Source organism: Eublepharis macularius, chromosome 16 (genome assembly GCF_028583425.1).
Source record: "Eublepharis macularius isolate TG4126 chromosome 16, MPM_Emac_v1.0, whole genome shotgun sequence".
Lineage (NCBI taxonomy): Eukaryota > Metazoa > Chordata > Lepidosauria > Squamata > Eublepharidae > Eublepharis > Eublepharis macularius.
In genome coordinates this window covers 40,467,838-40,589,733 of record NC_072805.1, presented here as the reverse complement: position 1 = coordinate 40,589,733, position 121,896 = coordinate 40,467,838, and the positions used below count along the sequence as shown (strand labels likewise).

At 41.1% G+C, this 121,896-nt stretch overlaps 2 protein-coding genes across 9 annotated transcripts; both read right to left on the bottom strand.

Annotated features, from left to right (window-relative positions):
* Positions 1-403: 403 nt before the first annotated feature.
* On the bottom strand, positions 404-26,206 carry RBL2 (RB transcriptional corepressor like 2). The gene is made up of 22 exons (XM_055000421.1): positions 25,883-26,206; positions 23,747-23,877; positions 22,401-22,601; positions 21,835-21,899; positions 19,263-19,391; positions 18,657-18,817; positions 18,508-18,572; positions 17,074-17,260; positions 15,797-15,963; positions 13,920-14,029; positions 13,308-13,411; positions 11,129-11,266; positions 10,791-10,955; positions 9,199-9,310; positions 8,069-8,344; positions 6,628-6,905; positions 5,293-5,469; positions 5,049-5,120; positions 4,559-4,655; positions 3,549-3,754; positions 2,337-2,501; positions 404-1,577 (listed from the first exon to the last, which is right to left on the bottom strand). Exons 1-22 carry the CDS (start codon positions 26,168-26,170, stop codon positions 1,407-1,409), a joined length of 3,465 nt encoding a protein of 1,154 aa, XP_054856396.1. The 5' UTR covers positions 26,171-26,206; the 3' UTR covers positions 404-1,406.
* A 3,198-nt stretch (positions 26,207-29,404) lies between these two features.
* On the bottom strand, positions 29,405-107,544 carry CHD9 (chromodomain helicase DNA binding protein 9). Of its 8 annotated transcripts, none has more exons than XM_055000893.1 (38): positions 107,398-107,544; positions 77,716-78,053; positions 69,502-69,613; positions 69,248-69,394; positions 68,171-68,239; positions 68,022-68,077; positions 67,316-67,433; positions 66,824-66,910; positions 65,300-65,437; positions 63,203-63,324; positions 62,465-62,708; positions 61,842-62,018; positions 60,993-61,136; positions 59,942-60,197; positions 58,996-59,206; positions 53,458-53,653; positions 52,886-53,053; positions 52,117-52,296; positions 51,694-51,804; positions 50,347-50,543; positions 48,925-49,124; positions 47,925-48,084; positions 46,287-46,376; positions 45,361-45,464; positions 45,156-45,273; positions 43,431-43,488; positions 43,109-43,151; positions 42,772-42,991; positions 42,257-42,459; positions 40,943-41,842; positions 38,245-38,408; positions 37,387-37,659; positions 36,519-36,687; positions 34,877-35,016; positions 34,340-34,561; positions 33,918-34,046; positions 33,594-33,698; positions 29,405-32,826 (listed from the first exon to the last, which is right to left on the bottom strand). In XM_055000893.1, exons 2-38 carry the CDS (start codon positions 77,859-77,861, stop codon positions 31,960-31,962), a joined length of 7,044 nt encoding a protein of 2,347 aa, XP_054856868.1. In that variant the 5' UTR covers positions 77,862-78,053; positions 107,398-107,544; the 3' UTR covers positions 29,405-31,959. The 8 variants fall into 8 exon arrangements, with proteins under 8 accessions (XP_054856868.1, XP_054856865.1, XP_054856862.1 ...); XM_055000890.1 differs by lacking the exon at positions 107,398-107,544 and adding an exon at positions 86,251-87,693; XM_055000887.1 differs by lacking the exon at positions 107,398-107,544 and adding an exon at positions 86,251-87,678 and having other exon boundaries at positions 37,435-37,659.
* Positions 107,545-121,896: the final 14,352 nt, after the last annotated feature.

Below are 121,896 nucleotides of genomic sequence, written 5' to 3'. Positions count from 1 at the left end.
GTGATGCGCAAGGAGAAATGCGCTAAGTCTGTTTCTGTTTCTGTTTGTGACTCTCACAATGATTACTTGCCTGCTCTGTGTTACTGATGGTTGTATAAACCAATATGGTTGTCTTTGACAACACTCCTAAAAGCTAATCAAGTCTGTCTTAATGTGCAAGGTTCACTGCCTTTATTTTGACTTCTTTCTTTTTGAAGAGTAGAATGAATTAAAAGCTCATTGTCAAACCTTATGTAAATGCTGGCAGTACATATTACCCCCTAGGCCCCCCTCTTTCTCCCCACACTAATTTGTGAAATAGCCAGCAAAGCATTTTAAATTCATTTGACCTCAAGGTGACCATGCTAAATGCATGAAAGAGGATGAGAAACAGGTAGGAAAAGTAATTTCACACCCCCAGAAATGAATATATCTAAGTTTTAAGCGTAACTACGGCATCCTCAAAATAAATACATTTAGGCCATTTAACACAGAAAACGTGCGTCGTCTTAGGATCTGGCGATTTAAAATATATTCTTTTAAAAAGTGCTGTTGTAAGTAGACAGTAAGATGAACTCTAATCTGCTTCAGAGCTCTCTGCCCAAGAGTTCACTTGACCATTGCACAGCTAAAAACGATATACCACAATGAATGTGTATAAAGCACCCTAACACTACGTTAATCCCTAAGAGCACTAGGGAAGAAGGAACGGGCTTCATTTTTGTTTTTCCTCCAAAGGACTGCTGCCGCGCCTGCTTTGCTCTGATGTGGTCTTAACGACGACCCTTCAAGAGTGCTGAAGCTCTTGGGACTCGCGAGTTTTAGAAAACAGCTGCACCGGCCGTTGTCTGGGGCTGATAGTTAAAAGTCACAAGAGCCAATTCCATCATTAGACTGAAAACAAGAGATTTGGAAGTCAAGTGATTATCTTTTTTGCAATACTACCTCTTCCAGGTCCATCAACGCTAGGTTCAGCGCACAGCTTAAAAACACAAACATAATGCTTTCTGATGGGGAAAAAAGCTGGCCATTAAAACACCGGTTCCTACTGGACTAGGCACACTTAGCATTTTTGCCAATAAGTCAAAAAGTTGGTAATTAAAAAATAATCCCAGCTAAAAACATTCTCCGTACATACACTGAATCGGGAGGCAGGACGGTCTGTTGTTCCAGCATCGACATGGAGGCAAGTCTCTACGCCCCACCGAACTGGGATTAGCACTGCACTCCCACCTGATGCAGAGGAAGCCCAAGCCTTCGCGTGCGCTGCAGTTTCTTGGGTGACAGAAACGGCCCCACCCTTCCCACGAGAGCTAAAAAATGCCTCATTACTCCATGGAAAGTGCCTCAAAAGCAGGAAAGGTTTTACAGGCTCTGTCGCTACTGGCGAGGGATCAGAAGTCAACCCCAGCTTCGCCGGCTCGAAGTCAATGAGCCCCCCTGTCATTGGCCACATCTTGCAGTCGCCGCAGGAGAGCGGTGTGATTTTCGGGGCACATGCGCTTGGCTGGCGATTCAGCCCCCTCTTCCAGGACGATGCCCCTCTTCTTTGTGGCCGTCTCCCCAGTTCTGATCATACTGTTGATCTCTTGAAGCCTCTGGAATAGAGAAGGAAATAAGGAAAACTTGGAGAACCGGGTTTGATTCCCCACTCCTCCACTTGAAGCCCGCTGGGTGATCTTGGGTCAGTCACAGCTCTCTCGGAGCTCTCTCAGCCCCACCCACCTCACAGGGTGTTTGTTGTTGTTGTGGGGATAATGACGACATATTTTGTAAACCGCTCTGAGTGGGCATTAAGTTGCCTTGAAGGGTGGTATATAAATGAATGTTATTACTATTGTTGTCATTCAGTGAGGCTGCCTAGGGCCCATTCAAATATAACCATATTTGCACCTGATTTGGTATAAGGCAGCTTCTTATATTCATAAAGACTTAATGGGCTACGGCAGGAATTCCCCAACATGGTGCCCAAGGGCACCATGGTGCCAGCTGACACCTTTCTTGGTGCCCACCAAGTGCTTTTTAGAAAATGAGTGAGACCAGCTGGGCTTCTTGCCCAGCAGGGTTTCTGAATGGCCTTTGGAGATCTGACTGGCTGTGCAGATTAAAATAATGTTACAGAGGCAGCTGCCACCATAGTGTTGGTTTAATTCCCTTTCTTATGCCTCTTTCCCAGTGTGCGTTTTATATTGTCCCTCCTCTCCTCAGCACTGGAGTGCTTCCCCTGTGTATGTGGCTCTGCCTGCTGAGGCAGCCCTTTTGTGGATGTTCCCACTACGGTGTTAGAAGTCCAAAGGTGGCCACAGGCTCAAAAGGGATGGGGACCCAAGCAGATGTCAAACTGTGGCACTTCTCACCTTGGATGGGCTGCTGCTGAAGTAGTAGAATATTTTCTCTCGTGGAGAAAGCACAGAGTCGTTCTTGTGAGGGGAGATGTAAATCGAGTGGTTCTGAGACAGCTGTATTTTGCGTGGAGAGCTGCTTCTTACAAAAGGGTATGGAGACAAGGGGGGAGCTTCAGCCTGTGAAGGGAAGGCCTTAAAATCAAATCTGCCGCTATCAGCAAAGAAACCCAGGGCAGGCTGCACTGAGGTCCTTCCTGGTGACTTGCCCTGCATTTGGGCACATCTAAGAAAAGTATTTTGAACTGTGTACTGTTTTGAGCCAGAAGAGCTGAAATTCTACTTTAAATGGTTGTGCATATAACAAAGTCCTTTTTTAAAAAAAAAACAAGTCCATTGGCCTTACTATGATCTAGTTATACCAATTTCAAGACCAGATCATATGAACATGTAAAGGACACAATTTGTAAACACCACACATGATGTTTTTAAAAATTTTGCATGTTTTCTTGTTACGTGTCAAATTGCATAAACACACATTACAGAAGATCTAAATATTCAGAAAACCGTTCAGTGGCTAACCTTTATTCAACATTAGGGAAGGGAAGATTTGAGGGTTCAACATTATCACAGATGGGAGAAGAAAACATGGTCCCTTATCTTACAGCTTTCCAAACAGGTAATTAAAATGTAAGCTAACAGGCAGGCAGGCACCTTATGCATTCAGAAAGACAGGGTAGATCTAATAGTTATTTCCTGAAGAGAGAGAATTTTTCTTTTTTTTTCCCCTGCAAAGGGAGAAATTTTCCATTTTAAAAAAGTTTCTTCATAGCAGAAGGGACCACAGAGGCAAATCCACTGATTTTTAAAAAAATGGCTACAGCTTCATCGAATGCTCTTTTGTTACTCAAAACTGATATGCTATCAATTGCGAACACACTGTTGCCTGTGCTAGATCTATATGCCTAATGAAATCTTACTAGGAACACAGTTTCTTAGGATGGACAGAGACCACTTTTAACACCAGGAGCTAAATATAGCGCTGATTTGTAAAAAGGGAAATCTTGTCTGGAAAAAGTGTGCAGGAACAAAGGGTAATCTTTATAGTTAAAATTACGTTTCTAAAAATAACCCCTCCTATAGAATTGCAAAGTACGCTGGATGAACAGACTTCTTGATATTATGGCACTGTTTATTCACTACTGAGGTGGAATTACAGTCACTTACTCCATTGGCTGGGGAATACTTCAGGGCAAAGTCTCTAATTCGGCCTGTGTAGACATTATTATAAAACTGAATCAGGTCCCCACGTTCTTCTTCCTCGAGATCACTGTTGGCCCCTGTCAGACGTGTTGGAGTCGGGGGGGCGCTACTGGGCTGGGGAACTGGCAACGTGCTGCTAGACCTCATCACTGGACTGGAGTCTCTGCTCGCTACAAAAGGCACAATCAAGTTTTAATGCCACCCAGCTATAATTCCTTAAAAACCTTCAGAGCAAGCATATCCTGGCATCTCCTTTGTTCTTTTATGTGACATACAAAAACATCCCTGCACAGACAATCATAATTTATTGTCCTCTTTATAGCTGGGCTGGACAGCCGTCAGCTCAGTTGCTCTTTCAGATGTCATCTGTTAGAATTCCAAACTAAGCCATCGTATTTGGCCACATTTTCCAAATTGCTTTAAATTCTTGGTTTAGAAGTAACTTGTAAGAAGTGTGGAACACTCAGGAGTGTTTACTTATTTATTTGCTTCATTTATATCCTGAGATCTGGCTTCTTAATCAACGTAACAGCCATTCGTATACTTATCTTATTTATCTTAACCACCTGATCTCCAAGGCAACTTACTGTTGCCAAAAAATATTAATAGCCTCTACAATCCTTACTGATTAAAATGATACATGACCTCATATGGAATGCGGCTCCTGGCTTGCTTGTCTTTTGATGGTTAAAGAAGGCACTTGGGGCAAATAATCAACCCCAGCCTTTTCCCAGCTCTCTGGTGTTCTTGCTGGTTAACTTTATCTCGTCATTTGGTGAAACCAGTTAAACTACTGCTACATCATAATGGGAGTAGGTTTAACAAGGAGAGAGGACAGTGGGGCGAAAGCATCCTATTTATTTAAATTCATCAAAGTGACAACAGGTCAGTGTGTCCTCATGTATTTCTTTTACTTTTGGCATCATTCTAAAGCAGCTTTTCACTGAATTTGTAGTTCAGGTACAACCACTTACTTCTATCCTTACTCTTTTCAGTTTGAGAGTTGTGTTGACCGTCGCTGCTGCCTGAACGCCTTCGTCGCCTGCCCTTAATTAAAACACTTCGATACACCTTCAAAAAGACAGCATTAATTTTATCACACCCTGTTTGCCATCATTTCCCTATGCCAGACCAAAATAGCAGCACATATAAGCAACAACTTTTCTACAATGGCTCCTAAACTATGGAATGCTTTCACTGTGGAGGTTAGAAAGTTTTACTCTATTTTAGAATTCTGCAAAGAATGGAAAAAAACATATGTTTCTAGCAAGCATTTGGAAGATTCTATGCTTTTTTAAAAAGATTTTATTTTAGGCTTCTTAATCATTATTTACAGATTATTGTTTTTATCTGTTTTTAATTGCTTCAAACTGCTAAGAAAGGAAGTTTTCTAAAGAATTTACATAAATGTGTACAACTGCATGCAGTCTGAAATTTTGTAATTCAGGTGCAAAATTTGCTTACGTGGCTCTTAGCCTGTGGCTGGGTCCGATAGCAGCGCATGATGTTCTGAAATGATGTGTCTTCCTTTGTGACCTAGAAATTTGAAAGAGAAATCTGCTTGGTTTTTATTACTTTCATTCCTAAATCATGAAATCTCATGCTTTTTACATTAGACAAGACAGAACCTTTATTGGCATAACCGCAACAGTGTCGAAACAGGCAGAGCCTGTACTTTTTACATTATTCAGCCAATGTTAAACTTTACCTTTGCTATTACATAAATAGCACACATCAACAGCTGGTCCAAATGCCGGTCCATCATGAGCTCAGAGCATTGTACTAGGGAAAACTCGAAACATGTCCAGATCTTCTTCCTCAGATCATCTGAAATATCCAGCTTCAGACAAAGATCCCGCAGACGGACACTTGCCAAGTGGAACACCTAATGGAGGGAAGAGAGAATGCAAGAACTAGTCTATCACGATGCAGTCTTATTCATTCATCAACACATTTAAAAAACAAAATAAAATAATGTGGCTACTAATTTACTACAAGTGACCTGTATTACTTAACAAATCTTCACATTTGCGTAAGACCTACAAAGAGCCAGTTTGGTGTAGTGGTTAAGAGCTCTAACCTGGAGAGCCGGCTTTGATTCCCAGCTCCTCCACTTGAAGCCAGCTGGGTGACCTTGGGTTAGTCACGGCTCTCTGGAGCTCTCTCAGCCTCACCTACCTCACAGGGTGTTTTGTTGTGGGGATAATAGCATACTTTGTAAACCACTCTGAGTGGGTATTAAGTTATCCTGAAGGGCAGTATATAAATAAAATGTTATTATTATTACTATTCTTATATATCTGATGGATCAAATCAGACTCAAAAATGCCTTCTTTTCCATTCCTTTTAACACAGCCTTGGCTTCAGCACTCTCTCTCTATACCAGATATACTTAGACAAGCCAACACTTAGCTTGCATTATAGCCAAAACATAATCACAGATTTTTCAAGAGCAAAAACTTTTCCCTCTGACATCAAAGACTAAGTTACGTTTCCTATATTATCTCAAGAAGGTAGCTCTGTGAATATGAAGGTGCAACGGAGGAAGAAAAGAAGAACAGAGCCCTCAGTTCAGTTAGCTGTAGCAATGCCTGGGACAGGTCAATAATGAGACCTAGGTAGCAGAACAGGTGGGTGAGAGACAAGCTACCATGCTCTTTGTGAATTCAGGAAGGCACTTGGTTATTGACGTACACACATCTGAAGAGACACTGTAACAGCCTCTTCCTTCTAATCTAGCACCAAGGATGGTGGAAGGGGAATACTCAGAGCTCAGTCCATGAAAACCATCTCGCCTGATGCACAAACATGGTACTCAAGGTGACTACCAGGCATTAAAAGGTCAGTTTTTTTGGACATTCACCCCAGGCCGTAGTTCGGTCAGAAAGATGACTGTGGATTTTAAACCTCTACTGATGAGGGCAAGGTATTCCAGTAAAAAAACAACAACACCCAAACCAACCATGCACATGAGCATCTCCGTGACTAAGCCACGCTAACAGTGTAGCAGTGACATGTGTGACTTCCCATGAGCTGGACGTACCTTTCTAAAGAAGAGTGAGAGTGAGCCGGCCTTGCGGGATTTTGCACAGCTGCCACCCGGCTGCTGCTTTGTCCGCTGGTCTCCAGAAACTGCCACCTGTGGAACAGCAACCTGGCCTTGTAACTGTAAAGTTGCCCCCGCCATCTGCTGAGCACTCAGAGTCCCGGCGAGGCTCTGTGCGCTGAGAGGTTGGATGGAGCCGGACAGCGGCTGAGCCTGCCCACCAACGTTGACCTGCACTGGGATGAACGTTATTCCTCCATTTTCATTGGCAATGCCTGCAGAGAGTGAGCAGAAAGGAATGAATGGGGGTGGGGGGTGGGGTGGCTCCCTCCCATTTTGACTAACAAGTATATTTGTTCTTCTCCATCTCTCCCCCTCCCTTCTATCTTTAGCTTTGTAAGCTCATCTGGACAGGGACCGAGTTACTTCAGACAACAAGTGAAGAGTTCTTTTGGCACAGCCAATTTCCAAAATAAATAAAATATGGCTAAATTGAATCATCTTATTTATCTGAAGTATTTTAAATCCAATTTTCTCCATTCCTTTGTGGACATGGAAGTAGCTTACAAAATTATCCTGCCCCACCGCATTTTTCTTGTTACTCTGGAAAGAGCCACGTATACCAATGGCTCAACTGCCCATGATCGATGGTAGTTTCCTCCCGTGGAAACAAGATGCCAGTACATGAAGTCTTCAAAGGCCTACTCCCACCCAGACACTGGGGTAGGAGTTGGAAAAATCTTGAAGAACACTGCAGGAGGGGAGTATCCTCAAACTGCAGTGGTTATTGCTATCTCCAGTGCCTCCTTGGCCATCTAGCCAGTTTACGTGCCACACAGGTATATCCCTAACAAGCAAAACGAGTCTTTTCATTACAGCAGACATCCCAAACAAAGTTATTTTAAAAAAAAATCTACTTAGCTATTGACAGCTTGCTTTTTTCCCCTATGGAGACCCAAAGCAGCTTACAACATTCCCTCTTATGAGGCAGGTCTAGCTAAGAGAGAGAGAGACAGTGATTGGGCTCAAGGTCACACAGCAATCATCCACAGCAGAGTGGAGGGATATGAACCTGTATCTCCCAGATCCTGTTCCAACACTCTAACCAATATGCCACAAAATTTGCCCCTGGAAACCCCGCCCCCCCAAAACACCCCAGCTTGCCGACTAGAAATCCAAAGTTTAGTGACAGTCTTGTCTTGACCTGCTTATCCTTGGCATTATAGCTCATTCTTAAAGAAATACAAATGAGAATATACCAAAAGATGGTTTCTGTGCATAAGCTGCTGCTCACAGGACTTAGTGTAATAGGAGACTTCATCCTGTTATACTACACACCTTGATTTATCTGTTTTCCTGGCCCTTATCTCTAAAATTCTCAGCCAACTGATAGGGGTGTTGCTTCCTGCTGCAAAGGCAGCATTAATCTCTCTCTTACCTTGCACTGGTATTGTAACTGTCTGTCCATTATTTGCAGTTACAGTTGCTGTTGCCACAGTTACTAGAGTCTGCCCGGGCACTGGAGTGACAGGAATCGTATCTGGGGAGACATTCTGCACAGGCATAGTTCCGATCACAGGCTGCTGGGAGACCCTCACGGGGGTTCGAGTGCCGTCTGTGGGAGTATCATTATCAACAAAGAGTCTTCTTCTAGTAGGGTTACCGGCAGGAGAGCTGTACCTTTCGTACAGTGTGGTTGGAGAAGATGCAAGTCCTTGGGACAGGGGAAAGAGAGAAAATGCTCATAACTCATCAACAGCATCTCCAGTTACTTCCACTCAGAATTCCAAACACTATTATCTGGTGAGGCTGCCCAGAAACAATGTTTGCCTTGTTGATTTCTTGTAGTGGTACATCTGTATGTCTATACCTCCATGGAGTGACCAGGTGTTATTGATATCAGGTAATTTGTCCTCTCTTCCCCTGATGTGCTCAATATCAACAATATAAGGGTGCATGAGGAAGAAATATTCTCCGGGTAAAAGGATATGAGGCATGGTCATCATGGATAACTTGTTATGCCAATAACATACAAATTCAACTCCCAATTAATCTTACAGTTGAACATGTGTGTCAAGTTTTTGTATCTGAAAATTCATTTATAATGACCATCCCTTGTATCATATAAAATCATTACTTATGTGAAACAAATTTCTGCAGTTAAAGTATCTGGAAGAAAAAAAAAACCTTGGAGCTGGCAACAGAGATATTACTAGATACAAAATACCACTGGAGCTCAATTGACTTTGCTGAGAATTTTTAAAAAAAAAGTTACGTTGGGAGTGATGATACAGAACTAGTTATATCTATGCTGAATGTAGCACGAATGTGAATGGAAGGTTCTTGGAAATCAAAGAAGTCACCATCAGTAACAGACTGGTACAAAAGAATCCGGAATGTGGCACTTAACAAAACTTAGTTGTTGTAACGGACAAGGACGAATCTTCGTAAAATAAGTTGTGAAAAACAAGTTTGTGTACAGAATGCAGGATGACTTAAGTTCATACGTACAGTTTTCTTTTATATAAAATGTAATAAAAGTATGCAAACAACAACAACGACACTCACCCTTTCCCAGTGATCCACTTTCAGCACGAACTTCATTTATTCTCCTTGGAGTTAAAGGAGAACCTGACACACTGTTCCCATTTGAACTCTCAAAATACTGAGATGGCATTACCTAAAAACATAAAAAAGATTGAAGCAGCTTTAACACTTGCTAAGCCTAGTTATATTTAGATTTGCTGCCTGCTGTCAGGGGAACATAATGCAAGACTGCATACCCCCTCCTTCCTATGTAGATATGTCTCCCTCCTTTACAGTCTGCTGTAACTGCCAGGGAAGTCTGACTGCTGCCGACCATGAATACCATACTGCTTGCAAAGACCTTTCCCTACCTCACTTGCAAAACCTGCTCCAATTGTCATCACTTACAGTGTAATCCTAAGTACAGTTACTCCAGTCTAAGCCCACTGAATCAACGGGCTTAGACTGAAGTAACTCTTATTAGGATTTCACTGTTAGTTTCTCAGCAGTGCTTCTGTCTCTTTTCCCTATCAGCTGCTGCCTGTAATTAAGTGCGCACTGCAAGCAAAGCCTTCTGAAGGTGCCACCCTGCAGACAGGTAAAATTGGCAATTGTCCATTCATGTGCATTCTCTATGGTAACCCCTACATTGTGGAACACTCTCTGCCTGAAACTATCAGGCATGCTTCTATCGTTTTCCCAAAAAGTGCAGAACAGAATTTTCAGAGGGCTTTCTGGGAGAAGGAGCAAAGGTGTGGTGAACTGGTTCATCTCTGGAAACTGCTTTTATTAGGGATAAAGTATTTCCTTCAATGACCGACTTGTTGCCTTAAACATATCTGTATCTATGTGTTGTTTAGGTTCCCCACCCCACCTTTTCTACAAGTCCAACCCAACTGCATTTTTGTCTTATTGGGAATCTTTGCTGTTAGATTCAAATGTTATATCTTATAATCAGTTTACTGACTGAGAAAAAAGCTTTTTTAGAATACATATTTGTAATTTGCCTTCTAATCTGAAAAGGCAGACTATAAATGAAAATAAATAAATAAGATATGGGGAGAGGAATCACAGACAGCAGGACTGTTGGCTTCTGGATAATATGAACACAGCAAGAATACATGCATTGCACACACACTGTACTCCTAGAATACAATTCTATAGGTTTTTCATTTCCCACTAATCAGCAAGCCAAAACCTCACCAAACTAGAGCATTAAACATCAGACAGCAGAAGCAGCAGAAATAGTACAGCAGAAAGGACATGTGGGAAAGAATGGTCAGGAGTGTCTTTCTCATGAAGTCACTGACCGAATGGCAGGAAAGAATTTGGGATAAGCAAGCAGGTGGGCAAAAGGGTAACCACAAGCCAAATTCAGCCTGAGGGCACCAGGTACTAAATATTCCTCAAGCAACCAAATTATATTTATTTATTTATTTATTTATTTCAATTCTATGTCACCTTTCCACCGAATTCAGGGTCTCCAAGGCAAACCACCTCTGTTAGACACTTGCCTTGAAAATCCCAGCAGGAGTTACCATAAGTCAGCTGTAACTTGATGCTGCTTTACACACGGACACGCACACATGCACAATAAACGTGTACATGAAAAGATAACTTCTCATACATGTTACCTCTTCACAGGTAGGAACTTTATTTTCATTCTCCTTGATCTTGTCCCAGAGTGGGGATTCCACTTTCCACGCCAGGCTCTCTAAAATCTGCTCTTCAATATGATTCAAGTGCTTGACCACTTCTCTGCAAAGGCCGTCTTCCGCTCTAATTAGAATTTCTATTACCTGCAATAAATATTACAGGCTTCAATACTAAACACGCTTGATTTGATTTATTTTTATTATAAATTAAACAGCATTTTTTTTAAGCGAAAGATGTTACGTTTATTAGTAGCAAATTGTAAGCATTCTCTCTCTCGCTTCTGGAAATTAACCCAAGGATGGTCGAAAGAATTTACCTTATAAAAGTGAAAGGCGGGGACATCAAATATATCAGTGATTAATGGGAAACTTTCAGCCGACTTGTATGAGTAAATAATTATTTCAAGGCAGCAGGCCAGTAGAGATCTGTGAAACACGTCATGTTCCAGTATTGCCTGCAATAAAAAGATATTATTAACACAGTAAACGATCAGATTAGTTCAGCGGAAACGTGGTGCTGCCAGACCCGTTTCATTTAGCTGCAAAATATAACCCAGAAAAGCGGCACCTTAAAGACTAATAACATGCAGCTCACTATGAGCTTTCATGCATTGCAGTCTACTTCTCTGACAGACTTAATTTTATTTTATTTATGTATTTCATATTTGTATTCCGCCCTCCCCGCGAGCAGGCTCAGGGTGGATAACAACATTAAGAACATTTAAAACATTCCATTTTAAAACATCATACAAAATATCGCACAATATTATACAGCCACTCCTCTGCAGTCCCCACCCCATTCCCACTCATACAGTTGCTAACTGCTGTGTGCAGCTCACCCAGAAAGCATGCTTGAGTAGTCAGGGGGAAGAGGTGTCTGCTAGCATCTGATAAGCCATGCAGACTGGCACTGTAGGTGCACAGGGGGCTCAGTTTGGATGGGGTACAAAGATGTGGCATGGAGGGATTTTGAAAGGGCAGTGTCACCCAAAACGATGCTGGTTTGAAGAGGCCAATCAGCTCGGCCATCCTGTTCCTCCTTTTGTGGTTTGTGGAGGTGAAACACCAGCTCTAAAACATCTGCTTGCTGTGATCCTCATGTGGGGATCAAACCAGGAGCCCTGGGCGTCCCTTCCCAATGAGCCAGGCTAGTCTGTGCCATGCTGACTACCTGTTGCTGCTGATGGTGATGTCAGGGTTGCAGTGGAGTGCTTAATGCCTAATGGCATGTCTCTTTTGCATCTGCCTTCTTGGCCCACTGATTAGGTTGCTGGTCTGGGATGTGGAGCTGAAGGTTTCAGCCCAACCTCTTGTCTTTTTTCCTCCCTTTTCTTTCTTTTTCAGGGGAAGGGGTGTGTGGGGCTTGGAGCAGGGATGGTTGTCTGTGGGTAGCACTTTTGCTATCCATCAGATCCTTGACAGAAGGATGGGTGGGCCCCCTATCTGCTGCATGACAGTTCTTTCTCTGTCGGGGGACACTCAGGCCATGTGCTTCTGTTAGGGTTCCCCTGTCCCTGGGTCTTTCCTTTTTGTGCTCTGTGGAAGTGGGGGGAGAAGAATGGTGTCAAGGGGCAGGAGCTTCACTGGCAGGTGGTGATTGGCTGTATCTGTGTGTCCCTTAGAAGAATGTCACCCACAGCTGCTGCCCGATTGGTGGAGGTTGCTGGGGTTGCTATCAACTCTAGCATGCTCACTATGCAGTCTGCACCTTGTGGAGGGGTATGACCTGATTTGCCCCCTGTGGAATGTCTTTAGTGATCCATCCAGTCTTGCTACTATGCTGCCTACCACTGTTGCAGTGGCCCTCAAGACTGGGCTGCTGGATGACTATCTGAATTATGCCAGCAGCTGTTGCTGTGCAGGATAAGGAGACCTATAGCTCTCTTGTTCCTAGATCCCATGATTGTGACTGATCTCCTTCTACACAAAGACGCATGGATACCTGAATTCCCTGTGCACAAGGCTTCCCTTAATAACTGCAACTGAGGAAGGTAGCAGATCTGCACAGAGGAAAATGCACATGCATCTTCCTCATCTATCAATGAGAACTGCAAACCTCTTCTGAGAAGCAGAATGACCATGCATGCAGCACACCTCTGGAGTGGAACGTGCATCTGCATTGCAGTTTTCCTCCATTAGTAGTTTGTGCACATCTGCATCTGATCACATGCTCTTCCAGTGACTTTGTATGATAGCAGGCTTTGCCTGATTATTTTGAGGCAACTGGGCTACTCTCTAAAAGATATGTCAATGCAGCAAACTCTTTTATATAATGCTGAGATTCTATTATTTAAAACAGTTACAGTATGAATTATGTGATTTACATTCAACGTGTCAGTGCTGCATTATATTATTCCTCTCCATGGAGACTATGAGAGATTTATGTGATAAAGTTGTGAGGTCGAATACATTGTTGTTTTGTGAAGGTGGTTAATCTACTTTGAAATAAAGAAGCTGATCACGATTCAAACAAACCACCCCATGAAGCTTACTTACAGATAAGTCAGCATCTCCTAGCCTTCTCTTCTCTTGTTCAATGACAGATTCTAACACTTTATAGTAGAGGACTTCAGCAAGACGGAAGTGTTTTCCAACAATATCTTCAACCATTAAAAAACAAGCACACATTACTGATATGTATCAAAAAAGAAATTCAAATGTTAGGACTTTAAACTTTAAGTCATCACTAAAAAAAAAGTAGTAGGGGGAAAAAGACGTATTTTCTAATACTAAACATTGATATTTAATTTGAAAAAACTGTTGAAACAAATATGCCTTTCAAACACGTGAATGAGATTTGGTCTATATTCGGTATTGTCAGAAGAAAAAATATGTCCACATATGATGAGTTAAAATTACTGTAAAAGCCACCAGATAAAGATACTTGCCAATTTGCATTCTGAGGTGCAAAAACATACTGTTTATCAAGCATATTTAAACCCACCCTTTCCCCCAGAAGTTCAAAGCAGTGCACTTGGTTCTTCCCATCTCCCACTTAAAATCCCTTGATTTGAAATAGTGCTTTTCAATCCCCGCTGAACTCCATACAGGCCACATTATGTTCACCAAATACAATGGGAGTACTTTTTTGCATCAGTGTTACTTTACCTTTGGAAAAGGTGCCAGGGTCTCCCTGAGACTGTGTCCTCTGACAGTAAGTTTCATACATTTCTTTCACTCTGTTGGCAATTGACATAGAAGGATCTCTAGAACATGCCCTGTCAGGGAACAAATACGAAAGATCTAGATCTGCAAATGAAGAACAAGATGACGCAGTTCCTCTAGATGACACAACAATCTCTACAGAAGCGTTTATTGACAGTAGAAGTTAAAGCTCATATTTACATTTGCAAGTTTTCATTACCTTTATGTTTTATTACTTCGCAGCCAACTGAGATTGCCATGATTGTTACAGTACATGAATGCCAGCTATAAATGCTATGGTTCTTGGGCAAGGGGAGTGTGTCATTCAAAATAGTAACTGCTCTATGTAACAGCAACAGGCTAGCTCAAGCAGCTACCCAAATCTGCAAAACTGGTCCAGCCACAGCTGCAACACAGGTGGCTGCAAACCCAGGGGAATCCGCAAGTTTGCATAAAAATCTAAACTTGTCAAAAAGCGAATTTGGATACAACCCCCCTGCCACCATACCCACAGTGCTTGTAGAGGTGTTGCAGGCAAACTGCTGGAGTCTGGGCAGCATTTTTGTGGCAACTTTAGCAATACGAAAAAGTTGTGGTTAGGCAGGAGCAGCCACAATCACGTGGGGAGAAGCACGTGAAGGAAGCAGTGGTGAAGGGAGGAAGATGGAAGCAGTTTTTTGGCTGAAAACAGCCCTCCCCCCCCCAATCACAGCTTGAATCCTCAAGGGTCTGGGGTGGGAACAAGAACAAAACACATTACTGTGTGTGTGTGTGTGTTGAATCCTCACCTCCCAAGGGTAACAGGAACCACCACCAGTTCCTCTGAACTAACCCTCCACTGAGAAACCAAGTCTCTAACCCTTCCTGGTGTTAATCAAGGGCAGCCCTGCAAGGTAGGATACCTGCAGGGAGAGTTCCACAAAAACAATTATTTGGTAACTGTAGCCAAACAGGCCAAAGTACTGGATTGAGAATCAAGCCCCCAAACCCAAATAATATCACAGACATATTCTTAAGTTTCTTCAGAAGTGTGCAAAAATTACAAATATAGAAATTGTGCAAGATGGGAAAGAAAATAAAACTAGGTAACGACTCTAGAATACTTGTACAGGCTTGGGTCCCCTAACACAGAAGTTAACTTGTCAGGCTAGAACCACAAAAGTCCAAGTAGAACTCTGACATCTACAATCCAGAGGCAAAACACTTGGACTGACACCTAACCTGTAATCAAGCCCAGGGCACAAAATGGCGCTAAGTGGCTAGTATATCACCAACAGCAGCAACAGCATAGACTAGAATGAAGACCGTAGCTGTATGCCAGGCTGCCCGCAGCATGGCCTGACCTTGCCTGACCAGTCAATGTGTGTTGCTAGGACATACAACCACATTCCTCTGCAGCGGGAGCGTATTCGCATCAGAGCAACTTACCCTCACCCAGGCTTCCTTGTGCTAATGAGACGGAATGTGAGTGCAGAACTCCTTCCTGGTCTCTGGCATGGAAGCTCCCTAATCCCATGACATCATCTGCACCTGTGTGCCTCAGTTCCATCTCGTCCCTTATTCCTCTGGGAAATGTAAAGTCAGAGTGTGACTAATTTTCCAGAGATGGGCCTTCTGTGGCCTAGGCATGGGTCCCCTTCTTGTCTTTTCTTCGTGAACCCATAAAGTCCTGAAGACAAGTTCTCTAGAGATGCATACCCCTTTACTACTGAAATAAATGGTAATATACAAGCTGTCCAATGCAAGCCAAAGGTTCCATAACTACATTACATATTTCTAAACTGTATTATAACCAACAGTCTCACGGTTTTCAACACTGAACATAAAATTATTCTACTGACCTGAGAATTTGCTCCAGATTCTCACTAGGGGCGTTTTTCAACCCTGTCAGCATTGTATGAAGCCGAGTCAAGCTGTACGTAGCGATGGAAATGGGACTCACACAAGGGTCGTTCTCTTTTATATACTTTCGGCCAGTAAGAGGTGTCGCTATTCCAAATGATTTTGTCTAATCACCAAAACAACAATGTGAAAGGCATTTCATGAACAAAAGTTACTACAATCAAATATATTACATATCGAGTTTGTTTGCTGTTGATAGCCAAAGGTTGTTGCAATTGTAACATAAAAGGTACAGATTCAAGATCTGATACAGCACTGATAGTTCCAGTTCCATGAAACAATCTTCATGCTCCATCAACAGTGGAATTTTATTCAATGAGTGCAACATGTACAATTTTATCTCTAAGTAGCTAAATAGGAACTCCAACTGTAAGCAGGAGGTCCTTTCAAACATATATATTAAATTTCTTTGTCTAAACAGATATACATTTTATATCCCATCCTGCACTCACTCCATTACCATGCTCAGTTCAAGGTATTGGTTATCACTTACAAAGCTCTTCATGGCCTTGGTCCGGCATACCCACAGGACTGCCTCCCTCCCTATGCTCCTCTACAGCAGCTTCGCTTTTCCAAACAGGGTCTCCTGTAGGTGCCACCCTGCACATAGGCAAAATCAACAGATGCCCATACACTGGCTTTCCTTGTGGTGGCCCCTACACTGTGGAACGGCCTGCCCGAAAAGGTCAGGAGAACCCCCACTCTCCTGGCTTTCCGCAAATGGTGCAAAACCAAATTATTCAAAAAGGTTTTTTACTCAAGATAGGAGGGCTGTATTGTAGGGAGGGGGTCTCAGATGCTCTGCTAATGTGTCAGGAACCATAGACTTCACCACTATGTTGTATTGGATTCCGGCTACTGCTATGTCTTTGTTAACTTGTGTCTATTTACCCTATGGCATTGTTTATGAAAATGTCCTTGAGACTGACTGTACTAATCTCACACTGTGTAATCCGCCTTGAGTCTCAGTGAGAAAGGCGGACTATAAATGACATAAATGAATGAATAAATATATACTAAAAAGTCTGAGCATTATCAAATGTCCTTGGCAACATGGATAGAAGCTGTGTTGCTGCCACTTGTAATCCAGCCTATTGCCCAGCCAGAGGTAGAACACTATTAGGCATCTTCCAACCATTCATGGGTGACTATGTCATCATATCTGCCCGAAGGACATGCATCAACTCCAGTATGCTACAGATCATGCTGTACTCACACGTTCAAAATGCTCCTGCAGATGGTGTTTCATTTGCACTCTTTCTGCTGTTTCCATTCCTGAAAATGTGTTTAAATACTTCCGCAGAGTTCCTATTTCCTCATCCGCATCGTCTCCAAGAAATATCCGCTCATCTAGATTTCCTACTGACAATACATACTCCTCATAGGCCTTGTTGATGGCTTTGCTGTAGTGAAGAGGAAAGAGAAAGGGGCTGAACACCCAGATACGAGGTAATATGAAAGCTGCAGGAGTCTCTAAATAATAGCCAGCCAAGAAACATTTACAGCTCCAACTGGGGTAAAACTGGTCTTCCATAGTTCCTCTGGTTTTCTGTGCAGCTGAGCAAGTCAGACAGGCTTGGAATCACTTCGAAATGATAACATAAAAAGTGGCTCTTTGGCCAGGAGGGACAGGTAAGTCAACACAGTCTTCCTCAAAAGTAAAGAACATGTGGCTTTTGTTAAACCTTGGTGTCAAACTGAAAAATTCACAAACAAGGCAGTGAGAAAAAAAGCCTACATTATATGATTAGACAACAGTGCTGCCAGCATCATCCAATCGCCAAGCTGTTAAAAACAGTGAAAAAGAAGCCTTATCCACTGTTGCAATTTTGGCCCACAATGTAGCAGAAGGGATTATGAAAATGGAAACACATATCATTTGTTTTAATACATTTATACACTGCTTTTAACCAGACTGGCTTCCAAACCTGCTTACAATTAAGGCTTATCAAGTGTTCAGGGCTGGGAGGGGAGGAGCCCGTTGTTCACTCCTCTCCCTTAATCCCCCATCGAATCCTTTTCCTGCACTCTTAGTTAATTTCTGTGTCATTTTTGTTTTTAATTAGAATCGCTTGTTGAAAATCACAGCTCCCATTTTTGTTGTGATTTTACATGATAACATAAACTTCCCCCAATATTGCACTTATCTACTGGTGCCAGGCAGAGCACTTGGAAGCTGGCACTGTCATTGGGTAGAGGTGGGGGTGGATGGTCCCAGATGTTACTCTGCTGATGCTGATCCTCACTTTCTAGCAGCTGCCAATGTCTCATAGCTGGACTATATCGTAGCCCAACTACCAGGGCTTTCCTCCCAGATGTGCAACCCCACTGAAAATAAACTCCAGAGCACAGGTGCACTTGCCCAGGAGTGATCCACTAACAGTTAAGTCCTCATAGAACACACCCACATGTTTGTTTTAAGAATCTGGTTTGGAACTAGTATGAAAATTGGGGAGGGGGGGGACAGGCGTTTGTTATGGGCACAGGCTAAATCTGGGCTATAAGGGTTGAGGGTCTTCTTGGAGCTATAATTAGGTGCTGAAACCCAGCACTGATGAATGAAGGGCAGTCAGAGCTCAACTGGAGGAGTTTCAATGGACACCAAAGTCTGTGGTTACAAAAAAAAAAAAAACAGCTCTACAGTACTCACAAGCTCTCTCCGAAATTCCCAGGATCTAAAAACCCAGTCAAAGTTTCTTCTTTTCCCTTCAGAATCTACCAAAAAAAAAGATGCTAAGTGCAAAAAATGGAAAATTGCCAAATCATTAAGATTTTACTATTTTCAAAGTAGCTGCATACCTTTTTCTCAAAAAGTTTCCTCACATAAGGTTTCCAGAAATGCTCTTTGATGCCCTTGGCTTCCAGAAGCAAACCATCATGTAAGGAGCAGAGTTTTTCAATGATGCAGGGAGGCTCAGACAACAGCTTATAATCTTTACTCTGACTGTCTTCAGGTAACCCTGGGGTTTGGTTGGGGGGGGGGGGGAGGAGGAATACAGTCAAAATATTTTCCACGTTTTTTGCCTTCCTAAAATTAATATGAAAGCACATACACATGCAGCAGACATTTATTAAGAAAAACAAAATGCTTGGGCTTCTTACTTTCCCAGTGGATACAACCCAAGAACCAAGAAACGATCTTCCTGTTTTATGAAGAAATTGGGGGGTGGGGGGCAGGTGAGATGTTCCTTTTTTCGAAACGGAAGAATGCTATGCTCCCTCCCTTTGCTATTCATCAGTCCATTCCCATGCTTTTGTTGTCTCTTAATTATGTAAGTATTTTTATATTGTCTCCTCATGCAACAGCAAAATGTGCGAAAAGTTAAGTGTATAGATAAAAAGCCAATAATATTTACTGGTCCTTCAGAGCACTCTTGCAAAAGAATTATTTTTCACTTCACTTACCTTTAAAGCTGGGATTCAGAAGCTCCTTACGATTTGGGCACTGCAGAGAATTTCCATAGACTAGATCCAGGACACATAATAAAAGATGGTAGGAATTGACCAAGTCATCACTGATCATGGGAAAATTGCCTGTAAAATCACAATCACCGCTTACATGACATTTGAAGCAGGTAACAGAATTTGAGGGAGCAAAACACTTAATATTCTAGGTTTGTTATAAAATATACAAACTATACAACCATGTAATTTTATTTTTAACCAGCCCTTCCACAAAAGAGCTCAGTGTGGTGCTTTTTATCATCACAACAACCCTGTAATATACATTAGGTTGCAAGATGGGCCCAAGGTCACCCAGGGGAGGCTGGAATTAAAGCCAGGTCTTCCCAGTCCCAGCCAATACTCTAACCACTATGCATATCAGAAATAAGATCTGGTAACTAATGTAAAACATATCCAATCATAAAGATAACTAAACTCGAAGAGATGAATACTTACCTGAATTATGAAATATTCTTTTCATTTTAAAAAACCAATTCCAATTGAAAAATTATTAATCATTTCCAGATATACTGTAACTTGTTAGCTATTCAGTGATTTAGAGAGGAAACCTAGAGCAGGTCATCTCAGAACTCTACTCAGGTCTATTCAGTGGGGCTCAGTCCCAGGAAAGTGTTCTCAGAATCACACTGCTAACGTCTCTCTATAGCACTTAGTGGGTGAACCCGGCAGGCACTAAACCATCAGAATTGCATCCTCTAACATGGAATGGTATGAAAAACAGTTGCACTTTAAACTTATATATAATAATAATAGGAAGAAAGTCATTTTTCACTAGAAACAATATTGTAAGGTCAAAAGGTAATTATCAGCTGTAGGTATTTCCAAGCATAGTCTGAACAGATTTTTCCCTAAATTACTATTTTCCTTCAAAATATTAAAAGTAGAAAAAAAATATTATAGCAAGGACTTAACGACGGGAAGGAGCATTCCAACCAACAACAAGCTACAGCTCACCCTACTTAAACTTTGAGAAGCAGGATAAAAAAATAATGATTAGCAACTAAGCTATGCTGCTTTCAAGTATCTTAGCACTAGTCTTACCATGAACATTGGACAGCAAGCTAATTCATCTGCACCCGAACGAACATGCAGTGAAAAACTGCAGGTCTTTTTGCACAGAGAGAGGAAGTGGCAAATGCTGATCTTGAAGCTGGGAAACCTATCTTACAGACAAGCCCCAGCTTGTCCCTGAAATGTGGTTGCCATGATAAAGGCAGCAGAAACCTTAAAAACACAGTCAACAACTTAACCACTTCCACTAACTGTCAAACGTAAATGAAACCTCTATACATCAAATTCTGAGTTTCAGAGTTTAGAAGCCAGCTAAGACATCTCTTCCCTTTTTAAACACTTGCATATTTTCTGGAATGTATCATTATGAAACAACAAATTCTTTTCACTGTCAAAAGCCTCAGCTAAAAATAAGCAGTTTCTTAATCATCTCAACAAGCTAGTACGAAATAAACAAAAATCCTATTATTGACTTTGGCACAAAAAAATGGACAGGGGGAGGAGAGTATCTCCTTGAAACTGTAATTGTTTGCTTGCTGTCACATCCATAACCCAAACCCTAAATTTGTAACTCTAACTCCTCAACCTCATAAATGCAATCCTTCAGGCTAACTTCATAAATCTAAGCCTTAACCACAGCAACTCTCCATTAACCCAATAGTTCTTAATTTACAATCTACCACTATCCCACAAGCACACAACATCCTCATCAAATGTGCCAAAGCTATGTAAAGGGGAAAAAAGGTTATTAGAACATGTTAGTGGAGATTTGGAATAGGAAACAGCTGTTTTAACTGAGTTTTCTCTGAAACAAATATGCTGCACAAAGAAAGAGCTTTGGGAGAATAGCAGATATGAACTTTGGAGAATCTAGAGATGGAATTTTTTAATACCATAATGAAATATCAGAATTAATAAGTAATGGAAGAGCACTTTGTTTGCAACACTTAATTAAGCATAGCATTCTGTCCCTTCTAAGGAACTACAACACAGGTAAAAAACAGTGTGAATGATGAGTTATAAAGTTATGAAATGGCATATTACATTATTTTATTCAATACTGTTAGAATTGGATTATTCATTTCCTGCTTTTTTTAAAAAAAAAAGGAGAAAGGATTTTGGTCAAAAAAATTCTGATTGAAAATGGAACAATGTTCTCTCTAGATTAACCTCAGCAGATGTAAAAGAACATTTTAGTAAGATTCCGTATCAATAATATTTGAGTTCATACAGAACACATTTAATATACAAAACAGATAGTAATAAATGTTGGAGCTGCCATACCAACAGAGCAAATTTTAAACATAAATTTTGTACATGTACTAAAATCCAACCATTCTGGACTGGTATTTTAGATAACATATCTGAAATTACATTGCTGACAAATACTATGCTACCTGAAAGATGATATGTGATATTATGGTACACTGCTATCCTAATTCTACCTCAGAAGACTTTATAATTAAGAAACAAAAGTTTTAGGCAAAATATCAATTCTCACCTTTTGCATAAACAAACAGCACCCAGCAAAACTGAAAAACCTCAGAAACTGTGCAAGGTTGTCTCCTTTTTAGAAACAAATCCATAAAAAGAAACAAAGTTATTACATTTGCAACTGCACAAGAAGGTGCTCCCCAAATATATCCCGACCCCAAATTAATGAGAAATGAAATGCATTATGCTGTGGAAGCTGCACACAGTGATTATCTTATTCTCTCCTAGCTTGAGCACAGAGAGAGGCTGGCTTTTGGATGAGAAGGGAGACTGAGCTGCATGTGTAGCTCTGGTAGGGCAATGCCGCTGCAGTTATCCCTTAATTTCAGAGATAAGGTTGGACAGAATACATGTAACAGCTCAATGTAACTGGGAATCGTCGTGGGAGATAACCCACTGGAAGCACAAGAGCAGAGTCCTCCTGAGCAAGTTGGAATATACAAACATTCAAACTGCTGAGCACATTTACTCATGAGTTACAAGGAAATCAGTATGGTGTTTACTTCCAAATAACTGTGTTCAGTTACCACTGGATGGTAAGTTAAGTCTTTATTTAACATGATAAACCCACACCTTTGCTTTCTTCCTCTCTGCTGACGTGGTTGGTCTTCTTGAGGGTACTTGAAGATATCCTGAAAAATGGGTTCATACTTCTTAAAAATTACAGCAGAAACTGTAAAGTTCCTTTCTAATCTCGTGGTACGTTCTCTGAACTGAGAGGGTAGATTTGCCATATCTTCCCATTTCTTCATCTTGTTAAAAAACTCTATCAAACTGAAGATATTTAGAAGATCAGGCTTAAGGAAATGACAAACTTAACACAATTTAAGAACAAAACCTGCCTGAAAACAAATCCTGATCTTTCTAATGAAGCATGACTATGAGAGATGCATGTTTTCAAAACTTTCTTCTTTAGCCAACTAGGGGGGGAAAGTCAATTTTAGGAGTTTTGATCATTTTAGTGACATTCTTTCAAAGCATCTTCCTACTTCTCTCTGACAATACATTTATTTCTTATTAGTCCCCCCATCCCCGTAATATGGCTGTGTTTCTGCTTCCAGGACCACTGTCATGGTAATTTGTGGATGTGGTCTGGTCTCGCTGTTGATACAACATGCCCTAGGCACCTATGTTGGTTAATCCTATGAATGGCTGTGCTGTGAAGATGAAACAGTTTCTATCACCTCCATTTCAGATAAATTTGGCACAAAATTGGAACAATAATTTCAAACAATGTATTATTATCCTTTCGCCAGCCAAACCACTGAAGACTGTCCACCACCCATGCAGGAGCTCGTAAGTGTGGTGCAGAGCATGATGTAAGAGTCAAGCCCTGCGCCTAAAATGCTGTATTTTAATATTTATTCCGCCAGTCGAGAAATTTTACTGCCTATTCTGCCAATCAAGAAATTTTATTGTATGTGGAATAGTGTTTTAATGTTTATTTATAATATTTTTATTGTTTTTAAACTGTATGTTATAAATTGTATGTTGTTACACCGCCCTGAGCCCATCTGAAGGGGCGGGTGGTCTAGAAATGCAATAATAATAGTAATAAAATATTAATCAGCTTATTTGACCTAATATTCATTCAAGGTTTTGTAACTTTTTTTTACCTTAATCATAAGTTTGAATTTATACATTAACTATGCTTGATAGCTTATTCATTTTAATGTAAGTAAGTCTATTATTTTCTATAATTTCCCATTAAGACAACCATAAAAAACAGTTTCCAAGAATTAAATCTTTGTTGAAACACTCTCGTTTTTAATTTACTAGTCAATTCCGTTAAATCCAACTGTTACAACAACAGACAGTAAAGATGTTAAATCATAATCTCTCATCTAAATCAAAGTTTTTCGACAGTACACGTAGCAATCTAAAACTTTCAATTTTTTTTTTAGAAAATGACAAGTTACCTTTGTCCTGAGCAGCGCAATATTCTGATTAAGGATACATAGTTTCCTTCAACAGTTCCTCTGCTAACAGTTGGGACAGCTTTTCTGCAAGCCACATACAAGGAGCACGCTAGCCAATGGAGACTGTTCCCCTGTCATATTAAAAAAAAATAACTCAACAATTTCTTAAAACACATGCCCACAACAGTTTCTTCCAGCACTGCTAGGATGCAAGGTTAAGAACTCTATGAACCAAAGAAATGCATTAGGCACGCCAAGCAACATGTTTTATCGTTCTCTGATAACAGCAGACACCGGTGTCATGTTAGTTCCGTTACTTTTGAATGCAATTTGTCATTTGAGAAATACAACCGGAAAGCCCACTTCAGATGCATGGAAAAGCAAACATTACACAATAACAAGATAAACATTGTGTTTATTAGTACAATGCCACTATCCTGCCAACTAGGGCAAAAAATAGTTCACAGGGCCATGGGTAAACAAAAATATAGACCCACTTTTTAAAAACAAAGATCAAAAATGTTTTTGACATTTACCTATGCCTAAAATCCCAGACTCTTTTAGGATATCTAACTCATTAATCCCTAATTTCAACCCGTTCCTGCCAAGCAGAGAGCATTTGTATCATCCCATCAAATATTCTTCTATCTGGGTGCATGGCTTGAGAATCTTATCACATTTACATATCTGACTGGAACTCCAAGGATGCGGATATATGGTGAGATCCTCTTCATCTTTCACATGACAATCCAGATGACTGGCTAACAGAGCAGATGCTATTATACAGCGAATGGTTGCCTGTATGCGTCCACCCAGCAACAGAAGCCTGTGTGCCCTTGTATCAATATATCTAGCACAGGGTTCCCCAACGTGGCATCCCTTGGCACCAACTGATCATTTAAAAAAGTGAATGGGGTCACTGTAAGTCAGGGCATGTTATTGGCCATCTTCTTTCAAATGAAAAAGTTTTCCACTGGAGGAGCATGAGAGGGGGCAAGTACCTGGGCTTCTCTTAAGACAGTATGTGGCTTCATTTCCCCAACTTTTTCTTCTTCCCAGGAAGGGTGAAGAGGGAGGTATTCCCTGTGGTATCCATTTTGGGGTGGTGCTCACCACCCTCCCTCAAATTCCAAAGGTGTCCGCAGACAAGAAGGTTGGGGACCCTGATCTACTACATTTCTAATAATAACAACAGCATCGGTGCCATTATATACTGCTCTTCTAGATTCGTAGACCCTGAATACTGAACAAAGAATGGTAAATAAAGCTTGTGTTTTTATTATCCCCACAATACAGAGGGGAGCTGGGGCAGAGAGGAGTGGTTTACCGAAGGCCACCTGCTGAGCTCATGACAGTAGTGGGATTCCAACCAGCAGAGTGCTGATTCTCAGCCCATCTATTTAACCACTATGCTAAAGCAGCTTTCTTGCCTCACCCTGAGGATAGCAAGGTCTACTAATGGAGTACCTCAGCATGCCCTCCAAAGTGGCCATTTCCCCCAGGGGAACTGATTTGCAGTAGGGTACGAACTTTTGTGAGTCGCAGCTCACCTCTTCAAATACAGCTAGAATGTGAGTCCATCTGTCCTTGATGGACTCACATTCTAGCTGAATCTGAAGAAGTGACTAGGAAAAGCTCATACCCCCCTAGCCCAAATTTTGTTAAAGTCTTATAGGTGCTACTGGACTCTTTTCTACTGCTACTTACAGACTAACAAGGCTACCCATCTTGATTGATCTCTTCTGAAGATCAATTGTAATTTTGGAAGATCTCTAGGCCCCACCTGGAAGTTGGCAACCAGTTGCCAGTATACGTTGTGTCCTTCCTGGAGATTTGAGGGATGGAGCCTGGAGAGGGCGGGGTTTGGAGAGGGGAGGGACCTTAGCAGGGTATAATGCCATAGAGCCCACCCTTCACAGAAGCCATTTCCTCCAGGGGAACTGGTCTGTGTGGCCTGGAGATCAGTGATAACTCCGGGAGATCTCCAGCCACCACCTTGAGACTGGTAATCCGTGACTTTTTGCCCTAACCCAGCCAAAGGCCCACCCCCTCCCACGTCCCGCCCCTCCCCAAGCTCCCCCCCAAACGAGCCCCGCCCCCTCCCCGTGATTTACACCCCTGGCCCCTTCCCCTCACCTCCAGGGTGTAGTTGCGCTTCATGCCCTGGTAGCTGAGCCAGGCCTCGGCCCGGGCGCGCTCGTCCATGTTGAGGCTGCCGCACAGCTCCTCGTAGCGCTGCCGGGTCTCGCGCTCCGCCTCGGCTTCATCCTCCTCTTCCTCCTCCTCCCCCTTTCCCCCCTCCTCCTCCTCTTCCTCTTCCTCCGCCGGGATGAGGAGGGCGGCGGCCGCGGAGGGCGAGGCGGCGGGGCTGAGGGGAGGCGCGCCCCCTCCGGCCGCCGCCTCCTCTTCGTCGCCTGTCAGCATCGCCGCCTCTGAGGGGAGAGATCGAGCTGGGGGGGAGGGGGGGTTGAGCGCCGTCGGCTGGGGACCGGCCTCGCGCACACGCTCGCAGAGCGCCTGCGCCGCGGATCTCCTCCTCTCCCCCCCCCCTTGTTTTAACTGCGCCGTTCGAATCTAAACATCTCGCCCCCCTTGCACGTCTAGCGCTGATTGGCTCGGAAGAGAAGCGTCTAGACCAATCAGCGTGCCTGCTTCTTCGCAGGCGTTTCAGCTTTTATTTTTTTAAAAAAGAGGAACCTTGGAACTACAATACCCAGAAGGCATCGGAGGCGGTGCTCCTGTGCTCCGTGAGATCTTCGTGTCCGTGGTGGTGGGAGCGCCCTCAAGTCATAGCTGACTTATAGTGACCCCTGGTGGGGTTTTCATGGCATGAGACTAACAGAGGAGGCTTGCCATTGTCTGCTTCTGCAACTCTGGTGTTCATCAGAGCGCTCCCATCCACTTACTAATCAAGGCTGACTCTGCTAAGCTTCTGAGATCTGACGAGATCAAGCTCACCTGGGCTATCCAGGTCAAAGGAATACATTTTAGCAGTCCCTTAAAGTGATTGGGTTCCCAACCCCGGCTCGGGAAATTGCTGGAGATTTTTTTCAGGGAATAACTGTGCTTCCACACTGCTCTTCTAGACAGATTAGTAACCCCGAGTGCTGAACAAAGAAAGGTAAACAAAGCCTGTTTTTTTTTTATTATCCTCACAGTACAGCTGGGGATGAGAAGAGTGGTTTACCCAAGGCCACCAACTGAGCTCATGGAAGTAGTGGGCTGTCAACAAGCTGAATAGAGATTTGCAGCCCCAATTACTTAACCACTATAATTCAGCAGACTGCAGCTGACGAGCAAGGTCTGGGTCCAATAGATTTCCAAGGTCTGAGTCCCCAGAGTCAAAAGTGTGAAGAGTCCAGTAGCACCTTTAAGACTAACCAACTTTATTGTAGCATAAGCTACATCTGATGAAGAGAGCTGAGGTTCTCATAAGCTTATGCTATAATAAAATTGGTTAGTCTTAAAGGTGCTACTGGACTCTTTACTATTTTGCAACTACAGACTAACACAGCTAACTCCTCGAGAGTCGAAAGAGACTCTTGAGAGTCAAAAGCTCAAATCTTGGAAATCTAGTTGGTCTTTAAGGTGCTATTGGACTTGGATCTTGCTCCTGGAAATTTGGGAAGGGCAGAATTTGGGGAGGGGAGATCAGTGCCACAGAGTGATGCCATAGAAAACACTCTCCATAGATTCCATTTTCTGCAAACGGATCTCTGTAATCTGGGCATCAGTTTTAATTCTGGGAGAACTCCAGGCCCTACCCCAGTAATAACGCATTGACGTTTTGGCATGTTAGAAATGTGAGGGCAGGTTTGTATATGCAATACAATGAGGAAGTAAAAGTGCCTGGGAGAAGTTCTAGGATCGAAACTTTACATAAAACAAGTGAATCTAGCCAAACAGAAAAAAGAACATGTCAGGAAGAGGGACCCCACCTGTCAGTTGATGTCCTGTATTTTTTAAAACCAAAAAATGTTTGGGGAGGTTTTTTTCCCCCATTAATGAACCGCTCTCCTGCTTTCTCATTTGGGATATTTTAATCAACCCTCCCCCAGATCCAGCCTGTGGAGGAAAAGACATCACAAGTACAAAAAAACCCATACAACTAAAAATCCATAAGGTGTTGTTAAAAATTTGTAAAATCAGTCCTGTCAAAAACGACATGCTGAAAGTCCTGCATCACTCCACCTTACAACCTGCAGAATCTTTTTTTTACTGAACTGGTTACTGTATGTACTAAATTATTATATATATATATCTTTAGGCCCTTGTCTTATTACACTCCTTCAAGTCTCATTATGGAAGACAGGCAAGTCATAAAAAATATAGAAGCCTCGACAGCCGCATAGAATTATTATCTATGTATCAGACCCATTTGCCACTCTACAGTAGGGTTGCTGACGTCCAGGTGGGGCCTGGAGACATCCCAGAATAACAACTGAGCTCCAGGCTGCAGAAGTCAGTTCCCCTGGAGCAAATGGCTGCTTTGGAGGGGGGGGGGGGTCTGTAGCATTCTGAGGTCCTTCCCCTCCCCAAACCCCACCCTCCCAAATCTCTAGGAATTTTGAAACCTGGGAAAAAATTAATAGAACGTCATATTTAATTGGCCCAAGCACTTCATACACACTTCGTAATCTTTAAAACTCTGCAAAAGTGAGATTGTGTCTACATGGGTGATAATGTGGGGTGGCTAAAGTTAAGAGAACACTGTTGGCATATGGTCACCTGTCTGTGGCACAAGCAAAATCCGGCCCGTATTTTTCCTGATTGGTAGCAGTCTCAACTACTATGCTACACAGTTCTGTAGAGTCAACAACATTACCTGCTTCAGTTATAATAATAATAGTCAATTTACATACTGCCCTTCAGGACGACCTAACACCCCACTCAGAATGGTTTACAAAGTATGCTATTATTATCCCCACAAAAACAAACACCCTGTGAAGTGGGTGGGGCTGAGAGAGCTCCTAGAAGCTGTGACTGACCCAAGGTCACCCAGCTGGCTTCAAGCAGAGGAGTGGGGAATCAAACCTGGCTCTCCAGATTAGAGTCCCGCGCTCTTAACCACTACACCAAACTGGCTCACATTGTACACTGAAAACTACACTCTGGTAAAGTGATTGAAGGAGCCCTTGGGCAGACGTTTGCCAGGGTTGCCTACTCCAGGTTAGGACCTCAGCAGGGTATAATGCCAAAGAAAGCATTCCTCCAAAGCAGCCATTCTCTCCAGGGGCACTAATCTCTGTATTATGGAGATCAGCTGTAATTGGATATTCAGGGCCACCTGGAGGCTGGCAATCTAACTGCACATCTGTTCCCCACATAGGTGCTTCTCCACTGCTGCCCAGGTAGGGGTATGATATAATAGAACCTTTGTAGCATTCAAATAAACAATAGCTGACAGAGCTTGTTTAAGACATTGCTGGATGATTTTATACAAACCAAGCCTTTATATTGCTAAACCTTTTTAGCCTGTCACTTTGACAGCCCACAGTATTGAAACGTTTATAGATTCTCTCATTTGTGAGAACTAGCTTCAGGTACTTAAGACTTTTAAAATGACTAGTGCAATTGAATGTACTTTGTTCTCAGATTTAAACTATGTTCTGTATGCAAGCTGAAGGCTATTTAAAATGTACTGAGGCCAACATCATGGGTTGTCAAAGAATATGTTTAATAAAAAATAATTAAACTTCCATTTGCTCTATAGAACATCATAGAAAGTAATTCAATAAATTACAAATGACTTTAAGACGCTTGTTCAACTACAGAAAGCAAATTCAGACTACACAGAACACAACTGGCAAATATTGCAAATGTCCAAAAACAAAAAACCCAAAAAACCAGGACTTAGACTTGGATCATGAGGCCTGAAACGAAGGGATAGAAAATACAAGGCAATAAACAGCTAAAGTTCTTTTAGTCACTACCAACGTACACTTCTTCACCATCTTGGATATCCTTTGTACTGAACATTTCAGTATTAATAATGTTAATTCTAATGGGCTGTCCTTACAATTCTGGACTTATGCAGTCATATCTGCATAATGTTCAGCTGACATAACTACTTATTTCTCATCTTCCAACTGACACTGATTAAAAGAAATAAACAGGCCTTTACTTCAGATTCAAATCTGTATTTGAAACTGTAAATTGCCTTACTACAGAGAATGAAGATCACTAGAATGGTAAGCAAATTCACTTGACCATAATTAGGAAAATACTTTATTTCATAAATTTATTTAAAAATTATGTTTAGGATTTTCTTTTGGGGGAGGCATGTAAGGGACTGGTGCAAAGTGATGATATTGTTGAAATACTCCATTGACTATGTCAACAACTGTGTTTGGAAAACTTTGGCTATATCATGGATACATACAAGTTAAACAAAAGTGCTATATTACAAAGGGCAAATATTAAATATGTAATACATCCTTTCATGATGAAGAATTGCTACCCCTTTCTTGTGGCATGTTTTGACTATTGCTAAGACACTGCATGAAGGACCAACGGAATCAATACTATTTGGGGGGGAGGGGAATACAGTAACCGGCACAATCCAAATGGTACTTGTATAATTGTGTAATTACATGTAATACTGTTTCTAGTCAAGGGGTTCATTATTTTGCATGTACAAACTTATTTTAATTGATAAAGATCTTGGTAAAAAACAACACAGTCTTGTTTACTGTACAAGCAAGCAACAAAACCATATCAAAATACATTTTTTTTAATTATTCCCTTTTGAAAAGGTTTGTCATCTACTATCAACCAGTACTTTCATTCATTCCATCAACTCTTGCCTGTTCGTGGACCACAAGCAAGATAGCACAAGCTCATACTTACTCTCAGTTAGCTCTACCATGTGGGCGTGAATCTTTGATTCTAACATGTCACAGGAATAGCAGCTTCAGCAAATCAAGGAATCATATCACATCAAATATCAGATTGATTTTTATACAGTACGGGTTTAGGGGCTTTTATTCCAACAGATACTTTTTAAGCACTGTTAACCATGGTTTTAAGAAACATCTAAACATTGTTGAAAGTGCTTTTTAGTTACTGGGCAACTCAGCATTATTATAATAAACTGATGATTCCCCGAATCTTGATTTTTGGGTAACATTTTTCAATACAGTCAGATCTAAACTTGTAAAGAAATATAAGAGTTTAACGTGTCTACATTTCCCCTTACCATTATTAACTGGTAACTACAGGAGATTACATGACAAACACAACTATAAACAAACAAACCCAACAAGTCATTCTCACAAGGATATCATCCTTATAACATGAAGTATGCAGTGTTGAAAGTGGCACTTTATGACATTTTGTTCTCAAACTTGGGGCTACAGCTCTTCAACAACATGGCTGCTGTAGAAGGAGCAACATTTAAAATTAAACAGATATCCATGGTGTCGAAGTGAAATAGGAAAGGGATATCGTACATGTCAAAGTTTCCCTTTACTATTGTTACACAAATGTGCACTGGTAATGAGAAATAAAAATCATACACCAAATTAACATACACAGGGTGCCTTTAAAAAGAAAAACAGAATATATGACAACAAGAAGAGAAAAACCAATGTAAACTTCCTAAACTAACTCAGCTGAGGTAACAAGTAGCCAATTTCATTGGCTGACTGGGAAACTTTTTTTTAAAAAAACACAGTTGTACCTGAATTGGAAACATCAGCAGTGCATCACAACACTAGAGCATTTTCATGTGGTTAAAGCAATGGATGGTGATCTAGGTTCTACAGCTTTCATGACATTCATTAGCTGCCCAAATTATTGCTGAGTTTTGATCTGTAAATGATAAGCATCAAGGAGACTGTAAAACTATATTCAAATTAAATCAATAATGCGCATAAAGGATTCTGTGTTCACTGCAAATATATTAAATATACAGCTCATACTGAGCATTTTTTTAAAATTAACCCCCCTCCCCAACAAAACTATAATGCCTTTTGCTGTAATTTTTTTTTTTACACAAATGTGTATCTGATAGTACATACAAGTTCAGAAACTTAAGAACTTCAAGAAATTACATGCAAAATGTCTTTGAAAGCAGTTTGCACTTCTAAACAAATACTGAAATGTTCGGTCAGTAAATTATTGATGCACTCACTCAACACTGGGTTATTTACAATGAAATAATTAAAGAATAAATTCAAAATCAGTTTATAATTTAAGTGCAGAGTCTGGGGTCAGTCTTCATCACTAGAATCTGAATCCTCAGACGAGGATGATGTACTGTCTGATCCAGAGGAAGCGCCACCTTTCTCTGAACCCTCATCTGTGCTGTTTTCATTGCGAGAGCTAGGCTCTGCTCCCCTTCTTCCTTCTTGATCTCGAGCACTACAGTTTTCCTCCTTTTCCGTAGACTGAGCTACACCTGTGCCGTTGTTTTCATTGTTCTGTACATCAAAAATATTAGATTGGGACAAAGCTGGGATATGGAGATTAAGGCCTGGAGTGAGAAGCATCCCTGGATAAAGTATATTAGACAACAGTAAGGGGTTAAGAGCTAAGGGGCTGGCAGCTGCGGCAGCAGTAGAGGATGTGGAAGGAGAACCCGACACAGAGTTTTCTCCACCATTATGTGCATTTTGGCTCTCTGTCCTCTCTTTCCTTCCTTCAAGCTCTCTGGAGTCATTTCCCTTTTTGTCTTCAGGAACAGATTCTGTAGACTTTGCTAGGAGTCCTCCCATTCCCAGCAAATTTGGTAAGCCAGCCATTCCTGAAAGAAGCATGGGAAACACAGCAGCCATGTTTTTAGCTTCCCCAGCAGTGTTCAGGCCAGCTGGCATTCCCATTAAACCTGCTGTCACTTGCAGGGACTGGAAGTTTTGCAGGTTTTGCTGTAAGGCCTGAAGAGTAGACAGATCCACTCCTGGAATAAGCCCATTGGCTAGCAAAGGGTTGACTGGGACATTGGCCGCAGTTGCAGCAGCAGCTGCCGCTGCAGTTGCCTTGGCGATCTCGCTTTTAGGCCTCCTTCCTCTCCTGCTTACTTCTTCTCGTACAACAGGCCCCGTTAAAATGCGGTCAAACATGCTTTCAGGAAGAAATCCCTGAAAAGAGAAATTAAATGTGTGTCGGCAACCTTACTTTTCCACACAAACATGAAGGGTTGATGTACATAAAATGAACACATGCTCCGTTTAAAAATTCAGCACTTTTCTGGCTCTGGGCTGCACCCAAAGCTTCCAATGCTATTAGTGCAAGAAGCCTGCTGGGGTAAGAGAGGCACGCCACCTTCAGAAGGTTCCTTTCTCAGAGGAAGGCTTCAGTGTTAGAGGGACAGAATCCTAAGATCCATCCTACTGTGGGAAGGCCAGTATTAAGAATGTGAACCATGAAGCCCCTGTAGAAATCTCTACCTCAAGACAGACAGACTAGACATCCCTAGGAGAGCTCTGATTCTTTCAGGCCTCTGTCCCCCCCCACACCCTACCCTCAAACCATAAGAAGATATAATCCGGGCACAGTCCACATGACCATTGTAACGGTTGCTCTAATACTACTCATTAACATTTTCAACTGTGCTTATAAAATGCTATTAATAAAATAAGTCATTATCAAAAGATGTCTTCTACTGCTTCTGGATCATCTAGAAACAAATAATTTGATTCTCAAAAGACAAGTATAAGCTTAGTTTAGAAAGAATATTTGTTATGCAGATAAACATGGTGTGAAGGCTGAGAGTTATTTGATTGCAGAACTGCCAGATTGGCAGCTGACTTGTTTTAGTATTAGACGTCCTTCTTTGAAAAATGGGGCTTCTCTACACATAGACACCTCCCTCCACCACCAGTCCTGGCCCCACACAATTACTCACAGATTGTTTTACAACATCTGCCCATTCAGGAGCTACTCCATATTCAGAGTTTTCTTTCAGGAATCTGCACAAGTCTTTCAATGGAGGAGCAAAAGCACCTCCTACCTAAAATGTAATGGAGGAAAACGAAAGTTTAAAGGTATTTTTCTCAGTGTTATGGCTCTGTGACCCAAGGCTCAGCTTACAGTCATATGAATAAATAAAGCTGGTTTGAAGGTGTGACATAGAAACCTATTACAACCATGGCAAATTGTGTCACAACAGTATAGACAATTGTATCACTATCAAAGAGGCTCACCCTGGAAGACAAGAGGAAACAATTACCTTCCTCGCATTCCTCCTATTGATAAGTTGAACACGTTCTTCTCCAGTAAGGCTGTTAATATCCAGTTTATTAGGATTTCTGCAACGGTGCCTTTTTTGTTTGGGTCTCCCCTCGTGTAGTTGAATTTTCTGTGGTAGAAGATTTTTAAAAAATTACTGACCTTTAATGCACTGTTAAACCTGCTTATAAGTGAAGCATTTTTCCTTCAGATACGGCAGAGCAAGAAGTTATCTGGCCCTATGTTTCTCCTAGCCCTACAGCCCTGATACTGTGCAAACATTCTTAAAATATTTCCTTCTTTTCTCGTAACCCAACCGAACTTCTTAAAACTTTGGTATTTTTATTAAAAACTTTTTAACAAGATACTAATCTATCGGTATTGAAATTCCAAACGTAGAAACATGAAACTTAAGATACTTACAGGAATAAAAGCCCCTAAATCTTCGACATAGCCAGGATGTTCCTTAAGCCATTTCTCTAAATCTTTCCTTTTGGGGGCATCATCACCTGCAAGTCTTGTTCCATCTTTCAAATTAATGACTGGAACTGGGCTCTCTGAATCACACAGGCCTTGGGGCTGCGCATATGGAAGAGCTGGGTTTATTCCTGGAGCAACCTGAGGGGCACTGATGCCATGACAAACCTGTAAAAATATAAAGCATTCCAAGAGATCTCTCAAGAAGAGGGAAATATTCAAGAGAAAGCAATCAGAATTAAACTTGCCTGTCTTAACATGGCTGAAGTGAGACTTCAGTCCGACAAAAATGCATGGACCTCATTAACGGCATGCTGGCAGGGGATGAGACAGGATTCAATACAACAACAGCAGGAAGACTGAACTAGGAAACTACTGTAGCAGTCAAACAGACTCTAGTCTGGTCCAACTGAAGGCCTTAACCTTTTTTAAATGTTTACAGAATAGCAAATCTGCATGAAACGTTTAATGACATTTACTTACATGGTTAGGTGTTTTATTTCTATTTATAAACAGGATATCAACTCCCTCCACATTCTTTCTCCTTCCTCGCCTCTTTTTCACTGCAGGCTGGTCATCGACTATTACTCCATTTGCGCTAATTGTTGATTGGCTGGAAGTTCCTAATCAAATGAATAGTTTAATTGTATTGAACTGTATTCAAGACTGAGGATATTGCTCGTAATATATACAGGCAGCAGAAAAAGTAATCAGAACACACAGACAAAAAAAAATCAAACCTCTAGCAAGAGTGGACATAATTAGAAATATTTTATGGTATATATATCAGTATTAATGTTTCTATATGTATACCACAAGTTCAGACAGACTCTACACTTTCTTCTCCTCAGGATTAACACATGCTCCCAGGATACTAACCATGTTACAGGCTGCAGCTCTGCCATCTCATGCTGCGGCTGGGGGCGGGGAGGAGCGGAGGCGAGGGGCTCTCAGTCCTTTTCAGCTCAGTGCTATGTCCACACCTTAGATCTCTCTAAAGAGACTTGCTAGTTAATATTAAAATATTCTATTTCAGTTATTTTCTGGCACCTCAGCCAATCTCTTTGAAGCAGGTGTGTTTATATATGAAGCAAAAACTGGTACCAATGTAAAATCCCTTTTCTTTACCAATGTAAAGTCCTATCCATGCCACCTATGCATCTTCTGCTAAATTATTTCCTGTTCTTAGGATGTTTTTTCTGTTCAGTCCATAACCAGGTTTAACTACTAAATGATCTTTATGTAACAGAGATGTCTAATCTTCTACACTCAACACTCTACACTCAACACTTCTACACTCATATGATACAAAAACTTACAAGCCCAACTGAAATGGTAAATCTGTGTCTGTCAGATGGTGGGTTTCCATGAATGAATGTTCTCCCATAAGAAAGAATTGCTTCCTCATAATGTTTGATGTCAGCAACAAGGGCTCCTGGTGAGTGGGCTTCAACCTTTTCAAAACTGCCCCTCCCTTTAGCTCCTAACTGGCAATATAGGACCCAATGAGTTACAAGTCCTGAGACATAAAGAGGAGGTGCCATAGTTATGGACTTATCTGTGTGAAGGTCAGAAACATGGGCAAACAAACCAAGAGATCCACAGATAGGAAACACATGCTTAGCACTAGGTGATGTATCATAATGAGAAACAAGCCCAGGGTCAGAACCAATCCTTTCTAATCTTCACTTTGCCATCCTGTAGCTCCTCTCAGTGTGCCTGCCAAGAAAGGGAAGTGGTGTGGTGCCCTTGCTCTACAGGAACAAGCATGGCAGAGCCTTTTTTTAAAAAAAAAGAGAATATGGTGGCTGTATAAAAACTCTCAACCTAGAGCAGGGCCTTTGTGACCCACCTGATGGTCCCAATCCATGGGCTGAAGACCACAATTTGAGACTGTTCTTCTGTTTGGCCAGTTTAAGTGGAAGAATTTTTCCCCTTATATGAAGGAGCATTCAGCCATGTCTGTAGTCTGACATGTTAAGGCTTAGACACAGGTTTATTACTTCAGTGAGACTCAAATTACAGATGACAAAAGCATAACTGGAACAATAATTTCAAACACAGTATCTCTTGAGGCACGTTTTTTAGCACTGGTCAGCTACTACTAAAATCCTACAATGCTTACCCAATTCTGGCAAAGACTTTGGAAAATTAGCAAGGCTCGTCTCTGAAGCATTCTGGAGTTCATGTAGTCGGGCAAGGTACTGCTGCTGTCCTAACGTGCCTTCTTCACTTTCAAATGGCCTTTTCTGAGAAAGCCCCTGCTTCTGAAAAATTAATTTCAAACCACCTTCCTGTTAAACAAACATGAGGGTTAGCAGTTTTCTTTGGGAAGGAGAAATAAATTTCATAATTTAGGATTTTCATATGCAGTTTCTCTCTGAAAGGACTGAAAAACAATTTCCGCACACAGGCTCTTTGCATTTAGTTGATTTAAGTAATTACTACCTGCGAGTGTATGCACACACACAAGTATCTATAACTGTCCATCTCTCTATTTAAAAAGGTAAATATTCATATACCAAATGTCAGAGAGAAAGTTTATATTACTATATGCTGTGATCTACTTTTAGGTCTGCAGCCTAAAGAATTTTGGAAGCAGTATGGGAATGATTATTATTCTGTTTGTTCACACAGGACATTTAAAAAACTATTTGTGAGTCACTGTTTTCAAATAGGTGGATTTATGCCTTGATTAAGAAAAGCCAAACACTCTGGAAAGTAGGTGTAGTATTAAAACAGCACAAGACAGACCAGTTCAGAAAGCGCCTTCTCAGCAAGGCTTCAAAATGCCAAGAAAAGAAACTAATTTGTTGTTGGATCCTGAAATCATGTATTTAAAAGAAAATGAAATGCCCCAAAGAAACTCCCTCCCAACACCCACAAATGTGTGTGTGAAGGAAGTAAGATCGAGAGCAGGCAGCTATTTGTAGGTAAAGCATGCCGCACACCGCAATCGCAATCAGGTCCTAGGGCAATAAAAATAAACATACGTCATTGATTTTCACTGTAAACTCCTTTTCCCGTACATGCTTCTTCACCTTTGACATCTGTGGTGACTGATCATTTTCTTCTTTAACATCTGCACTTGGGGGAGTTGGAACACTGGGCTCAGTGCAGTCTGCAGCGGCACCTGGGCTGTCTAGGAGCTTGGTGGTATAAAAAGAAGCCACGGTGTTGGCGTCGTAACTTCTCCTTGCTGATGGCCATCTACCTTTCAAGACTGTTTGACAAACACTGTCCAGACGATTAATCATAACACGATCCTAGAAAGAACAGAGAGCTCTTCAGAAGAACGACACTTCCCTGTCTCAATACTTGAAAAAGTTAGAACTGATAAATACAAAAAAATTAATGTCATTAAGCTTAAGTCACAGCAGACTCAAATGGCTCTTCTTTCAATTGACAGCAAAACTATGTGTTTGACATTACATGATTTTTGGTTCAAGACAAAGATTAGGACTAGTGAAAATCATGCCAAGGGGAACTCCTACTTTCCTTGTCACAGATACACTATGGAAAAACAACAATATAGTAACAAAAGAACGGATGGCTATTCCCAAGGGCAGCAACATACTGTACAGTCATGAGCTGCAGAAGAAATGGAAAAGTTTCAGAAAGAGTAGCACAGTAGGCTTCTTTGAGACTGAATGATGCAAAGAACCTTTCTGAAGCTCTTACCAGGGTAAGACTCCAGCATCTTCAATGTGAAACGACCACCCTTTCTTTCCAGCCATGCCAGTAAGTCATGGAACGGCCATCTTTGCAGACCACGCAAGGTTTAGAAACACAAGGAAACAGACTCATGGATTTTGTGCATGTGCATATTATATAGAGTATTAATACCTCACCTTTGGCCAGTAGGAAGCAGCCAGCATATATCCACCTTGTAAAGGACAATTAGAATTTGGCGTTCCATTATTCATTTGGAAACTGTCCTGGGTTTCATCCTGCACAGTGCTTATGGAAGCTACGCTTTCTTCATCATATGCTTTCAAGTGAGGAGTTCCTTCTGCTGAAGGAAGGAAGTTTAGGCAATTAGAACTCAAAACCTATAATATGATATATTCTGTTTCTGCAACAGCATTATTTAATGTACACAACTTGCTTGTAATAAACAAATACATCACATGAAGCATAATGAAAATGACACAGCTTTCTGCTTATTTTTCTTCCTAGACACAGAGAGGCCATTCACCTGTTTAATTTATTCCACAGGCAAAACTGAAGCCGTGAACAAAGCTTTGAATAAAAGACAAACTTCCAAAAATATATCTAAAATACAGTAAAATTAAAAGTACCAAACATTCTAGATTATCATCTGGAGCACATCTTCTAATGGGAACTGCACTGTACACAAATATGGTATGGCACGTAAGTCAATGCTGACAAGGGCGACAGCAGAACAACTCAGTGTAATGCACAGGAGCCCTGAAATACAGTCTGCTCTCATGGGCCCATCCTGTTTCCTTTTTAGGAAACTCAAATGCTTACAACACTAAGTCCAAAACAGCCCTCAATTGTTATGTCATTAAAACAGTCAAGCCTGACACAGCATAAATAACTGCCATGTCTTAGCCAGAGGAAGATAAAACTAGTGAACACTAGTCATAGCAGTTTGATATACAAAGCATACAGCAAAGGGCATAAGAACACGTCAAGACCAAAAATTCAAGTGACCAGAGGAAAGTTAATTCTATCAGTGAGGGATCACTCCTTCTAGACAACAATGCGTATCATTACAGCTGCTTTGCCAACTCCTGCTCCTAACTTCTCCCAGGCTGATGCTATAACATAGGGCCTGAACAAATAGAATTTAAAACCTGCAGTTCTACAGATTAAGTTTCTACAATGGAACTGCAGGCCCATAGGGTTTGGAGGATTTCCATGTCTCATATTTGTCAGTGCCAAAACTGTGTTAGTGACTGACATTTTTTTTCACAGCAACTGGTATACAACAAATTGAACTGCAGCTGTCTAGAATCTAGACCCTGTTTACAAAACATATGGGGGAGTTACATGAGTGATTCAGTCTGAACAATCCAGAAATCCCATGAGTCAAAGTACTTTATAAGTCTGGTAGTAAGGCCAAAATGCAGTATATACAGCCTCTTCAGAAAGAAGGAACCATTCTGATAACGGAGTTCTTATACCAACTCAGTTCTCTTATAACCCTCCCCACAATTTGAATTCTCTAAAAAAATTACATTATAAAACCAGATATTGAAATGTATCAAAAGATTACTGCTAGTAGTTTATATAAATCAATCTCATTATCTTAGCTACTTTTTTTTTTTTTTTTTGGTTGGTCATTATCTTAGCTACTAATCCCTTTTTTACAGTAAAAACAAGGAAGACATCTGTAAATGCTCTGCAACACTGGCTGCACTCGAATATAATCAGTTCTTGGAAGTGTCATTCCCTTTGGCTCAGATATTTGCAAGTTGCCTGGTTGCCAACAACCAGTTTGCCATTGTGACCAATTTCCACAGACTGACTAGTTTGTTCTGTTTGAAAACCTGCTTTGTAAACCGTGTAATAAACCATGGTATTCTCAAAGTTTGGCATACTTTGTTGGAAACCAGGAAGTTTTGTACGTGGGTGGGTGGGGGATGAGCTCAAGGACTTCCTAGGCTTGTTTTCATAACAAACCATACTTTCCCATTACATATGACTAGTGAAAGTGTCTGCAGCAGCTTTTACAATTCAGTGCACCATACTAATTTTCAGGGCTTTTTTTCAGCTGGAATGCGGTGGAACGGAGTTCCGGAACCTCTTGAAAATGGTCACATGGCTGGTGGCCCCGCCTGCTGATCTCCAGACAGAGGGGAGTTGAGATTGCCCTCCGCGCTGCTGCAGCGCGGAGGGCAATCTAAACTCCCCTCTGTCTGGAGATCGGGGGCGGGGCCACCAGCCATGTGACCATTTTCTCTGAGGGCAACTCACTGAGCTTATTGTTTTCTTGCCGGGTCCATCATGTGTTTACTTGGCTTTGCTTGTTGAAAAACACTCTCTATTAAATGTATTGCTCATAAATGTTCCCCCCACCCCACTTCCCCCATCTCGTTAAATAAAAAGTTTGTTATAATCAGCTGGGGTCTCCATGTCTCTAGCTTGACCAGTCATCTGGCACTGTCCTCCCCCAATAGAGAGGTACTGTTTGTAAGGGTGGATGCTCTGGGCCAAACCGGAGTGGTGGCAGCCAGAATAAGGCCCTTGCCTGCTCCAAGGCTGAAGGAGGCAGGAGGGAAAGGGGTATGTTTGTGGGGCTAGAGGGATCCCAAGAGGGGATGCCAGGCTCCCATGAGACCCTCTGCTCCATGATACTCCTGGGAAAATTATTGCTAAATCAAAAGATAATAGCTGCCAGAATGACATTTTTGGGCTCTGTGGTGACTTGGCGCCTGGAATCTGTCAAGCCCTGGGTAAAAGTGTCTTATTTCAACCTTAAGCTACCTCAGATTTAAAAAGAATGCTATTATTTTTACATTCCTAAAGAGACTTTTCAACACTGAATGACCCAATGGTTACAAGTCTTCATGCATTTACCTCTCTTTTGTGCCTCCTCTTCATCACTGTCACTCTCTTCAGATGAAGAGGAGGAGGATGAAGATGAGGAGGATGAGGAGGAAGACGACGATGACGACGCTGAAGAACAAGATGAAGAGGATGAAGAGCTAGATCTGGAGCGTGAACAGGAGGAGGAAGAAGATGACGAAGATGAAGATGATCTGGAAGAACAGGATGATCGGTCTGAGTCAGAGTCTGAATCGGAACTGGAGTCGGATCCTCTTTTGCTGGCTCTCTGTTTTTTGGAAACAGCATTTGGAGTTAGGGGCTCTGTCCTTGCTGCAACCATGCGCCTGTCATTGTCGGCTTTCACAACAGATCTGTGGTCTGTAGCATGTGATGGTGTCCCATTCTTTGGACTCAGAGGCTCAGTCTTTATTCCTGTCTGCATATCCTCAGTAGACATGGACTCTTCCCCTGAAGAATGAGGCTGTTCTTTATGGTTTTCTTTAACTTTTGTATCCTCGAGTGTGCTTCCTTTAACATCGAACAGTCTTGCCTGAGGCGTGAGGGGGGATGCAGACAGTGCCATCTGATACGGATGCAAAACTGGGGTAGGAGTTCTTGAAAGTGCTGCTTTGTTTTGACTGTAGTTCCTTTGGGCTGACATAAATGAAAGCTCAGGATCACGAAGGATGTGGTAGTCTGTTCTGCTAACCCCATGCTTTGCAGCTCCAATCAGTAAATCCCAGTCATGAGTCCCACACTCCCACCAGACCGGCAAGTCTGGATTCGGCTGGCAAAGTTTTAATCGCTCAAATAGCTGTGGGTGACGGACAGCTTGTTCCCGTACCTTCCTGAGAAGTTCGATTCGATACAAGGTTCGAGATGCACGTTCTTCAGTGATTGGCTGGATGAAAATATTTGGATCCATGGATTCTACACAAAAAATACACCAACTTCAGTACCTTTGTAAGCTAAATTAAAAAACTTAGCAAATTATACAGTGTGTCAATTTTTTTCTTCCCCCTTTAACATTTTCCCTATGTTCTAATTTTAAAGTAAGGTTTCTTAGAACTAAGAACTGTTTTGCTAACTAGAAGAAATAAAGTGTTCCACACTATTGCTAGCAATATTTTTAAAAATAACGTTGACTGAAGACCTTTTCTCTGTCAGTGCGACTATTACTGAGCAGATGCAACAACATCTCCAATGCTGGGGATATCTGTGAGAGTAATGGGTCACCTCCTATGTAAAGACTATGAGATGTGGGATGGTACGATCACCGTTGCTTCTTCTAAATCTGTTTTCATTTTCACAAAGGAAAAAAATCAAGTGGCACAAGTAACCTACCATCTTTTGAAGGCAGCCGGCAAACTCTTCTGCACATGGCCATAAAAGCATACAAGTATTTCTCTAAACTGTCATCTGTTTTCTTATGCAGCCGAGCCATGGCTCTAAACTTGGTCCAATCGAACTGACCCCTGTCAGGATCAAAAACAACGCCAAAGGTGGAAACCACTCTGTAGAAGTCAGCTTCTTCCCTTCTTGTCCATCTACATGTGAAACAGAAATGAAGCACCAAAAAGTAGTAAATTGGGTGATAAGCTGAGGTGAAACCTAGTTCTAGTTGTTTGTAGAGTTTTAAACTGAGTGTTTATCATTATTGTAACCTGCCTTAAATCTGGTTTTGGAGAAAGGTGCATACAGAAGCTCTTACTGAACTAAGCTACCCAAAACAGCCAAATAACTAAAATAAACAATAAACACCATCCCCCCCAAACGATACTGCTAGAAATCATATCAATACAGGAAATAAATGTGAATGCTTTTTGTGATCTATATGAGCATGCAAACCCTGAACAGACCTTTGCTGTCTTTCAATTTTGGCAGCCATTTTTGGATTTAAAGCAGATTCTTCGTATGGAGTCTGAATCACACAGGCCTGAACTGGAAATGCAGGCTGAATTTGTTGGATTTGTCTGTTCTTACTGGTACGCTGATAGGCTGTTATTAGGCGACGCAAACGTGTCGTTAAGGCAGACTGTGTTGGCCAGTAAAGCTTATCTCCTTCAATCATCTGACCATCTGTAATTGGGGGAAAAACATGACACAACAAAAATATTTGATACTGGCCTGTACCCTACAAAATGATGGCTTGCTCTAGTCCAGAATAGTAAATGTACACAGTACCAATTTATTTACCTCCATCTCCTATTATAAGGTCCCCCGGTGATGACACATCGTCCTATATCACAAATTGCAAAACATAAAGAATGAACAGTTGCACGATTCAGACTGCAAGCCACTTGTTCTGCAAACAGTCTTAAATATGGATTCCTGATAGCTTTTTGTAGAAGCTCACAACAACTTTTTCCACAGAAAATAAAAAAGTATATTTAAATGTTAAAGGGGATGCTGATAAACTAATCCCACAACTGCTTTGCTACAAGTTTACCGTCAAACATAAAAGACGGCAGGCCCTCCAAATTTATAATAAAAATGAATTAAAGTAAAAATGTACTACCTCCAAGTCATCTTTAAACATGGCTGGTGCTGGTTTATATTCTGGATCTTCTACATCTCTGCAGGAATGCAAAAGCGGTACACATCTGTCAAGTACGTATCTTGCTATGTAATTTGTGACTTGCTTGATACAAACTACTTCGTCCGAGAGAGAAAAGAATCACTGCAAAGCATATACGTTCTGGTTCTAACTACTTGGATTACCTCTTCATAAACATCTGTTCTGTTCAACTATGGCCATACTCTTTCCGGACCTTGATAAACTGAGGCGGTTAGAAGGATCTCAGCCCAATGCAAGATCACTCAAGAGCAGTAAGTTCTGGCTCCAAGGCATTCATTTTCCCACTAGCTGTTACCCTACAGATTCAGACTCTCAAGCTCTTGCGATGATCGTTCTGCTTTTACGTTTGCACAGACCTTCTAGTCAACAACTCCACAGAACGGTGAGATGTTGAACTTCCTTCTAATTCACACAGTGTAGTTGCCACTACTTTATAGTTTCCCTGCATTTAATGGCATTATTTTACTAGCAAGTTATCTAGCCCTTCTACGTTTCTTTCAAGGGAGGAGCTATATTGCAAACAGCCCAATTTATGAAGAATGAGTACAGCATACTGGGGACTCCCACAGGGTATGATGCAGCTCAGTCTAGCCTCCAGCTCCATTTCCACAGGCACACACAGACAGACAGCACAAGACAGAATGTCAAGAAACTGGAATCCTGTGTACTCCCACCCATGTAGCTATCCAGCCCTCCTTCAGTACACCATGCAATTAATTTGCCTTTGCAATATAGACCAAAACATCTTCTACATTTATTATAAAAACTTGTTACAACCTTTAGGTGCAAACCTAGAAAGAGTTAAGTACTTTCAAGTCCCCGTGTATTTTAATGGGATAATTGAAAGCGTTGTCGAAGGCTTTCACGGCTGGAGAACGATGGTTGTTGTGGGTTTTCCGGGCTGTATTGCCGTGGTCTTGGCATTGTAGTTCCTGACGTTTCGCCAGCAGCTGTGGCTGGCATCTTCAGAGGTGGCATCTTCGACACTGAGAGATCTCTGTCTTTTGGTGCTACACCTCTGAAGATGCCAGCCACAGCTGCTGGCGAAACGTCAGGAACTACAATGCCAAGACCACGGCAATACAGCCCGGAAAACCCACAACAACCAATTGAAAGCGTGCTTAACTCTCTCATAATGAGAGAGTTGGAAGGGAATTTTGTTGATAGCTTCTTAAAAGGATTTAATTTCAACTGGCTCTTATTGTTAAAAGGATTTAATTTCAACTGGATCGTATTCTATCTTGTTTATATGCACCAACATTTTTATAGGCACATGAAAAAATAAATTCTCCATAAAAAGAGACTCTCCCAAATGAACATGTTGACAATGTCAGGTCTCTTCTCAGAGCTCTCTTAAGCCTATACACTAAATATTTACAATGGCTAAAATGCAGTCTTCTTTGGCTGCAGCTCTAGTCAGCCACTCCAAGGAGGTCAGAAAGGCTCCTATACTGGCCTAGTTTCAGAGGCACTGTAAAGGCAGCTGGAGGATGTTTATTTTCCTGCTGCTGGTTTGGGGTAACTGGGCATTAGCAGGTTGTTTGTGCTTGAATATTTATTATTTTTTTCTGCTTTGTACAGTGCTTGATTCATGAGCAGCCTGAACCACTGGGAATGGTGTAAAAGGCGAGGTACATATTTAAAATATTTTATAGAAAGCCATACCCATCCATATAATCATTTGCTCTCTGCTCAGCAGCAACTGCTTTCTCATCAGGTTTCCCTACTCTTTCCAGGAAACAAAGAGCTGCATCGGCTCTTATTGTATTGTACTTTTCGTAACCTGAAAAAGAAACATACTATGAACTTCAAAAGCAGAACCACCTAAACAGTAAAAGCAAGAAAAATACATGGCATCTATATTACTTACCATGCTTAAAAACTCCTATTAGGAGAGACTTATCAGCCTCAGTATCCCACCACTCTGCTGGCACCTCAGAATGGTCTGGCTCAGGAACCCAGACATCAATTTCACTGAAATGTTAATCCAGAAAACAGGCATTACATTTATTATTGCTCACGCTGATTTGGTCTTTTAAAAATAATTCTGTGGCAGAGATTAATACAGGAGCACTGATTCAAGAGTATCCCAGTTCAAATCCTGACTATCACAAAGCAGCAACTGATGCCAGGGAACCCCGTCTCTCTTGGTTTCAGCCTCCCATTTCTAACATGGAAATAACAGGGGCTTACCATACAAGGCAGTTGTAAGGATAACCAAATAATGCTTATTAAAAGATTTTGAACGCTGGTGAAGCTATGTAAGGGCTAACATTTTTTAAGTTATTGGATACGGTTCCCCAGTTTAAGTGCTTTGAAAAGTTTTAATAGAAAATGCTAATAAACTCAGCTCATTCAAGTATTCTGCTGGTTTTTAAATCTTTGCAAATTTGCATATAATGGGTACATATCAATATCAAACGTCTTTGATATTGACTATATGGACTTGCATGGTATAATCTGCCTTGAGTCTAAGTCAGAAAGATAGTAAAAGTCCAGTAGCACCTTTAAGACTAACCAATTTTATTGTAGCATAAGCTTTCGAGAGCCACAGCTCTCTTCGTCAGAGAGCTGTAGCTTTCGAAAGCTCATGCTACGGTAAAGTTGGTTAGTCTTAAAGGTGCTACTGGACTCTTTACTATTTTGCTACTACAGACTAACAAAGCTAATTCCTCTGGATCAAAGTGAGAAAGGTGGACTATAAATGATGTAAATAAATAAAATAAATTCTGTAGAGTAACTTCATGTAATATTTAGCAAGAGTTTAAAAAGCAAAAAACTTCAAGCGCAGCTTACCTTGCTTCAACTCCCTCAAAAACCTTTTGGCACTCATTACCAATGACTTCTTGTTTCAAATAATACAGCATCCTAACTCGGAGTAAGACCCTAAGCATGAACACACACACACACACATACAAGAAATGTATTTGTCTTCTGTTTTTCATTAAAACTGCATTTTTAGTTCAGCTAGGTAGCATTTTAAAAGATGTTCAGCATTTTTCTGCCCCCAAGAGTTACCAGCCTCAAGGCCAACTCTGATCTAGCATTCACTATTCATGCTAGCCTGTACCAAGTTACACACACTCTGGCTCCAGTGATTTTAATGGAACCTAAGCGTTGTATGACTCAAATGTTAACTCGGTGCTGCAAAAATTGCCTCTGTGTAGAACCCCAGGCAGCCATTTATAGAAGTGCATTGTTTGCATGGGTAATATCCACCCAGTTCAGATAGTTTCAGGTGGGTAGTCATGCTAGCCTGCAGAAACACAACACATTTCAAGTCTCTAAATGTGCTACTGGATTCAAATTTTGTTCTCCATGCAACCCAGTATCCCTACAAGGAACTCTAGCCGAGGAAGTTATTTTCAACATTGGTGCTGAGGTAACACCTGAATAAGGCCTAAGAGCAGGATTGCAGCTTATGGCTGGGATAGAAAGAGCTACATCAGGTTCAAATAAAAGGGCTTGTTACAGGCACCCAGAGTGATTTTAGCCCCCAATGCCACATTACAGCTGTCTTTTCTACCTTCCCTTTCAAAAGTAATTGATTGATCTGTGTCATTCCAATGGGGGGGGGGGGTCACGAGTCCAGGGAATCAGCCCTGTGGTTCTCCTCTATATTAGTTGTCAATCAAATAATAAACATATATAAAATCTCAAAGCTTCAAGAAATCCTTTGCTCAGTCCTCATCCTCACACTGCAGTTACATGTGCTCATTGTAGACGAGAAGTAGTTTACTATGCAGTATCACAGCAGTAGATGATTTGACCGTAAGTTTAAAACTTACTTTCAGAGAAAGAGGTTGCCAACCAATGGGAAGAAGTTAAATTGTGTAACTAGTAGGCTTAAAACTTTAAAAAAATATACATAACGGTTACAAGTTGGGTCCAGAAAAAGCCCTCTGAAAAGCACACAGCAGAGTGTGTGTCCTTCATGCCCAATCTGCAGCCCACTTTAGGCTCTGCTATGAAAACAAACAAATACTTACTCCTCTCCAGCCCAATTTCCAGCATGCTGAGGGCTTGTGCCTGTTCTCTGCTGCTAAAATTCTTAGTGGTTTGGAGGGAAGCTAGGGTCCCTATCAACCAGTTCCCCTTATCTTCTATGCAAAGCTAGAATATTTCTACTAATAGGAAGAGACTTATTGTGACCTTCTCCCCCCACCTCCCCTAAATCCAATGTTGGCTCCCAGTGCATCTGCACACAGCATACATGCTTCACTAGTGTAAAGAGCGATAAACAACACAGCTACAATCATTATATGAACATCCTGTTACAGTAAATCTCACACAGGTACACAATATAGCCTATTAGCGTTTAACAAGAACATTTACTTGCACTTCCAAAAGGAAGCATATTCAGTCCTGAAACATTACATGGAAGATATTTTAATGAGCTCAAAAACAAATCAAATTATTTACAGTGATACTCACTTGTTGCAGTGATGTTTTATATGCTTTTTATACCCTTCATCTTGCAAAAGATGCTCTGGATTATACTTTCGAAGCCATTCTGCTTTATGTATATCAAAAGTGCTGGTCTGAGTTTTCACTTTCTTTCCTTTTCGACCCCTGGGGACAGGGGCTGACAAACCTATTAAATCCAAGAACACAGGAGAGCAACAGCATAAAATATCGGGGGGGGGGGTCCATCTTGCCAGCTGCGCTCCATCTCAGCTATGTTTTTCTTCTTCTTCCAGTCAGCTGATATAAGGCTGGGCATGGCCAGAAGCACAAGTCCAAGGCTCACACCGGACGCACATGGCTGAACCAGCTACAGAATCCGAACCAGCCCAAGATACACTGTGGTTTGTCTTGTTTGACTTATATTTTTGCTCTAAACTGTTCTGGTTCCCTCCAATATTCTTCTGCAAGGCACAACAAATTTCTGTGCATTTTATCTACCTGCAATTGTTATGTTATTAGCAGGGTTTTATAGGTTGGGGTTGGGACTAGAGTGGTTTTTAATTATTTGTATAAGGCTGTTGTTTTATTGTGATTTTACTGAATATTATATTTCTGTATTGGTTTTAACTGTTGTACTGTACGGAACTGCTTCGAGATCTTAATTGAAGAGAAGCATTATAAAAATTGAATAAATAAGTAAAGTAGAATACAAATATTTTCTAAAACACAGTTCTTGGCAAGTTATTGTTTCATACATGCAATGTATTTAAAAAAGAGTATAATCTATTCTCCTTTAACGTTCAATGCTTACAATTCCAAAAAGTGTACAGAATACAAAAGAAACACCGAACCGGCATTCAAAGGGCAGAAGCATCTAATTTTATTACCGTATTAAATCAACTTTGGCTAATGGATAAGAGACTGGCAGGACCCTCCTAAGAAGAGTTACACACCTGCAGGTCCACTGAAATCGAGACGGGTTAGAAGGCTGTAACCCTGCTTGGGGGTGGCACTGTCGGATCCTTACCTAGGTGATTCTGAAGCTCGCGAGTCTGCCCATCCTCGGTTGGTGTGATGAGGTCCCATATAAAACTTTTTATCTTTTCATCTCCTCTGTAGTGAACAAGGCAATAAGCTAAGAGTGCTCGGCAAATTATCTCCACGTCCTGTTCATTTAGCTGCCTTTTGAAACGTCCATGTGACAAAATTTCTCTCCAGCGACCCCACCTAGTTAAAATTTGACACTGGTCAACATTTAAAACAAAAAAAAGGTCATGCTAACATCTAAAAGTTCTTTTGATGACTGACTCCTTTACAGTAAAACTCAGCCTATCATTAAAGTATTATACATCAAAGAGCTTTCGTTATCCAGAACTTCGTTATCCAAGACATTCACAGTTAACTGGCATCGTCCAGAGGCCAAACTCTTCTGCCCCAATCACCACACCTGTGTCTTCAATCCCGCCTCTCTAGCAAGCTTGATATGTCTGGCCATTGCTGGGCTTCTAACAGTCAGTGCCTACTGCTAACATCATCCTTGGGTGCCTCTTCTCCCACTGCCTGCCTTGAGCTGTCAAGAACTGGTTCTGTCAGATGATTCCTGGACAGCTGGCCCAGTTGTCTGCCTCCTGCGTGGGTGGCTCTGTGGCTCAGGGAGAAGGGGAAAGTTCTACCAGGTGTGCTGACTATTGCCATGGTATTCCCAATGGGGTGGGGTTTGGTTACTATGGATTCGTCTGTGTAGAGGACAGGGTAATAAGGCTGAATATCCAGCATGTTAGATTAACTGGCAACCTCCATCCCCCACGAGCGCCGAGATCACAAAGCTTTTACTGTAGTAGTTATGCTCTATTTATTTTTCAGAGTTCACAGAGGTTCTGAATACTGATAACTCACTGAAGCATTTCCTTAATGCAAAACCTACGGCTCATTATCAATACTTAGGAGGTTATGGAAAACATAGCCTCAAGCGTCTCAGTTCTCTCTTCCTTCCCCTTGCCTGCCCCACCACATAACAAGTAAGACCATTATTTCCGTGCAATTCTCCCTAGGGCCAAATGTCTGAAATTACTATTATCTCTCTCAAATGCCTCTATAATTCTAATATATAATACAACTATTATTCTCCCACACAGCACACTTTGTGCTAGCTTACAACTATAGTTTGTTAAATAACATTTAAAATGCATACATTTTGTATTTTTGCATTATTACATGTTTTCTGTTAAACGCATAGAGATGTGCAGCCTCCTCACGCTAAGATTTTCTGAACCTTGGTTGTTGCGCGTCTTTCAACGCAGCAACAGACTTCCACAAAGCATGACATTGTAACAGTGTTGTAGCATCGTTACATTGTTGTTATGGAGTCAGAGTCAGAGACATTATTCAACTGTAAGATCACCAGCCACACAGAACAGGTACATTTTCCAAAGAAACAAAGTATTTTTACCCATAGACTAGCAAGTTCTTCTCCACCCTGAAGCATTCTGTTCTTCCATATCCATTGGAGCGGTCATAAGGTCTCCGCAGTTTTGGTTTATCATCCCCTTCACTCTCAATATCTGATAATTCAGCGAGCTCATCTTTTGTGGCACTAAATGGCCTTGTTTGTTTCCTAATTCTGGGAGTATCAATGACCAGGCTATTCTGTGAGAGTGTAGAAAAATAGATATATTTGAGACGTTTAACAGTTCCTGAACTATAGCTTGCAAAGTAACCACGGTTATCAAAATATCCTCCTATGGACATCTTATATGAATATTACAGACAACTAAATATGGCACTACTTCTGGAATTACGGTTTTCCAACAGAATTAAGGACTTTGCTATGGAGGGACAGACACTGCCTAGATAAAGTGCAGATTCTGTTGTGAGCTACTTATCTTGAATTGCAACATGGAGACTGACATGGCATTCCTGGTCATTGATAACCGAAGCAGTTCACAATTGCTAGGATAGAGAACAGATTCCTGCCACTTTCTGCTTTCGTTGGTAGTAACGGATAAAGTAAACGAGCAAAGAGACAACCTGTGACCCACCAGGTGGACTGAATATAATGCTGCACTTAGGGGAGCTTGAACATTCCTTCTCTAAATTTAGGACAGCATACCTCGGCTTACAACAAAGTTTGATAACCTTTGCTGTAGAAAACAAAGGAAAGTATTTTAAATGTATTATATCCTTTGTAGCTAGCTTATGATTTGTTTATAAAATAATTAAGAGCAAGTGTAGTAAATCACACCATTGGTCTAAGCTATAGTTCTCCTTTGGATGTTACCTTTCAAGCACTTTTTGAATCTTGCCCTTGCTTCAAAGAGCTCAGAGTACCATATATGGTTATACTGATTTCCATTTTATCCTTATAAAAACTCTGTGAAGTAAATTAAGTAGGGAGAGTGCATGACTGGTCCGAGGTTATTCATATGAGCCTTTTTGCTGAGTGAGAATCTGAACCACAGTGTCTCCAATCCTAGTCCTATTCTAACCCCTTCACCACACTGGAACTCCTTCTACTGCACTAGTCTACTTCCTCCAGAAGACTAATATTTATTAGATCTTCCTAGAAGCAAAAGACTGAAAGGAGATCTAAGTACCATTCTGGATGAGTTAGGTTTGTACCATCCCTAAAAGTTAAATTTTTCAAGAGTGACAATTTGATGATCAAATCTGCTACAATTATAATTGTTACAGCCTATTTAAAAAAAAACTAACTTGGGCAACAGAAAATAAGCATATACAGGCCTGTTAAGTATAGTAACCACCACCACCCCCGCCCAAAAAAGAGATTAATACTTACTCTGCCACTGATGGCATCTATGTCTATTTCTGCTTTTTTGGCCCACTTCTGCCAAAAATTAGGATCGTCTAATGAAATATCTGTCCTATTTCCAGATGCAACAAAACTGGCCTGTAACAAACACAACATGCCTGATAAAAACAGTAGTCCAATTTAAGAAGCTGCCCTACCCCTTAGCACGAGAAAGGACATCCTCCTTCCATGACAATCCTGCTAATTACGTATCTCGGAGGGGAGGGTCTGAACATGGCATAATAATGTTAATAGCTTTCCTCCCATGTTCATCTTTCAAGCTTGCCTTCAAACTGAGGACACCCGTCACAAGAGGTGGCACAGTCCCTTGCAGGATCTCAGATCAATCTTAGTGCTCTATGGGGGAAAAAAATGACACACTGCAACTATCACATAAAAAACTGTACCTACCTTAGCAAACGTTGACCCCCTTCCTTCAGATTCGATTGTGATTGTTTTTGTGCGTCGCTGCAGGATTTGATCAATATCCTCCTCGCAGAATTTAGAGCCTTCGTCTTCCTCATCCATAATGGCACCGTAAGCGCCTCTTCGAAGAAGGTCCTCAATTTCTTTTTTCGAGAGTTGCTGTATCTGTGCAGGTAGGATTTTGATGTTGTAAAAGACTTTGACTGAACAGTCAAATACATGCCCAGTAACATCAGTAATGTATAATTTAGTTATTAATTATAGACAAGAACAAATTCCTGTCAATCAGTCACTGTATGTTGTGTAAGGGTATTTCAGGAATCCAAAGAATTTAATCCTTACATAAAGTTCTACATCATTATCTTATTATGAAATTTCTTACTGTGCGACTTCATTCATATTTGCTATTTACTTCAGACTTATCTATGTACAAAGAAACACAGATGAGGCACACAGGAAGTCTCAAGGAATTCCAAGGTACATTTTGCTGAGTATTCTTTAGAAGGTCATATATCACTCTTAACAACTCAATGCCCAGTGTTCTCTCTTGAATAGTGCCAACTTTCCAGTTCAAATGAATTATTAAAAAAAATTACTAGTGTAATGGGAAATGAGAGAGGAGGCTTTGCAAAGCTTTAAGATCTTGTTTGACTTAGCTCTTTACAGCCCTTTTCTACGGAATAATCACATGGGCTGCCAAAAAAAAAATCCCTGAAAGAAACAACAAGGTGGGCCTAGGGGAAAGAGTACATACACCACCAACACTATTTTCTCTTCCGCTCATGCTCTGTAAGACAGCTTTGTCCAGCCCCAGCTTCAGACTTGCTCTGTCAAACATCTCTCTTTCGTAAGAGTTCCGAGTTATCAGTCTGTAGACTTTCACAGCTTTGTTTTGACCAATCCTATGGCAACGGGCTTGAGCCTGAAAAAAAGAAAAGGTACACGATCCATCAGACATCATCATCAGATAGAGTGACTTAAATAGATGTAATGTAATTAAACTGAAGTCAGAAGACAGCATCATAGGAAGTTATCATGGTTAGATGATTTACAAGAAAAACTGAAATCAAGGTCAAATCAAAAAAACCTTGCATCCTAAACTAAGCCGCTGTATCCAAACTAAATTTTCCATCAGCAGAATGGGCATTTCCTACCCCCCCCCTTCCCACTGATCTCTATGAAATGTTAGGGGATGCTGAGAAATCACATGAGGGGTGCCTTCAACAAGAAATTGCCATTTTAGTCTAGATCTAATCCTATGTATATTTTAAGCATTTCATACATTAATATTCTCGCCCTAAATTAGTAGGACACAAAAAAGATTACCTGCAAATCATTCTGAGGATTCCAGTCAGAATCAAAAATTATGCAAGTATCAGCTGCAGTCAGATTAATGCCCAGTCCACCAGCTCTGGTACAAAGAAGGAACACGAACCGATCAGAGTCTGGTTTGCTAAAACGATCAATGGCGGCCTGGCGCAAGTTTCCTCTTACTCTTCCATCAATTCGCTCATACAGGTACCTTTGAAATGCAAAAAAGAAACCATTACAGGAAAGCCTGACATTACAACAGATAAGCATTCAGTTCAGTGCTCTTCAACTGCCATTTAATGCTCTGATAGCAACCCCACCCCTGGTCAAATAAGCATGTGGGTCTCCTCCTTCTACACTCTAACACATCTCAGACCAACTGCTTGAACCTTTGACAAGCACACACACTCACTCACCTATCCATCCAAGAGAAGTAGCATGCAAGGAGCCAAAAATTAATTCATCTTATTCTTCCTCCAAAGAGATTAACAGGCTTGGTAAATGTCACATTTGTAAACGTTTTAAAACAGAACTTGGCTGACCAGAAAGGGAATTATAAAGATTGACTGTGTTCAGATTGCATTTATAGAAACAGAATGTAATACATGAAGGTTTCTTCACCTTCAGAGGAAGCTACCAGGAAATCTTGGCCAAGATATTCTTCCCTCTTATTCCAAAGGCAGCACTGTGCAAATGACTCAAGTATTTACCCCTGCCAGCAGCAGGAAGGATCTCCCCATTACAGGACATGCTGTGACAGCAGTGATGGAAAAAGATAACTTGGTAAAAGGCATGTTGCAACACGCAGAAAAAACAGCAAATCTGTCACTTGTTAAGTAACACAATTAACAGTCTGAAACACGCCAAGCCTGCAGACCAAAATAGAACGATGGGAGTACTGAAAATAGAGCTGCTGCCTTCAGTCTTACATCAACACTTTTAACAGCAGTATCCTGGATGAGGCTGGATTTCTTCCATCCACCGACATGAGGAAACTCATTATTCCATTCTGTGGAAGAAGGGGGAGGGGGGAAATCCAGGCAGGGATGTTCAAGAGCAATGTCCACAGCCTGGGTGGGTTGAATTGCTACTACAGAGACTCTGAGCAGCACACCCACAGAGGCACACTTGTACAACTTATCATGGTGAACAAAAAGTCAAAAGGGTGCCACCCTTGTTGATGTTCTATATGTATGGTGCCACTTTGCAGGTCTCTTCCAGTGGTTCCTGAGTGTTGAATGTTGCATTGGTGATGGCTACTCATACAGAACACACCATTAGGGTGGCAGCAACAGGCGAGTGAGAGGCCAAAGTGATGCATGCTTTTATCCATCTGTCTAGAGCTGTTTTTTCTGCCCACCGCATCCAAGCGTAAACTCATTTGTACGGAATTCTGAGGTGTGTTTAAGTTAGCCATGCAAAGCCTGATGGTTAGAGCAGCAGCATACTCTATTTTGGATGAGGCAGAGAAAGGGAAGATCAGCTCTTGAGAGGTGTGGAAGATGGCATGGATTTTTGGAATAAAGGATGGCTTTGTCTTTAGGATCATTTGATCCTGGTTAAAGGGACAGAGCTCTATTCAAACAGACGAGGCATTAAGTTCTTAGACCTGTTTAGGTGATGCAATGACTACTATGAAAGTGAGTTTAAAATAAAGTTGTATGTAGCAGTTTAACCAGCACCTGATATAAGGCTCTGAGGACCTTGTACAGATCCCAAGATGAATACCTAGAAACAAGTGGCAGGTATAGGAAAGAAGAGCTTTATATGTGGGTGTGAGGAGAGTGATTGTTCCTCTGGAAGAAAAGACAGTAGACAGAGGTGAAACCTAGTATCTTAAGATGTCTGGATGAAACCTCAGATAAGGCCCAGTTGCAAGAATGCCAGTACTTCTTTAACTCCTGCTGATAGGCGAGTGGCCAATTTGTGTTTATATCAATGAATAAACACGTTCCAAGATGTTCCATATGTATGATTTGGGGGATCCTTGTGAATAGCAAAGATGGTATTTTGGGTATCAACATTATTTATTCAGGTATTTTTATCCCACTTTACCCCACTGACTTCCCCCACAGCATTAGGCACCAAGAGCTTGGAAGAGAATTGGGACTGTGTTGTTCAGACTGGAATCTGCAAACTAACAAGCTACCTTATAAAGTCTGGAGGCAGTTCCTGAATAACTTGAGGGAAAGAGAAGAATCCGTAAAGCACTCTCAAGCTACAGAAAAGCTGCAGGATTTGAGATGCTGGTTAATTAAACGGGTAAAGCCTTTGCCTGAATCTGATATATTCTTACGAGAGGGAAGACTGCCCATTCTCTTTTTATAGTCTGATTTTTTTTATATGAGACCTCTGGAAAAACAGATTGTGCTCCTTTGTTGGAACCAAAACTTTGAGCGAGACAGCCTTTCCTGTGATGTAAGAGTGCTAACATCTTTGCAATTAGAAGCCCGTGAGAAGGTTGAGCAAAAGAGTGAATGTTGTTCCTTGACCATTCTTTCCTAGTTTGTCATTTCAACCTCATCTGACAGATCTGAACCACCCACAGCAGCAACTGTGGCAGCTGCAATAGGAACTGGCTTTCTATTCTCATTGCCACAGTGAGGGTTGGGGGTAGCCTGGCTAAAAGTGCACTGATGCAGAGAGGGGGGGAAGGTTATGATGTAAATAGGAGGATCTACAAGATAGAGGAGAGCATCCAGTGTCAAGCTGTGGAGCAAACAGGTCTGGAACTGGGACATCCCTCCTCCCACCAGCAAGGACAAAGCTCAGTCATTTGCATAGCTCCATCTGAGGAACAAGATGGAACATTAACCCAGCCCTGATTCCCTCATCCACTGACAGTCTATATACAAATTCATTATACTGCTGGTCACAAGACACTCAGAAAATTACATAACCAGCAGAGAATGAGCAACTCTTCCTTGAGAGAGCAAGCAGTCATTTGCCCTGCCAATCTGATTGCTTTATAGGATGAAATGCATTTCCCTTCAAAATGTTAGCATTAGCTATGGCACAGTATTAAATATCTGCACAATCCTTCAAACAAAAGATGTATATCCTAATAAGGTCAGTGAACACAATATAATATTGTCCCACACAGGAATTAAAAGAGTTCTTCTTCAAATTAAGGTTTGTATAAACCCTGTAATATATGAGCGAGAATGCCCAACTGGTTTCCCCACTATACAGAAACAGTAGCAGAATCTCTCTGTGTGGGGTAAGCAGGCTACAACATAGATTTGGTGTTTAGTCACTGGTTAAAAGTGCCCTAAGTTTTCTTCACCACTAATCAGCTATAAAACTGCACAGCAGATAATATGAAAGCCTGCAGGCATCTGGCAGGCAGCCATGCTCCCAGAAGTTATGTATTCTGTAATGCATTCTAATATATTAGCTCTGACAATTCCAACCAAAGGACAATGTCAAGTGACTTCACACTTCCATAGCTCTTAAGGAGGAAATTCCATCTGCATGCATGGTGCATTAAGTGCATGACAAGTACTATGCCTTTCTGCTTGTTACAGAAATATGACTAAAATATGACTAGAAATAGAGAAGGGTATTAAAAAGCATCAGTTGGAATGGTAAGTAATTAATGGCCCCTGTTATGATCTTTACTTTCTTTAGGGTAGATTTTTCTTTTAATCTATCCCTTAACCCTCTGGGTAGTTTGCTGCCACCAGGAATATTTTATTCCAAGATATTTTATTTAAATTTTCCCTTTGGTAACGTTCCCAAACCGTCAGGCTCCTTTGTGGTTCTATGTGGCCCTGAGGACAGGAATGGGATATAACAATGACAGCTACTCTGGGATATAACAAAACAAAATAAATGTTTTTTTTTCAAGAAGCATATTGGTTTCATAAACGTAGTTCTTGGTTCTTAAAAGTTACTTCATTTACTCTCATTCACACAGATCTCTTCTAAGGCTTCACACACAGTTAGCCTTTCTCTAACTCTTTATTTGTCTCACAGAAATGCTTAAAACTCCTCAGGCAGCACACAGCTAGCCTCTCTTTCTCTGACTCTCATTCACAGAAATATTAAACCTGCTCAGGCAGCACACAGCTGGCCTCTTTCTCTGACTCTCATTCACAGAAATATTAAACCTGCTCAGGCAGCACACAGCTGGCCTCTCTTTCTCTGACTCTCATTCACAGAAATATTAAACCTGCTCAGGCAGCACACAGCTGGCCTCTCTTTCTCTGACTCTCATTCACAGAAATATTAAACCTGCTCAGGCAGCACACAGCTGGCCTCTCTTTCTCTGACTCTCATTCACAGAAATATTAAACCTGCTCAGGCAGCACACAGCTGGCCTCCCTTTCCCTGACTGAGTGTCCTTTCACAAACATGCTCAGTTCAGGCTCCACACAGGTTATATTTCTCTCATAAACACTTCAACATATTCAGGCAGCACACAGCTAGCCTGCTTTCTTCTGACTGAAACTTTTCTCTCTGCACTGTCAGTCCAAACCGCATTCACTCCGCCCACACTCTGTCATCAACCAATCATATCACTCACTCTTCCCTCTCTCACCCCCACTCTTCACCTCACTCAAACCAAGCATTTAAAGACACATGCACCCATTTACTTAAAATCATTACAGCCCCCTTCCCAAATTAACTATCCAACACAATAACAAAAATATTAACATATAACTAAAGATGTTGCCAAAATAAAGGAACCTTATTTCAAACTCTGAAAGCACCGAACTGCATCTAACTTTTTCAACTGCACCCTTTCCCGCATCTGAATTTGACTAAAATAAGAGAGAAATTTATTTTCACCCCACTTTACTCCCCAATGGGAAACCCAAAGCAGCTCACATCACAAGCAGCTCCTCTCCTGTATTTTATCCTCACAACAGCCTGGCAAAATAGTTCAGACTGAGCATGTGTGACTGGCCTGAAGTCATCCAGAAAGCTTCCATGGCAGAGCAGGGATTTGATCCTAGCCCCAAAGGCTAACCACCACACCACACCGGGTCTCAAATGCAACACTGCATTTCTTACAACCTACTTCATGAATTACTGCTGGCCTCTTGACAGGGCAGTTACTAAAGTTTCAATTTAAATTGTTTCAATAGTATCATTTAAAACTTTATACTCTGCTGTGCTGCTGCCTCAGTTCATAGGGCTGGGCTGCAAGGGAACCACCAGTCATTCAGGTGAAGATCATGTCATGTCATGTCACTTCTCATCACCTGGCTACTTGCAACTACATGGACCTACTTAACAGCATTTCATATGCTACTACTGCTCCATTAAATTATCTGTTTGTAGCACGAATGCTTTATTTGTGGTGTTGCAGCCATGCAGGCGAGTCACTGTTCAGCCGCAACCGTTCAATAATGCAGAGATAGGAGTTGTACGGGGCCAGTGTAGGAGTCAGTACATCAGACCAGAGATACCCAATCTATTCTAAAGCTTCCCAAGTAACGATGGGCCATATATTCTCTCAGACTAACCTACCTCATGGGGCTTTATCATTAATTATAATACAATATGCCATTCAATTGCCTATTTGCAATAGAAACAGTATCCTACCTTTTATGTATAAGGTAATCTTCGAGAATATCAAGACAGCGGACCATCTGGGAAAAGATAAGCACTTTATGGCCTCCTGCCTTCATTTTTGGAAGAAGTTTGTCTATCAGAACTAGTTTCCCCGCAGACTGGATCATTGCTTGCAGATGGAAATCAGGAGCAGAGGGACTGTAGGTCTCCCTGAATTCTCCAAGGATTTTTTCCTCAGCACCTGTCAAATAAGGGGCACAAATTGACACCATATGCCAGCTGTTCTCTTTTCAGATATAGGTATATTTTCTTTCACTGACTCAAGCTGAAGATTGTTTGAGTGCCGCCTACTCTGTAAGTTGTATAGAAGCATAACTACAGTCAGAATCTCTCTATTTAAAATCACCGCCCCCGAGGACAACATTTTTCATTTAATATTTACTCCTAAATGGTTGGGAACCAAGGATGCTTTTTTCAGCTTGCTGAAGGGAGAGTTTTACATTTTGCACTAGAACGTTATATGAGAAAAGATGAGAGTAAACCCAAAGATGTTCTTCCACTTGCCCAACTTCTTGTAAAGCAGAGGTTTGAGAACTGCTCTGTGTGAATTTCTCCACACAGGCTTGTACAAGCCTTGCTGGAGCAGGGCTAGTTCCTATTTCCTTTCTCTTCATGGTTCATGGGATCCAATCCATTCGTTGTTAAGGTTTCAGGTTCACAAGAAGAATAGTAATATGTGAAATGACTAATCAAATTCAACTTAATATTTATGTAGCCTTTTAAAGAAAGCTGCAAAGACTTCGGCACCCTGAAAGCAAGGTACAATAGTAATCCGATCCGTTGATTTATGATCCTCCTTATTAGGATTACTCTTCTGAAATTCATCCCAATTATAGCTTTACTAAGGTCAATGGTGTTTTATGATATATACAAATGGGCCCTGCAGTAATTAAACGACAAAGCTTTAACATTTTACCTTTGATAAGATACGGGTGATTGCAGCATTTCCTGAGTTCCATCATAGTGTTAACTAAGTTGGGTACGTTAGCTTGGCCTGCACCTTTTGACAAAAATGCGAAGTTTTTCTCTAAAATAGCTCGGTAATACTTCTTCTGGATATTTGTTAGCTCAACTTCAATAATAGTTTCTTCCTTTGGAGCCAATTTCTTCTCCACATCTTCTTTTAACCTTCTCAGCATCATTGGTTTCAAGATAGCTTGCAGTTTTTGCACCTAGAGAAAACAAATTAGCTGCAGTCATACACGCCACTCTCTTTCTCCTCCCTTCTCTAATTTAAACTAGCTTCACCCTGTCATAAAGAACTGAGTCATTTAAGAGGCAGTGTGGGTTAAACAAACAGCCTAATTACATTTATCAGAAAATGTTGAAGTGACATACAGTATTTTGATTGGATACATTTATAGGAGTCTCTCTCATTTTATAACTTCTAGAAAAATCCAGGAAACAGCCTTTGAAATAGCTTGGTTTGCAAGAATTATATTTCCATGGTTTAGTCCTTGAGGTAAACACACACCTTATCACAGGTAACAGGCAAGAGCCAAAGATTCCTATGAGAATACTGTGCATTCTAGAAGCAGCAGTTCCCATAAGCTGCATGCCAAACCAGTCCTGAAACTAAGCTAAAATCTTTCAGCACCTTTTAAAAAAAAGATTTCAGGATCCCAGCCAACATATGGATCCTCCATTACCTAGCTGAGAAATTAGACCCTGCACTGGAAAAAAATGCACATAATATACGGATTGTGATTTTTATCCTCAACACACCAAACATGATTTCAAGATTTCTTCATTAATCATTTGGAAACACTGTAAACTGTAGCATTACTATTACTGACAATTAAAATAAGGAAGCAATAAAATAGGCTATTTCAGTATTATTTGAAATGAAAATGGAGGAAGAGAGAAGCGGACTAATTTACTGCTGTGTGTGGGCTGACTATCATTACATAACAGTCAACCCATTAAATTCTTAATTTTTATTTCTAATGCAGTGCTTTGAAACATACCTGCTCCTCTGTTTTAAGGTCCCCAAATTCCTGCATGAATGTAGATTCTGCTGGAAAACGTAAAGGTTCAAGGAAGTGAAGGAGGCTGAAAAGTTCTTCTACTGTATTCTGCAGAGGCGTGCCTGTCAAAAGCACTTTGTGCTCCTATGGAAGATGCACATTTTGCATGACATTCTAAAACACAGTAGCTAAAAAGCCACTCAACATACTGAACCTTGCAGGGTTACATGTAGAGACAATATACCTCACAAAGCAAGAGGTGCTTCAGACAAATATTTCTATTGCTTGCTCTGCCTTTACAAAATTATCTAATCAGTCCAAGTCTTGCAATGTGGCTTAATGGGGTATGGTTTGAACCTAAGGGGTTGAAGAGCTAAGTATTATAGTGCACCTGATAAGAATTCAAACAGAGGGATCAGTAAGAATGTCTCAGATGGGTTAAGGGGCTATATAGTGAAGGAGAAGCTGTATGACAACGACTGACAAGAATTAATCATTCAGAGGCAGAGTAAAACAGTATTAAGAGACACCTGCAAATCCCCTTTTCTCCTTGGTTTTTGGACAACAAAATTTAAGTGCATATCTTCATACAGCTCTTTGGAGTGAGGGAATTAAACAACTTGTTTCACTAGAGGCCACACAGATTTGGGAAGGAAGGAAGAGCAGGCACTGCATATCTATAGTGTTAAGTGGTCAAGTGGTCAAGCTAAAGATCGAATCTGTGGGGTTTGGAGAGAGTACCTTTTCCAATCATGTCTAGTTAACATTAATGCTAAACTTCCACTTGCATCCCCCATCCTAAATATGACCCACCTCATTACTTCAAGAAACTGAAAAGCAAATACTCACAAGATTCATGAGTTTGAGACCTTCTAGAAGTTTGCAGTTTTTATTCTTCAGCCGGTGTGCTTCATCAATAATAACACAGCGCCATTCAACAGCATTGAGTTCTGGACAGCCGCCAAGAATCATCTCAAAGGTAGTGATAATGGCTTGGAATTTGTATGTACCTCTAATGATGCGACCCTAAAAAAGGAACAAATATCATGGAACAGATGCTCAGAGACCTCACCTCCAAGCATTTGTCTAATCCCCCTTTAAAGCCATGCATAAGGAAAACCAGGATGTTCTTAAGAATCCTTCACAACAACGATGCGTGACCTTGGAACATCGCAGTGAGCCTGTAACACAGTATCGAAACAATGCAAAAGAAGAATGCGAGGGTACAATTCCTCCACCTCATGTACGAGTGCCATGACGGCAAAGGGCCAGGCTGCTGAATTTCTATTCTATGCATTCTGTTGCGATATGATATGCAGAAGCAGCCCCTGCTTGATGCTTTCCAGTCTGGATTGTTTTCAATGTATTAAATTAAGGAAGTGCCCTGACTGTCAACTATATAAATACCATGCGAGTAGTGGTGTGCGGCATTCATAATTGCGTCCTACCTAGAAGCCAGTATAAAAGGTTACCTGAGAGTCCCTGAAGTACATCTCATACTGCTGTATCATCTGCCTACTGATCATGCTTCCGTGATACACCACAACATTGAGATCAGTCCATGTGCGAAACTCTCTTTCCCAGTTGGCTATGGTGGACAGTGGAGCTATGATCAGGAAAGGCCCTCTTATGCCAGTCAGGAGGATTTCAAAGAGGAATGTTATGGATTGGATGGTTTTGCCAAGACCCATTTCATCAGCTAAGATGCAGTTTTGTCTGGAGGGGGAAAAACACACACACACTCCAAATTACTTAATAAAGTTATCAAGGATATAAAAAATAATTTAGAGTGATTCAGAATGCTTTTGGGTTGCTACAGTTGTTAAGTATGAGTAAGATTTGGGAAATCTTAGTTTTCTTTGCAGGAACTTTCTGCTGAACAAACCCCAGGGGGAGTTGCGTTATTCAGACCTAATAGAAATGAACTGGAGAATCCTCAAGCTGAAAATCGTAGTTTGGGCCTTCAATGCAACAAACTTTGCCTTTCCTCATATGCTAAAAATCTCCTATTAACTGGCCATATACACAGACAGGAAGGAGAACACACAAGCCCAAGGTGCAACCAAGACTTCTCTCCCTAGTGACAATCCGTGGTTTATCATTTAAAGCTAAACAAAGCCAGTTAAGAATTGAACAAAACAAGACTGCTCAACATTTAAACAGGAGCAGTCATAGTGTTAAAACTATATTAGTATGTTAAGAGCACATACCTATTGTACCAGTTGAAAAGGAGCCAGTTGAGCCCTTCCAACTGGTATTCCCTGAGTTGGTTGCCATTTTTATATTCCCTGGACTGTTCTATCTTCTTCCATGAGTTAGGAGGAGGTCGATCCTTAAGAAGAAAGCAAAACATAAAAGAAACATCATTGCTTCCACTTGGAAATTTTTTAAAAAAATTGCTTCCACCTGGAGGAAGAAACAGGAGGCTTCTTTTGTGTGTGCGCATGTGCATGTGCATAAGGAAAGGGTCCAGAAAATATGTGTAGGTTTGCAAGTTCATAGTTTGTTTTTATACTAGGAAAAGTAACATATGATATACAGTTCACTTACAGGGCATCACTTGCATAAAGATTATACAATATTAACTGATTAGTGACACATTGCTATTTTTATGTTACGGTGTGAAATTTTTCTGCAGTGACCATCTATTTGATTTGCTCTTCTTTTCTACAGTTGGCTACTATTTATGTAACTATTTGGTAATTTAAAAACAAATTGTATAAAGTTGTAGTTACAAGACATAAAGTCTTTTCTAGATAAAACTTTCACAATAGTTATTATTAGTTTCACAATAGTTCCCCTCAGTCAGGTTTAACACTTATTATTGGACATTTCTGACACACATCATTTTCAAGCTGTTGATATAGGTGAGGATACATATGGGCTCTCTGACTAGCACTCCCTGAAAATTTACTCTTTGCTCACTTTTGCGGGGGGGGGGGGAGGGGGGGAGGGGGAATGGGTGTAATGGATGGTTGTCCGTGTCTCATTAATGCTTTCACTGAACAGACTTAAATCTTTAATTCTGGGCAGTTTTCAGACAATTAATTGAGACCTGGAAAACAGCTCTCTACTTGAAAGAGCTTGCTTATCAGTACAATAGTATTTATTGGGTTCCTTTTGCAAAACTTCACCCCATCAAGACACACAAAATCCTTCTAGAATTCATTTCTTCTTTTATTGAAATATACTGTAGTCTTTATGAAGAAGCAAGATATCAAAATATAAATGCTTATTAATATAAAACCTACAAAAATGGAACAAATAAAGGCAATAATGAATTAACTTTAAATTTAAACCAAGCAGTGTTTCTATGAAATGCAGTAAGATTCTCATAGCAGATCACAGAAGGTAAGATTCTCACCTAGATCTCATGAGATTTCTTTCCGACCAGAACTCTGATCTGATATCTGAGTAGGTATCTTTTGTAGGTAATCTAAAATCTAAGATTTTTTCACGTGATAGTATAGATAAATTATGATTGGTTTAAGCTTTATGAATTATTCATATTTTCAACATATTAAATAGCCAAAAATGATGCTATTTGCAGGTGCAAGATAAAGAGTATAAATCACTACAAAAAAACAGGAAAAGTGAATAGATCATCACTGGTCCATTCTAAGATTAGAGGACATCCATCTTAATACAGTCCAGTCCACTATTTTTAATTAGTTGTCAAAGATGAAAAGGACACCTGTTTTGGTTATAGAACAAGTTAGAAAAAACTGCAACAAGGTTCATGCAAAGTTTAAACAAAGTTCACTAGAATACATGCGTATTGCTTTGGTATAATGTGTTCTAATATGTGCTACGGGGGGTGGGGGTTATGGCACATTTGCTTATGAACTAGTTTCTGCACTTGCGCCATACATGTGATATCACCTTAACATCACCTCACCGAAACCATTTACCCAGAAATGAAAGTCTAGAGTCCATTTTCTCACTAGTTTACACCAAGTTTTGATCCAGTTACTCTTTGATCATATCAATAAATCCTGGCTGAAGAGTGAGAAGGAGCTGATGCTTACTGCCAATTGGGAAATATTTATAAATTCAAGATATCCAGGAAATGCAATTGTTCTCAAACTTTTTGAAGTGGGACCCATTTCCAAACTTTCAGGGACCCGCTTGCAGAACAGTTTTGTGAAATCTTTCCCTTTTCCCAGCATAAAATGCAGGAATTTTACATCACTTAGAACTGAAAAGGTTTAAAGTTTGTTCTGATGTAATGACTGTTGGCTAATCACTCTCACTCACTCACTCCTACCTACTTTCAGTGGAGAGATATTACATACATGTATCCTTACCAATCTCCTTGAATCTGGTCTTAAAGCTTGCAGTTGTTCAAACTCCTCAATTTTTCCTTGATCTACATCTTCTTTCAGCTCCCATGTGCTATCTTCATATGGCAATGAGCACCATTTTACTAAGTAGTAAGTAACAGGCTGCAGTGGAAGAAAAGAGTTAGGCTACTAACTTTCCATTTAGTATGTAGAATTCTATGATATCTTTATATATAACTGAATTATGCATCAAAAACAGGGAAAGGATATCTAACATTTTTAGGCCTGTTAACATAGCCATTCTAAAATAACTGAGATATCTATCCTCCAAGCAGGAGACAAATCAGAAATAATTTGCTCCTTTAATCCTTACAACATGAGAACATATGACTAGGGCTGTGCTATTCGGGTAAAGATGCTGGCCCTGCTTCGGAAATACCGAAGCAAAGCTTTCTGAAGCATTCAGAAATGCTTCGGAAAGCTTTGGGGCTTGTTTAAAGGGCCCCACCGCTGCTTGCCTTTAAACACCACTGCTTGTCTTTAAGGGCCCCTTTAAACATCAACCTCCCCCCCTACCTTGTGGTGGCGCGCCGCAGCCATTTGAGGGGCAGGAAGGCTGGAGGCGGCGGCTCCAGCCTTCCCCACCACCCCACAGGCTCGGTGGCGGCGGCAGAAGAGCCGGCTGGCTCCAGGCTGTGCTGCCTTGTGCTGCCGCCGCCGCTGCCACAGCGGCGGCAGCCTGCCACCCAGCTGATGATCCTCCCGCCACCAGGTAAGTGGGTGGGGGTTGGAGGGGGTCTCCCCAGGGTTGGGTGGGGGTGGAGGGGTCTCCCCAGGGAGGGTGAGTGGTGGTGGTGGGGAGTTCCCCCCCTCACTTCAGTATGTTCCAGATCTTCACGGAGCATACCGAAGCGATTCCCAAACCCCGAATCCAAAGCGGCTTGCCGCTTCGGATTCGGGGGTATTCCAAATCAGTTTCCCACTTTGGGTAAACCCAAAGCAGGAATACCAAATCTCCCCACCTGTGCACAGCCCTATATATGACAAATGCAGTAGAATTGAAAAGCAGAGGGAGTTCAAGATATTTAAACCTGAATCAATGTGTACTATTTGTACAAAGTTAAACAAGTGGAACAGTGCACAGAAGAAAAAAATTTATCAGTTTTGATGATCACCGGCAAGGGAGGATCAACTCCTCCCTTCCTCTATCTTGGCGACCCTTTCCCTGGTTTGTCTTGCTCTTTTATTGGGTAATTCAAAGAGCAAAGGCCTGTGTTTCTTGACAGATGAGAGTCACTGTGGAGATACGACTATTATCTGAACCACGGGATATAAATATAATTTTTTAAAATATAAATTCTGTTTTTTCTCTGTCCTATCCATGAAACTCAGAGAGATAGATAACATGAATAGAAAATATAATTTGTACTCTCAGATATATGCACCATGTACATGAGTAAGTGCTGCTCTACAGATCACTGATTATGAAGAATTTATGGAAAGTATGTCCTTAGCTTTCATTCTTTTGTTTCTGGTCAAGATCCATACCTCTCCAGTGTCCTTATCTTCACAGAAGGAGACTTCTAACACCCGATCTACTTCAATGTAATCTGGATTAAAAAGTTCCTCCTCCATCTGAAATTAAGCACAATAGGTTTATAAAACTACTCAATGCCCTGTAACAACACCAACTTCTATAATACTCAACTATATTTATTTATAGCATAGATAGGCTGCCTTCCTTCTAAAATAGGACTCATTAGCTGTGGATATATACCAACTGTGATATTACTGAAAATCACGATTAAAACTAAAGAGAAAAGAAGACTCATCAGCATTACATGATAAAATTACCCAAGAGTAACATTATTTCTCTGTTTTTAAATCTGAAAAATCACATATAATTCTTAAACTCCAGAAAACAAAGAAAACACAAAGAGAATGTAATGAACTGCTGAATGTCAAATACACACTTAGGCTTCTGGCAATCAAGCTTTTAATTAGCTTTGCAGGGTTTTTTTTAAAAAAATGCATACTTACATCTGCAAAAAAATGGGCCCTCTGTGCTTGCCTCAGCTTGAAACGTTTGATTTTCTGCTGGATTCTTTTATCCTTTAAAAGTTGCTGCTCTGTGGCCCATTCACAGTGGAGGTAGGAGCTAGGATTTACAAAGGATTATTAGAACATTATTACAAGCACAGGTCATGTTTATCATCTCAAAGTTTCACTTATTTAATATTCAATAAATCCTTCACTCAAAGAGAACTGGAGGTCAGTTGAAGTTCCTGACGTGCTATGATCCAGAGCTTTTATTTAGCCTATTTATTTTCCTGCTCTTGAACTGAGGAATTAAGCCACAAGGTCAGGAGACAAACAAAAAACCTCATGCCCTCATCTGAGAGCCAACAAGGAAATGGATGCATGCAAAAGACACACAGGAGTGACACCCTGATCTCCAGTCAGGAGCACAATGATACGTTTCCATTCGTTAATTGCTGGCCTGAGGCATCTCTAAATAAGTAACTCCAGGTCGACAGCTGTGTAGGATAAGCAGCAGCGCTTCTACCTGGCATTTTCCACAAAGAAGCTATGCTGGGGCAGCTGCTAGTAAAACAGCAGACAAGCGCAGCTGCAGAACTCTTCCACACAGCCCTTGAGACTTTGTCCCAAGGTGACAGCATATCAAAACTAGAAGACCTCTGGTAATAACTTATTGGACAAACACCAGATCAGTGGTAATACTTACTAGTTTTTATATTTAACAAAAAATTCCTCTGCTTCCGCCATCACTCCCGCTTGAATCTGAAAGAGTTCACAACATTCTGTTTTCTAAGATTCATTTATATTTTTTATAAAATTATTAACCAGAAGACTCACATCTCCATATTTACTCACTTCTTTCTTTATAATTCTGGAAGATAAAATTTTATCTACAATTGCTGCATCTTCTTCACTTGGGTTCTCCTAAACAGGTCCAAAACAGGAAAAAAAACGTAAAATTCCATAAAAAGCTTTGATTGTCTGTGTCTGTTGAGAAATTACCTATAATATGTAATGCGTAGTCTCAAAACAACACAAAACATACACTCTCTGCCATCCCCGTTACTTCCTGTCTTTGAGTAGGCTTATTGTTTGTGGAACATTTCAATGAAATCTCACTTGGCTATTAACAAAGAAATTGTTACAAACATACTTTCATTCTATTGCACTGTCATCCTTACTGAATCAGTTGAAAATAAATAAATATCAACTATCTATCCCTAGCTTTCTTAATAGCGTGCATGTAGAATTCTCACCCTTAGCTGGTAACATGCCACTTTGGACCCTTCAAGGGGTCCTGCATGCACTCTAATGTAAGCAGGCTGGTGGGAAGAGCTGCACGCATGCATAGGAGCTCCCATTCACACAAGCAGTCTTTCCACCAAGACTGTATAGGGTACACAACAATACACAGCTTCCATGTTTAAGACCATCACTTGCGGATTACAGTCTTTATCATATCACATTTCTGCCCCCCTCCCACAAGTTATAAGGTGAGTCGAAGGGGTCCTCCAAACTCCACTGTCTGTATGTAGTGGTGTGAATGATGCGTTCCAGTAAAAGTGCACAAAGCAGAATGAAAAATGGAATTGAAATAGCAGGATTTGAATCCAGTAGAACCTTAAAGACCAACAAGATTCTCGGAATGTAAGCTTGTGAGAGTCACATCTCTCTTCTTTAGACCAACCAGACCAGTCTGAAGAAGGGAGCTCTGACCCTTAAAAGTTTATACTGAAAATCTTGTTGGTCTCTAAGGTGCTACTGGACTCAAATCCTGCTGTTCTACTGCAGACCGACACAGCTACCCACCTAAACTATCTTCATGGAATTAAAATGTGTATTTGTGTTGCTTATATAAAGCCAACCATGTAAGCTAGTTCCCTGAAAACAGAAAGTTGAAAGAGGTAGACGCTCCAAATGAGTTTCACTTACAATGAATAATTGTAATGGTTGTTCCGCAGGCAAAGGTGCAGAATTCTTTTTTATTTTCACAGAAACTTTTGCTTCTTCCTCAGATTGTTTTCCTTCACCTTCTTCTGCGTACTTCTTTCTTTTAATCTGACGGTTTGACCGTCTCTTCTATAAGGGAGAGAGGAAGAGAGGTGGATGTTTGCTGTTTTGAAGTAGTGGAACAAAATTAGGACACCTAGAAAGATTTCTGAAGGCATATGAGAGTTTCTAAATACCTGAGAAGCTTCATCTTTGAATGGTTGCTGAGAAACCTGCTTAGCATCAGACATTTCATCTGAAGAGTCATTTTTTCTCTTCTGCTTTTTACCCAGAGTAATAATAAGCTTGCTGTTTAGAAATAAAATAAAAATTAATCGTGTGCATTAAAAATTAGTCCTTGAAACATGACCTGAGACATACTGTCACGATTTTAATTGTCTTTCCCTTATCATACCTATGGTACTGAACGGGGAGGAAAGATCTAAGATCTTCTTCCTCAAAACATGGTTTACTTTGGTGAGAACAAGTAAGAGTAGAAGAATATCCATGTTTGCACATATACTCAGAAACGCTAATTATCTGACATATGAAATCAAATGCTACACTGCTATTGGTATAACAATTAAGTTAAGAAATACACTGCATAATTTCAAAGCATTTTTGTACATGATCCAATAGAGTAAATACACTTATAACATTTTCAGCTTGACAGTCTGGATTTCAAAACATCAAGAATTACAGAAACCATTTCATCAGTAACAACTGATAATGACTATAGAATTGTAGGGAAAATTATATTCCTAATGCAACAGTGGTAATTATTTCTGAGTTTATAGTCAAAGGGTTATAGAAAAAGGGGCAATATTAATATCATTCCATCTGGTTTTAATCAGAGGGCTGCAAATATATATAATTTTCCTTATTTAAAATCTGACAAGTGCTGCTTTTCAAATGCATTCTCAGAATAATCACAATGTGATTACAATCAAACCCAAATTCAGATAAAAAGATGTCCTCAGATGCATACTTTACATAATATAGATTTGATAATTATATACTATGTAGCAGTGAGAGAACTGATGTAGAATAGAATTTTCTGCAGCTTCCCCCCCTCCCCCGCCCCACTGGCTTTTATTCATTTGCTTTCATTATTACAAATCAAGAAACAGTAAATATTACTGGTCACTGGTTGCTAATTTATAGTAGGTCACACTTAACAGAAATTAGATAAAGCCGGTTAAATGGCTGCTACTTCATAGTAGATCACACTTAACAAAAATTAGATAAAGCTGGTTAAATAAGTGATGCACCACTGCAATTACTACCTGCACTGCAACTACTACCCTTACAATTAAGGCATTTCATTGGAGCTTATGAAATTTAACAATTACATAACCTTAAAACTTCATTGCGGAAAATTTATGTACCAAAAAAGGATTGTTACATAAGTTTTCTACTTGAAAACATGGAAGATTTTGACAACAGCCTTATACCAGCTGTTGCAGAGCTGAGTCAAGCAACAGAGCTCCTTACGAACCCAAAAGCTTGACCTAAGAGACAGTGCTCTGCACATGTTTATATGCTTATCACTGTACAATCAGGCTAGTGCCAGATTCGAAATCTACATTTTTCCCATGAAGCCTTTCCCCAAACCCTTCAGTCCCCATCCTCTGCTCAAACTAAGCCAAGCGCATGCAACTGAAAATACGCATTTTTCTTCTGCAAACCCATCCCTCTGCTGTTGTATGGATAAAAATGATTTTTTAAAAAATCAAAAACTTTTTTTTAAAAAAAGTTGCAGCTATAATAAGATTTCTTCTTTAAAAGCTATCTGGTTTTAAAAGAAACCTGAAAAATCTAGTGAAGGCTTTGCCATTAGCAGGATAGATTCACAGGATACAATGCATAAAAACTGACCCCTTATGACTGTACGAAAATCTTTTTTTCTGTGTAGTGACAACACCTTTGTCACTTTCCATATTGCACAAATTTCAATACTATGGCCCAGTAACAGGGACCAGAGACTATCAAGTTGCTACAGGTGCCATCCATTGATCGATGTGAGTGAACTTTTAGTCCTTTTTACGTCTAGTAGCCTCCTGGTGTCTGCAACTGGCTTAACGCTCTAACTATAAACATCGAATGGCAGTTCCCATCTTATAAAAAATACTCATCTGCCCATTAACTAATGGCTTTGAGTAGAAATTATTTACTTTTGCAAGGTGGGGACAGTATATAAAAGCAGGTATATGAAAAGAGAGAGAGAAAAGCAGAAAAACACATTTTTAAAATCTGTCATGTCTTCAGGCTGTAAATGAGATCTTAACAAGGTTCGTGAGCATAAAATTACTTAAAAATAAGCAGTGTATGATTTAATATATTTATTGTTGCTAGAAAAAGTTAAATATTTAAGAAACTTATTGGTTAGCCTCTGAGATTATATAAAGATCCTATTCAGTTTAAACTATTTTTATGGTTATAGCAACAAATCAGTTTGTACTTTTATTTAAGAAGTATCTAAATAACTAATGGAAATATTTTAAAATCAATATTGCTGATACAAATCAGCCTCAATTTAAAATCAGTGCATCTTGGCTTAGATCCAACAGTTTTCTCAGACGGAAGGATTCCTGCATGAGTTTCCCTCATCCTCCCTCCGCTGCAGCCTCAAACGCAACTCCATTCTGAGCTGTGGTTGGAGGGGAGCATCAAGGAAGTCATACACTGTGGACAGAACTCCATACAGCTGCAGAAACGCTGTGTTGGAGCCAGGGCTTTTTTAAAGTGGGAACGCAGTGGAATGGAGTTCCGGCACCTCTTGTGTCCAGTGGCCCTGCCCCCTGATCTCCAGAGATCAGTTCCCCTGGAGGAAATGGACATTTTGTCAGCGGGCCCATGTGTTTCTCCCTCATTTCCCTCTTGAGAATTCCACCACCTCTTTTCCCAGAAAAAAAGCCCTGGTTGGAGCCAGCTCCTTATCTCAAAGTTTCGACTAACTTCCTCGAGGTAGGTATCTTGCCTTGTAATCTGTAATGAGCTATGCACATGGATACTATAAAAATAACTTCACTCCAGATGTAAGGAACATGCAATTAAGCCAACATACTCAAACTTACAAACTATATGGTTCCTGCATGGAGCACAACAATGTGGAAATTGTTTCTAATGGCCTCCACGTGGGATAACACAGAAAGCATCCCTCATTCTCTAAGGTATGGTGACTAAGAATCAAGCTGGTGTTACCGCACCACTCACAACAAGTACTGCAATTGCACTATGTTATGTGGACGGGACTTCAGAAGCACACTCATATGAAGAATATAGATATTAGGATTTGCTGTCAAAGCCTATTTTTTTAGTAGCAAAATCTTGATAAAAATCACTAAAGTAGGTATCATTTCTAATGAAACTGTCAGGAGTAGAGTTTTCTAACATAACTATTTCTAATTGAAACAACTGTAACAAACACCCATGTGTATCACCACAAGTGATGGCTCCATCAACGTTCTCCCTCATTTTTCCCACTTGTTCACTCCCCCATCTGCCCTACATTCTCCAACTGAAGATGCCACTGCAACCTGCCATGAAGCAGGTATCTTTTCAATCACTGTTTGAGAAACAAACGAAATATCTACTAGTTTTGATTGATGCTGTTTTTTAACATGGCCTTCACTACTGAACAAGGTTGCTTACCCTGTTCTACAACTTCACATACTATACTCTTTCAAGTTAACAGGTCTGTAGAGAATTCCTTTTCATTTCTAACACTGAATCTTGCCACTGAATTTGCTTTCTTACAGCCAAAAAATATTCAAGCTTCAATACAGTTCATCTGAGGTCATCATTATCATAAAGTACTGAAAATATGACTAATGCACCATGCATAAGTCAAGTATTTCAAAATGGCTGAAACCTGGACAACAACTTTAAACATATGGGGGTATCTGAATCTTCATGGGGATGGTACTGTCAGCAAATCAAATATGGGCACTTTATTGCAAAGCAATTAAGTGCCATTTTAGAATTGACCCACTGAACCCCCCCCCCCTCCCAACTGTATGTACATGGGCATGGAGTAAGGGTCATTGGGTGTGTGTAGGTGGGAGGAGTATTTGTGAATTTCCTGTACTGTGCAGGAAGCTGATCTAGATGGCCTTAGACGTCCCTTCTAACCCTATGATTCTATGAATGTTTTATACAAATCCTTTTGTCGCTTCCATCTGAGGAGGACAATCTACTTTTCTATATGCAAGTTTATCCCTTTATAACAATGCAATGGAAACAATCTCAGGATCTTTTGAAAAGTTCAGGACCTTAATTAAAACTGGTCTTATTCATACCACTAGAGCTACTCATGGAGATTCTGCTTTTCAATAATGACCAACATTAAATGAACCTAACTTTGTGTGCATGGAAGTAGCTATAATAAGAACAACTGCATTTGAATGCCAAGTCATTTTTAAAGGTAAATAAGCCAGTAAACTCATTACCATATTCTTACAAGAGAAGTCTAGTCTTATTTATCAGCGAACTTTGAGGCCTGTTGCAACAGGCATTAGTCAAGGAAACCCACAACAAATAGATACCAGCTCTGGGCAGAAGCTCTAGGAAGCCTAATTAGATCCACAACAAACTTCATGCTGAAAACCTTAAAGGCACTAGCGCTATGAATTGCTATCAAGCAAAGGCTTCCACTCTGAACAAGCACGTTACGGTGAATTTGTAACCATATTTAGTTCTTAAGTGTCTGAAGGGTACTGAGTCAACCACATTAATTTTAGCTTGCTTCAAACACACACAGATGTCCCAAATGGGGAGGCAAAATCCAGTACAACTGGATAAACTGACCTGCTAGGCTAAAGGGAGTCATATTCCATATGCAGCAAAGGAAGCTTCACTGTCCTCCCAGTGAAAATGGCATATAAAAATCGTTGCCTTTCCTGTGTTCAGTTTAAACTGAATTCCAGGATCCACATTGTATGAACATTGTTAGCAAGAGTACTTTAAGATTACAACAAATAGGACAAGGGTCTTGAAGCTAGTTCAGTTTTTCAGAAATAAACCCTTTCCAAAAATAAACAGATAAGTAATGAATTACAAAATTCAAATTCAATGGAATTGACATTGATAGAAATATAAATTAATGCCTCATAAAATCCATTAGTTGTCAAAGCAAAAGGTGAATCAGCAGACCCACCTGCACTTAAAATATGTTTCAACCACTGACAGATAACCTCTTATCTTCTACACTTCCTTTCCCTTTTTCATTAGAAAAGAACATTATTCCTTAGTCATTATACTATTGCTGCTGCAGCCATACCATCCTGCCAAATCTCCACAGTGCACATGATTTATCTTGCCAACTTTATGAGTCATAATTCTGAAATGTATCTGAAGGTCATCTAGATTCACACAAGCCCATGTGTGGATGCTTGAAACAAAATAACATGCAAGATTTGAGGTATGATAATCCATTTGAGTGACCATCTCCACGCTTGTTTACAGGGAATTCCAGCTCACCTTTGCAAACCTTTTCCTGGATAACCACAAAAAGTATAGCACTGAAATCAAGAGCACCCACACAGGGGCCAATATTGTGAACTAGGGAGTCCTTTGATCAAATGTACTTGAGTCTAGATTCACACAAGCACACGCTTGAAAGGGAGCTTCAAGCAAGTCATCTTTCTCCAAGATCCAATGCTCAACAGCCCCTATTTCTCACCTTAGTGGCCCCATTTGTCCCTATATGATTTGTTACTTGTGCCTGTAGCTCTGTGGAACAAAGCTCACCATCTTGTTTCTGAAACCCTAATTTTTCTTCTCAACTGCATGTGGCTCCACTAGATGACACTGAAGTGGCAACTGTCCTATATTGCACTGGAGAAGAGAAGGCACCAATCTAGATCGGGGTTTTTTTCTTCACTCTAACCCTACAATTCTAGGCACAGGGAATAATCTGCAGAATCCACTGCTAAACAGACAGGAAGGCTCTATTTGACTTTAGTGCTTGTTGACTCCACTAGGACTCCAAGATAGACAGTTTGGCAAGGCAGTACATGCAAGAAGGCCCTGCATGGGAAGTTTTAGGGAGCAGCTGAGTCATACAAGGGAAGCAGGACATGACAAGTCAAGACAATGCAGAGCTAAGAAAAGGCACATGGAGAGCAATACGATTTGGCTACTTACCTATTCCGAAATCACTGATTTTTTTTTTAAATCAGCATCTGGGATAATGAAACTCTTATAATATTTTAACACATTTGTGTTTTTTCTATTATATAGTTTATACAGCAGGGTAAGTTTTTCAAGTGTAAATACATGAGATCATGAATGGATTTAGAAGTTAAATCTCCAAAGTTCTGGCTCTGCAGGGATGATCCATAGTTTGAGCCTATCTTAGAGGGATTAATATTTGCATGCGGTTCTGCAAGTTCTCCCTTTAAGATTTTTTTAAAATTTCAAAGTCCTTTTAACTGATTTGTGTATGGTTTTGTCTCCCCTTTGACTTTGTTATTTGGCTGCATTATGGTTTGCTGTTTTAGTTATTGCTGTTGCTTTTTACTACAGCTGTTTTAGTTGACTTGGTTGGTTTTGTATTTTGCTTTACATTTTATTGTTAGTTACTGTTTATCAATTGGTTTTAATTGACAAACTTGACATGGTTAACTGTCTCAGGTACAATAAAGACAGACAAGAATGAGACAGAGGCAATACTGTGCTGTTTACACAGCACCCTGTACTATTATTCTTGTGAACTAGGGAGTCCCTAGATCAAATTCACTTCACTATGTACGTATAATTGATGAAAACACAACACTGTCTCAATACAATCCCACACCATAAGTGTGTTTGTGCAAAAATCAGAGGGACTCTTACTTAAAACTCACCTAAAATGCATAGAACTGTGAGACAGGTATAGTTTTTTTTTCAAAATGTACAATATAAAACATGCTCAAAATGTCACACATTTAAATTCTGTAGATTAGAGATGTTGTTTTAGCAGATATTTAGATAATGGTTTATATTCAAAGAAAAGAGCTGCAACCTTCATTAAAGACTGAGCTGGTGGAGAGCACTTCTATCCACTTCTGTAATCGACTGTTTCAGGCATTATAATGGATATATAAGCAAGAAAAATTATAAGTTTGATTAGAGAATGAAACCCACCAGGTGACATATTGCGGTACCACACTTTAAGACATTCTGAAGTCTTATGAAACATTACATTTTAAGTACAAGCAAGGATGGAATGAAACCTTATAGGTCCCTACAAAAAAGACCCCAGGAAAAGACAAATCAAATCACTTGATTATTGATGCAAGACTTTTGAACAATCACTCAAGCTGGTGTAAATAATGCCAGATCAAATTCCATTAAACGATAGGCCAAAAATAAAGCTCCCCCCCCCACAAAAAAAACCCTCCAAAAGTGTAGCAAGCTAGAAGAGTAAGCCAAGATATAGTACTGCTACAAGGAGAAATATTAGAAAGTATTTCAAGTAGTTATAAGCAGAAGCTATAAAATCAGGACACTAGCAAAATGATACAGCTATATATTAAAGAAAATGCTCATGATTGTGTGGAGGATAGATATCTACCCTATTATATATGGAAAAGCCTCAGCACCCCCCCCCCCCACTTGTTTGGACCAAAGTTGAGATATTACATATAACTCTGGGGCCATATTTCTCAGAAGAGAGGTTCCAAATGTAGTGAGCTTTCAAGTAAGGCAGCAAAAAGTACCTCTGATAAGAAATGAGGCAATCAACAAATACTATTTAAGAGCAGGACCCAGGATAATACACATCTGAAAATATTTCAAGATTTTAAAAGAATAAAATGTTGTAATATTTTTTTCTGATGGTGAAATATGCATAAAAATAATTCTTGGAAATTTTCCGATTCTATCGTTAATATCAAGGCTTGTTAAAAAAGAAAGAAAATAACAGCAATATTTAATCCAGGTTTTAGTCACTACTGAAATTTCTATTTTTTGAGCTTCCATATGAGGATGCTTAACTTGGACTGCATGAAAAATCTGTTACACCTTTCTAATTCAATTTTCTTTCTATAATACATAAAATAATTTATTTTCTACCCTCAGCGGAATCAATTTTTTTTAAACTTTACTGTTTTAGTGGTTCCAATACTTTTTGAGGACTTTAAGTACCCTAGGAGGACTTTTTGCATTCATACACTGACCCAGTAAAACTGAGTATGGACACAGAAAATGTGCTTATTTTAATTATTTCATTTGTTATTCAATTATTACTTCTTGAGCCCTTGTGAACAGTTCCCCACTGGGATGTCATGCCCAGCCTTCCAGGCTTACAGCTTGGACACAAGTCCCTCTAAAACGAGTAGAACTTAGTCTCGCATAAACGTGGCTACATGGACAGTTAGGGAGCCAGACTTTCAAAAACAAAGGAAAACAAATGTTTGCTTACTTACCCAATTTTTGCTCTCTCTTTAGTTTTGGATGAAGAGCCAGTTTTAGGTTTTTTGCTTTCTTTATCTTTTGGCTTTGACTTAATTCTTCTTCCTTTCTTCTCTTCTCTTCCTTCTGCTGATACACTTGGGAAGTTTTCTGGACTCATGACTCGTGGAATGTTTCTCTCTCCTCTCTCTTTTGCTTTTGCTATTGCCTCTGATATTATGCGATTAGCTTTCTCCTGCTTACTTTCTGATTCCACTTTTTTTTTCTGTTTCTTCTCAGACACTGCCTTCACCTGGGTATTCGGCAACTTAGCGTATGTCCCAGAACCATCCGTTTTCTTGGTGGAAGGAGGCTGCAAGAAAAAAAAAGAATAGCCTAGGACAACTATATTTTCTTATATTACAGAGATTCAATGACACAGATAAAATATTTACAAGCAAATTCAAAATATTTTTTTTATTTCAGCACTACCAGTACCTCATGAAGAAGCCAGTATGACATTATTTTTTTCTAAACCGATATTTACTTTAAACTCAAACAAACAAGCATAAGTTCTCTCTGCAATGTTGACATTACTACATAAACAATTAGGAAGAGGGATATCCATTGTACTTTTGTACATTGTACAGTTACAGCAAAACTGTTGTATGTAAAAACAGAATCCCTTACAGAAAAAGAAGGAAGATCTAAATGTTAGCCATTTTTTTTTGCAAATTGTCTAGTATTATTAACAGAGATGAATACCATATTTCAGCAGATAAAAAGGCAGTCTAAGAGTTGCAAATTAAATTCTAAAAATAAAGTTTGGAAGTTTACTACCAATTATTTTTCATATACTGAAAGATTCACAGTCTGTTTAAAATGAAATGGAGGAAGTTGCATATACATAACCCACTAGATTAGTAGAGGGGCAGGAAAGGATCTAGAATGTCCAGTCCTTACACACCAGTCCCAGTGGATCATAATATCAGGCCTGTTCTATTGCATTTATCAGCTTACTTTGTTTTTACTCCCTCCCCATTTACTCCAGCATTCTCTATTCCGTTTCACTCCAGATGTAGATGTACTATTTTTCCTTCATCAGTATACCAAACACAGAAGCATAAATCAAAGGAATGTCGCTACTTATCAGTCTGACTTCTTCCCTGCTTGTAATTTTAATGTAATAAAATATTTTCTTTCACAGAACATTTATTTTTAATTCAGAGCAAACCAACAGATTCCATGAAAATGGGGCACTTGAGCATAAAAAAAATACACAGTTACTTTGTTTTACCAATCCTGAACAACTAGAAAACCAAGAACAGAGCCTATGTACTGAATACGCAAACAGATAAAGTAAAACCAAACACCAAATTATACAGACTTATATAACAGAAAAGCTAACATCACAATGCAATCGGTATATCAGCACTGCTTTACAGACTATTTAAGTAAAATTTACTTTCACAGGAAAACCATGCTTATTATGCTGAAACAGACTTCGTTAGAAGATACTATGTGTTAAAAATTTCGTAAGTGTAACTGATCACATGAAACAGTTAAAACATTGTCTTTGTTTGGCTGTTGTCTTCAAACATACGCAGACTGAAATTCCTCATTCTAGCATAAGCAATTACAGCAGGCTCTCTGAAAATTCATGGACGACATTTTCTTTTTAAAAAGCCATAAGGAATTGAAAGAATTTCCTATGCAAGCAAACACACACACACACAAAGCAGATAATTCTGTTATGTTCTCACCCATAAGTAAGCCTCTGACTACAGCATGGGGAAAAATCACGAGGAATTTCCAAACCCATTTTCAGGCCAAATCCAGTTTGCTTCACTGGATACATTTTTCTATATATACTTCATCAAAGCTTAACAGCAGCGTTGCAGCACCAGGAAAAAAACAGGGTTTATGGTAGCTAAGTAAAATGCCACCTCAAGGCCTGCAGGCTACAACAAATCACCAAGACTCGGGAAAACAGCAACAAGCTCAAGATGGCGATGCAGCACGACTCCCGCAGCAGCAGCCAGTAATAAGGAAGGTTATTCAATCCCATTAGCCTTTTAGCCCAAAGAACCCCTCCTCCTCCCACTCATTCAAGCTTTCACTTACCCTTCCTCTTGGCCTCTTCACTGAAGACATTTTTGGCATCAGACAAAGGCTTGCCCTCTGATTTTTCACCACCCCAGGTAGTGCTCAAGAGAAAAGCATTGAAAGAAGATTGCTAAATGGCCTATTTAGCAAGCCGAAAGCGAAGATATATACAACCTTCCACAAATAAACATTGTGATTTATTAACATATTCCTTCCTTGACAAGCATGTGTCCCTTGTTCTTCTACAGCACGAAGAACCGGCAACCTCCTCTGAACTGGAGCATTTCAACAATAGCTGTAAGCAGATAGCCAGATTCCAGCAAAACACAGAAAGAAATGAATGCACAAAGCATCAAAATGCATCAGCATGAATATTAGAGATGTCGTTAAAAATACTGACTCCTTCTGCGGAAGTAGGCCAGCAGATGGTGCTACCAGTTATTATTCCATTAGACTCTGCAATTTAACCCCCAATGGACTGCTCTTCCCTACATGTGGTACAGCGGTTAACTCTTCCTCTTCCATCTCCTGCTGTTGTTTTATTCCTATGCACCCACACTGTACACAAGCAAAAAAGCATAAACCTAGCTGTTATTCATTTCGATAAATCCTACTGCAGCTTCCAGTTAATACTAACTACACAAAACAATATCCTTTAAATCTGAAAATGCAAAAACCATGCAGCTCCAAAATCTAGAATATATTTTATCACTTTATCAATCACATACCTGGTATTTTAAAATAACAGAATGAGGGTTAGAGCAGCGGCCTCTTTACACTAGAATTTAAGATACAATATTTTCCACGCCCTTATTTCATTCTACTTTTTGTCTCCATTCCCAATCTTTCACTCCTCAGCCAAACAAGTTCGTGCCACACTAGACTACCCCTTCTGACATTACCCTAAGGAAAGGAAGCCACTGGGGAAGTACAGCTGCTGGTGTGGGAAGAAGTTATAATGCAGACTCTTCCCACATGACTGTGGTTTTGATGTAACTTTTATGACACAGGGGAGCCCACGCTTCAAAAGATAATGTCAGGAAGGACTGGAAGACGTAAAAATATTTTATAAACATAAAATAATAGTTTAAGTATGAATAGTGAATGATAAGAAATGTGGTCATGTTTTTAGACCTTCAGATTAAAACAGAACAAGAATCACCCCCACCATACAATTGTATATAATTATACATTGTCGAGTAAAAAAATAAAGAACTAACGAAAGTCAAGGCATGATTTCACGTATCAGCCAGAGCTAAGAACTCAATGTATGAAACATCAGATGTTTTAGATTACAGCATCTGAGATCTTAATGATAATCCTGCCAAGCCAACTATTAATAACCAGACTATTCACGCCTTATTTTGAAAATTTAAAATTTTTGTTTATTTTATTTTATTTATTTTTATTTATTTCAAATTTGTATTCCGCCCTCCTCGCAAGCGGGCTCAGGGCGGATACCAACATATTAAAAATACAATTAAAATACAATTAAAAATTCATATTCATTAAAACAACATATTTAAAACAAGATGGTGGACAGCCTTCACAGGGAGGGTTTTATACACCCCCCTTCCCCCCCCCAGGCCGGCGGAGGCCCAGCCTCAGCCATATGCCTGGCGGACCAACTCTGTCTTGCAGGCCCGGCAAAAAGATAGTAAGTCCTGCCGGGCCCCGATTTCAGCAGACAGAGCGTTCCACCAGGTAGGAGCCAGGACCGAAAAGGCCCTGGCTCTAGTCGAGGCTAGGCGGGCCTCCTTGGGGCCAGGGACCACCAACAGCTGTTTGTCCCCTGATCGGAGTGTCCTCTGGGGAATATATGGAGAGAGATGGTCCCGTAGATACGTTGGTCCCAGTCTGCACAGGGCCTTATAGGTCAATACCAGAACCTTGAATCTGATCCGGTACTCCACTGGCAACCAATGCAGCTTGCGTAAGAATGGTGTTATATGAGCCTTATTTGGCAGTCTTGTAATAACACGCGCCGCTGCATTTTGTACCAGCTGTAATCTCCAGGTCAGGCTCAAAGGCAGCCCCGCGTAGAGCGAGTTGACAGTTCTACTGATTAAGCAGCCATTTACTTCTCGATGCTTTAAAACTGACAGAACCCAAGTCATCTAACTGAGAGCTCTTTAAAGGAGATCTTCAAGCCACCAAACTCTCTACTACTCCTGATCAGCAGATCATACTTATATTTCATTATTATATTAACACTCTACTCCCTTTCTATCTCTACCATATTGTGAAGTCAATAGGTAACCATCAGCCAGTCGCTATTTTATAGAATTCATAAGAACATAATGAAGGAATGATTACCCTGGAAAAAGACTGGGATAAAATGAAGAAGAATTACAGAATTCCGGGGGACTAGGTACAGAATTTAAGGCACCCTTGGGTCCAAAGATTCTCCTTGATTTTCATGTGGGTATAGGTATATTTTATCCTTTTTAGCAAATTATAAGACTGTACCAACATCTGAAGATGACAACCATTGTATATCCGTAATCATGAGGATGAAATACTGTAATGCACTTTATAAAAGGGCTACCCACATAAACCATAAAGCTTTAAATGACCTACATCTGGTTCACATTTACCACAACTTCTCCCACTGTACCCAAACTGCCTATTAAGGACAATCCTTGCTCACGGTTCCCGCCCCCCCACCCCAAATACATAAACTGACTGCCATAAGCAAGGCCTTTACTGGATTGGGCTCTGTGTTTTAGAATTTCTAAATGAAGCAGTCATTGCTTGCAAATAAACTAAACCATTCTTATGCATTTTAACCAAAAATTAAGAGGACCTGGTATGTCCTCTTGGACCTGGTATTATTTAATTTTTGTATGAATATGGTTAATTGTTGGAAAACAAGTTTAAGAAAGGCAGGATTGATTATTCTGTTATATCCAGTACTAAAGTTATGTTGCTGTTAATGCAGTATTGTGTATTTAAAACTTTTTTCCGTTTAACTTTGTTTTATTTAAGGAGATTAAATCTTGTTCCTTACTTTCATTAAATGGACAGAAAATAAAATCACAAAGCACTGAACATCTAAGACCACTCACAAACCTATATTAAAGAAGCATTAGAAGACAGACATATTTCTTGTTAATAGGTCAATTTTGATGCAAGTCAAGCACACTGAATTGTGTTAACTCTACAGGGACTTATATTTGTCTTATAGATTCATGAGCAACTGAAGCAACAAAACAGGTAAATTCTAGCTGACGAGCTATAGTTTAACATGGCAAACCATCACTATACTTGGAGAAGATTAACTAGTAGTTCAAATATAAAGCTCCACTAACCACATGATACTCACCATGATGCTCCACATAACCAAGGATTTTGCCATGCACTTTAGTGCTGGGAAGATTATAAGCACTCTAAAATAAAGTGACCAAGGAAATCTCTGATCATGTAGAGCTCCCAGTGGGCATCAAAGCCTTCACATACACATGAGTGCCTAATAATAATAATAATAATAATAATAATAATAATAATAATAATAATAATAATAATAATAATAAATTATAGACTGCCCTTCAGGATGACTTAACACCCACTCAGAGCCATTTACAAAGTATGTATCATTATCCCCACAATAGTAATCATCCTGTGAGGTGGGTGGGGCTGAGAGAGCTCCTAGAAGCTGTGATTGACCCAAGGTCACCCAGCTGGCTACAAGTGGAGGATTGAGGAATCAAACCTGGTTCTCCAGATTAGAGTTCCACACTCTTAACCACTACACCAAACTGGCTCTCCATCCCCAAAAAGTACAAAGCAGATTTCTTCACTGCACAATATCTTTAGCATTCATCTGTTTGGAAGATTACACCCATTTGAAATACTTTTTCTTATAAAAATTAAAAAGTACCATACTTCCACAGTATACTTCATAACAACAAAACCGAATACACTGAATATGAAGTCATGAAAATGGTGCATGCATGGAAAAAATAGCCTTATGCCATAGTTATTTAACATTACATAAGTGGAGCAACATCACCAAACCCAATACAAAGGAATGAACATCGACAACTGATAGTAAATTGTACAGAAAATTTTAAACCCAATAGAAAGATTCCAGTCACAATGTTTTCCCACTGGAGGCCTATGCAGAGCAAACTATATTATGACTTTGATCATTTTACTGGATTAATAAACTGTGCAATTTATGTCCTCAATCAGGGCACACATAAAATAGACGTCCAAGAGAATTCTGAAGCTCCCCCTGACGAAGCTGAAGCGAAACGTGTAGGTGTTATACAACACTAAAGAATTTTCTTTGTGCCAACTTCTGTTCCTTCTTCGTTTTGATCCATTTAAATTAGCCAAAACCCACAAAGAACACACACAACCACTAACACATCATTTTACAACCATCTCGAACAACCATTACAACCATCTTTTGATATTCATATGCATATATAAAACGAATAAAAGCTTTTAATCTATCCCACACCAAAACCAAGAACTTATTCAGCTTGCAAAATAAGTAATATTTATTTTATTAAGAGAACTTTAAGGATTTTACTTTTAAATTGGCTCTTCCGCACTAAATTTGTAGTAATAAACTAAAGAAGGTTAAAGGAAAATATTATGCTACATATACATGATAAACCCTCACATACTGAAAAGCTACATATTTGGGGGCACCTGTCAGTCACAATTATCATGAATGGGAACAGACAAACTGTCAAAAGAACTGGCGCAACTTTGTTAAATAACAAGCAGATAATACTTTCTAAGTCTTAGAATTTCTTTACATATACTTGTTTTAAAATATTTTTCTGCAGCTGAAGCACTCTGTACCTTAAACTTAAGACTTAAATACAGTGTTTAGTAACTTGCAGCTCAAGGGAATTTAGACAAACTGTTTAGTCTGGCTTTGATCCCACCATATGCTCCTTACACACAGCAGTGATCCATGAATTCTTGCTAACCTATTTCTCCACACACACCCCACTTCCTGGAATCCACTTCCTGTTTGTCCTCTGCCTTAAGTATGCACACAGGAGGCCAATAGCATGAAAGCTACTGTTAACAACTCCGCTTTCTGTTAGTTAGTTTCCTGGCAGAGTGCTAGGCAGCCTTTGCAGTATAGTACACCAAGTAATAGCTTGGATCGTATTTCACTGCTGCTGGCTGCCATTCCATGCAAATCTAGGACACAGAGCCTTTTTGCTAACAGAGGACTGTGGAAAGAGGCAGACAACCACCACGAACTATCCTGTGGCAGGAGAAGCAGCATATTAAATTAAGATTGATATTAATCTTTATTAAATTTGTATATCCTACCTTTCAGCAATTTGTCCCTAAATAATTTTTGAGATGCAACTACTATTTAAAATAGCTAGCTGGTACGCAATATAGCTCAGGAAAAGTGACTGGTGAAGCTCCTTGCAGTAGAAGAGTTTGGAAGGAGCACTAAAAGAGAAAATTGGTACCTGTTCCATTTCAGGATGTCAATTATTAGGGATGCCACATTTAATCTTCAGAAATCATAAGTGAAAGCAGCATATAATAACATGGAAAGTACATAATGCCACAAAATTACTACAGAATATAATAGAAAGTAGATCTCCATCTAAATATGCACAGCCCATCATAAAGAAATGGGTAAGAAACCGACACTGTGACATTTTAGGTACAGATTAAAAACTATGGGCTTTTTAAAACTTGGACTTGTAACTTTTAAAACAGTGTAATGTGATGCTTGAATTCCAACCCATACTTATCAACCATAGCACTTCTTAAACTTTCATAAAAAGGTGATAGTTACATGGTATGAGTACCATTTTATACCTTTCATGGATGCCACATATCTAGAAACATATCTTGTTTAAAGTTTCATCAGGCTTCTACGACAAATTAGAAGCCAAGCTCCAGAAGCATTAAGATAATAATATTTCAAGCAACAGCAGTGTCACCTTTCCTGCGTGTCTCACATACAGAGACAGTCTACATATGTAGTAAAGTCCGCTCAACCTTCACCAGTGATTGAATTATTGATCAGAGTGCTTCTCTCTTCCCTGAACTACCTGGTTTGCTCTTCACAGACACCTCTGTAAAGAGCAAATTCTGTGACTCAGGGCAGAACTATATTATTTTTTACCTGGGGAGGGGGAGTAAGCAACATTTTAAAGCTGAACTCTCAGCTTTTGGGTTCCCCCTCATCTATACTACTGAACTTGAAAACACAAACAAAAAGCTGAATGCAAGTGTTTGATTTCCATTAAATGCAGCTGAATTTTTTTCTGAAGTGGAAGATACTTTAAATGTGAGTTAAATGAATATAGCGGATATTGATCTCCCATTCTGTTGATGGGAGATCTTCTACCAAAGGGAATATGACTCCCCTCATTTAAATAAAGCTACGAATTACTTTTGATAATAGCAAACTAAAAAAATGAACTGGCAACAGCACAGCAAAATCCTCTCGGGAAAATGTTACATACCTGCCCTTGAACATTTATACGTTTTCGCTCTTGTGGATGCTGACTAGAACCAGAAGAATTCCAGGGATGACTGCAATTTTGAGACTGCGTCCGGCCAAGGTGCGCCTTTGTGACCGGTGGGCTAACACTGTGTTCTAAGTCATGTTCTAACTCATTAGCTGAGCTATCGTGAACAAATGCTGATTCATCAAACTGGGGAAGAAGATCCTCCTGAAGGAGAGCTTCTGGATCCAGCTCCGTAAATGATTCTGTCTGAGACTCCACTTGATGAAGCAAGTTCTCATCCAAAGATGAAAAACCGTTGCCTTCTATAGTATCACTGAAATGGCTCATCTGAGGACCTGAGCCAGCTGGGACAGAAAAATTCATGTTCACTGCAGATAGTTTTGAACTACTGAAGTTGCCCTGAGGATGTGTTGGGTGTAACACATGGAAATTATCTGAATTCAAAGATGTGCTGGAGTTAAGGATGTTATCTGAATTTTCGTGCTTGGTCCCTGTCTGAGGTGCAAAGGCATCGTTTCCAGCAAAGTCAGATAAAGGATGAGTCTGTTGACTAGCAGAAAGAGCTGTAGAAGACTGCAGGAGACCGGTAGGAGAGATGTGGTTACTGGAGTAGGAATAAGGAGGAGAAAACTGTGTACTATTAACCGAGCAGGGTGTTATACTTGGAGAATGTCCACCAAAGCTTCCTTCTCGATTTCCACAAAAGTGTGGCGAGTCATTTGCAGTCTGAGAAAAAGACTGAATGGAAACAGGCTGTTGAGAATTTGATAGGTTAGCAGCTTGAGGTGGGTGGGGAACACTGGTTCTATGTGGAATACAGGTATTAACTTCCATGAAGTTGTCTGACTGACTCTGAGCGTCCTCTCCTGTATCGATGCCATTTCTGTTTTGCTGTGACTGCAATGAGGCACACGGATGGTGCTGTTCGCTGGCCTGAAATAAGGCAAAATCGTGGTGTGCTACAAAACTTTTATTCTGCTGCATAGACTGGGAATGTCCTTGGTGAAAAGGAGATCCATTCTGATTAGAAACACTGCTAGAAGTCTGATGTCCCCACATAGGGCTTCCATCTGCCACATCTGGAAACATCCCATTTGTTTGGCTTTGGGGATGAATGGGTGAGCAATTAAATTGAGAGTGTGGTGACAAAACGTTTTCAGCTGGGCCGCTGAAGGACTGACTGACTTGAAGTTTCAGAGAATCGTACTGATTCAGGTGTTCAAATTCGTTCATCTTTTGAGCCTGTGTTTCCTGCACATGGTTTAATGAGTCAATGTGTAAAGGCTCAAATTCTGCACCCAAGTTCAATTCATCTACCAGTGAAACAGGTCCAGTTTGTACAAAGGCATCATCTGACAAACCTTCTAAGGTATCACTAAAGAGGTTGGCATCATCAAAAAAGTCCATCATAGGATCTGTCATCTTGGAATAGCTGTACTACTTTGATTACTCCCAATGGAGTCAGTCTATTGGCAGTACACAGCAAGAGATATTTTGCAGTGGTCAGCTCCTTATCTAAGCCATGACAACATCCGTTAGCAGTTCTGAAGCAATGTCTTGAATCATTTAAAGTATCCTAGACAAAAGGGGAAAACAAAAACACTTTAAAATGTTAATGTAGAGGGTTTGTTTCTACCACCTAGATCTCTCCTTTTTGTGTGCGTTGGGGTGTGGGTGTCACTGCCTATCTTGGGCTATTAAGATTTACTTACTTCATTTATAGTCTACCTTTCTCAGTGAGACTCATGATGGATTACAGATCTTTGCAGGGTGAAATGATTTCACTTTGATTTCAATCAAATTGCCGTCTCACTGATTTATATATTTCCTACTTCAGCAGGCATATTAATTGATTGCTGTAAGAATGGATCTGTTTGTGGTTATACAGAGATATCCAGGAACACAACAGAACAAGGTGGGTCATGCCTTTTATATTTTTTAAAGTAACAGTTTTAAAATTACGGATTTCTATCAGCTGCATTTATACATCTGTAATGACTCCAAGCAATACTATTATATCAAATTTCCCATAATCTTTAGGCTGGGTTACTGCAATGTACTCTATGAGGGTCCAGTATTGAAGACATCTTTGAATCTTCAGCGGATATAAAACACAGCTGCTTGTTTAACAGGCACAATCTCCTTTGAGCAGATTACACTGCCGCCATGCTGTGTATTGATTTGCTTCTGGGTTCAATTCACTGTGATGGTTATTACCTTTGAAGCTGTTTACAAGCAGCGGTCCATTGTGAAGGACCACCTTGCCTTGAAAAAGCCAATGCCCTTTCCCAGGTCTGGTGAATGTTTTTTGCTGGCCATCCCTTCAGCTTGCCCCACTCCTCTGGCCTCCACCAGTCTTCCCTTTTGCCACTCCTGCCCAGGGAATGCCCTTCCTGAATATACCAGGCTTCTTCTCAATTGCCTTTCAGAGGGACCTGTATGTTTTAAAGCGGCTGTACGTTGATTCTGCTGGGTGTTACTCTAGCAGGCTGTATGGGGCAGCTTTTTGTGATGGACAGATTCTGAGGAGAGTGTTTTAGTCTGTTTTCTATAAAGTATACACTTAGCCATCTTAAGCTATTCACAGAGATGATTTGAATTTTTAAAATAAATCAATGATGTTACTTCAGGCACAATGGCTGATAGTTGCTGGGTCTTCATGACATCTAATAAGTGCCCATACTGTTTGGTTAACATAAATTTAAATATTGATAATTTGTAGAATGACAGAATATGATGACCTATTGTGTCATTAATAATATTAGCTCTTAAAAGTCACATATTGCTCCCGGTTTGTTATTTTATTTAGAGAAGCAGGGTCTAAACTCTGTGTCTGATAAAAGGTCATGGATTCAGTTAAGACATTAATCGGTATGGACTTGTACACATTTGTCTTAAATTCAAATAGCACTCTAAACCAGGTTGCTTTAATGGGACGTGATATAACTAAAAGTTATTTGTTTTTAGTTAATTTTTATCCAGTCTGCTTTCTAAGGGAACAGAGAAGTTGACAGTGCATTCTGTGAAAGCTGCAGAGCCATACCATCATATTTACTTAGAAAATTTATATGCCACCTCTCCAAATATCTGCCCATATGTATCACGTAAAAGTCCTAGTTAAAAAAGTTAAAGCCTGAATTTTCTACCAAATCACCCTGAAGGACTTCCACAGAAGGGCTTTTAATATGACAGCTCTAAAATAAATGATAAATTACAGCAATAAGTGATGAACAGTGCAGTCCTAAGTAGAGTTCTCCAGTCTAAGCTCACTGATTTCAATTGGCTTAGACTGGCGTAACTCTTCTTAGGATTGCAGTATAATTTAGGCGTTTAATGTGGGGTTTAAACAAAAATATAAATCATACAAGTTACCATGATGACACCTGTAAAAATTCATTTGTAAAATTTGGCATCTTTTTCCTCCTAGCATTGCATATTTTATTCCTTTACATTTGTAGTCCACTTTACTACAGGCTGCAAAAAAAACCCCGCACTTCTGGAACAAGTGAAAGTATTTTTAAAGCAAGTTTTTACTTATTCAAAATGTACAGACTGAAGATTTTACTTAAGACCATACACAGCATTAAGTAATGATAGTAACTCCTATGTATAGTATAGAGAATGACAACATTTTTCAAGGATATATTTATCGTGTAAATATGAATAATGCTGACAGCAATTACAATATGTTTGTTTAAGGAAATCAGTGTTTTCAATGCTATAAAGTTTAGCTTTAAATCCAAAAAGGCCGGTAGTCTTATGTGACTGTTTGAGACTGTCCAAATACCATCTTCTTTTTTTTTTAGTTTCAGTTTATATGCTGAGTTATAAATGATGCAATTTATCTTGTTAAAACTGTAAAGTAAATTGATATTTGATAATAAAGTAAGTACAGCACATATTTCAATTTTCCTGCACGTACAATATAGCACCTACTTCAATTCTTTCTGGAAAAAGCAGGTAAAAATGGTTTTCATGACTTCAAAGTTTCCAGCTCAAAGCATTCATGATGTAAGAATTTAATCTGTTATTCTTTCATTAATCTTCTCTAAGTCTCTCATCAGATAAATTATACCAAATTTCTGGAAAATGCAGATGTATTTATGCATCAGAAAGCAAAATTTCTAGACAGGGTTATGGTCTTGCTGATATTATTGCTGTTATGATTTTGTTTAGGTTTCAATATAAATATTGCTTAAGCTTTTCCAAATTACTGGATTCAAACAATGGTTTAGAATGAAATCTTGAAAGCTTATCAAATCATGCAAATCTCATATTTCATGTAAAGTCAAACCTGAAATAACTCCTGCAGAGGGAGGGTGTTTTCATCTTCAAAATACATTCTATGTATTAGCCAACATTTCTGCAATAGCATTTCTGTTGCAATAGGACTAAAGCAATATAAAAAAATAGCTTCACAATCAACGGCAGCTCCAAATCTTTACAGCATTTGATTAGCATGTTCTCTCTCTCTCTCTCTCTCTCTCTCTCTATAAATTCATACCAGACCAGCAAGTCCAAGTCAGTCTGGAAATACCAGGCATATGTGGGCATAATTTCTTTAATATTTAGTGACCCCACTGCCTAGGATACTTGATACATATCATTATAGATTTGTGATCACCCAAAACAACTACAATTTCTACAAGCAGAATCAAGAAAGGTGTTCCTACCAATATTTTTCACTATTAGCATCAAGTCACCTTTTACATTAAAGCTGCCATATAACAAATACAAGAGATTCAGGATAGAAACACCACAGAAAATTAAATCATATCCTAAAGATTAGGGATTTCCAACATGTAATCTGTGTGCTACTAGTAGCTTGCCAGCTGTTACAGAACAGATCATGCACCCCTTAGAAGACTCAGAATAAGATCACAGAAAGATCTCTGCTCTAGGGCTTTTTAAAAAGCTTTATTTCATAAGATTTATCTCTGTGCTGCTTAGTAGGTATTTTCATTTCTGCTGCTCTTCCTAATGCATGCCCTGTTTCTGACAGGACAAAACTTAGTAACATGCTTGGGGTTGTTGGAGATGTAGTTTTGAATATTTTTCATTACTCAGTTGCAGCTTTCATTATAGTTAAGTTAGTTAAGTTTATTAGACTTGTATCCCACCCTCTCTGCACATAGACTCAGGGCGGCTCATAACAAGCATTGAAATACAAAGTTAAAAATACACATTGAAACATAAAAACCAATCAATCAATACATAAAGAAAGTTGGCAACCACTCCTACAGATTAACCCACAAAATCCAAATTATTGGAACAAACATCAATGTAATCAATACCTAGAACAATTCTCACCCAGAATTTTTAGGGTTCCTTGGGATTGCCACCTATGGAATATACATTCTGATCTATAACCTGCTTTCAAGGAAGGCAGAGCACCCTCATGTGAAATTAGCCATCCTCTTGTGTACCTACATTCAGAAGGGTAAATCTGGAAGGCAGTAAGGTGCAACTGAACATTAGACATGGGCACGAATTGAAATACGAAGCAAATTTCATCATGAAACAGGCCGTTTCATGTATCGCAAAACAGTGTTTTGTGGGGCCACAGTTATCATGAAATTATCACGAAATTCACAACTTTTTGGCCTGTTTCGTTAGCTTTGTGAACAATTTGTAATTGCAGACAGGCTGGCACTGATCCATTGATTCCCTAGGCAACAATGGGCCCAGACCTTTTGTTGCCATTGGAAACCCCAATCATAGTACACTTACCCTTGATTGGCAGCTCTCCTAGCCATCTGGAGAGCTTCCACTCTGCCCTATGAATGGCGGAGTTTTGGAGAAACATCCAGCTCGTCCTCCACATCCCAAACTCTTGGGACTGTCCCTACCTGCCATCCACCCCTCACTCCATCTTCCTGGCTCAGCTCCACACCACAGCCGGTCCTTCGTCCTCCTCTGATCCAGCAACTCCCAGTCCCCATTTCAGCCATGCACTCTGGCAGCACTTCCCTTCCCACCCTTCCCATTGATCTTCCCAATCAACGTATTGCAAACTGGGAGGGTGGGTGGACGAGAGCCTGCTGAAGTCTCCCTGCAAGTTTGGCATCTCTAGGTATGAAGGGGGCTGTTGAAATGCCCCGGATACTGGCGAATCACAAAACTAATGAATGATTTCAGCAAACGTGTCAATTTCGTGAAGTTTCGCGATTCGTGGATCATGCCAAAACACAAAACTCTCATTTCGGTTTTTTTCCATTTCGTGCCCATGTCTACTGAACGTGTGAGTTTAACAAGGAACTGAACAAATATATTCCTGGGAAGCAATGGTCAGTTAATTCTACACTCAAGATTCAACAAGGAACTGATAGAGCACAATTAGAATACAGATTTATTACCTTTGCTTTTAATTTATTTGTGAAAGAATCAGAATCTTGAATAGAACAATGTCATAATATTACACTATAAAAACACATGGGCCATTTAAGAAACTTCCTTGATGGTGCTCTTGATGATAAAGGGATCAGATAAACTATCACTTCTAGCAAAAGTAAAAGCATGGCCTCTATAGAAATAACTGTACACCTTACTCCTTCAGATTATCTAGCTTCTGGGAAATTCTGCACACAGAGTACACAATCACATTGTAAAAAAATTGGTCATGTGAATCCTCCCAAAGTTAGGCAACATCAGCTGCATGTTAGATCCATAGTAAAAGTGGACAATAGTTGTATAAAATGATTAATAGTCAGACAACTAGAATTTAATCTTGGACAAAGATTAGCAAAAAGCATCCTTACCCATTAATATGCAGAACATATCCTTTGCAAAGATTTTACATAACCCTGAGAAGCACTTGATCCCTGTCAGTTTATTAGCATTAGGGACCTGAAAGAGAAGTCACAGTATTGAACAAAGGCAATAACCATTTCTCAAAATAACTGCTCACTATACTATTTTGTCTTTAAGTGTACGCAAATCTTAAGTTTACCCAGGATTGCTGTATTAAATATGCCACAACTGAAAAGTTGGATATACATACTAAACATAGCACACTTCTACTAATACGAACTGTAACTAACAGCAGACTGACACTCAGATTAGAAATATTTGTGCTAATGCATCATGTTTTGTTGTATGGAACTGGAAGAACAACTACAGTTAAGTTACATTCTGTGTACCTAAGTGGTATCATCACAAGTTTTAATATTCAGGTGAAAAAGCCTCAAAAATTTAAATAAAACAAGACACACACTTCCTCTTGCAAAATCCATGCGTGAATGGTACAGTGCAGAGGTAATATTTCCTCCTGTTTAAAGCATAGTGAAGACATTGGGAATACACCTTGGTCTTGCCCCTCCCCCAGTTTATAACAAGGACTTGTTAGGTGATTTGCAAACTGTTTTTTTAAAAAGAATGATTATTAGAATTACAGTTAGTACATGAAATGCTACATTGTGGCTAATGTGATAAGGAATAAATCCATGCAGGAGAGCTCACATGTTCTTGGGGGCTCCTAGACTCTTTCAATTATGGCTGATACTAACAAATGTCACATCTGCATCACGCTGGTGTTTTCCACATGCACACTTACGCCGGGTTTCGTGCGTATTTGATTCACAAAGATCAGATCTGCTTTCAGCCTCTGTAATTTCACACTTGAGGGAGATGAACCTAAGTGGTATCTTGTTTATTTTTTTCTACACTAGAAAAATGCCTCGTTTCTGCTGCAGGCTTTCTGTTTTGTCAGTTGACTCAGAGAGGACTTGTCAGTTTCGTCATTTGGTAAGCTAAGGACATGTCAATTTCCTCAGTTGATCAACTGAGGAAACTTAAAAGTTTTTAACGCACCAATATTGCAAGGTTGCAACATTGTTGTTTTTTTAAAAAGGGGATTTATTTCTTATTGATGTTAGCATGCACGCACAGCACATTTTTTTTAGTCCTTTTTCTAACTTCTCTTAGCCATATTGCCAGGGCCAGATCGACGGGGGGGGGGCAGGGGGGGTAGTCTGCCCCCGGCGCCACCAGGGAGGGGGCGCCGGGAGCAGGGGCCGGCTGCCAGAGAGCGCAGGCAGCAACATGGGCAGCCTTGCAGCCCCCCACGCTGCCTTTCGCCTGCCCCGCAGGACAGGGGGCGGCCGGCTTGCCGTGCACCCCCTGCCCTGCAGGGCAGGCAAAAGGCAGCGTGGGGGGCTGTGGGGCCGCCCGCGCTGCCTTTTGCCTGCCCAGCAGGGCAGGGGGTGTGCGGCAAGCTGGCTGGCCCGTCCTGCAGGGCCGGCGAATGGTGCGGGCGGCCTCGCAGCCCCCTGCATTACTTTTGCCTGCCCTGTAGGGCAGGGGGTGCGCAGCAAGCCGGTTGCCCCCTTCCCTGCGCGGCAGGCAAAAGCAGCGTGGAGAGCTGTAAGGCCACCCGTGCCATACGCCTGCAGGGAGGCGAATGGCGTGGCTGCTTCCCAGCCCCGCAAGCTGCCTCTGCTCCGCCCCGCGCGATGATGTCACCAAAGTGACGTCATCATGCAGCGTGGGAGCGCGCGTGCGCTGCACGCACGCACAAAGCGGCCCAGCAAAGGTTGCCCCGGGCGTGGGCAACCCTAGATCCCGCACTGCATATTGCAACTGATAGGCTTAGGAAACTTGTAAGGTTTTTTTTAAAGCACCAACATTGCTCATTAGTTCAAAACATTTTTAAAGAAAAAACTGGATTGGTTGCTGTTCAACCAATCAGGATGCAGGGGGATAAAGGGGAGGCTGAAAGACAGAGCCAGACTTCACACTGAAGAAAGCACTCAAAAAAGCTATAGTTTGACTTTGCTGGGAGCGGGGGAAAGGCAGGTATGTGCACAAGGAGAAAAACTTCAGAAAACCCCGGGGGGGAAAACTGACTCTGCAGCTGATGCAGCCTTTCGCCACACAGAATGCACAGAAGTCTGGGAAGCAGTTTGGATACTGAATTGGGGTATTTTGACCATGCATTCAGAACTCTGGAGAGAAATCATTGCCTTTATTTTGAATTTTTTCTCAAATTCAGTGTGTTTCAGAAACAGCAGCAGCTCAGTTGCTTATGTCACAGCCCCAAGCATACTTCTTTTAAGTCCCAAGGGTAAGCTAATTCTATGACTTTTGCTTTCTAATAAATCATAGTCTAGCCTTGCGCAAGAAGGCCATACAGAGTTAGAAATAGTTAAAATTCTCACTCTGGATTTCCTCTGCTCAGATGATCTTCAGAAACTACATGGAGATCTCAGGATAATCTGTGGCTGAATTTTTAAAATTTGGTCAACTTAACACCCTGTGGCCCAAATCCTATTCACCAGCAACCTTTCGTTAGGTGTGCAAGTACTTTCATTTGTGGATTAGTGTTTGTCACTGAACAGCAGAAGCTTCAACTCCCCCTTCTGCTCCCTTGGAAGATAAGCAACCGTAACTCGGTTTTGCGTGTCTTGTAAATGCTTCAGAGGGATTTCCTCCTTCCTGTCAGCCAGATATGTGGAGTATAAAATGTACCCTTTACCATTCTTTCGTCCACTACAGTGCTGAAAAATTAAGACTGGTGTCTTCAGATTCCCCTTTATTCACATGCTCTTAAAACACTATTTGCTTATTTTAATGATTTTAGTCTTGCCAGTTTCCTGCAGCAGCTAAGGAGCTCACCGACTGTGGAAGAGTAAGATTTTGAAGCCAGGCAAAGGGACTGACTGGTCCAAATGGGACTCACTTTCTATATCCAAGCACTTCAGAGCACAGTCAGTGTTCTTCCTGTCCCCTAACTAGCTGCTGTCCATGGTTGCATGAGGCTGCCGTAAGCCCAGGTGTCATGAGGCAGACCCCATTTTGAAGTGACTCAAGAACTGAAGAAACTAACTATATAAAGTTTCTTTGGCGCTGGGCAGTGTACAAAAGCTTGAGTACTTGAGCAATCTTATAATTTGCTCCTTTTACACTTCCAGACACTTTGATGCATTTTTTTTTTACTTTACTCTTATTTTTAAATGACATGTACATTTGCTCATCTTCTTCATAAGTTCATTTTTACTGCTTTATTCTGTGCTCTGTGATTTTAAAGACATGCCTACTCAGGTCCTTGCTTGTCAGAACTGACCCTCAAATATTGCAGTTCTCTATAAGAAGATTTTATCGAGTTCCCTAGTGAACACCTGGAGTGGTGGCAGCAAACTATTTTTTTGTGGGTCTGGAACATTTTCTGCCTCATGAAATGGATGAGTTACATGATAGAGCGTTGAGGGAAAAAACTCTACATACTCGTAGACCATGACAGGGACTCTTTCTGTAATTATTCTAGACCTGAGATTTCACTTGTAAGGTCCACAAGCAGAATTCATGGGCTTAAGCCCTGATGTACAAGTACAAAACAATTTAAAGTGCCATCAAAAGCGATCTGACATATTCTGCCCAACTCCTGAAAGGTTCTGATGCTATATAGGGGATGAACCATGGCTAAGTAGCAGAGTATCTGCTTTCATGCAGATGGTTCCAGATTCAAAATCCAGCACCTTTAGATAAAAAGATCACATGTCAGGAACAACCGTTTTCAGTCACAGACCCTCAAAAAGTTGATACCAATCTGAGTAGGCAATGCTGACCCTGAGCAATGGTGTGATTCCAGACACATACCGAGTGTAATATATGTTATTCAGGTAATAACTTAAAGGCAAACCATTTCCTTTGTTCTGCAAAAAAAGAGACTTAGAGCATGTTGGAGCCCTGACCTAGACAGCCCAGACAAGCCTAATCTCATCAAATTTTGGAAGCTAAGCAGGGTCAGCCGTGTTAGTAATTGGATGGGAGGCCTCCAGCAAAGACCAGGGTTGCGGAGGCAGGGAATGACAAACCACCTCTATTAGTTTCTTGCCTTGAAAACCCCCGCAAGGATTGCCGTAAGTCAGCTATGCCTTGACGGCACTTTCTACCACCATCAGAGCATGATGGGAATTATCTGATATTACTGAAAATAAAATTATACTAAGAGTTAGTTGGTTGGTTCCTTTGTAGATGATGAAAGCTGTGCAAAAGGACCACCCACAGACAAAGTGGTCTGAATCTGCACAGTGGGCTCTTCAAATATAGAGTAAAATACAACTCTCCCCAAGTCTTGTTGGCCCCCAACTTGGTTAGCCTACCTGCAGTATCACAATTCTTCTAAATTATAGTAAAAGAGCAGACATTTGCTAGAAATATCCTAAATTCAGATTACCTAACTAAAACTCACCATGTGGTGCCAAAAGTGGTTCCCTTAAGTGGCTTGAAGTCTATCACATTGCTGTCAATCAAAAACACTTCCTTGCAGCTATATCATCACTACAGCACAAAAACTGGGAGAGAAAAAAAGAAAAAACCTAGATTATTAAAGCCAAGAGAGAAATTCAAAAGATTTACCTACAGGACAAAATCAGCTATGGCGTGGTGATAGCTTTCTAATGTTGTTGTTGTTGTTGTATAGATGTACATGTCAGAAAGTATAATTTATATAAAGTTATACGGTTTGATCCCAACATGACCCTCCACGCCTTGAAGGATACTGTCCTCAGCACACTGCTTATGATTGCTCCCTAGGTTGACTTAAAGGTATTGCTTCATTTGAGAGTGGGAAGACATTTTGAAGTATTCTTTAGCACTAATGCAGATATGAGTTGTAGCGTCCCTAAATTTAATTATATTGTGATAGATATCTGCAAGAAAATAGTCAAGTCAAAATCAAGTCAGTTCTGGAAAAAAGAATACTATATATAAATCATAGTGTATTATAAACACACAATCAGAATAAACATTACTGGCTAGATATTATTCAGTATAACATCATTTTATATATCATGTAATCAATATAAAAGTAGTAGTAAAAGTTTACTACACATTAAACGATTTAATTTTTCTGAACAACAAACAACTTATCTGTTGATTCATTGCCAACATTTTGAAAGCTTGCTGGAGTGATTAACTATCATAGAACAGACCAGGTTTAAAATCCCTGCTGTGCCTTGATGCTCACAGGGTAACCAGGTCAATCTTTCTCTGTCAATCTAACCTACTTCACAGGGTTGTTGTGAGGTCAGAAGAGAGGAGCTACAACTGGAAACAAGCTGACCACTGATTTGACCCTCTGAGGCTTTTCTTAGATGTCCACGTTATCTTTTTAGAAATTAGTAAGACATAGGGCCATCCATAGCACTTGACTTGCTTGCTATTCAGAGATTCATCTGTCCTCCTATTGCTGACTTCTGCCAGCGGCTGAAGATGTTTTTGTTTCACTTGGCATTCGCTTACGGACACCGTTTCTTGTTTATGATTTAACTGCGGTATATGTGTGTGTATACATACTGTTACTGAAGTTGATTTTAATGTCTTGTTAACTGTTCACCACCTTGAGGGGCTTAACTGAATGGAAAAGCATGATAAAAATAATTTAAATAAATATTTTAAAGAGTATTTTCCCTATCATTCCCAGAATTAAGTAGCAAAAGTTACACTGTAACCTCAACACTTAGGAAACTGATGAAACAGCTTATTCCCTTCCTTATCTCAAACTGAACCTGAAAATGTTCCTATGAGCTTATATTTTCCAATGTTCACCAAAACCAATTTACTTTTAATAACTGAAGAATCATCAAAATGCAAGGACTAAATGTATGCCTATTTTAGGCCATGTTTTAAGACAAAGCAACAGGGTTCTTTGCAATCATTTAACACTGATATGATATAACAATAATGTCTTATACTAACTCAGATCATTGGTTTATCTAGCTGTATCTCCTAGGTGGACATCTATTCCAGCCTTACTGACAGATTGCCAAGAATTAAATCTGGCATTTCTGGTTGCAAAGTACAGCTTTACTCTCAAGTTATGACTAGCTTGTAAATTCACGAATGAAGCATTTATTTCCTTTACAGGGTATTACCCATGTCAGAAAGAGTAGAGTCCTTCACTTGTTTCCTAGTTGGACTTTTCTCGCATGATAGAGGAAACTACAACATGGAAACATTAACTTAACATAGGAAGCAGCTTTCTTGCATTCAGTAATGAGCTAAAACAGGGTATTACCTATTCCACAATCCTTCCTGTTTCCACCAAAGAAACTCACTAGTGTTCTTTAAGCTTTTCAACACTTTTCTTCTAGTATTATGCAGATGCTTAGTGAAAGTTTGCCATGCTACAGCTCTGCAGCAATAATTTTATTTAAATTTTAAATAAATTTTGTTTTAAAGGTATGCAAAGATTCCACAAAACACATTCCAAGGAAGTCAGAAAATTTTCCAATAGCATTTGCTTTTCTCTTGAATTGTTTCAGCAACAATCTTGCTATCTTTCAGGAGGTAAGGTAGGAAGCCTTTGCTTTCAGATAAGAAAGGAAGTAGGGAGGACAGAGCATGCTTCTTTCCCCAATTTTCCCTTCATCCACTTGCCACTTGAGGACAGCAGTCTCTGGAATAGCTGCATTAACACATGTTAGCATCAAAGACACCTATACTCTAGCACAAAATCTAGGATCTACTTTTGGCATCAATATTACCACCAGAGGTTATAACAACACTGCACAGAGGAAGCAAATCTATTGAATCTTATCATATGTATAAACTAGTATCATATCATATATATAAACAGCAATTCATATGTACCTCCAACGTTCCAGAGAACTAATATCCAACTTCAATATTTTTAATATTACAGGCAGGCTTAGATGCTTTTATATAATATTATGCACAAATTGTCTAGGTCAGCAATAAACTTCCCTTAGAAACTCTCAACATGTCACAATGCAAAGAACAAGATATAAAAATCTGAACACCTTATAACTGATGAAGTTTCAGTAGCCTGTATTATACTGCTGTCACACCAATAATGTCTGTTACTTGGTTTTAACCAACCAGCTTTTTCACTATCTCACATAATTCCCCTTGTTATAGCCCTGATTCTATATAGCTTTTGTTCATGGAGGTCCCATAATCACCATCGTAGTCTTTTGGGTGGTCAAAAGGGATCCCTTCACCATTGCATAAGCTGGTTAGATCCAACTTCTTACCTAGCTAGAAGATCTGAAATGATAATGTATGCTGAAACAGAGACAGACAGACGGTGGCTAAGCGAAACAGTATGTTTTGCATACAGAGGTCCCAAGTTGAATCCTGGCTTTGCCAAAGCTCATAAGCAGCATGTGCTGAAAGAGACCCTCTCTCAGCACCCTCCCCCAGTGCTTCCATAACTCCACCCAAGTTACTTTTTGTTCTTAAGACAGTAGTCAGCATTACTGAACTAACAATTGTTAATGCACGCTTCAACATCAGTTACTCCTATGTTCAATTTAAATGAAAAGTCCAGATATGGACTGTACAATTTGCCAGAATTAAAAGCCAAAAGTTACTAGGCATGCGATGGGGGGGGGGGGGAGGGGGGTTCGGCCTTGGTGAATGGAAAAGTGAGAAGCAGGACTGGGGGTAGCTTTTTAGGAATGCAACAAAAACATTTTGGAAGCAACAGCATATAGGAAGAAGGTTTAAATGTAGGAGATAGGACTGTGCTCAGATGTGAGAAAGAGGAGGCTGTGACACAGATGAAAAGATTTTAGCAACATGTGAAAGGAAGACACATGGGGGATGGATGGGGAGGAATCTTTTTAGGAGTTATCCATTAGCCCTATTACTTCATTTTACCAAATCGTGGCTTTTGATCAGGAAAAGTTCTGGGTGTGATTTCTAGGCATCTGCTAAGCAGGCAGTTTGGCACTGCATCCCATTTCTATACAGATTTCTAGGGTAGACACTTTGAATAAATATTAAAACCCAATGCACATTGTAATCCTGCGCTGTTTGAGAACACCAAGATGCAAAGTTATCCACGTGAAACCCTAAAAGATATGCTAATATTTAAAGAAAGGATATTAAGAAGCCATCCATAGTGTGAAATATTTTTATCTACAGTTAAATCAATATTCTCCAAGTACATTTAAACTCACCAACAGCACTATCTGCTAGCACTACTGCAAAAAATAAGATCTTGTAGCAAACATGAGAAAATTTAATCTATTCCTTTGAAGAGAATCAATTACTCAGGAATGTTTTGGGGGGGAAGACTCTACATATGAAGTCCTTCACCCCAATATCTCAAATCTAGTCCTTGTTAATCATTCTGTGGGTGACAGAATCATAATTTAAAGCTACAATCCTATGCATGCTTACAAGAGAAAGCCCTGTTGGACCAAGTAAGATTTACTTCCAAACATACATAGGAATCCCGTTACTCCAGAAAAAAGCTTTTTAACCCCATTCCTAACACAGTGAAATGACATCCAAGTGGTCAGATCCAAGGTCTAAATGTAACAGATATGTATTTATTTTTATATTAGGCCTTAAGAAATATAACAATGTGAAGTATTGCAGATGAAATGTTAGTATTTTGAACATGGAAAGAAAAATGCTTCAAAATGTATTTACAATAACATGTTCTATTTCTATACAAAACACACACAGAATTTATAAACAACTCACACATAGAAATGAAGACTATGACCTCGTTCATGCATGCAGCAGAGTAAGGTGGGAAAGTAGTCTGTACCATTTCAGACTGCTGGGAAAGAGTCTCATGTTTAATGATTGCTTATGTAAAAACTCCCTGCATATTAACAATTAGAGCATCAGGGAGAAAGCGTGTGCCCCAGATTATTGCATGCAGTGCTAGTTTTCCACTTAATTTAGAGGAATTTTGAAAAATGTAATCCCTTGCCTATAGTGATATATTCCATTCTCACTCTGCTACATGAGTAGATGGGGCCTAACAGTGAGAATTACGGCATAAGCATAAATGAAATGCCAATAGTTTGACTTGTAGAACATAAATGGTAATCAACAGTACAGTGACTAGTAACTGACTTTTCATATACATTATATTATTGGTTACTTTTGCATTCCACCCTGTTGCCAAGAAGCTTAAATCACTATTTCAGCTTCAGACTAACCCTGTGCAGTATAACATTCAATGGTAATGGAAGCCTAGCAAGCATTCTAAGGATGCCTTCCTAGGAATAAGATCTATTGAGTGACATGAAATTTACTTCTGAGCAGACCTGCCTGAGATTGTTCCCATAGCAAAGCATGGATTTAAACACTGGGAGTCCACTAACTCCCAACATGTTAATAAGATGCATCAATTCATACAGTAAGGCCAAACGTTTTAGAATGCTATATGACCCTACAAGGACTTGACAATTAGATCCTGACATTTTGTTGTCAATTAATTTTATAAAATAGTAATCAATCAATGGCTGGTATACTGATGTGAATCACACACAAGCACCTTTAAAACCCAAAGTTTTGCCTATATTGTAGTGGCTACAAACAGAAGCACTAAATGGAATAACAGCATGTTGGACTAAAAGGAGCTGAAAGTTATCCACATTTTGTTAACCCCAAGATAACATTTCACGGCATCACTTTGCCCAAAACTATTGAGGACGAAATATCTTCCTCCACAGTTTTCTACTCTCCTTTGCAATTCTAAGTGTTAATACAGTATCATCCAATAGATAACTTGGCACACTACATATCAGGAAGGTGACACTAAGTATTTACATCACAAGATAATTCAATTTCTATGCTTTTCACATATGTAAAATGAAAAAATCTGTCAGCATTGATGTGGATAACACAGCAAGCAGTCACGAAGGAACACTTCGCATCAGTTATGTGCAGACTAGAAGTAGCATTCTGTTCCTCTTACCGAAAGAAGACCGTATGGACAAACTTGGTGAGGTTGATTATTTCTTGTAATATACTTCTATTTAAAGGTTCATCTTTTCTTGCAAATAAATTTACAAAAGACTAACAAGCCATCAATATTCAGTTAAAATACCAACTATAAAACATGCTTGCTAAGATTATGGAGCTAACACAAGATAACCGGTGAGCTGTAATAAGACGGTCTTTGATAGTCGCACACATTTCCAATACTTTAATGCTCATGAACACAGAGCATGGGAACACATGAAGAACTTGGTATCTACTTCATATAAGTACACATTTCACCCATGGGAAACAGCAAGCTTCTTCTTACTGCCCTACTCTAAGGAAGACCAACTTCCAGACTGTCCCAAAGCCAGCCAGCTACCTATATTTGCCAACACCAAACCTGATCCAAATCTGCAGTCGTTACCCAGCAATCCTTCCAATTAACTATTCTCTCTATATAACCTGCTGCTTGCAGGAGAGCATCCCACCAACCTTTATTTTCCATCTATAGAAAATACCTGATTTCACCCATCTTCTTACTTAACAAGAAGTCTTCTTCAATGTTCCCGTATCCACAGTAAATATGAATACCTCCTCGGCTTTAATCCTTTTCCTACCATCACATAAACTATCCATTACAAAAGCAACATTACCATCACTCAGAGCAGGAAACATTACCATTCTGCAAACATTTTACATCCAGCTACGACTGCTTTCTGCCACATATTCACTCGCTTTTACATCTGCTCAGGTGACCAACCATACTACATTCTGCACCAGTAAACTCTGGTCTACTTCTGAGATCAGGCAATGCTTTGTGCCTTTTGGTACCACTGTATTTTCCCTACTTAGTGCTAAAGAACCCCAGCATCACCATTTCCAAGTACCTAAAACAAACAAAGAGTCCCACTCATCCCACATAGCTGCTACTTTTGTTTCCAATATACAATTACCTCTTAAGAGCCCAGAGGCAAGTATAAAGCGGTCTGCTATCACTCCCCCTACCCCCATGAGAATTACACCCAAACCAACTTGCTACCTGGCAAATCCAGGACAAAACTTCTACATTTAGTTTCTCTTTTTTCCATATAGGCCTTTTCATTTCACCCACCGAGAGCAATTCTCAGAAAACTTCACCTGGATACTCAAACGGATTTTGGTGAGGAAAGGATTACCAAATTGCCACCAACAGGACAGTCAACACAGTACTAAGGGATACTTGAGAATTCATGTGTGGGAATCCAAGAGATAGAGAGAACACGCACGCATATGACTCTGAGGACTGAAGATGTGATCAAGAAGTGGCCACCCTGAGCACAAAGTTTGACAGCCAATGCAGCAAACTACATCCATCTCCACCAACACTAGAAAAGCCTCCCAAACCTGCCTCCAAAACCTGATAAAACAAAAATAGGTTGGTTAAGGAGCTGCCTCATACCACCAGCTGTAAGAATAGCTCCCATACCACCCTCTCCAAAAACACTTCCTACAGACACATCCATACCACAAAAAAGCACATGAAATGTCAACAGGGCATGGCTGGAAGGCCCATGATGATATAGCACCTTTGCTGAAACTAAACAGGTTGGTCAGTGTCTTGATGTGACACCTCCTAGAAGCCTATATGCTACCTTGGATTCATTGATGGAGGGAAGAGAATAAAAAGATAACACACACAACTCCCTGGCACCAGCCAAAGTGCCTTCTGACCAGGGTTATCAAGAGCCACCACATGCCCTTGGCAATTATCCTTATTTAACTTCATTTATACTCTGCCTTTGCTCCCAATGGGGACCCAAAGCAGCTTACATCATTGTCCTTTCCACCATTTTCCCTCTCACAATAACCTTGTGAGGTAGGTTAGGCTGAGAGTATGTGACTGGCCTGAGGTCGCCCAGCAAGCTTCTATGGCAGAGCGGGGAATCAGACCTTGAGTCTCCCAGATCCTAGTCTGACATTCGAGCCACTACACCACGCTGGCAATAATTCTCTCTGGTCTCCTGGACCAAATCCAGAAGTAGTACAGAAATAAAAAATAAATGACTTGCCTGACTCCATGCTTCCCTCGTGATCAAAGGCCCCTGAAATGTCATCCTCCTAGGCCCAATCTCATCAGATCCTGAAAGCTATGCAGGGTCAGCCCTGGTTAGTACTCGGATGGGAGACCTCCAAAGAAGACCAGGGTCATTATGCAGAAGTAGGCAACAGCAAATCACCTGTAATTGTCTCTTGCCCTGAAAACCCTATAGGGTTGCCATATGTTGGCTGCAACTTTATGGCACTTGATGAGCATACAGAACCTACAGCTTAGCAAACCTGGTTCTGGTTCATGTAAGTGTACTCTGCAAAAAAATCAGTTAGGCTTTAAGGGGACACGACTCCTTGTGACATGCTAGCAGATGTCAGTTTCACACAGACTGAGTCAATGACCAGGCCATTGGTCATTCAGGGTCTGTAAGAGAGACTACTCAGACCTTCAGTGATCCTCTAGGATCTCAAGAAACTTTTAACGTTACCTACTAACCTGATCCTTTTAGCTGGAGATGCTGGTGATTTAACTTGGGTCCTTATACATACAAAGGCTATTTAACATTGAGCCTTGGCCCTTCCCCTTTGAACCACATGAATCCGTGAAACCACCTTCTACCTAGTCAGCCCATAAGTCTATCAAGATCAACCCAGTCTGACAGGCAGTGGGACTCAGTTACAGGTCTTTCACACCACCTACAATAGATGCTGCAGGTTGAACCTGAGACCTTGTGCATGAGAATGCTCTAAAACTGAGCCTCAGCCCCATTCCCTCTGAACCAGATGAAGCGGCCTTAGTCAGACCATCCGTCTATCAAGGTCAGCCTTGTCTACTCTGACTGGCAGTGGTGCTCCAGGGTTTGGGTTGAGATATTTCATATTACCTATCACCTGATTTAAAAATAGACACCAAAGATACAGATTCTAGGAACTGAACCTGATCTTTTGCCTGCAAAGCAAGCGCTCCATTACCAAGGCTCACCCCAGCCTCCACACTCTACTTGCACTACCGTCCCGCACATTAATCGTCCCACCTCTCCATCCACAGGATTTCCTTTATGTCCCCTCCCTCCCACTTCTGACATCTCAAGGGAAAGACCAAGATCTGGGTCTAATGGCACCTTAAAGACCAACTAGATTTCCAAGGTATGATCTTTTGAGAGTCAAAGCTTCCTTCGTCAGACTCTTGAAAGCTCATACGCTGGAAATCTAATTGTTCTTTAAGGTGCTCTTGGACCCGGATCTTGCTCTTCAACTGCAGATCAACACACCTATCCATCTGAAACTATCCTCAAGGGGAAGTTGGGAGGGGGGGGGAGAAATAACCATCTTAATTGTTTAAAGGATGGGGGTTAAAACAAAGCCAGTGGGTGGGCTGGCAGAAACACAGAGATACTTGGACAAGATGGGTCCACACCGACCACCTCTGCATGCACACATCACCACCACCACACCATCTACCTGTAAGTAAAGAAGCCTGGAATGTATAATACATACACAATGCATTTTATATATATACTTTGTCAGGTGGGATCCATACAGACAGAAAGAGTATATTTCTTATATAGCATATAGGTACACTATTACTCATCATATATATCCCCTTATATATATATATATATTTAGGTGAGTAATAATATACCTATATCTGCCTAATTACATCTATATGTATATTCATATATATGTGTGTGTATGTATATGTGTGTGTATGTATAAATTTTAAGGTATGTAACAGTATAGTATAAAACATACTATATATTTAAAATATATAGCACATTTTATATTTTAAGGTGAGTAATAGTATACCTATATACCTGATAGTATACCTACCTACCTATCATCTCCTCCTATATAATACAGACAGATTTTTCTGGTGGGTAGTATATATAATATATATGAGGGGTGATATGTGTGTGTGAATATAATCCCCTCATATATATTCAGGTGAGTAATAGTATCTAGGTGGATATAGCTATACTACTGGGAAATATCTCTATATAATAAAGGACGAATATATATCTATACATAACCCCTTCATATATAATATATATATTTTCAGGTGGGTGATAGTATACCTAGATCTAGATGGACATAGCTATACTACTGTGTGAGTAACCTATCTCTATATAATATAGAATGAATATATATCTATATATAATCCCCACATATATAAAATATATATATTTCCAGGTGGGTTACATATGTATCCCTCAAAGAAGTAAGCGACCCCCCCCCCCTCGCCTTCCCCTCTGGAGAGCCGAGAAAGGGCATGGAGGACGGGGGGGGGGGGGAGAGAGAGAGAGGTGTGACTGAGCAGGCCCGGCCGCGGCCGCCTCCTCGTGCGAAGGCAGCCCTTCGCCCCCTTCCCTCCCTCCCCGCGATGGGTGGGCCGGGCCGGGCCGCGGCCTCTCACGTACTCACCAGGCCGGGCGGGAGAGGGGCAGGGCGGCAGCCGGTCCTCCGCCTGAGCCGAGCCCGCGTGCGGAGGGAGGGCGGGCAGGCGGGAGGGGCGCGCGAGCGGCTGAGGCGCCGGCGTCGTGTGAGGCGATGCCCGGCTTGACAGCTCGGCCCGGGCGGGGGCGGGCGGCGGCCACTCCCCTCTCCGGCCGCGAGGGGATTTCCTCCTCGGCTGCCTCCTTCCCTCCCAGCAACCGCCCCGTCTCCGTTTCCCGCCCTCCGCGCTTTCCCGGCCCTGAGGCGAGAGGGGAGGAAGGAAGGAGGAAGGGCGGGCGAGGGCGGCGGCGGCTGGCCAAGGCCCTGCCTGAGGCAGGAGGCGGCGGCGGCGGAGGGGCGGGGCGCGACGCGGCGTGAGTCTCTCCTTTGCCCGCCTCCCTCTTTTTTTCCACCCCTTCTCTCTATGGGCGAAGTTTTTTCCCCTCCCTCACGGATGGCCGCGCGATCCTGACCAGAGTTGTGCCGCTCTTAGCCCTGTTGGTTTCAACGGGGTTTAGCCCGGCTGGAATCATTTCAGGATTGCGCGCCGAGGCGCACGCGTGCGCGCGAGTCCGGGGTGGCAGGGGGAGCGCGCGCCGTCAACGGCTCCTCTCCGCCTTCTTCCCAATCAGCCAACCCGGGGGAGGGACACATTGGAAGGGGGGGGGGTGAGAAAGGGAGGTTGGCGGTTGAGAAACGGTATCGCCTGCGTTGGCTGTGAGGGAGAGAGGTGGGCGCGTTGAGGGGGCGGCGGGTGGATTTGCATATTTGTCTGCCGCTTGCTGGTTGGCTGCGCGGGTGGCCGGGCCGCCGGGTGGGTGGCTTGGTGGGCCTTGTGAGGGATGAGGAGGGGCAGGGAGGGAGATGAGTTGGTGTAGTGGTTAGAGCGCCTCACGTTGCGAGGTTGGAGGATCCGGGTTCGAATCCCAGCTGGGTCATGAAGAAGTAGTGAGGAGAAAATGGAGGAGAGGAGAAACTTGTCTCCGAACCTCCTTGAAGGAAAAGTGGGATAAAAAGGTGGATGGATAGGCTGCTTTTGAAGAGGGAGGCGCCATCTCAAATCTCAGTAACATAAAGTGGAGAGGCATGCAGACTCCCTATTAGAGAAAGGGCATGATAAATGGGAAAATGTAAGGCAGGGACAAGTGCTGCCCCTTGACTCTGGAGACCTGAGTTCAAATCTCTACTCAGATATTGAAATTTTCTCAGTGACTGTTGGCCAGTTATGCTCATGGCCTACCTACCTTGCATGGTTGTTGTGAGGTGAAGAATGATGTCCCTCCTTGAAATAAGGGAGGGATAAAAAGATGAATAGGCTGCCTTTGAACAAGGAGGCTCCATCTTTAATGGATAAATTGTATAAAACCCCAGCTCACGGCGGCCAGACATGATACAAGGGATAGAATTGTGAAAATAATATGCAGGAAGGGGAGATGATGACTGTTGCCTTTTCTCAGCCTGGCCTGCCTCAGAGGGTTGTTGTGAGCATAAAATTGTGACTCATGCAACTTGCCCCCCACAGTGACAGGGCAAGTGCTGCCCCTTGACTTCAGAGACCTGGTTTCAAATCCTTGCTCAGCTCCTAAAATTCTCTTAGTGGCCCTGGACCAGTTGTATTCTTGGCTTACCCTTCCTTACAGGGTCGTTGTAAGAAGAAAATGGAGGAAAGGAGAAACTTGTATGTCCCCCCTAAGCTCCTTGAAGGAAGGGAAGGGTAAAAAGATGGATGAATAGATGGAAAGGAGGGATAAAGCTATCCATCCATCTATAGATGGATAGGCTGCCTTTGAATAGGGAAGGCTCCACCTCTATTTTAGAAAAGAACGTTAGAATTACTTTACTTCCTCAGAGTAAAGGTCTGTCTAGTTCATGATTCCCACAAGGGCCAGGCAGGTACTTCAGGCTAGACTGCCTTTGCGTCTGGAAGCTCCATTCCTGATTCATCACTGCTTACTAACATTAGAATTGCCTTGTTGGCCCAGGCTAATAGTCCAGCTGTGCCAGTCTTTGACTATTTAATGTCTCTGTGGAGGGAAGACGGCATTTTGAAGATGGAAGTTCCATTGTTAATGTTCTAATAACAACATCCGAATCGTCTTGCTGGCTCAAACTGAAAATCCGTCTAATCCAGCATCCTGGTTCCCACGGTAGCAAGCTGAACACTTCCTGGAAATCCCAATATAATCAAGACCACCATCTCTGCTGGTTTTATTTTTATTCATTTATAGCCAACTATGCTCTCCCAAAGCAGCTTCCGGTATCATTTGCCTTTTCCATTTTATCGTCACAATGATAACTCTGTGAGGTAGGCAGGGCTGTATTATTCATAAGGCTGACTAGGCCAAAGCCTAGGGGTCCCGCAGGGATTAGGGGCTCGTCGATTTTTTTTTCTGAGGCACCCCCCCCATAAATTACAATTAATTATATAACCTCTATTAATAAGATAAATCAACTGCTGCTTATTGAAAATGAAACAGTCTCTTACATTAAAACAATTAGCCATAAATTATATATATTTAATAAATAATGAAAAATTATTCACTTCAAAATATTACAGTATTGAACAATTACACCCCCAAAATGTGCTTTCCTGAAAAGTTCTACTCGCTCAATAAAAATATTTTTTAAAATGTGAATAGAATTCTTCAGGAAACCCTCAAAATGGACATAGGGCTATGTACTGCAGTCTAATACCTACTGTACCAGGGTCAGGCTGTCAGCTGTAGTGGGGTGAAAGATTGAAGTGCTGGAGGGGGCCAGAAGTACCTGAAAGCCTTGGGGCCCGGCCATGGGTTTATAGATCCCTGGAGGTAGGTTAGGCCCAAGAGAGACTGACTGACCCAAGAAAACCAAATTAACTTTTATGGTAGACTGGGAACGCAAACCTGAGTCTTTTCAATCATCACCCCCCCCCCCCCCAAACTACCCTATACTATACCAGCGTAGCATTCACAGGTAGAGTGCTGCTGAAAGTGGATATTCCATTGAGCCATCTGGGCTAGCAGCTGTTGATAGCTGTACCGTCCTCCACGGCTAATTTGTCTCATCCTCTATTGTATGAACATAATTTCATCCAAGGATAGAAGGACAGGTACAGAAGGTGCAAAAAGCAGCAGGTCAAGTGTATTATACATACATTGAACTCCATGCCTCCGTTTCTAAAATAAAGCTGTTATTAGGAGTTAATTTTTTGTTTTATTGTTTTGTAACCAACAGGTGATGTTATTCACGCTTTGGTTGGAAACCTCAAGAATTGCAGGCAATGAGACATGGATGAAAAATGACCTTCCGCCTCTCCCCCTTCCCCTTTTCTGTTCCCTCCGGCTCCCGAAGCCACGCATGCTTATTCAGGAGACTCCAGCCATGCGGCTGATGCGCAGGCAAGCCCTGCTTGCGGAGCACTGGTGATTACTCTGGGTGCTGTTGGCAAGGAAAACGAAAGGCAAGCTCTGCTCTCGCAGACACTTAGCAGCCTCCTACACTCGCCTGCCAGACACACACACACACACTCATTGCCCAGCATCATCCTTTTTCTCACGCTGACATCTACCACAGTTCCTGCAGCCTTATTAGCCGGGCTGAATGCTCTCCCTGGAGCAAGCATGCGCTTCCTGCCGTGACAGCTGAGTGGGATGCACGGAAGGAGATCCCGGTTTAGCCCTTTCTCCTGGAGGGAAATATTTTGCTTCTGCGTACGCCTGATATCTGTAAACTTGGCAGCACCCTGTAAATTATTCCTTTAACAAACACTCGCACAATCCAAAGGTATGCCTTTTTATCAATACGTTGTTACAGCTTTGTATAGCCTGCAAGTCCAAAGTCTTTTCCTGCTTTGTATATAAAAGAGCAGATGCAGAGAGCCTTTGACCTATTCAAACATCTTCATTTTAAAGGTCACTTTAAAGGGAAAAGACACGCACCCTTGTGAGTACAAGAAGGAAGCTTTTTATGAGTAGGGAGACTAGCCAGACTATCAGAGGCAGACAGTGCAATCCTAAACAGAGTTACACCCCTCTAAGCAAAGTGCAATCCTAAACAGAGTTACACAGCCTTCTAAATCCATTGACGTCTGTTCAGGATTGTACTGTTGTCTTCCCCCAAAGGATCTTGGGAATTGTAGTTTGGAAAAAGTTCCCAGCATGCTGAGATCCTTGCTCTCCCCTCTTAAAAAATTACTCTGAGAAGAGAGCATTGTTTATAACATTAAGCTTAAATCTGTTGGAGGGAGATGCCCCTACAACTGCTAACCTGAAGCTCCTTTGAATTTAATGGAGCTTTCGTCTTAGTGGGTTTAAGACTGTAGTGGGACTGTAGCTGTAAATTTTACTCACCTGGAAATGAGTTGTATTTCACCTACTTCGGTGTAAAACTATCAGTCTATTCGTATTTCCATGGACGAGCATGTAATCTACACACCATCAAAAGTTTTATGCAAATAGTTGTATATTTTGCAAAATACATCAAAGAATGCTTTCATCCTGGGACCTTTTTTGCTCTGCTCATTCACTCTTTTCTGCAGTCAGCTGCATGTGGGGTTGCACAAGACTCTTAACTTAGCACTTTATTCCCCATAAAAATTCAACCATATCTGTCCCTGGGGTAAGATCTGACTATCGACCTACACTATTGTAGTCCTGTTCAGCAAAAAAAAATTCTGCTTCTCCTTGCAATTTTTCCTTTTGTTCCTTTGCTCCTAATTAATTGCTTCGTGTTCTCTCGTGGCTGGGGCATTCAGGACTAATTTCTTAATTATCAAGTGTTGGGTGGGGATTAATTATTGCTTTTCTTGCAGCCCAAAACTTTGCTTTTTGTAAAAAAAAATTATCGTGATAGGGTGTTTATGAAATTGTAATCCCCAAAATAAATAATGATCAATGGTTCAGGCTTCGAAATGAAATGCAATCTTTACTTATTCCAACAAAAACTGATCATAATTGATCTGGGAGAGGACAGGAAATAATTAAACCAGCCAGAGACTACAGGAAGCAATTAATAAAGCTGGAAGTAGGAAGAAAATTTAAAGAAACCATCAGTGTAATCCTAAACGCAGTGAGTGATTCCGCACACGTTGGATAATGCACTTCCAATCCTCTTTATAGACGATTTGGAACGGATTTTTTTGTGTGCGGAACAAAAAATCCACCTCAAACGATTGATAAAGTGCATTGAAATTGCATTATCCAACGTGTGCGGAATCAGCCAGTTATACCCTTCTAAGGATCCATGTGGTAGATGGAAATCTCCTGCAATTGCAATGGATCGCCAGGTCAAAGAGATCACTTCCCCTGGAAAAAAATGATAGCTTTGGAGGGTGGACTCTATAGCATTATACCCTGCTGAGGTCTCTCCCCTCCCTTCCCCTGCCCTCTCCAGGCTCCCCCCCCACCCCCTCCAGGAATTTCCCAATCTGGAGCTGGCAACCCTAGTATATAACATATCCCTGAGAAACGTTACTGTTGCTCCAGCTGGGCACATCAGACAGTCTTGGAGTGCAACTATATGTCTTAAAAAAATCACGAATCGGGTATGGAAAACCAAGGTAGGACTAGTGAAACAGTGGAATGCTCCAGGTTGGGACAACGTCATTAAGGCAGACTAGATGAACGGTGGTGATTTTACACCAGTATGGAGTAATAGTTGCAGAGTTGGCTTAGGATAGGGGAGACCAGGTTCGAAACTTCTCTCTGCCATTGAAGATTGCTGGGTGACCTTGAGCCAGTCCTGCTCTCTCAACCGTACCTACCTCAAAGGTTTGTTGTTAGGATAAAAAAGAGATTGGTGATATCTTTATTACGGTCATAGACCACACAATAATAGCATACCAAAGAGATTGGTGTGTAAGCCACTTGGGGTCCCCATTGGGAAGAAAGGCAGGTTATTAATGAAGTAAATAATAACTAAGTAAATAATAAATTGCTAGTTTGGAAGGTGCCAAAAGATAGGGAGGTCTACCGACTACAACCAAAAATTGTTACCTAGTCTAGCCTGTGAACACATGCACGTATAATTATAATGGGATTCCAGAAAAAATAACAATAGTGAACTCCTAGGCAAAATTAAATCCTTCTAAACCTACCAAAGTCACGTGATGCCATTGATTGACTGTACTATTTAATTGGTGTTTTAGATTTATAGACTAGTTTTATAGTAAGATTTTATTGTATTTATGTATATTTGATGCTGTTGTAAACCTGCCCTGAGCCTGCTTGTAGGGAGGGCAGGCTATGCATTGAATGTATAAATAAATAAAACAAATACATGAACATACATGAACACACGTGAAGTTGCCTTATACTGAGCTAGACTCTTTATAGGCCAGTCTTGTCTACTCTGACGGGCAGTTGGGTCTCCGGGGTCTCAGCAGGATGTCTTTCTCTTGTCCTGTTACCTTGATCCTTTTGGATAGAAATGCTGGAGACAGAACCTGGGGCCTTCTGCATGCCCAGCAGACGCCCAAGTCAAGAGTGTAACTCTGTTCAGGTTCACACTGTCAGTTTTGTTTGTTATCTTTTGTTAAGTGTGGACGTCCTGGTTGAATGACAGACTGGGTATGCAGAAGTAGCTTCTACACGCAGTAGGGCTGCCCGCTCCAGTTTGGGGTATTTCCTGGAGTTTTTGGGAGCGGAGCTTAGCCAATGCATGTGCCTGGAGGCTTTATAAAGCCATTATAAACAGATGGGTTCCCTCCCCTCCCCAAACCCCTCCCTCTCCAGATTCTGCCCCCAAATCTCCAGGAATTTCCCAACATGGAGCTGGCAACCCTGCTGCTGCCTCTTTCAGTACCTTTCTACCCTAACAGTCCCCCTGTTTTCCTGGAGTCTCTCTACATGAGACGCCTCGGCGCATGCTCATGAAGTGTAGGGGGATGCAATGTTAGCCAGGAAGCGTAGTTTTACAAGTCGGAGCTGGCAGAGATTGCTCCTCAGAAGGTTTGTTAATTTCATTTTCACATCCCCAAAGGCTCTGTCAATTTCACCTCTCCAGTCTAAAATGGTGTGGGATCGCAACCAGAGGGCAGCGAGGAATGGAAATGGGCTGGAGCTGCCTTCCAGAGCTGGGCTTGGACCTGGAGAGGTTCTGATGGGCTGAAGTTTCCCTTCTGGCGTTTCACAGCCCCCTTCACACAGCTCCAGTGTATAGCAAAGCCTTTGCCCTGCCTGTGGCTCTGTCTTTTTAAACTACCCTTCCTGGCTAACATCGCATCTTCCAATATGTGTTCTTCCAACATGTGTAAAGAGACTCCCTGTCTTTCCCATTTCTAAACCCCGTGCAATATCTGTCTTTGGGGCCCATGTTCTGTAACGTATGGCCTGTTTTAAAGACCAAAATCATGGCGAGAACGTCCACACCCTCCTGTCCCCTTGCCCCCCTCCCTCCCCGCGAGGGATGGCACAATGTCAACTTATCCCGCCCCCCACTTGTCAAGCATTCCTCCTTTGCAGGCAAAGATAACATTTGCAACTTTTAATTCACAGCATTGCTTTGCGCAGGTGAAAAAGGGGAGAAAAACCCCCGTAACACTGAAAAGCCTTTAAGGAGCTGTAGAATTTATTAGTGATGCATATTTTCCCTCTGTGAGCTCTGGGGTTTATTCCGCAGACGTTCTTCTGTGTGATTGTTTGCACAGATGAATCCGTATTGCTGCCAGTTCAGGAAGCCGCTTGCTAGCAATGTGGTGGGGAGGGAACTGCAGCAGTACAGACGGACGAAGGTGATGCCGCCTTCAAGGGAGGCGCTCCCAAGTTAGAAATCTTTCCCGAACCTGCGCATTATTTTGTTATTTTCTTTCTTTCTCTGTGGGAGAATTATTTTCACGTTCTTGGAGGGCTGGAATTTTTGGAGGCAGAGAGGAAGCTGCAGCTTGGGACGGAGCCAGGCCAAATAGCAATAAGGAGATCTGATGGGGGAAGGGAAGCGGAAAACAAAACTGCTTTAAGCATAAAAATGTAACTTTCCTTCCCCTCCACCCACCCCCAGTGCTGCTTAGCCTGTGGCCATAAGTCTGCAGACCTTATGTTCAAATGGAGACCATGTGAAAAATTGGCTGGGTAGCAGGATTTCATCGGGAATTTTCCCAGGCCAATCCAAGCCTTATTAATGAAGGCGGCGGGGGCGGGGGGACCCAAAAAGATTGTTCCTTATTCTCAAAATGAAAAGCAAAGAATGTTCCCTCCCCGAAGGCCAGCAGCTTTCAGTGGGATATACTGCATTTGTATCTACAGTTTGTTGAACTGATGATTTACAACCCAATCTGAAGATGAAGGAGCAGAGCCTCTGCTAGTGTTGCCAACCTCTAGGTGGTGGCTGGAGATCTCCTGGAATTACAACTGATCTCCAGGCCACAGAGATCAGTTCCCTTGGAGAAAATGGCTGCTTTGGCGGGTGGACTCTATGGCCTTATACCCTTCTGAAGCCCCTCCCTTCTCTAGCCCCTGCCCTCCCCATTGGGTTGCTAGGTCCTGGTGGGAAGGGGGTCCTGGCACTTGCCTTCTCAATCTATTCACCTGCGTGTGAAGCATGCACACTCCCGGTGCAGCATGATGCCATCACTTCCAGGAGTGACATCATCACGCTGCACCTGGAACAAGTCCCAAGAGGCTGGTTCCTGCACCTTTCCCTCCCATCGGCCGAGTGAGTGGCGGTAGAGGGAAGAGGCTGGGGGACCAGCACCCTTGCCTCCCCAGGCTACACCCCCAAATCTCCAGGAATTTCCCAGCTTGGATTTGGCAGCCCTACACAGTGGGGCTTGAACCATATTCCTATGGGCCTCTGAGTTCTACACAGCCTGTCCTACTAAGTCTTGGGCTGTTGTGCTGGGAGAGGCATTGTGAGCACGTGAAAGCTTACCTCGTGCATGGGGAGAGGGAGTCCTGGCACATCATTGTTGCATCCTGGTGTTCATTGGTGCCTTGGGAGTGTGGACTGTCACGGTCGATGAGTGGGGGTGACATGATTTCCCGGGACTCTGGGAGCCTGGCTGCATCGTGTTTCTCCTGCTTTCTGTTTGGCTTCTGGCAATGCAATGCTGGGGGACCGCAGGGCAGATTCAAGCTCACGGTTACGTGGGCCCTACTGAACGGAGTCCCTACCGGGCCAGTTTGGCTTGCCTGTCTGCAAGCTCTTAAATACCAGAGCAGGTTAAGGAAAATCCCGCCAGCCGGGCCTCACCCTCCTGAGGAAGCCTTGCTTCTTACGCATATGGAATCTGGCACTTCTGCAGCACTCTGCGGCTTCCTAGTGGATTCTCTACTGTCTCCAGTAAGTGGAGCAGTGAACTGAGAGGCTGTTGGGGTCTTCTGGGGTTGTTTACTCATGGGGGGGGGGCTGTGTTAGAATAGAGGCATTTCAACATGCCTGGACACTGAGTAGGTGGGGCACTCTGTTTTCCCTTTTACTACAACCAGTCTGTGTAACTGTGTATTTGTGCAATGCTTTTCTTTGTCTGATTGGGGAATTTCTGGCTGACTACGACTTCTTTTTCTGTGCCTTTATTCTCTCTGTCCTAGTGGTCTTGCAAGAAGCAAGACATTTCTGCAGAGCTGTCCTGTGCGAGCGTACTAGTGGTGCACCGATGCTCTCATACACTCGATTGCGTGCAGCTGGATTAGCTGGCCACTTGTAATAGGAAATAGCGTTATTTACATTAGGTTTCTAATTTTGTTAATTGTGTGTGTTATGTGCTGTCAAGTCGCCTCCAACCTATGGTGACCCTATGAATGAAAGATCTCCAAAACATCCTTTCATTAACAGACTTGCACAGATCTTGCAAACTGGAGGATGTGGCTTCTTTTATTCAGTCAAGCCATCTTCTCATTTTGGGTCTTCCTCTTTTCCTACTGCCTTTTCCTTTTCCTAGCATTATTGACTTTTCCAGAGAATCTTCTCTTCTCATGATGTGACCAAGAACGATAGCCTTAGTTTTGTAATTTTAGCTTCTAGGGAGAATTTCGGCTTGATTTGATCTAGAACCCACTTATTTGTCTTTTTGGCCGTCCACGGTATCTGCAAAACTCTCGTCCAGCACCACATTTCAAATGAATCAATTTTCTTCCTGTCAGCTTTCTTCACTATCCAACTTTCACATCCTTGCATAGTGATGGGGAATACCATAGTTTGGGTTTTCTTTGTTAATGCTGCTACAAAAATGTGAGTGTGAATGAACTTCAGTAAAAGTAAGTTTTATCTGTTGCAATACACTGACTTGGGGACGAGCTACAAGTGACGAATGACACTTGCCTGGCAAGTGAACAGACTCACGTGTATTCCTCCCTGTTCACTTGCCCTCCACGTAGTGATCAAGTGGAGGGCAAGTGAACAGGGAGGAATACACGTGAGTCTGTTCACTTGCCAGGCAAGTGTCATTCGTCACTTGTAGCTCGACCCTTGGAGAGCGGTTCTCCGCACATGATTCCACACATTCCCAATAGGCTGGATTATTGACTGTAGAATTAACATAAAAGAGGTGCAGTGTGGGGTGGAAGTACACACCTAGAACAACAACTGGTCTTATTTGGGGATGTGGAAATGAAGGAAGGTTGGTGTGGGCTCCAGGACCAGCCTTGGTTGAGAAACGAAGGGACGAGGTGCTCACAAATCATTGGGCTTATCAAGTCCTGATGTGAAATGACTGGCAAGGTTCAAGGGTTTGGTTTTGGCCTTCAAAGCTCTTTGTGGACTGGGACCAGCATACCTGCAGGACCGCCTCTCACCATATGTTCCCCGGAGGGCCCTTCATTTGGCAGACCACATCTGCTGGTGGTTCCTGGCCCCAGGGAGGATTGTCTTGTCTTTTTGGCCCTGGTACCAACCTGGTGGAACTCTCTGTCTGTATAACAACGGGCCCAGCAAGATCTATCTTTTTGCCAGGCCTGTAAGACAGAGATGTTCCACTGGGTGTATGGTGGTTGAGGTAAGTGAACCTCCCTTCAACTGGCTTCCTGCCAGGAGGGGGACAACGTCACCAGTCTGCACAACATCTAACAGCTCGCCACTCGTCAAGGGATTGTGCGATGGGAATGCCACGGGGTTTTATTAGCTGGAATTGTTTTTATTTATTGTGCTACCTTGTTTGTTTGTTTGTTTGTTTATGTCATAGTCTGCCTTTCTCACTGAGACTCAAGGTGGATTACATAGTGTGCGATCAGTGCAATCAGTAGCAAGGACAAGGGCAGGCATTTCCATACAGTGTCAAGGACATTTCATAGGGTAAATGAATACAAGTTTACAAAGACATCGCATTAGCAAGGATCCAATATGGGGTTGAAGAATTGCTGAAACAGAACATAATCAATTCTAGGACTGACATTAGACAACAGGAAGCACAAGTAGTATATAGGAGTACAATTTAAAGCAACAGATAATATGTAAGGCAACATAGTGGTGAAGTCTATGGTCCCTAACTCATTAGTGAAACATCTGAGACCTCTTCCCTACAATACCGCTCTCCTATCTGAGTAAAAAGCCTTTTTGAATAATTCAGTTTTGCATTGTTTGCGGAAAGCCAAGAGCATGGGAGCTCCCCTAACCTCCTCAGGCAGGCTGTTCCATAGGGTAGGGGCCACCACAGAGAAAGCCTGTGTACAGGCTGCTGTTTGATGTGATCCACTCTGAGCCTGTTCTGCAGGGAGAGCGGAATATCAGTGCAATCAATCAATCAATCAATCAATCAATCAATCAATCAATCAATCAATCAATTGCTTAAAACCACATGTCTCTTGCAACAGGGGCATTCACACGGAACTCAGGGAAATGGATCCTACAGAATAGAGCCCCACGCTTTCCTTTGCAATCCCGAACACCACGGCGCTCTCTGTGGCAGCCGAACCACGGAGCAAAGCCACATTTCCACCCAGAAGATTGCAGCTCTGTTTGCAAACTGCCTGGTGGATGTCAAGTGGTCTCCCCGTGACAAAGCTTATTAAGCAGACTTCAGAGTTGGTGTAAAGCAAGGTCTCTCCAAGGACTTCCAGATAAAACTCTGGTACCTCTGAAATACCGCCTGGAACCACATCAGAAATCCACTTGCAAAATGGAAAGGGCAGCCTTACCTCTATGTGGAGCCGAATACAGTTTTCAGCTTCGGAAACACAGCACAAGCCCCGACTCCTTCACCTTCTTGATGTGTATATTCATGGGGAGGGGGAAAAAAACACATATGAAAGTATTTAAAAGCTTCCACTACCTGGTGGTCATGGTATTTATCCTTTATTCTTAGACTCCAGGGCATCATGGGGGCAGAGGATATTCGCAAAATATTGTCCACTGAGTCCTAAGCCCGCGTTTCTAATTTTTTTTTTAAAGGAAGGGGCTCTCTCTGCTTACTCAGAGGCCTCCAAAAAGCCTGGCAGCTGCCTCTTTGGCATGTGAGCATGGAGAATCTTGGCACGTGTGAGTCCTGCTTGTGTATGAATGAGGATCTGTGGACGGGGGCTTGAATCCAAAACAAGCATTAGAACAGGGCATCTCAGTCCCTTCTAAAACCAGCCAGTCAGAGAAGAAGAGGGTGTGAAAAGGGAGATGCCAGAAGTTTCTATATGTTTCTCTGAGCATTCATAGTTCTCAACACAGTTTTGGTGACCGGAGTGCTAAACTAGCGGAAAGGAAAGTATTTCCAGATCAGCAGAATTTTCTCTCTCCCTGGAACTTCACCCTTCCTCCCTCACTTCAGGTGTCCTGAACTATCCAGAACCACAGATCCAAGCCAGGGATATTTGTCTTCTTGGAATGCTGAGTTCCATAAGGTGAAAGCAGGCTTTCCCATGACTCGGGAATATCTTTATACCTAAGGAGAGCCAAGGATTCTCCCCCATGCATATAAAATATTTGCACAGCAGGGCCAACTGTGGCTGCAGTTTAAGGTTCTGCAACGTTAGGGTCGGCCTGAAGTTTGTGAAAAATATGATTTCTTAAAATAACAACAAAGGTGCCCCCCCCGCACCAAAAAACCCTAAAAATATGTTGAGTGAAGTCTGTGTATTGGAAAATAATTGGCCCCTAGAGGAGAAGGAATTGTGCTTCCAGTGAGGAGATGCACAGCATAAAGAGTAGCCAGGGGAAGGGAGGGGAAACCGAACCGGAATGGGATTTCCTCTCTCTCCTGAACCCTCCTTGTGGGTTCCCCCTTTCCTTACTTTCTTCAATGTACACAGAGACTTTGAGAAATGCAGATTACAGCCTCTTCTCCAGATAGCCTTGTTTTAATGTTTGCCTCTGCTGAAAAAAGTCCAGAGCCCAAGCAAATGGCCACACTGCCTGGCTCACTTGCCCTCGTGGGTTTTTGTTTTGCATTTGGACCGATGCGTAAAATGCAGCAATGAACCTCAGTCTGAAATTTTCCATTTTTGCAGTAATTGTGATCTGAAAGAACAAAGCGAAAGCTCATACCAGACAGCTGACTTCCGGTGCCCCCTGGTGGGGTTTTCCTGGCAAGAAACGAAAAGAAGTGGCTTCCCATCATCTGCCTCTGCAGCCCTGATCTCTGTCAGAGGTCTCCCATCCAGTTACTAACCAAAGCCATCCCTGCGTAGCTTCTGAGATCTGATGAGAGCAGGCTCACGTGATCCACAGGACCATCTCAATAATACAGCATTACAGTGTAAAAACAGGCGGGGCCTTCCACATACGCTCACCTCAGGGAGGTCATTCCAAAGGGTAGGATTCAGAGCTGAGAAAGCACAAGCCCAACGAAGTGGCCAAAGGCGCTTCTGTAAAGGAATCCGGAGTGTAGTCTATCCCACAGTTTATTTTAGGTATTATCTTGATCTTGCTGCGCTGGTTTCACTTTTGCAATTACATTTTTGCATTGTTTATGACATATCATGCCGGATTTGTTTTGCATTATATCCAGGGCTCATTTCGAGGGGGGACGCGAAGGAATGCAGTTCCGGCAGTTCCCCAAAGAGGTCACATGTCAGGTGGCCCCGCCCACCTGACTCTCGGCCATTTGGGGCTTGTTTCGGCCTGCATTGGGGTTGAAATGGCCTAAATTGGGCCTCTGATGGGCGGCGGATCACTCTCCCACTCAGTAGTGGCCCGATCCTGACCATTCTGGGCCCCTTTTTGGCCATTTTCAGCCCCTTTTTGCCATTTTGGGCCCAATTTCAACCCTGAATGGCCAGGATTGGGTGCAAAACAGCCAGGGTAGGTGATGTCAGGGGGTGTGGCATATGCAAATCAGTTATGCTAATAAATTATGCTAATGAGTTCCTCCAGCTCTTTTTCTACAAAATGACCCCTGATTATATCTGACTTTTGTGGTCCTGGTTGTGGGGTGCCAGCCTTTGGTTGGGGCCTGGAGTTCTCCAAGAATCCCAGGGTACAGAAATCTGTTCCCTTGAAGGAAGCAGCATCTTCACAAGGCACATTCTATGGCATCCCGTGCCTCTGAACATCCTCCTCTCCCCAAATTCTGCTCTTCCCAGTTACTGCCCCAAATCTTCCCAGTTACTGCCCCAACACGAGTCCTATTGCACTGTTTGTTGGATGTTT

What these genes read in the sequence shown, in the direction of transcription:
- RBL2 (XM_055000421.1), bottom strand. Translation starts at nt 26,170, where the DNA reads ATGCTGACAGGCGACGAAGAGGAGGCGGCGGCCGGAGGGGGCGCGCCT. An exon ending in GCTGTTTGTTTATGCAAAAG is followed by an intron (nt 19,392 to 21,834) that starts GTGAGAATTGAT and finishes GTGATTTTACAG; the next exon opens with GCAATTTTCCCATGATCAGT. An exon ending in TCTGAATCCCAGCTTTAAAG is followed by an intron (nt 18,818 to 19,262) that starts GTAAGTGAAGTG and finishes ACCAAACCCCAG; the next exon opens with GGTTACCTGAAGACAGTCAG.
- CHD9 (XM_055000890.1), bottom strand. Translation starts at nt 87,678, where the DNA reads ATGACAGATCCTATGATGGACTTTTTTGATGATGCCAACCTCTTTAGT. An exon ending in CCAGAATTATAAAGAAAGAA is followed by an intron (nt 68,078 to 68,170) that starts GTGAGTAAATAT and finishes GAACTCTTTCAG; the next exon opens with ATTCAAGCGGGAGTGATGGC. An exon ending in GATTACCTTATACATAAAAG is followed by an intron (nt 53,654 to 58,995) that starts GTAGGATACTGT and finishes TGCATTTCAAAG; the next exon opens with GTACCTGTATGAGCGAATTG.